Source organism: Carcharodon carcharias, chromosome 11, assembly GCF_017639515.1.
Source record: "Carcharodon carcharias isolate sCarCar2 chromosome 11, sCarCar2.pri, whole genome shotgun sequence".
Taxonomy (NCBI): Eukaryota; Metazoa; Chordata; class Chondrichthyes; order Lamniformes; family Lamnidae; genus Carcharodon; species Carcharodon carcharias.
Window position 1 is genome coordinate 77,299,248 of NC_054477.1, and position 144,179 is coordinate 77,443,426.

Below are 144,179 nucleotides of genomic sequence, written 5' to 3' on the forward strand. Positions count from 1 at the left end.
AAATGTGGAAATCGCTGCCACATTGACACATTTAAGGGGCTGTTTGATCAGTGCTTGTGTTGAGAAGCGAATAAGGGCACTGGGGACAGAGTAGGATGAGGCTTATGTGTAATATCAACTCTAGCATGAACGAATGAAACTGAACAAATAAGTACAATCTGTCAAACAAGTGGTCCTCCTAGTCTTAGTTATACGCAGCGGGTGTGGACAATGCGGGTTTTGGTTGCCTCCTCGCTGATTGGTTATTGATACGGTCTCCTCGGCTTCTGCCTTGAGCTTTCGATTGGCTGACGGGATATTTGTAGGCGGGCCCTGTTTATTAGTTTTCTCTTTTTGATTGGCTGCCGCTGAGCGGAACGTTCTGGATGTGGCTCGGCGCTCGCGCTGCTACTTGTGCTGTTGGGTCTGAGCCGGAGATGGAGATGTCGCAGCAGTTCAGCGGCCACTGCGGACAATATCAGCTCCTATTGCGGGTATAGTGACCTCAGTGCCCGGCTGACGAGGAACCCCTGATAGCTGCTGACCGCGGGACCTGGCTTCACGCACTGACGTATTTAAAGGTTTCTGATTTTCCAGTTGTTCCGACACTCCCTATCTGTTGAACGCATGTTTGAAGGTTAAATCGAGGTCTGTATTAACTAACATTAACAGGGTTAACTAATATTAGCTCTGTTCCCAAGTTAATAGGTCGGCAGCTATGAGGATCCTCAGCGCTTTAGACTAGTACCATCTGCCCAGGAGTGAGGAGTAGGAACATCGCTGCCAGGGGCGGTGCCATACTGCGTTGAGAGCCTCCTTGCGATGTGAAGATGGCCTCATTGAAGTTCAGTGAGATCGCCAAGCAGCTGAGGGCTACACCTGGAGAATGTCCGGCAGATTTTAGACTGAGTTTCGTAAATTAGTACCGTGCCTGTTTATTTTAACTGTTGACATATTTTACTTCTTAGGTAGCATCAAGCTTCTTGGAGCAACCTCCCAAATCTCCACTGAAAGATTACTCCTCTCTCTCCTCCCCCCCCCCCCCCCCCCCCGCCAATTTTACATTTCTTTTCATATCTTTAATTGTGGCGTTACCTTTAGTTAGTTCTGCACAGTTATTGCAGCTCCCCAAATGTGTTAAACGTATGACACTTGCTGGATAATGTAATATGTCACTTTATATTTTATTAGAATTTCTTACAAATATAAGTCATATCTAGCCCTTCAACTTCAAAGAGTAGTTTCTTTGTCTTCAAATTAACTTAAAATTAAGCAAATGATAAATATATGAACAAGGAGCAGGAGTAGACCATTCAGCCCCTCAAGCCTCCTCCTACAGCCGATAACCTGTCAACCCCTTGCTTATCAAGAATCTATCCACCTCTACCTTAAAAATATTCAAAGACTCTGCTTCCACCAATTTTCAGGAAGAGAGTTCTGAAGACTCATGACCCTCTGAGTGAAAATCTTTTTGCCTCATCTCTGTTTTAAATAGGCAGCCCCTTATTTTTAAACAGTGACCCCTAGTACTAGATTCTTCCACAAGAGGAAACATCCTCTACACATCCACCCTGTCAAGACCCCTCAGGATTTTACATGTTTCAATCAAGTCACCTCATTCTCTTCTAAACTCCAGTGGATACAAGCTCAGCCTGTTCAACATTTCCTCATAAGGCAACCCACCCATTCCAGGTATTAGCCTGGTAAACCGCTGAACTGCTTCCAACACATTTACATCCTTCCTTAAATAAGGTGACCAATATTGTATACAATACTCCAAATGTGGTCTCACTAGTGTCCTGTACAGCTGAAGCATAACCTGCTACTTTTGTATTCAATTCTCCCCTCAATACTGAATGGTACTGAAACCTGCAATTAAACCAACTATCATTTTAAAATCCTACTTTGTTAACCTTTTATAGAGGTCTAAGATCAAGATAACTTTAATACATTTTTAAATGCATGAATGCTTTCAAATTCTGTCATTGTGGGTCACAGCTCATTAAACGTACTTATAACTTTCCAATTGATATCCCTTTCTGAAATCTTGCACTGCTTATGAACTAGTCTCTAGCTTTTTCTTGCACAGTCTGCATGTTTTTGATCTTGAAGTAGCATATTTCAGAAAACAATGAGCACAGCTAGTTAATGCCATAATTTTACAGGTTATTATGTTTAGAATTGTGACATTAGTTGTGTTCATTCTTCGAGCATGTCAAACAGGCAAGCACTGTTTCATGTTGAGTTATATTGTTGAATTGCCATCAGCTTCTTGTCCCTCAGGTAATGTCTCATTCATGACATGGCCAAGGTCTGTGTTCATTGTAAAAGCTTCTATGCTTAGGATTGCTATTACTAAGACTCCCTCACCCACCATTCTTGTACTTGCTGATTTCCACTAATCTCATCACATTTATTTAAAAAGAATGGCCCAGATCTTTCAGTCTCCAGATCTTTGGAGATCAGATGTACCATCCCCATCCCCCTCCAAAGGTGTGGAGCCCACAGTGTAGTGACTTAGCAGAAATCCTCCAGGAAGTTTGAACTTTGATGGGCAATTCCCTAGCTCCCCAGGATCCTCTGAAATAGTCTCCAACTCTGAGTTAGTGTCAGGGACCTTGGACAGTTCTAACTTAATTACCAGAATAGTTACCCAGGAAATGTCACACCAATTAAAATCTGGTCTTAACATCTGGATAACTACAGAACCGAAACACACACTCTGATCACCCCCACCACTCCCCTCCCTCGCCCCATCTGACTCCCACACAACCTCATCTGACTACCCCATACCTGACTTCCCCCCCTGCCCCCGACTCCAACTCCATCCCTGACTGGCCCCTGCCACCTGGCTGCCCTCTGACTTCCCCCTGACCCCACCTGACTAACCCACCACCTGACTTCAGCCTTGAACCCCTAACTCCACCCCCCACCCCCCCAACCGAATTCAGAAGTCACCATCCTCCCCCATTACTTACCTTACTCTCTTACCTACTTACCTTCTGTCTGTAGCTTTCCACGTTTGGGGCGTTTAACGACTTGCCAGAATACGGTAGCTAATGTTGTAAAACGGGTGTCTGGTATCTGCATGAATTCTGCTGCTCCCTCTGAGGCTTGCATAGACTGAGTTGTGTAAGGTTCTCCATTGGAAGACTGCCTTGAAAAATTGAAGGAATGTATGAATTTCTTTTTGTCTGATCAAGGTCAGAAATAAGGATTCTGATCCTGAATGAAAGATTTGGGCCAATACCTTGCTCCCCTGTGCATCTTTTTCCCATTACAGCCTCAGCTCTATTCACTGGAACACACTTCCTATGTCTTTTGCATTGATACATCTTTCCCCATCGGCAGAAACTCTTCAAAACCCATCTATGCAGGAACCGCCACAGTTTCTCCCTGAACATGTTTTTGTTCTCTGAAGCTTTGTCATTTTGCTCTTTGAAGCACTTTGTGACACTCAGTGTGCCAAATGGATATATAATGCAAGTTGCTGTTCTTGATCTATTGCTGGTTAAATGAACAGAGGCGCTCCCTTTGTCGTAATGCTGTTGAACTGGACCCAATAAGTGTAAGATGTTGACCAATGTTGACTTGCAATTTGATTTTTTTTTAACATTTATATATTTGCAGATGTGCCTGGTCTCAACTTGGGATTTCCCATTTGCAGCATATGTAGAATTGATTGTTTGCTGCTTGGGGAATGATGGGGTGATTGAAGTGTAAGACAGATAGTTCAGAGTGTCAGGTGAATCTTCAACCCTTTTCCTTCAAGTCTACACCTGGAGGTAGGATTGATAATTTATATCTAGGTCAAGCGTTTTAAATATCTAAAGATTTGTGCTTTTGTGTTAACTAGTTCAAAGCATTCGAACAGTTATACAAACCAACCAATCATTGTGGGTATGCTGCACAAGTAAATTGGCAAACATGCTGTTGCTCGAGTCATCCAAAATGACATTGGACATGCATAGATGAACTAAGAACATTTTAAAACTTCACTTTGTTAATACAATCACAGCAATAGAGTTACCACCACCATAAAAATAAGCATTGAGGAATAGAACCATAGAAGTTCATAACACAAGGAGCCATTCTGACTATTGTACCTGTGCTAGCTTTTTAAGAGCAATCCAGAAATTATACTCCAGTATTATTAACTGACGCAGTTAGACTATTACATACTATCACATCAGCTGGGCTGCATATATGCTGTGACTGACTGACTTGTTACCAGCTTGGGATAATGATTTTGTCCATGTGTACTTGCCAGTGTGGAAAAACATTCCAGGCCTCCTTGACAGGTGCATCCTTGACAACCATGGGGGAATGGGGGGGAAACGGTTGTGTTTAGCATGGTGCTGATGATTACTAGCTTTCACACTATTTCTAGATTTTATTCAGACTCATCTTTTGGTGTTGGAGTTTTTTTTTGGTCACCCCTATGCACTTATGGGTCACCTGAAAGGTGGATCCATTTGGAGCTGAGTGTTTGTTTTTTGTCATCTATTTATCTTCTATGTAATTTTATCCTTGTATATTACTGTACTAAGGAAGAATAGCTGTTCGAACCTCTATGCTCCTATTCTTTGGTGTTTAAGTGTAAGCATAAACATTTGTCTACATCTGACTAGGCTTCTTGCGTTTTGCATTTTTCCTCCTTAATACTTTCTTGGCTTGGATAACTTGTTTCAATGTCCAGTCAGAATCCTTTCCAGGTTTCTCCAAACACCCCTAGATGTCGTTGGGTGTCAACAACAGTCTTTTCTGTGTAAAGTTTCACAAAGTAAAACCCCATTTTCCCTTCTGTTTTGATGTCTGACCAATTATTATGACTGATTTCATTCCAAGGATTCTCTCTTGAGTGCGTGTGTACACACACAGACAGACAGAGACACACACAATTAACAACCTTTGTTTGTTTCAAAACTAGACCTTTTATTTCCCTGACCTTTTCTTTCAACGGCACACCACAAATAAGTGCCCTGTTAAATCATTCCCTGGTGGTGTTAATTTTATATAGACAAAATAAACCATATGTTATTTCTAGGGTCAGTCAATGACAACCTAGGCCGTTGATTTCAATCATGAATTGAAGTTGGCTTCAGTTGCAAGAATGCAATGTATCAGCTGTTTGATTTTCTGAAAATGGTTGACCTTAAAATGGTGTTTGAAATCATGCTACTTTACACCATAATAACATGTAATAATGAATAACTTTGGCCATTGAAGTGTTAAAATTTAATCTCAGTTGTATTATTTATTGAAAATGGTCATTTTATTTTATTCATAAGCTACTGAAATTTTCTGATTTGACCATGCCTTTTCTTACAAATTACTTCTGTTTTTTTTTCTCTCTTTTCTGTTTGTACCAATGGATTTCAATTTACCACTGGTTCAGAGCAGAGTGCTTGGACAACATCTCATGGGCATCGGGACAGTTGATATGTTTTTTATTTTTGTCATTTAGTTTCCCTTCCTTATTGAAGATGGCCATTTCTTGCACACGCAATGCACAACAGATGACTACAACGTGGCTGTGGAACCTGATTACAGATCAGCATGACTTTCCATAGCGTGGGCATGGATGAATTCTTTTTCTGTTGTGACTGCCTGGTTTTTCCAGCTTTCCTTTTCTCTTTTGCAGCCTGTATTTTTTGCTGTTCAACGGAAACAACACCACTACTTGGGACTGCTCCAAAGATAGTTCTTCCTTGTGCATTTTTCTGCCAGTCTATTGTGAACATGCCACATTTCCTGAAGTTCACCTTGAACCTTGAATACAAGATCGCCTTAGGGATTTTATCATCAGTCATAAGTACTACATATCCACTCTATCTGAGCTGGGCGCAGTTGGAGTTCTTCAATTACAGACATTTCTGCTCTTTTTGATCAGAACACCTCAGTGTTGGGCACTTAGTGCTCCTATTTGATACCCTTGATGTTCTGAATGCATGTTGTGGAACCTGCCCAACTACTTAATATGTGTGGAGTAGGTAGCCCATGTCTCACTGGCATGTAAGAGGGTAGATATGATCACAGCTTGCTAAGCAAATTTTGTGATTTCCTCAAGTCTCTTGCATAAATGGGAAAATGCTGAGCTTGCTCTAGCAATTCTATTTGCCACCTTGCTGTCAATACAGACATTTCTGAAGACTGTTTCCAAGATAAGTGAAGTTATCAACGGCCTTCAGAGTTGTGTCATCGATAGTTATACTAGGTGGGGCATAGTCTGAATTTGGTGATGGTTGGTGGATTATCTCTGTCATCCTTAAGTTAGCCAACAGTCATCAACCGCTTTTTAAAAAATAATCCATGATCTTTTGAACGTCATGCTCACGGTGTAATATGAGAGCACATTCATCAGCAAACGGCAATTCCAATATCCTCATTTTTAATTCTTTTACGGGATGTGAGTGTTGCTTGCTAGGCCAGAATTTTTTGCCTCTCTCTAATCGCCTTTGAGAAAATGATGGTGACTGCCTTCTTGAACTGCTGTAATCCATGTGGTGTTGGTACACCCCAGTGTTGTTAAGAAAGGAGTTCCAGGATTTTGATCCAGCAGCAGAACAGCGATCAGTTCCAAGTTAGGATGGTGTGTGGCTTGGAGGGGAACTTGCAGGGTGGTGTTGCCACGCATCTGCTGCCCCTTTCCTTCTAGGTAGCAGAGGTTGTGGCTTTGGAAGGTCCTGTTGAATGAGGATTGACAAGTTGCCGTAGTGCATCTTGTAAATGGCACACATTACTGCCAGTGTGTAATGATGTATTGTACACTGACTGACCATCTAGCATTGACCTAGGCATCGAAAATGTCAACAGCAAATCCAGCCCTGTCAACCCTGCAAGGTCGTCCTTACTAACATCTGAGGTCTCGTGCCAAAGTTGGGAGAGCTTTACCACAGACTAGTCAAGCAACAGCCTGACATAGCCATACTCACTTAATCATACCTTACAGATAATGTCCCAGATATCACCATATCTGGACATGTCCTGTCCCACCAGCAGGACAGACCCACCAGCGATGGCACCACAGTGGTATACAGTTGGGAGGGATTTGCTCTGGGAATCCTCAACATTGACTCCGGACCCCATGGAGTCTCACAGCATCAGGTCAAATGTGGGCAAGGAAACCTCCTGATTATTACCTAGTGCTCCCACTCAGCTGATGAGTCAGTACTCCTCCATGTTGAACATCACTTGGAGGAAACGCTGAGGGTGGCATGCGCACAAAATGCGCTCAGGGTGGGGTCTTCAATGCCCTTCACCAAGAGTGGCTCGGTCACAACATTGCTGACTGAGCTGGCTGATTCCTAAAGGACATAACTGTGGCAGATGATGGGAAAACCTACTTGATCTCATCCTCATCAACCTACCTGTCACTGATGCATCTGTCCACGATAGTGTTGGTAGGAGTCACAGTCCTTTTGGAGACCAAGTTCATCTTCACATCTTCATGTTATGTGGCACTACTTCCATGTTAAGTAGGATAGATTTCAAACAGATCTAGCAACTGAAGACTGGGCATCCATAAGGCACTATGGGCCATCAGCAACAGCAGAATTGTATTCAACCACAATCTGTAACCTCATGGCCTGACACATCCCTCATTCTACCACTACCATCAAACCAGGGGATCAACCCTGGTTCAGGGTATGCCAGGAATGGCACTAGGCATTCCTAAAAATGAGGTGTGAAGCTACAACATGGCTATTTGCATGTCAAACAGCTTAAGCAACATGTGATAGAGCTGCGATCCCACACCAATGGATCAGATCTAAACTATACAGTCCTGCCATGTCTAGTCTTGAATGGTGATGGACAATTAAACAACTCACTGGAGGAGGAGGCTCCACAAATAGCCCCATCCCCAATGATGGGGGAGCCCAGCGCATCAGTGCAAAAGACAAGGCAAAACATTTGCAACTGCCTACAGCCAGAAATGCAGAGTGGATGATCCAGGCATAAGAAGGCACATGGGATACTTACATTCTATGCCTCGTCTAATAAAGGCAAGAGCAGGGAGGTTATGCTGGAACTGTATAAAATGCTGGTTAGGCCACAGCTAGAGTATTGCATGCAGTTCTGGAATCCACATTATAGGAAGAACTTGATTGCACTAGAGAGAGTGCAGAGGAGATTTACCAGGATGTTGCCTGGGCTGGAAAGTTTTAGTTATGAGGAGAGATTGGATAGACTGGGGTTATTTTCCCTGCAGCAGAGGAGATTGAGGGGGGACATGATGGATGTGTATAAAATTATGAGGGGCATAGATAGGGTAGACAGGAAGGAAAATTTCCCCTTGGTGGCGGGATCAATAACCAGGGGGCATAGATTTAGGAGGTTTAGAGGGGATGTGAGGGAGAATTCTTTCACCCAGAGGGTGGTGGGAATCTGGGATTCACTGCCTGAAAGGGTGATAGAGGCAAAAACCCTCATAACATTTAAGTAGTATTTGGATGTGCACTTGCGATGCCATGGCATACAAGGTTGTGGGCCTAGTGCTGGAAAATGGGATTAGAATAGTTAGGTACTTGTTTGACCAGCGCAGACTCGATGGGCCGAAGGGCCTTTTTCATTGCTGTAGACCTCTATGATTATGACATCAGTTTCCTGAGGTCCCCAGCATCACAGGTGCAGGCTTCAGCCAATTCAATTCACTGCACATGATATTAAGAAATGGCTGAGAGTTGTGCAAAAGCCATGGGGCCTGACAACATTCTGGCAACGGTCCTGAAGATTTGTTCTCCAGACCTAGCCGTGCCCCTAGCCAAGCTGTTCCATTATAGCCACAACACTGGCATCTACCTAGCAATGTGGAAAATTGCCTAGGTATGCCCTGTCCACAAAAGCAGGACAAATCCAACCGGGCCAATTATTGGCCATCTTTTTACTCTTGATCATCAGTGATGGAAGGTGTTGTCAACAGTGCTATCAAGCGGCACTTATTTAGCGATTATCTGCTCACTGATGCTAAGTTTGGGTCCTGCCAGGGCCACTTATCTCTTAATCTCATTACCCCCTTCATCCAAACATGGACAAAATAACTCTACTCAAGAGGTGAAGTGAGCTGAGAGTGCAGTATATGATCGAGTGTGGCATCAAGGAATCGAAGCAAAAATTGGAACTGGGGAAAACTCCACTGGTTGGAGTCATACCTAGCACAAAGGAAGATGACTGTGGTTGTTAGAGGTCAAACATTTCAGTCCCAGGACATCACTGCAGGAGTTCCTCAGGGTACTGTCCTAAGCCTAACCATCTTCAGCTGCTTCATCAGTGACCTTTCCCTTATCATAAAATCTGAAGTGGGGATCTTTGCTGATGTTTGCACAATGATCAACACCATTCCCAACTCCTAAGATACTGCAGCAGTCCATGTCCATATCCAGCAAGATCTGAAACATGGGCTAATAAGTGGCAAGTAACATTTGCACCACACAAGTGCCAGGCAATGACCATCTCCAACAAGAGAAAACCTAATCATTTTCCCTTGAAATACAATGGCATTTCTATTGCTGAATTCTCCACCATCAATATCCTGGGGTTACCAATGACCCGACACTGAACTGGCCTAGCCATATAAATACTGTGGCTACAAGAGCAGGTCAGAGACCAGGAATTTTGCAGTGAGTAATTCAACTCCTGCCTCCCCAGAGCTTTTCCACCATCTACAAAGCAGAAGTCAGGAGTATGATGGAATATTCTCCACTTGCCTGGATGACTGTAGCTCCAACAACACTCAAGAAGCTTGACAGCATCTAGGACAAAGCACCCTACTTGATTAGCATCTTCATCCATCCTGGAGAGATGGCAGTGTCTTGGTAATGTCACTGTGCTAGTAATGCAGAGGCCCAGACTTATGCTCTGGGACCATGGGTTCAAATCCTACCATGCCAGCTGATGGAATTTAAATTCAATTAATTAATAAGTTCAATTAATAAAATAAATCTGAATTGAAAGTTGATTTCAGTAACAGTGGCCTTGAAACTATTGCCAATTATCATAAAAAGCCATGTGGATTTTATCTTGTCCTGTAAGAAAGAAAATCTGCTGTCCTTACCTGATCTGGGCTCCATGTGACTCCACACCTGGAGAAAACTATAGAGGAGATGTGCGGGGCAAGTTTTTACGCAGAGGGCAGTGAGTGTCTGGAATTCGCTGCTGGAGGAGGTGGCGGAAACGGGTACGATAGTGGTGTTTAAGAGGCAGCTTGACAAATACATGAATAGGATGGGAATAGAGGGATGCGGACCCCGGAAGTGCAAAATGTTTTAGTTGGCGGGCAATATGATCGGTGCAGGCTTGGAGGGCCGAAGCCTCTTCCTGTGCTGTACTTTTCTTTGTTGTCCTTTGTTGTTGTTCAATGTGGTTGACTCTTAACACTTGCCAGGCCATTTAAGAGGGCAATTATGATGTGGTAGGTGATGTGTGCCAGGTGGACCAAATGTACAAGGGAAACTTGGCCACGCTATTACAACGATTTTACAATTTGTATTTATTACAAGAAGATTTGGGCACTAAATTCAGAAATAATAAGTCCAATAATACCTTTAGAGATTTTAAAAACTAAATTAAAACATTTAACAAAATAAAATATTTCAAGCATGTACATAAGATTATAGTTACTTTAATATTATAATAAATCTCCAAATTCCTAATTAGACTGACTCCCAACTACCCTCACCCCGCCCCCCCCCCCTCCCTTAAGGCAACAGTCCAAGATAAATTTTAAATTTAAATAGCAAGCCAGCAAACTTAACACAGCACCCACCCACTTGACAGTGGAATTCCAAAGGTTTTTCTCCAGCTTTAGTTACTGGACACAGTAAACTTCTGCAAACATGGCTGGAGGCTTCCACAAGGCTGTTTTACACACTCCTTTTAGTTCTTATGTGGCCCCTCAACATAGCCTTTCATTCCTCTTTTATATATGTTTCTCTCTTTAATTTGTAAGTTCCTTTGTTCTATATCTTTGGACTTTTTCCATAATATAAAAAATTTCATAATGCTAGTATGGTCAGTACCTTTTAGGAAAAATAAAAATAATAACCTTGCCCTATTTACCTTGTTAGCTGTAAATATCTAACCACCCCTTTGAAACTCAAAACAACTTCTTCACTTATCTAAAACTGCAAATTTTCTTCACACCCTACAAGCTAAGATCTCATCCACGTTTACTCATTAGCATTTCAAATACCTTTTACCCCGTTTAACTTCTTTTGATAATTTCAAGCTTGCAGCCTATCTGACTATAATTTAATTAAATCCCACAGACAGAGCCATCTACACTCACAGCCATAAACCTACGTTACCATAAACCATAATTAATATTATGAAACTTACAATTTCGTGACACAAGCCATTCAGTTGGAGGGCAATTAGGAATGGCAATAAATGCTGGCCTTGCTATGGGCACCTACATCTATTGAAAGAATTTAAAAAAAACTAACACCTTGAACACTCCTTCCATCTCTGACACACAGTGGCAGTGGTGTATAACATCTGCAAGATGCATTGAGCAACTTACCAAGACTCCTTTTGACAGCACCTTCTAAACCTGTGATCTCTACCATATAGAAGGACAAGGGCAGCAGGTGCACGGAAACATCACCACCTGCATGTTTCCCTTCAAGCTACACCATAATGACTTTTTTATTTGTTCAAGGGACGTGGGCTTCGCTGGCTAGGCCAGAAATTTATTGCCCATCCCTAATTGCCCTTCAGAAGGTGGTGGTGAGCTGCCTTCCTGAACCACTGCTGTGCATGTGGTGTAGATACACCCACAGTGCTGTTAGGGAGTGAGTTCCAGGATTTTGATCCAGCGACAATGATGGAACGGTGATATATTTACAAGTCAGGGTGGTGTGTGGCTTGGAGGAGAACTTGCAGGTGGTGATGTTCCCATGTATCTGCTGCCCCTATCCTTCGAGATGGTACTGGTTGTGGGTTTGAAAGGTGCTGTCTAAGGAACTTTGGTGAGTTTCTGCAGTGCATGTTGTAGATGGTACACACGGCTGCCACTGTGCGTTGGTGGTGAAGGGAGTGAATGTTTGTGGATGGGGTGCCAATCAAATGGGCTGCTTTGTCCTGGATGGTGTCAAGCTTCTTCAGTTTTGTTGGAGTTGCACTCATCCAGGCAAGGGGAGGGTATTCTATCACACTCCTGACTTGTGCCTTGTAGATGGTGGACAGGCTTTGGGTGATCAGGAGGTGAGTTAACTCACTGCAGGATTCCTAGCCCCTGATCTGCTCTTATAGCCACAGTATTTATATGGCTAGTCTGTTCAGTTTCTGGTCAATGGTAACCCCCAGGATGTTGATAGTGGGGGTTCAGCGATGGTAATGCCATTGAATGTCAGGGGGTGATGGTTAGATTCTCTCTTGTTGGAGATGGTCATTGCCTGACACGAGTGTTAATTGTCAAGCCTGGATGTTGCCCAGGTCTTGTTGGATTTGGACGTGGACTTGGAGCTCTATCACCATTCCTTCACTGGCACTGGGTCAAAATCCTGGAGTTCCCTTCCTAACAGCACTCTGAGCGTACTTGCACCACATTGACTGCAGTAGTGCAAGAATGTGGCTCACCACCACCTTCTCGAGGACAATTAGGGATGGGCAATCAAAATACTGGCCAAGCCAGTGATGTCCACATCCCTTGAAAGAATTAAAAGAAAAATCTGCCCATCCAATAGATCATGAGGGAGACAAGTAGTGGTCAAGTAGAGCTTGTGTGTTCAAAGCTCATGTGAAAACCCCCACTGCTGAGTTTAAATTGCTGGTGATTATGGACCTATTTCAGCAACCCAATGCACATTGCTCTTTCTTGCACATGCAATTTTGACTTTATTTATCAGATAAAGAACTTAATTTATTCAATGCTTTGGATGCCCTGAAGTGCTTCACTTCTGAATAAATACTTTTGAAGTGTTGTAATGTATGAAAATGCAGCAGTCAGTTTTCACACATGAAGCTCCTACTGACGGCATTCTATTTTAGTGAAACAATGAGTACTGAAAGAATGCTGCATTTTCAGTGGTGCCACCTTTTGGATGAGATGTTAGACTGATAACCCCTGCTGAGCCCTTAGGGGGATGTAAAAGATCCTGTGGTGCTTTTCAAAAGAAGAGTTTCTCCCGAAGGCCTTGCTAGCCTTTATTTTTTGACTAGCACCACCAAAAATAGTTGACCTGGTCTTTTATTTCATTGTAGTTTGAAGTCCCTTGCTGACTGGAAATTGGCTGCTGCATTTCCCTACGTGATAACAGTGAACCCAATTCAAAAGTAAAATATTGTGTGTGCTGGAAATCTGAAAAAAAAAACCCAGAAAATGCTTGAAATACTTAACAGGTTAGGGGGTTGATGTAGTGAGAAAACCAGTTACAAAGTTTCAAGTTAATGACCTTTCATCAGAATTCAAGTACTTCATTGTCTGGTAACGCTTTGGGATGTCTGGACATCATGTAAAGCACTATACAAATAAAAGTTTGTTTTTGTCTGGCTGTTTCTCTTAGCATGCTTTTGCTTCCCTCTTCATACATCAGATTTAATAAAATTTGTCAAAATTGAGAATCTTGGGATGGCAGGATAAAAGATGGCTTGTGAGTGAGAATAGAACAAGGAAAGAAGAACTAATTTGAATCTTGCCAAGAGCTGCCAGAGAGGCTTCAGTGCTGCAGTTTGGTCTGCAGGCTACATAATATTTCAGTTTCTTTTCTACACGTGGTTAATTGAGGAGTCTGCCTGTCCCTTTTCTAACAGGATACTTGTCCCCAATACTTTTATTTTTCTGCAGCTTGTTCCATGTATCCACAACTATATTGGAAAGATTTCTTTTTGATGGACTGTAGTCTCCCTTCAGACTTTTTAAACTTTAAGGTCTATGCTCACATTTCAAGTAAAATAGCTTGCTTGCTGTTGCCTCAGTGATGCCTCTTAGCATTTTACAGGTTATTTTCCTCTCTCTTAATTTTGAGTCACACATCCTCATTATCCTTTGAATCCTTTTCAAAACATCACTCTCCTCTTTAAACTTAATGTATAAATTTGTTTACCTCTAGGTATAAGGAAGGGGGAAAAGAGAATTCATACTTACTGATGAAACATGGTCAAAATGGAGTTCAAGATTTTTTTCCTTTCTGAAAGTGATACTTTAGCTTATACTGCACTCAACTCAAATGGTGTTTAGTCCTAAGCATTCAAGAACCAACTGTACAGGGGTTTTTGTTTATTGAGTAGTTTCCATCTGATATCCAGATATCACCTTGAATGAGAATGCATAACTTGAAGTAGTTGGAATGAAATTTAATTTACTTTCTGTTAGTAGTTACTTGAACTTTGCATGGTTCCCGATGTCCCAATATTTTGCAGATGTGACATCTTGAGATGTGGCTGGCAGAAACATAGGGCCGTATTTTACAGGCCCCTGCTGAGTGTTTCTGGAAGGGGAGCAGTCTGTGCCCCCCCCCCAGCCAGCCCATCATTTAGTTGAGTTGGACCCTGTCTTACCTGATAGGTATGTATATATGTAGCTGACGGCTTACTGAATAGCAATCCAGCAGGAATAGTGGCCAATTTGCACTTTGCTCCACAAAACAGAAATGCTGAGTTCAGTTGTAGTGCCTCATAATCTTACCCTTCTGACCTAGATTGGTTAAGGCAATATAGCGCCTGCATTAAATATGTGACATCCTACACAGTACCGTTGCACACCGCTGTTATCATTGTTTGCAGATTTGAAGACCTCATTGCCAATATTCAATGTGTGTGGATATCCTATATAATTAATGGCATGTGCGATTTTTAAAAAAAAACATTTGTGCGGTTATAGTGAAGAGTAAAATTAGAATTAATGCAAACTTTTTTTTTAAGGTTCTGGAGACATGGACAAGATATTAGAAGCCGTGATGTTGTCCCAACATCCAACTTCGGTAAAGCATAGCCTTGTGAGACATATTTTAGAGGCAGCGAAGAAACCTCTCGACAGTCAGCAGTGTTTGGCTATGTTTGAGTTGTCTACAAAGCTTATTCTGTTGGGTGATACAAATTTCAAAAAAGATGTGGGCAAAGAGGTTCTAGAGGCCTTTGCCCAGAATCACACTGCAGAGTTTGAGAGTTTTTTTAATGCAAAGTTTATCTTGAAACTGGTGCAAGATGGTTATGGAACACTGAGCATAAGGAGTGTTGGTATTTTAGAGTATATCCATCTAGGATTGAAGTACATTCAAGACAATCCTTCTGCCGATGAAGTATTTCATGTCCTTCAAATTGAGCTTCTCCGAATAGTGTGCGAGAAACCGGGATCAAAACTTTGTGCCAGCATTAGTAAACTTCTTGTTGAATTTCCTCGGTGTATTCCCAGTGGAAAGTTTCAAGTGGTATTCTGCCAGCAACTTGTTAGAAGCATAGGGCAGTTCCAATTTGGATCAGAAGAGGAAGATGAAATAGTGGAATTCCTGGACCAAGTAAATAAAGTAAGCGGTTTGTTACAGAGGATTTGGCGGACTCGAACTGCAGCCATTATTCCATCCTTGCGGGAGCTGTTCACTATTATTTCATCAGGTAAGGAAAAGTGTGTTTTTTAATCTTGAATGGTTACTGAATGTTTATTTTATGCCTCCCTTCCAGCATCCTGGTGAGCAAACCTACTTTCAGGGTGTTGGCCAGTGCTTCTGCAAATCCAGCATAGGGAGACACATAAGAGCTTGGAAATTGTTCTTTGGGTTTACAACAGTTTTTGTGTTTTGTGTAAGAACTTTGGTGTTAATGTGCTAAGATATGCAAACAATTTTAGAGTGGTTTTAAAGTAGGAGTGCCTGGATCACGTATAATAAATCATCGTTATTGATTACTGGGACCCGGGATTGGATCAATTTTGTTTTATTCATTTATGGGATGTGGACCATTGCTGGCTGGGCTAGCATTTATTGCCCACCCCTAATTACCCTTGAAAAGGTGGTAGTGAGCTCCTCTATAGGAGAGAAGCTCTTCAAGACTATTGCAAGATATTTCATTGTGCCACTGAACCTTTGAGTCACTCTTTGTTCTAGCAAGTAGGATCACTACCCAACTTTTGGTGTTTTTGCACTGAAACAGCTCCATTGAAATGGGCAATCACTATATAGGGCCTCTTGTTGCCACTTTGCTCTTTTACAGTACATTTGTTCCTGTATATTTTTACCATGTCTATTAGTGCATTGCCTATGCCTCTGCCATGCATATCTCTGCACTGCTAAGGAGAACAGACATGAAAGACACGATATTGGGAGAGAGAACTGGTCATAAATTTGGGCTCCACTTTTATATTTAGAAAAAATGTGAAATTAATTGAAACATTTTTCAGGAGTTCTAATTGGTGAGTTCACAATACAAACTGCGTGTAGTGTCTATTAAATGGACCATTTTGCTTGAGTGTTGATGAGAAAAATAAAATTGAATGGTTGCAAGTAAGTATGTTGTTGGACTCGATTATAGGACGTTTAATTTTGTGATAGAAAAGCCAAGTATGCTTTCCTTAATATGAAAAAGATCTTTAACTGTTGCCTTTGACGTGGTTGACCACATCTACTTTCTCCAATGCTTTTCCTTTGTCCAGCTGTGTGGGACTATCCTTGTGGTTCCTGTTGTAGCCAAAGAATCTCCTGCAATCACTTCTGTCTTGTACCATCACCTTAAGTCCTCCAAGGATTTATTCTCAGCTGTCCACTATTTTGAAGATGTAGTAATTAGCTATGACCCTTGCCACAGCTGTTACCTAACCACCAATTCCATCCCCCTACCTTGCACTGACTTGTGCTGAACAAAATTGCTTTATCCTGATCTGAGCTTCTGACCTCATGCTCTGAGTACCTCCTCCCCCCTCTCTAATATCGCCCATCTTTGTCTCGGCTTATTTGCTACAGGGCCCTTCGTAAACACCTTTGTTGCTTCCAGAATTGAGCAGTTATAATTTTTTTTCATGGGATGGAGCATTGCTGGCAAGGTTAGCATTTATTGCCCATCCCTAACTTCTGTTGAGAAGTTGCTGCTGAGCTGCCTTCTTGAGCCACTATAGTCAATATGGTATAGATACTCAAGTGCTGTTCAGAGGGGTTCTAGGATTTTGACACAGTGATGGTGCTGTCCTGCTGACCTGCATTTAACAACCTCCACAACATAAGCTCATCCCAAATTCTGCAGTCTATATCCTAACTTGCGCCATGTTCCATTCACTCATCATCCCTGTGTTTACTGACCTACATTGGCTTCTGGTCCACCAATATCTCAATTTAATGATCATCCTCCTGTTCAAATCCCTCTGTGGCTATGATTCCCCCTATCTCTCTACCATCCTACAGCCCTGCAAGATTTTGTCTTCCTGCATCTTTTGTTTAATCCCCACTTGCTGTGCTTTCAGCCATCTGGGCCTTAAATTCTGAAATTTCCTTACAAAACCCCTCTCTTATTCTCTTTTAAGACTCAAACTCTCTTTAAAACCTATCTCTTGATCAAGTTGGTAGTCATTTGTCCTCATGTTTTCTTTGACTCATGTTAATTTTGTCTGATTTATGCTCCTGTTAAGTGCTTTAGGATGTACATTAAAGGTGCTATATAAACGCGAGTTGTTGATAACTTCATAAATGATAAAAAGTTATAAATCTAGATTAGATTACACAACTCCATTTATCATGGACAATAACGCACCTAATCAAATCTGGCTGTACTTGATGCAGTGGGTGGATAATTTTTCAGTTTTCAACATTACCATCACTCCTTTTCATTGCAAGAACGTTTTGTCTGTGACACTTCAGTAAATAGTTGTTTTTTTGCTTGGACGAAGAACTTTTGCTTGGACGCTGAAAGCCTTACCTTTTGTTTGAATAGTGTATATTCCACAGCATCCAGTTGAAATGTTCACAATGGCCACTTCAAGTCAGTTAGTATGGGGCGGTAAGAATTTTGCTAACTCCACACAACCTCATTTACTCCGTTATGGTCTTTGCCTGGATTGTTCAGTTTGACTCAGAATGACATATTGGGCATGAATACTGCATTTTGAATTTATCCACAGGGCCTTGTGGCACTAGAGGGGTGATGATGACATGTTGATGCCAAATATCAATCATGTAGCATGTAAAGTGTGACATTCTTGCCGGCTGGTGCCCTGTTGGGGGCCGGAAATCCAAGCTCCATGGCTGTCCATGCCTTGATTATTATTCACAACTTTAGCAAAAACATGAATAATGTAAGTTTAAAAAGTATGAGATGATGTAAGTTGGAAGATGTGTGTTAGGACACAAGACCTGATGCACAGACATACCCTGAAAAATGCTAAGAAAGTTTTGATTTGCGATAGACTGAGTTTGCTGCCTGAAACCCTCTTTGATGCCTCTGACCCTGAGCAGAGACTTGGCCAGATACATGGGACTTAACTGAATAGTTACCCTGGGAATGTTACACAGTTTAATCCGCATCTGTGGAGAGTGAAGCAGAGTTGACGTTTCAAGTCCGTATGTCCCTCCTTTGGGGCTAAGGAATAGAAATGTGATGAAATGAATACTGTTTAAAGGGGGTGGAGCAGGTGAACCTAGAAAGAAGGCCAACGGTAGGTGGGAGCAAAGGAGAGGTTGACAAAGATGTCATGAACAAAAGGACAAAGGCAATGTTAATGGTAGTGGTAAGGGCTAAAAAAGGGTGCTGGAAGTTGCAGAGTAAGAAAGCAGAATATGATAATAGCAGAATAAGGATAAGCACTCTGAAAAGAACAACATAAATAAATAATAGATGGCCCTTGTGGGTGTGTGGTGGGGAGAGGGTAGTGGTGGGGAAAAAGGATTGAAAATTGGGGATAAAAAGAAGATAAAACACAATAAAAGAAAAATAAAAATGAATTTTGGAAAAAGGGGTGAAGATAGAGGAGAGAGTTCACCGTTTGAACTTGTTGAACTCGATGTTAAGTCCGGAACGCTGTAAAGTGCCTAATCAGAAGATGCGGTGCTGTTCCTCCAGTTTGTGTTGGGCTTCATTGGAACATTGCAGCATGCCAAGGATGGCCATGTGGGCATGAGAGTAGGATGGTGTGTTCAGTGTCAAGCAACAGGAAGGCCTTGGTCATGCTTGTGGACAGGCCGAAGCATTCTGCAAAGCGGTCACCCAGTCTGCGTTTGATCTCTTCAGGCGAAGCAGCACTTCACTTGCACCTCCTTCAATTTGGTCTACTGCAGTCGCTGCTCCCAATGCGGCCTCCTCTACATAGGAGAGAACAAACGCAGACTGGGTGACTGCTTTGCAGGACACCTTTGGTCTGACCATATCATCCGCAAATTTTGAAATCATGCCCTGCACACCACAATCTAGGTCATTAATATATATCAAGAAGAGCAAGGGTCCCAACACTGACCCCTGGAGAATTCCACTACAAACCTTCCTCCTAACTGAAAATCAACCATTTTTTCACAACTCTGTTTCCTGTCACTCAGCCAATTTCTTACCCAAGTGCCTACTTTCCCTTTTTATTCCATGAGCTGGAATTTTGCACTCAAGTCTATTCTGTGGCACTGTACTAAATGCCTTTTGAAAATCTATATGCACGACATCAATAGCATTGCCCTTATCAACTTTCTCTGCCTCAAAAAACTCCAGCAAATTAGTTAAACATGATTTTCCCTTAATTAATCCATGCTAGCTTTCCATAATTATCCTGCACCTATCTAAGTGACTATTGATTTTGTCCCGAAATATAGTTTCCAGAAGTTTCCCTACCACTGAAGTCAAACTGACTGATCTGTAGTTGCCATCATTATCCTTGCACCCCTTTTTTGACAAGGATGTAACACTTGCAATTCTCCAATCCTCTGGCACCACCCCTCTGTCTAAGTAATACTGGAAGATTATCACCAATGCCTCTGAAATTTCCACTTTCATCTCCCTTGGATACATCTCATCTGGTTCTGGTAACTTATCAATTTTAAGTAAAGATAGCCTTTCTGATAACACCTCCTTCCTAATTGTAAATTCCTTGAGTGTACCAGTTACTCCCTCTCTCACCTCGGCCTAGCTAGCATCCTCTTCCTTTGTAAAGACAGATGCAAAGTACTCATTTAATGCCTCCACTACTTCTCTTGCCTTCACATGCAAGTCTCCTCTTTTGTCCCGATGGAAGGTTATTGGGGTTAGGTGGGAATGTGGAGTTGAGGTTATAATCAGACCAGTTATGGTCTTATTGAATGGCGGAGCAGGCTTGAGGGGCTGAATGGTACAGAAACATAGAAAATAGGAGCAGAAGTAGAACATTCAGCCTTTCGAACCTGCTCCACCATTCAAAACGATTGTGCCTGATTCCCCCCTCTCAACGCCCGCTCTCTATGCATGCCTCTTGATGCCTTTAGAGTCTAGAAATCTATCTATTTCCTTCTTAAATATATTTGATCATTTGGCCTCCACAGCGTTCTGTGGTAGCAAATTCCAAAGTTTCACCACTCGGAGTGAAGAAATTTCTCCTCATCTCAGTCCTAAATGATCTATCGCATATCCTGAGACTGTGCCCCTTATCCTAGACCTGCAGCCAGAGGAAACACCATCCCTGCATCCATCTGTCCATCCTTGTCAGAATTTTATATTTCAATGAGATCTCCTCATTCTTCTAAATTCCAGTGAATACAGGCCTAGTTGGCCCAATCTCTCCTCATGTGACAATCCTGCCAGCAGGAATCAGTCTGGTAAACCTTTGCTACACTCCCTCTAAGGCAAGTATATCCTTCCTTTGGTAAGGAGACTGAAACTGCACACACTACTCCAGGTGTGGTCTCACCAAGACCCTGTACAGTTGCAGGAAGTCTTTCTTGCTCCTGTACTCAAGTCTTCTCACAATGAAGGCCAGCATACCATTTGCTGCCTTAACAGCTTGCTGCACTTGCATGTTTGCTTTCAGTGATTGGTGTCACCAACATTTCCCAATCTATCACCATTTAAATAGTACTCTGCCATTCTGTTTTTCCTACTGAAGCGGAAACTTCACACTTATCTACATTATACTGCATCTGCCATGTATTTGCCCACTCGCTCAACCTATCCAAATTGCCTCGAAACCTCTTAACATCCTCCTCATCGCTCACATTCCTGCCATGTTTCGTGTTGTCAGCAAACTTGAAAATATTACATTTGGTTCCCTCATCCAAATCATTGATATATATTGTGAATAGCTGGGGCCCAAGCACTGATCCCTGTGGTACCCACTAGTCACTGCCTGCCACTCTGAAAAAGACCCATTTATTCCTACCAGTCTGTTTTCTGTCTGCTAACCAATTCTCAATCCATGTCAATATATTACCCTCAATCCCATATGCTTTAATTTTACACATTAACCACTTATCAAAAGCTTTCTGAAAATGCAAATGCACCACATTCACTGGTTCTCCCTTATCTATTCTGCTAGTTAAGTCCTCAAAAAAACTTCCTTCCATTAATCCATGTTGACTTTGTCTAATCCCATTGATATTTCCTAAGTGTCCTGTTATCACATCCTTTTATAATAGACTCTAGCATTTTCCCTACTGCTGATGTTAGACTAACTGGTCTGTAATTCCCTGTTCTTTCCCTCCCTTTTTTAAGTAGTGGGGTTACATTCTCCAATCTGCTGGGGCTGTTCCAGAATCTACAGAACTTTGGAAGACAACCACCAATGTATCCACTATTTCCATAGCTGCCTCCCTTAGTACCCTGGAATGTAGATTATCAGGCCCTGGGGACTTATCGGCTTTCAGTCCTATTACTTTCTCCAGCACTTTTTTTAGTAATACCTCCTTCCATTCCTCCTCCTCACTAGACCCTTGATTCTCTAATATTTCTGGGAAGTTATTTGTGTCTTCCTCTGTGAAGACAGAGCTAAAGTAGTTGTTTAATTGCTCTGCTACTTCCTTGTTCTCTATTTTAAATTTTCTAGTTTCAGACTGGAGACATTTGCCTTCACTAACCTTTTTCTTTTTACATACTTAGAAGATTTTACAGTCTGCTTTTATGTTCCTTGCAAGTTTAGTCTCATACTCTATTGTTCCCCTCTTAATCAATGTCTTGGTCTGCCTTTGCTGAATTCTAATCTGCTCCTAATCCTCTGGCTTGCATCGTTTTCTAGCAATTTAGATGACTCCTCATTGGATCTATTACTACCCTTAATTTCTTTTGTTAGCCATATTTGGGCTGCATTTCCTGTTGTGTTTTTTGCACCAGAAAGGAATGTGTAACTGTTGCAATGAATACATTCATTCCTTAAATATTAGTCATTGCCTATCCACCGTCATGCCTTTTAATGAAGTTCCCCAATCTATCTTAACCAATTGATGCCTCATACATTCGTATTATCCTTTGTTAAGATTTAGGACCCCAGTTTCAGATCAGACTACCTCACTTTCCATCCTAATAAAGAATTCTGTCATGTTATGGTCACTGTTCTCTAAAGGACCCCGCACAAGATTATTAATTAAACCCTTCTAATTGCACCAAATCTACAATAATCTGTTCCCTAGTTGGTTCCTGTACATACTGGTCTAAAAAAAAAACAGCTCATACACACTCCAGGAATTCATCTGCCACAGTATTATTGCTAATTTGGTTTGCTCAGTCTGTATGTAGATTAAAGTCTCCCATGATTACTGTAGTACTCTTGTTACATGCATCTCTAATTTCCTGCTTAATTTCATCTCCTACCTTATCACTACTGTTTGGAGGACTATAGACAACTTCCATTAATGTTTTCTGCCCCTTGTTGCTTCTTAACTCCACCCAGACTGATTCAACAACTAGATTTTCAGAGCCAATATTCTCTCTCACTATCGCACTGATTTCATCCTTGACTAACAATGCCATGCCAGCTCCTTTTTCCTTTTTGCCTGTCTGTCCTAAATATTGAGTACTCTTGGATATTCAGATCCCATCCTTGGTCACGCTGCAGCCATATCTCCATAATGACAATCATATCATACCTGTTTACGTCGATTTGCGATGTTAATTTGTCTACCTTTATTGCAAATGCTCCATGCATTCAGATACAGTGCCTTTAGACTTGTCTTTTTAACATTTTTGCACCTTTTTTTTGTACTATGGCCCCATTTACCCTTGTTTCCTCCTTCTGCTTTTGCTTTCTACTTTTCTGCCTTTCATTTCTACCTTTGTTTCCCTCTCATGTCTCCCCGCTCAGGTTCCCACCCCCTGCCATTCTAGTTTAAACCCTCCCCCACAGTACCAGCGAATGTCCCTGCGAGCATATTGGTCCCAGTCCTGCTGGGGTGCAACCCGTCCAGCTTGTAATGATCCTATCTTCCCTAGAATTGGTCCCAATGCCTCAGGAATCTAAATCTGTTCCTTGTACACCATCTCTTCAGCCGTGCATTCATCTGATCTATTCCCCTATTCCTGATCTCGCTAGCATGTGGCACTGGGGGTAATCCTGAGATTACTGCCTTTTGAGGTCCTCTTAATTTATTTCCTAGCTCCCTATATTCTGTTTTCAGGACCTCATCCCTCTTTTTACCTATGTCATTTGTACCGATATGGACCACAACCACTGGCTGTTCACCCTCCCCCTTCAGGATGTCCTGCAGCCACTCACCTTGACCCTGGCACCAGGGAGACAATATTTCATCCTGGTATCAAGCCTGTGGCTGCAGAAACGTCCATCTGTTTCCCTTACAATAGAATCCCCGATCACTATTGCTCTCGCGCCCTCTCTCTCGCGCGCCCCCCCCCCCCCCACCTCATGCACTTGAGCCACTTGTGGTGCCATGGACTTGGCTCTTGCTGCATTCCCCTGAGAAACCACCTCCCCCAGCAGTATCCAAGAGGGGGAGATGGACCCAGGGGACTCCTGCATTACCTGCCTAGTGCTTTTACTCTGTCTGGCAGGTATCCATTCTCTTTCTGCCTGTGCACTCTTTACCTGCAGTGTGACCACCTCACTGTACGTGCTATCCATGAATATCTCATCCTTCCGGATGCTCCACAGTGACTCCAGGCGCAGCTTTAGCTCCAAAACACAGATTTTGAATAGCTGCAGCTGGAGATACCTTCCTGCACACGCGGCTGCCCTGGACCCTGGAAGTGTCACTGACTTTCCACATCGCAAAGGGGATCATTCCACTTAGCCGAGCTGCCCTGCCATGTCTTACCCTTAAATTACTCCCTTTACTTTTACTTCCTCTGGTTTAGAGTATATTAAGGATAGAAGAAAGACTTACTAGGTCCTACTTACCAAGGTCACTGCTCTTCTTTCTGAGGAAAGAAGCCCTCAAACTCCAACTGAAGCACTATAATGCAGCCCAAAGCAGCACTCAATGCAGACAAAAACAACACTGTAGATGGCTTGCTTTTATGCTGTCTGAATCTAGCTTCTGAAAAACTAGTTAACTGTCTTAAGCAATTTACTAGCTGCAGCTGCAAGCAGAGCCTTTATAACCTCTGTTTTAAAGCTGAACTAAAATTCACCACCTTAATCCAAAGAGAAACTTTTAGTTGCTAAACTAAAATATTAGGCTTTAGATAGAAATTAACCCTGAAAAGTAACTCTCTCACCAAACTCCAACTAAAGTGCTCTAATGCAACCCAAAGCAGCACTCCTCCTAATTTGTATGTTTGTATGACCACCAGCACTAAATTATGCATCTCAATACCTGTTACTATGGCAGCTTCCATGACTCCTTAAACTGCTTTTAAAAGCAGTTGAATGTGCTAACAGTGTTATAATCCAGTTGGAGACCGTTAACCTTTAAAGAAAAATCTGAACACTGACAGAGCTACACCACAAAGTTTCATGTTTTTATACAGAAACAAACTTTATTGTATATATAAATAATTAAGCAAAGCAATCGTTATTAACTTAGCATAAGTAGTTATAAACTATAGTGTTATCAACTCAGTTCTACTTTTTACTCTCACCCAGATACATTATACATTACACATTATTTATTACAACAATCATCTTTGGAGACCAGCCCACAAGGTATGCCACAGCCCTCTGGAATTCACTTTAATTCTCCTTGGTATTCCATCTATTCTCCGAGGTAATATTTCAAGGGGATTCTTCCATTAGCCTTTTGGCTAAACAACCCTCTCAACTTTTATTTAATACCTCATGACTGTGGATGCCTCTGCTGCTTGTTCTGATCGCTGGCAGATACTTAACTGCCTTCTCACCACTTCCAAGCTAACTCTGCTGACTGCTTTCTGCCACAGAGTTCTGTGAGAACCACTGTAGATTTCTTCCTCTAGCTGCAAACTAGGTAAATCTTCCAGTTTCTTTCTCTGCCACAAAATCCAAATTTAGCTTGAGCCCCACCTGCATTCTGCCCTGTGAATGGTAAAATTAGTGCAGGCCTGACTAACAATCATCTCTTGGTGCTCTTAATCCAGTGAGATGCAGTCTACACCAAAGCAAAACTGCAACTGCCTGCTTTCTGAGCAAATACTGAGCTAAATTAAGCAAAACAACCTTCTACCACCACAGCCCATCGCTATGACCATGTGGCATGCTTTGGGATGGTCTCAAACAGAAATGCAGAAACAAATTATTTACCTTTTTTTGATTTTGTAATCCATATAAATAATTTCTGCCTTTAATGGAATTTTACTGCCCTCATTCCCATTATTGCTAGATTTTAGCTTCTATGGAGATGACACTAGACACCCTGGCTCTACTGAGAGGTCCAGAAATTGGTCATCCATTATTCAGTATTTACACTTCTAACTCTGACCTTGAAGGTAAACGTAAGATAACTTTTAAATGCAATTAACTCCAACCTAGCTTGAATTGCATTTACTTCAGGGTTGCTAATCAGTTTTTCAATCAGATGCCCTCATTCTTCTACAGTTAAAACTTTTAATCCCTAAAACAAAAAGTTATATTCTAAAACATGAATTATGAACTAGATATTCACAACCGCATCTTTAAGGGTCCTGACTGCACACCTGGCAGGTCAGAAGAGAACCAGGGAATCTCTCTTCTGTTGTAGTAGCAAAACCTATTCTTCAAATAAAGTCATAATTGAGAACATTAGGGACTCTGAAATGATGCTTTACAAAGCTAAAGTGGTTAGAAGGAGTTTTTCAGTACTTCTCTTCAGGCTGTCCACATTAGTTGTGGTGTGCTGAGTGCACCTTTATTTTGCAGTGACAAGGGGTATAGCTATTAGCAATATTAAGAAGACTTGCCGGAAAAGGTGATTAATGTAGTCCAACTGCCAAAAATGTGAAAAATAATGTGATACAGAATCACTTTGAAGGGCCCCATAATGAAAGGAAAGCTCCTCCATTAAATATTTTAACTATATGTCTATGTGGCATTAAAACTAAACTTCAATTCAAGAATTGCATGGGCACAAGGATTATAAGAACTTACTTGCTAATTTCTCTCATAATTCAGATTAGGTCTTCTTAGCTAATGGAACTTTCTGATGGTGAGCATAGTTAATTGGTAATGCAGTAATTGACCTCCTACAACAGGCCCTCCTGCCTCTCACCAATGTGCTCCATGATGGTTGGATGTTGGATGGTTAGGGTTATATGTATTGAGAGTTTTGTCCGCTTGCCATTTTCTCCAAACAAAATCTGCCTCTTTTTTTTCTGACTTTTTTTTCTAGTAAAGCCTCCAACTCGTCCTCCATGCAATTCAGATAATCTTTACTTGCTTGTCTGGTGACTTTCGTGATTGGTTTTGTTTGGATGTTGTAACTCTTATGCTTACAAGTACACTGTGCCTTCAAGCATCAATTCCCACCCCCCCTCAATTTCTGGCCAGTGTCCACTGAAACTGCAGCAGGAATCTGCCAATAAACATAGAAGTTAGTTAGCTCTGAAGAAGAGTCATACGGTCTTGAAAAGTTAACTCTGTTTGTCTCTCCACAGATGCTGCCAGACCTGCAAAATTTTTCAGCATTTTTTGTTTTTATTTCAGATTTCCAGCATCTGCAATATTTTGCTTTTATATTGTAGAAGTTAGTTAACCCTGAACAACATTTTTGAGGTCAGTAGAAGTGACCACTCATTCAAACTTGCCAGTGCAGCAAGCCAAAAACCTTGACATTCTCTTATTTCCCCTTTATTGCCATCCCCTCCACGTTCACACTCAGATGTAAAATTCCTGGAGTTGAATGGCTCACCAGAAATAACTAGCTTTATTTTGGCAAAATGCCAAGGCTAATTTGTGCTTGCTTTTTTGGAAGTCAAAGTTTGTTGATGAGGACTTGGTCATGTGATCAAGTTGATCAAGGATGGACATAGTGACAAATTTGTATTTTTTGAAAAATGTAATGCTTTACATAAGTAGCAGCTGAAAAGAATTTGCCTATTTATATGGTAGAGATGGTTTCTTGTTAACCTTTTTTTTCCCCATTGTTTTGGTACGTTGATACCCCTGCTTTGTTCAGATGATGTAGACAATGTTGGACTAGACAGTATGGTATGACCATTGCTTTCCTACATGCTGCAAAGATGGTTGAGCTAGATAGTTATCTCTGGTGTGTTTTTCATCATAAGAAATTGGCCTCTGTTTGAAATATATATTGCAATATATGATCAGGACTCAATATCCATTTAAATTTGTTGTCCAATGTCAAATGCTGCTCTACATTTCTGAAATATTGAATATCCATATTTTGAAAAATTTGTGATTGGTTCAAATATTTTTGATACTCCATTTACTTAAACTATATACACAATGTTTTATTTAAATTAAGGCCTAAATTGACTTAATTATGTTATTTAAGATGAGGTTTGCTATGTTACAGAGAGTGACTAAAGTTTGTTGTTGGCTAGACGAAATTTTGGAGGTGATTTGATGTTCAGTTTGGGCATTGCAGCAGGAGTCCGTCAGCCAGCAAAGGCCATGCACCTGTTGAAGCTGCTGGTCATTGGAGACTCACACCTTACATAATTAACTACGTTTAAGGGGATAAGAGATTAAAGAGGGGGATTGGCTTGAAGTTTCTGCTAGGTTGTGTTTTTTAGTGCAATTTGTCCAAAATTGACCAAGTCAATGCAAAATACTATGGAATTTCAAATGTAAATTATGTTCAGTGCAAATGACGTTTTGAGCAACCTTTCGTGCTAGAAGCTGGACCTGACCACAAACTAACCATGCCCCAGATCAAATTAATCATCAGTGGTCATTTCTGCTAATTTTGCCTATTTGTGGGCCTTCAAGGAGAATCCTAAAATTTAACTCGTCCTTTTGGGTGCTGAGATACTAATGGGCATGTATTTAAACGTTTTTGAATATAGTATTTTAATTTGCTAAAACTGACTACCATATACCAGTGTAACAAACAAATGGTTCTGAATAATTTCCTGGTCATTTCCTGTTATTTCAAATCTAGTTACAGTCAGGTGATGAATGGGGCAAATGCTTTTTTGTGAAAAACCCATTTTAAACTGTAGGTAATCAAACTGCATCATATTGCCCCTGTTAAATACATCAAGGAGTGTTTTCAACTGAATTTAAGAAATTACATTCTAAAATGCTGCCCAATTGCACCAGTTCACGTCAGACTTTATATTTGGCGGTACATAAATGAGGTTGTGGAGACTTGACAAAAAAAATCTCAAAACTTGCAACTTGTCGGTAAAGCACAAACTATCCAGTAATGCAAGTGTCAGCAGATGTTATGAAAATCTACTATGGAAGGTAGAACAAAAATATTTTGTGGCTTATATTACTTGAGAATGAGGTTTTGGTGAGGAAAGAACAGTTATTTGCACTTCAGTCTAGTTTTGTAAGTTAACAGTTAAATAATAATCCTGTTTATTTATGAGGCCCTTGAATATTTCAGTATACATGAAGTAGGTAATATATTCAAGTAATACAATGAATTGCTTAAATAAATTAGCAATATTAGTAATTTTTTAAATTCAAGTTCCTGCCTAGTGTTTAGACTGCAGCAGGAGCTTTCAACATCAGGAGCTGTTTATGATAAGGAAGTCAATCTGATGATCTGAGATCCTGAACTACAAATGAACAACAATAGGCCATGTAATTAGTAGAAGTAAAACAAACTGTGACTGTTTAGCTTTTCAATAGACATGGTTGTTGATTCATAATAGTAATAGACAATGGAAAGGGCATTTGTTGTTCCATTGGACTTGCAACAGTGAAAACAAACCAGATGATATCTGATCATTCCTTCAGCCATTGTAGTTGAGTTCAAAAATCCTTGCATCTTTTTGACATCAGGTTGATTAGTTCTGGCTCATCATGATCCTTGAAAGGAATTTTGACTGTCAGCAGCGTGACTCCTAACTTAGGATGTTTCCACTGCCTGTTAAAATTCTCCTGGAACAGTACATTGAAAGATTAATCAATCTTGTATTGCTGATTGTGGTATAACTAATTTTGCATCTCTGTTATAGATTTGACTGGGATTTTAAAAATGTTTTAAAAAATTTAAGTATTGTTTAGAGAAATGTTTAGGGGAATACCATAATCATGGGAACATTATAGATACTTCGGTAACTTTATTTCATATTACTGCTAAGACCCCCAAATAATTCTTCAAATTAGTCTGGAGTTGTGGAGTGCAAAATATGCCTAATTAGTAGGACAGATTGCATGGATTTCATTACTGTACCAAATGTACCTCCTAAAAATTCAGGTGGGTGAAAATAGAACTTATTGCAGGTGTTAGGATAATGGACAACTTGTGGAAGTGCTGCACTTTACCCTTCTTGAGACTGATGATAAATATTCTGAAGCTAATACCAGCTAGTAATTTGTTAGGTTTTGTAAGTCTGTATATAAAGAATTTTATTCTATTGCAATAACCTAGCATTGCAAAACATTTGTTCTAATATCATCCAGACATGTAAGTAGCTAGAAAACAAATCTAGCTCAAGTTAATGTCATTTAGGTAAGTAGATCCTGCACTTAGTTAATTGGGGAGAAAATTATTATAAGAAAATTAGAGCTGCTGCATTGGTATGATATGGGATAGCTGAGATTTAAAGTGCTTTGAAAGAGTGGGGCCATTTTATGAACAATTGGACGTACACAGTGTTAATGTGTGTGTGTGTGTGTGTGTGTGTGTGTGTATAAAATCTCCCTTTCTAGGTGTGCGTAGAGAAATGTATGTATGTCCTATTTTATATTTATATAAATAATGTGTGCTTAACCATATAACCCAAACTTACAACTGAACATTTATTTTGCTTTCCTCCTACGCCCTTCAGTATGATGGGGGCAAAAATTATATTTCATTGGTAACCACTTGCTCAGTTTCATCTGTAATAATTTTGTCCTGAGAATTGTATGAGTGCCTGTAGTTTTGACTTTCACAGCATGGACTAAGGTGTAAACCAGACTAAATGTGGATGCGCAACACAGATTTGAAGATTTGAATGTTTTATGGTGTCATGTCTTGAAGCAATTCAGAGGAGTCTCCTGAACTGTGCTTTAGCGAAATACATGCTTTATAATGAATGACAATTGCAGACCCTTAAAGTAAACAGAGTTTTCATTAAACGCTCCTTAATTGGAGTCATGGATAGAGCTTTATTAGAACCACTTTTTGAAAGAACTTTTATTTGTGAATCTTTTACAGAAGGATCTGAGGGGCCATCAAATGCATTGGCCACTGTTGTCCAGTATGTTCCCTTGGAACTCATGGATGGGGTTATTCGAAACTTGACCAATGATGATTCCATTACAGATAAAGAGCTGATGACTGCTTTGACCAAGTAAGGTTTTTTTGGATAGTTCAGATGAATTTTAAAACAATGAAGAGCAAGACAATTATGCTGCAGGATCAAATGTTGAACCTCGACTGGCAGGATACAGAATTGCTCCCATAAGTTCATAGCTCCCACCACCCCACAAGAAGAAATACTGAACAAAGAGCAATCTTTTTCTTTACTATTTACACACAACAGACACATTGCCACATACTTGGAAATGAGCTATCCCAGTGAGGCCTGGAAGAATAGTACTTGTCCCGTGGCCAGGATGTTGAATAGAAATTGAAGAATGAAGTAGAATAAGAAATGTGGAAATGAGGAATCTGGGGGAGAAAGGAGGTGGGGAGTGTAGGTGATGAAATGAGTTATTGGGGCAACTTGTGAATCTCTTGGTTTATTCATTATTGGGATCAAATTGCTGGTCCGTCCTTTCAGCTGGGAACTAGCAATGAGAGGCTAAATGATTAAAAGTGTTTTACTTTATGAAAAGCAGCAATTGTACAGCTATAATTGGTGTAGCGGTATTGTCACAAGACTAGTAATCCCGAGACCCAGGTTCTAATCCCATCATGGCAGATGGTGGAATTTGAATTCAAGAAAAAAATCTGGAATTAAGTCTAATGATGACCATGAAACCATTCTCTGTTGTTGTAAAAACCCATCTGGTTCACTAATATCTTTTAGGGAAGGAAATCTGTCATCCTTACCATGTGACACCAGATCACAGCAATATGGTTGACTCTTAAATGCCCTCCGAGATGGCCTAGCAAGCCACTCAGTTGTATCAAACCATTCCAAAGTCACAAAAAAAGGAATGAAACTGGATGGACCACTCTGCATTGACCGAGGCACCGGAAACAACGATGGCAATCCCAGCTCCTGTCGACCCATCATAATCCTCCTTAGTAACATCTGGGGCTAGTACCAAAATCGGGAGAGCAACAGATCTTGTCATTCTCAAGGAATCCTATCATAGCAGTAACCACCACTAGCAGGACCAACTCAGCAGAGGTGGCGGCAGAGCTGTATACAGTCGGGAGAGAGTTGCCCTGGGAGTCCTCAACATCAACTCCAGACCTCATAAAGCCTCATGGCATCAGGTCAAACATGCTGATTACTACATACTGTTAATCACAATAAGAGGTTGTGGTGGAAGAATTAATCCAGGCTGGTCTCTTGGTTAAAGCTGGTTTATTTCCAAGACAACTCCTCAGTGCTACTAACTTCCTGGTAGCTTCCACCCAAAGTATTCCAGCTGTACCTTTTTATTCTATTTAGATGGGATAAGTAATGCCCATCACCTGTTTAATTAGCAATTGGTTTTAACAAGATGATTGCCATATTAACACATACCACCCTCCCTCAGCTAATGAATCAGTTCTCCTCCAAGTTGAACACCACTTGGAGGAAGCACTGAGGGTGGCAAGGACACAGAATGTACTGTTGGCTTCAATGTCCATTACAAGGAATGGCTTGGTAGCACCACTGCTGACCGAGCTGTCCAAGTCCTAAATTACATAGCTACTAGACTGGGTCTGTGACAGGTGGTGAGGGAACCAACAAGAGGGAAAAACATACTTGACCTCAACCTCACCAACCTGCCTGCTGCAGATGCATCTGTCCATGACAATATCGGTAGGAGTGACCACCGCACAGTCATTGTGGAAACGAAGTCCTGCCTTCAGTTTGAGGATACCCACCATCGTGTTGTGTGGCACTACCACTGTGCTAAATGGGATAGATTTCGAACAGATCTAGCAACTCCAGACTTGGCATTGAGGTGTTGTGGACCATCAGCAGCAGCAGAATTGTACTCAAACACAATCTGTAACCTCATGGCCCGGCATATCCCCAACTCTACCATTGCCATCAAGCCAGGGGATCAACCCTGGGTCAATGAAGAGTGCAGAAGGGCATGCCAGGAGCAGCACCAGGCATACCTAAAAATGAGATGTCAACCTAGTGAAGCTACAACACAGGGCTACTTGCATACCAAACAGCATAAGCAGCAAGTAATAGACAGAGCTAAGAAATCCCGAAACCAATGGATCAGATTTAATTTGCAGTCCTGCCACATCCAGTCGTGAATGGTGGTGGACAATTAAACAACTCACTGGAGGAGGAGGTTCCACAAATATCCCCATCCACAATGATGGGGGAGCCCAGCACATCAGTGCAAACGATAAGGCTGAAGCATTTGCTACAAACTTCAGCCAGAAGTGCCGAGTGGATGATCCATCTCGTCCTCCTCTGGAAGTCCCCAGCATCACAGATGCCAGTCTTCAGCAAATTTGATTCACTTCACGTAATATCGCGAAACGGTTGAAGGCACTGTGTACTGCAAAGGCTATGGGCCCTGACAATATTCCGGCAATAGTACTGAAGACCTGTGCTCCAGAACATGCCGCGCCTGTGGCCAAGCTGTTCTGGTACAGCTGCAACACTGGCATCTACCTGGTTATGTGGAAAATTGTCCAGGTATGTCCTGTACACAAAGCATGACAAATCCAACCCAGCCAATACTGCCCCATCAGTCTACTCTCGATCATCAATAAAATAATGGAAGGGGTCATCAACAGTGCTACCAAGCGGCACTTAGCAATAATCTGCTCGTTGATGCCAATTTTGGGTTCTGCCAGGATCACTCCACTCCTGACCTCATTGCTTCAAACTTAGACAAAGGCGATGAACTCCTGAGGTGAGATGAAAGTGACTGCCCTTGGCATGAAGGCAGCATTTGACCAAGTGTGGCATCATGGACCCCTAGCAAAACTGAAGTCAATGGGAATTGGGGAGAAAACTCTCTGCTGGTTGGAGTCATACCTAGCACAAAAGAAGATGGTGTGGTTATTGGAGGTCAGACATCTCAGCTCCAGGACATCACTGCAGGAGTTCCTTAGGGGTAGTATCCTTTGCCGAATGTCTTCAGCTGCTTCATCAATGACCTTCCTTCCTTCCATCATAAAGTCAGAAGTGAGAATGTTTCTGATGAATGCACAATGTTCAGCACCATTCGTGCTGAAATACTGAGGCAATCCATGTCTAAATGCAGCAAGACCTGGACATTATCCAAGCTTGGGCTGACAAGTGGCAAGTAACATTTGCCCCATACAAGTGTCGTGGAATGATCATCTCCAACAAGAGAGAACCTAATCATCACCCCCTGATATTCAATGGCATTACCATCACTGAATCCCCCACCATCAACATCTGGGGGTTACTCTTGATCAGAAACTGAATTGGACTATCCACATAAATACTGTGGCTCCAAGAACAGGTCAGAGGCTAAGACAAAAACAGAATTACCTGGAAAAACTCAGCAGGTCTGGCAGCATCGGTGGAGAAGAAAAGAGTTGACGTTTCGAGTCCTCATGACCCTTCGACAGAACTTGAGTTCAAGTCCAAGAAAGAGTTGAAATTTAAGGGGGGGGGGGGTGTGTGTGTGTGTGGGTGAAGTGGTGTGGGTGAAGTGGTGTGGTGTGTGTGAAGTGGAGGGGGTTGGTGTGGTTGTAGGGACAAACAAGCAGTGATAGAGGCAGATCATCAAAAGATGTCAACAACAATAGAACAAAAGAACACATAGGTGTTAAAGTTGGTGATGTTATCTAAACAAATGTGCTAATTAAGATTGGATGGTAGGGCACTCAAGGTATAGCTCTAGTGGGGGTGGGGAGAGCATACAAGATTTTAAAATATTTAAAAATAATGGAAATAGGTGGGAAAAAAAAATCTATATAATTTATCGGAAAAAAAAGGAAGGGGGAAACAGAAAGGGGGTGGGGATGGGGGAGGGAGCTCAAGACCTAAAGTTGTTGAATTCAATATTCAGTCCGGAAGGCTGTAAAATGCCTAATCGGAAGATGAGGTGTTGTTCCTCCAGTTTGCGTTGGGCTTCACTGGAACAATGCAGCAAGCCAAGGACAGACATGTGGGCAAGAGAGCAGGGTGGAGTGTTAAAATGGCAGGCGACAGGGAGGTTTGGGTCATTCTTGCGGACAGACCGCAGGTGTTCTGCAAAGCGGTTGCCCAGTTTACGTTTGGTCTCTCCAATGTAGAGGAGACCACATTGGGAGCAATGAATGCAGTAGACTAAGTTGGGGGAAATGCAAGTGAAATGCTGCTTCACTTGAAAGGAGTGTTTGGGCCCTTGGACGATGAGGAGAGAGGAAGTGAAGGGGCAGGTGTTGCATCTTTTGCGTGGGCATGGGGTGGTGCCATAGGAGGGGGTTGAGGAGTAGGGGGTGATGGAGGAGTGGACCAGGGTGTCCCGGAGGGAGCGATCCCTACGGAATGCCGATTGGGGGGGGGTGAAGGGAAGATGTGTTTGGTGGTGGCATCATGCTGGAGTTGGTGGAAATGGCGGAGGATGATCCTTTGAATGCGGAGGCTGGTGGGGTGATAATTGAGGACAAGGGGGACCCTATCATGTTTCTGGGAGGGAGGAGAAGGCGTGAGGGCGGATGCGCGGGAGATGGGCCGGACATGGTTGAGGGCCCTGTCAACGACCGTGGGTGGAAAACCTCGTTTAAGGTAGAAGGAGGACATGTCAGAGGAACTGTTTTTAAAGGTAGCATCATCGGAACAGATGCGACGGAGGCGAAGGAACTGAGAGAATGGGATGGAGTCCTTACAGGAAGCAGGGTGTGAGGAGCTGTAGTCGAGGTAGCTGTGGGAGTCGGTAGGTTTGTAATGGATATTGGTGGACAGTCTATCACCAGAGATTGAGACAGAGAGGTCAAGGAAGGGAAGGGAAGTGTCAGAGATGGACCACGTGAAAATGATGGAGGGGTGGAGATTGGAAGCAAAATTAATAAATTTTTCCAAGTCCCGACGAGAGCATGAAGCAGCACCGAAGTAATCATCGATGTACCGGAGAAAGTTGTGGAAGGGGGCTGGAGTAGGACTGGAACAAGGAATGTTCCCCATACCCCATAAAGAGACAGGCATAGCTGGGGCCCATGCGGGTACCCATAGCCACACCTTTTATTTGGAGGAAGTGAGAGGAGTTGAAGGAGAAATTGTTCAGCGTGAGAACAAGTTCAGCCAGATGGAGGAGAGTAGTGGTGGATGGGGATTGTTCGGGCCTCTGTTCGAGGAAGAAGCTAAGGGCCCTCAGATCATCCTGGTGGGGGATGGAGGTGTAGAGGGATTGGACATCCATGGTGAAGAGGAAGTGGTTGGGGCCAGGGAACTGGAAACTGTTGTTGTTCTACTCGTGCGATGAGTAACTCACTTCCTGACTCCCCAAAGCCTGTCCGCCATCTACAAGGCACAAGTCAAGAGTGTGGTGGAATATTCTCCACTTGCCTGGATGAGCGCGCTCCCACAATACTCAGAAGCTTGACATTGTCCCAGACAAAGAAGCCCACATCCACAAACATTCACTCCCTCCACCACCAATGTGCACTAATAGCAGTGTGTACCATCTACAAGATGCACTGCAGGAATTCACCAAGGCTCCTTTGACAGCACCTTCCAAACTCTCAACCATTGCCATCTAAAAAGACAAGGGCAGCAAATAGATGGAGTACCACCAACTTGGAAGTCCCCTCCAAGTCACTCACCATCCTGACTTGGAAATGTATTGCCGTTCCTTCACTGTCGCTGAGTCAAAATCCTGGAACTCCCTTCCTAACAGCACTGTGGGTGTACCAACACCATGTGGACTGCAGCGCCTCAAGAATGCAGCTCACCACCACCTTCTCAAGGGCAGCTAGGGATGTGCAATTAATGCAGGCCCTGCCAGCAAAGCTCACATCCCATGAATGAATTAAAAAAAAAAGTGCTAACAGAATGGACGTCAGCTCCAGTATTTAGTTATTCAATATTTGGAAATGTAGGGCTGGAGTTTTTATTTGAATTTTAAAAATCTTTGTGAATCTTCCTGTACTACCCTTCTTTCCCAATTGTACAGTTGTTACTTTCCTAAAAAAATGAGCTGACATTTTTGGCTTTTTTTAAAGATTCTAATCTCTGATCTTTGAAGAAATACTGTTCATTCTTTCATTCTATTTAAATATTATTCTGAGCAAAGTTTATTTCTACCAGGTTCATTGGATTGTCTGTTCTCTGGTTCTGAACTTTAAGTCCTATGTCAACCAATTTGTGTACCTCCTCACTCAGTCTATTTCACTTCCATTTGTAGGAAACATTAATGCTGAACACATGATATTTAGGAAGAACTGCATCAAATTTCCAATAATCAATCTGTACTTATAGAATAAATCTTTTTCCTTTCCTCCTCCATATAATTTGATATATATTTATTGTTGGTATTTAAGCCTTCATGGATGATGCTTAAATTAACCTGATTAAAAGTGCTCCATGTAACCCAATCCAAGAGCTGAATTAATGACTGAAGAAACTCTATAAACAGTAAGATTTATTTGATCCTCACAGAGAAATAGTAAGTCAAAATGACCAAATTTACTGAATAACCTCCCAAATGAAGAAATTACCAACAAAATTTCACTTTGTAACTGTTATGTTGGTTTTGATTAGGGTTAATTAAACATGAATTAACAGATAAATGATACTTCACTCAAAGACAATTTCACTATTGGTCAATAACAACAAAGATATGTCTTGCGCATCCACAAGGACCTGTATCACTCCCCGCACACGTGACACCACGTGCAGTTCCAAAGTTCTCTAACTCTGCCTCCAGTATATAAGATATCTTATTTTCCCACTCAATTGATTTGGCCCTCAAGCTGTGTTTACTGGCAGCCATATTCCATCTGAGGTCCCTGGATACAGTTAACTCCAACAAGACTCATGCTTACGAACCCCCTCTCACTTGGTTCACGTCAGTCCTGATGGCGTACCTTTCCATAGTTCCTTTTCAACCAACCAATGAACAATACCTGGTTTACTATCTGATCCTCTGATATAAGCTCTGAGCTGTTTCACTTGTCTGAGCTATCAGCATTGCTTTTACAATTCAGTCCTTTTTAGCTTGCTATACATTACCTTCCCCAAGAGTTTCTGTAATCTTATTTTTCTTTTTACTGTCAAACAGAAAACTGACCGTTTTTGTAGAGAGCTTTGCTGGCTTCTCAAAAAAATCCTGTGTTTCTCTGTTTGTGTCTCTATCTATGTGCTAGTCATCTTCACCTTTCAACTCCCCCATGTGTCTAGCCATATAGCTTCTGGATCGTAACTTGCTTCCTGTTTGTACTGCTGTAGGTCAAGGGTCACTAGGTCACTTGGACTAGTATTTTTTATTATCCAAAAAAATTACAGGTGAGTCATTTACAATAGATGCAAACCATTCAAAGTCCTTTCCAATCATTTTTAGAAACAATTACAGATCCCCAAAATAATTTAAAGTAATTCCAAATTTTCCTTACTGTTGTTGCTTTCAGGTCAAATGTTGTCACCGATCGCACTACAATACTGAGTGAGGTACCACTTAATTCATACTTACCCAAGGCATCTAAAGCTAAATTGGGTACAGAGATTTGTTGACATTATTAAAATAACATCTATATACAATCTGCTATGATTAATAACAAACTGATAATGCAACATCCTGGAATGCAAAGATAATCCCTGACTCTTTCCTCTATTGCAAACTGTCCACTTAAAGTTCTCTCCATTGTCTCCTCCATTTTGCCTCCAGCACAAGTGTGAGGAGCTTATGGGCTTCTCTGTTGTTAACGTAGAGACCATCTGATTAGTTTCCTCTGCCATGTCCCTCTCTTCCACTTGCTCACCAGGCCAAACTTCCTTTAAAGTTCCCTTGTGCCCCAGTCCTGAACTCACATCTTTCCTTATTTTCTTTTGGCACAAATCTTTCAATAAATACCAATTACATAGTGTTTTGCAGCTCAGAAACAGACCGTTCAGCTCAACAGCTCTATGAAATTTTTAACATACTTTATTATCCTTCCATTGGGTGCGAGCATCACTGACAAGGCCAATATTTGTTGACCAACCCTAATTGCTCTTTAGAAGATGGTGATGAGCCACCTTCTTGAATCACTGCAATCTATCTGGTGCAGGAACATCCACAGTGCTGTTAGGAAGTTACAGGTTTTTGACCCATTGACATTGAAAGAATGCCGATATAATTCCGCATCCGCTGCCCTCGTCTTTTAGATGGTAGATGTCACCAGTTTGGAAGGTGCTATTGAAAGAGGCTTGGTGAGTCACTGTAGTGCATCTTGTATGTGGCACACACTGCTGCCAACCTGTGCTGGTTGTGGAGGCAGTTCATGTTTTAGATGGTGGATGGGGTGCTGATCAAGAGGACTGCTTTGTCCTGAATGGTGTCGAGCTTCTTGAGTGTTGTTGGAGCTGCACTCATCCTGGCAAATGTAGTGTGTTCCATCACACTGCTGACTTGTGCCTTGTAGATGGTAGACAGAAGCAATTTGTTGGAGATGGTAGTTGCCTGGCATTTGTGTGGCATGAATGTTACTTGCCATTTATAAGTCCAAGCCTGAATGTTGTCTAGGCCTTGCTGCATGTGGACCCAGGCTGCTTTAGTATTTGAGGGGTTGTGAATGGCACTGAACATGCCCACTTCTCTTATGATGGATGGAAGCTCGTTGAAGCAGCTGAAGATGGTTGGACCTAGGACCCTACCCTGAGGAACTCCTACAGCAATGTCCTGGGGCTGGGATGATTGGCCTCCAACAACCATACCATCTTCCTTTATGATAGGTCCAAGGTCTGCTGTAATGCGGTTAAACAGCCCACTTATGCTTGTGTATAACGAACGCCCTGTTTCGGTAAGGTATTGAAGGAGGGATGGGATACTAAATGACGCAGAATGGTAATGGAGTTGAAGGTGTTCACCAAGCATAAGGTATGATTTGGTTGGTGTTACTTGATTAGTCGGTTGGACAGCTCCCAATTTTAGTACCTTAAGGATGACTTTGCAGAGTTCACTGGGCAGAGTATGCTGTAGTTGTTTCTGGTGCTAAGTCTATGGCAGGTCCTCTGTCTAGTTTTATTATTGTCTTTTCCGTAGATGTTTGCTACAACTGAGTGGCTTGTTAAGCCATTTCAGAGGTAGTGCTTAAGCTGGGGATGCATGTAGGCCAGAACTGGTAAGGTGGAAGATTTCCATCTCTAAATGATATCGGTAACCAGATGGGTTCATGCCCCATTGAACCTCATCACCTTTATTTCATCTTGCCCTATTGACAAATCCTACTTTTTTTCTCCCACAGTAGCAATGCCTTAAACATGTTCATGCTAAATCCTGAATCACTCCATTGAAAGAATCAAACCTTCAATTTGAGTGTCCTTCATGCAATAAATTTTCCGGTTTTCACTCTATTCCAAAAAATGATCTCTTACCATTCATGCTTAACACCCGATTCCATTGATGCTTTGTAAATAACTCTTATTAAAGTTATTGAATGTTAAATGTTCTGGCCTAATTCATCTCAGCATGGCAATTCACTGGTAACGTTTCCTGTGATAGACAGCTTTAGAATTATGCTGATAAACATTTTCATTTGTGCTTGTTTGCTCTAGAGTCTTTGACAAGGTCTGAAATGATATAGTTCAGAGGTTATCATTATATAAACTTCCCACCAAAGCTATAATTGCAGCTATTTAGTTTGTTCTCAACTCCACTCTCTACCGGTGATAGAGCATCGTCCCCCCTCAATTTTTTCTTGCCAACACGATTACCCCTCTCTTTATCAGTGTTACCTCTTTTATTGGTACAATGGCCACTGTATCTGTGTTTTCCCCTCTTGTTCTTTCTGGCCTTCACCCTTCCTACATCTCTGTTAAATTAAAGACTTATTGCACTGTCCCATAATTGTAGCTGCATTCTTTACAAGGACCTCAAAAGTAGAATTCTTTATCCCTCTCAATTTTCCCTTCCCCATGAAATGTTGACGTTTTTAAAATTAAAGCTTACTGTCCCCTAAACATCTTTAATTCCTGATTACTTCATTTTCTGCTATTCTCAATTTGTAGTATTAGCCTTGATATTAATTGCGGCAGTGTTATTCCGAAAGGTCACAACTTTATTTTACTTTAAAATAGACCATTCAACATTAACTCCTGTCTATCCTTGGGTTACTATGGACTGTTGCTCCATCATGACGCTTACTGTAGACATCTAATTGCACTTTTTTCACAATGTTAGACTTTCCAAGTATACATTAAATTATTTATAAATGGGTTTATTTCACCTTTTTTGCTTTTAGTGTGCACTATTTCCTAGGCATAAGTGAAAAGGATGTTTAAAAATATCTTTCTATGTAATGCTACTTTAGATTATAGAGATGGATTTTTTGAAAGACAATCCTGTTTTCAGATGTTTGTCATTTTTAACCTGATAGCAATTCCTCACTTTTTTAAATTGCAGTATGGTTGATTGGCTTTCATGGCCATTAGCCAGAAACATAGACAAGTGGATTATTGGCTTACTGAAAGGCTTGGCTGCTGTGAAAAAGTTCAGCATTTTGATCGAAGTCACACTTTCAAAAATTGAACAGGTCAGTTTCACCTCAATGGAATAATTCTGAAATTATTTGAGGTAAACGACTAAAAGGAAGTAAAACAGGTTATTCAGAATAATCAATTTTAGATGGAGTTTAAAATGCCATAATATGAAGAAATGTTGATACAGTATTGTAGATCGTTTGTGTTTGTTACAGCTTCAGTGTTTTGAAGTTGCACTTTTTATTTGACAAACAGCAATGTGCATGACATGTAGATTGCAATGCAGCATTTGCAATGCAGCATTTGCCAGACTTTTGAACATTGAATGGAACTAGGAGGCACCAGTTGCAACAGACCACAAAGGATCAAATGTGACAGAAAAGCTGAGAAATAAGTTATGAAACATTCAAGCTGAGTAGTTAATCCCACTTACTTGAAAGTTGATTAGTAGTCTGCCTAGTTAATAACTGCCTCCTTGCATCTTGGAATATTTCAAAATATTTGCTGTTTGCTATTTTTTTCTCTTCCCAGGATCTTGACTAAAATTTTGTGCAGACAAATGGAATAAGACTCTTTTGATAATGCAGGATGTAAGGTTTTTTCATGAAATGGTTTTGAGTAGCCTGACTGTACTACTATTGAGTACACTCACAGCTCATGATTCAGTACCTAATTGCCAATTTTGCTTAGAGGTTGCTAGGAAGGCTGCTGTAGGAATTCATGTGGGGAAGGAATTACAGTGCTGCTGTAGTTGATCTTTTTCTAATATTACAGTAAAGGCATATTAGAGCAGGCTAAAAGAGCTTTTCTCTGGTTGTGGTTAAAGTTTTTCTGATGTGAATTATTTAGACATGCTGATGAGCAGAACAAAATATGTTTGCCAGCACACAACTTGAACACTCATGGAAATGTTTCAGTCTACCCACTTTATTTCTAGTGAGGTGTTTTAAATATTTGAATTTGTGGTTTTTGAGTTCCAAAATATTAATTTTCAACTATGCATCTTTGCAGTATATTTTCTCTTGTGCTTCGCAAAATGAGTTGACAGTGACCTGGATCTCAGTTTCTGAGTGAATGCACACATAAACGTCATCTGTATACTGAAGCTCTGAGTGAGGTTGGATTGGTTTTGGATTGAAGGCAGTGAAGGTTGAACATTTTCTCATCTGTTCTGTGGATTATCTCCATGCTTGTGAGTAATTTGCTGGAGATGGGATGTAATATTGCTTTGAGGAAAATTGAGAAGAAGGGTTGATGCTATGACAGTTTTGTTTGACTAGTTTTCACTGAGATACAGTTTGTTCTGTTGGTGAGGATCATGGCATGCTTGTCACTGTGGAGTAGGTGGAGGATGGATACAAATTTCTGAGGACAGCCAAATTTGAGGAGGATACTCTTAAGTCTTTGCGGTTGACAGAGTTAAGCATACAAATTAGAAGCAGGAGTAGGCCACTTGGCCCCACAAGCCTGCTCCACCATTCAATAAGATCATGACTGATCTAATTGTAACCTCAACTCCACATTCCCGCCTATCCCAGATAGCCTGTCACCCCTTGCTTATCAAGAATCTATCTAGCTCTGCCTTAAAAATATTCAAAGACTCTGCTTCCACTGCCTTTTGAGGAAGTGTTCCAAAGACTCTCTACCTGCTGAGAGAGAATTTCTATTCATCTCTGCCTTAAATGGGCATCCCATTATTTTTAAACAGAGACCCCAATTCTGGATTCTCCTACAAAAGGAAACATCCTTTCCACATCCAACCTGTCAAGACCTCTCAGGATCTTTGTTTCAATAAAGTCGCCTCTTCCTCTTCTAAACTCCAGTGGATACAAACTTAGCCTTTCCAACCTTTCCTCATAAGACCCCCCCCACCCAACCACCACCACCTTGCTGTTCCAGGTATTAGTCTAGTAAAGCTTCTCTAAACTGCTTCCAACAGTTTTACATCTTTCCTTAAATAAGGAGACCAATACTGTACAAAGTACCCCAAATGTAGTCTTGCCTATGCCCTGTATAACTCGAGCATAACCTCCCTACTTTTGTATTCAATTCGCCTTGCAATAAACCTTAACATTCTATTAGCTTTCCTAATTACTTACTGTACCTGCATAGTAACCTTTTGCAATTCACGCACTAGGACACCTGGATATCTCTGCATCTCGGAGCTCTGCAATCTCTCACCGTTTAGATAATATGCTTTTTTATTCTTCCTGCTAAAATGGACAATTTCACATTTTCCCATGTTATACTCCATTTGCCAGATCTTTTCCCATTCACTTAAACTATGTATTTATATCCCTTTTGTAGTCTTCTTATGTCCTCCTCAACTTACTTTCCTGCTTGTCTTTGTGTCATCAGCAAATTTAGCAGTCATTGAAGGCTTTAGTGAGATCGAAAAAACGTACAGTGGTTGGTGCTGTTCCTTGTACTTTTCTTAAATTTTCCATGCAGTGAATAAAAATTCTCTGTGGTGCCTTTCAATGGGTGAAAACCACATTGCAACTCTAGAAGGAGTTCCTTAGCCACTGAGAAGAGGCGGTTGAGGAAGATCCTTGCAAAATGGGCCTTTCACTAAACACCCAGAAAACTAAAGTGCTCTTTCAACCAGCTTCCACAGCAAAATACCTCCCCCTGTTGATCCTGGAAAACATGGGCCATTTAATGTATCTTGGGAGTCTCATTTCGATGAAGGCAGACATAAGTGATGAAATTCATTATTGTGTGCCAGCTCAGTCTTCGGCTGACTGAAGAAAAATGTATTTGAGGACCAGGATCTCAAACTGGAGACCAAGGTCATGGTTTACTGGACATCAGTGCACCCTACATCCATATGCTTTGATTACTTAGGTGAGTATACAGCAGGCATCTCAAAGCACTGAAGAATTACCATCAATGGTGTCTTCACCAGATCCTCCAACATAGTTGACAAGAAAGGACGTCTAATAGCAGCATTCTCTCCCAAGCTAACTTGCCCAGTGTTGAGGTGCTAATCACTCAAACCAGCTCTGCTGTGCAGTATATGTTGCTGGCATGCCTGACACCAGACCCCCAAGCAACTGCTCTACTCTGAACTCTATCATGGCAGGAGTCTCCCAGGAGGACAGTGGAAACACATTAGGGATGCCCTCAAAGCATCCCTGAAGAGATCAAACATGCCCACTGACTTCATAGTCTTGTGACCAACCAGAATGGAGAAGGCTCATTAGGAAGGCACCAAACACATCGAGAGACTTTAGCAACGTGCAGAGGCAAAGTCTTGGCATTGGTGGGAGAGCGCAAACCTCGAAACAATCTATCTATCCAACCCTTCATGCGCCATCTGCCCCAAATGTCTGTCTGCAGATTGTGCATTGGACTTATCAGCCATTTCAAGAGCTAAGTGAATTGGAGTGGAAGCAAGTCATCCTTAATTCCCTGGGACTGCCTAAGAAGTAGTATATTTTGTATAGAATATATATTTGGAAATATTAGATGGAACAGTGGAATAATCCTTTATGTAGAACCAGGATCAAATGACTGGCTTCAAAATTAAATGAGTCTAGGTCCAGATCCTGTTGGGTACAAATCCATAACACATGACTGTCTTTAACAGTAACTGGGTTGCTTATCAATTCAAGGATGAAATTATGTTGGTGCGCCTTTTTGTTCGCTGTAATGTTTGCCATGTGTTTCACTGAAACAATAAATTCCAAAGACTGTAATGAAATAAATTCCAGAATGATAATACACAACATTTACATTTTCTGGAAAAAAATAATTGATAAATATACTACAGAATGTTTGTGTGCAAGTTGGCTCCCACATTTCCCTATATTGCAATAGGCACAACACTTCAAAAATACTTCCCTGGTTGTGAAGCACTTTGGGACCTCCTGTGCCTTTATATAAGCAAGTTCTTTTGCCCTTCTTTGAACCAGTCATTAACTTCATATCTTTCAGGTGTTCTCAAGGTTATTTTATCCAATTGTAAGAGCAGGAGCCCTTGATGTATTGAAATACATGTTGCTTAGTTTTCAACATTCACCAGAAGCTTTCCATGTGGTAAGTATTAGTCTTGTCTGGGGAGGGGGGAGTGTGCAGCGTGAAAGTAGTTTTGTACCGTATACTTGAACCTTTGGTTCAGCATGATTGTGATTTTAACATTGTATAAAAATTAACAAAACCACTTTGACAGCTATAAACTTGGCACTAAAACTGGATTATTTGCAGGAACAAAAGTATAGTTTTATAGCAATTCAAAATTATTTCTGGACACCATTTGAAAGAGGGCCCGAGTAGAATACTTAAAGCAGTTTTGTTCGATCACCAGGTGTTGTAGGCCTAAACTTTGGAATAGTTTTGATCTGAAGGTGCAGATTTAGTTTCACCTACCTCTCCATTCAGCTTCAGAGAGCTGAAAAATTATGAAGAAGCGGGACAGTAGATAGAAACAAGTTCTTAAGTATGTTGCAAGGACTGTTCTGAGCAGTTCAGTGCAAGGGTGAATTATATTTTCACTGGGTAAATTTTTATTTTGCTATGACAGTGACATAGAATAGTCTTCAGTAAGTTCAATGGAAGTGTTAAATTGCTTAACAGTGACCAAAATAAGTCTGAAAGAGAGATCTTTAAAATAAGCATAACCCCAGGCTAGAATTTCCACTTTAGGGGCAGTAAGAGATTTTTTTTTTATCCTTTCATGGGATGTGGGTGTTGCTGGCTGGGACAGTTTTTGTTGCCTATCCCTAATCGCCCTTGAGAAAGTGGTGGTGAGCTGCTTCCTTGAACCACTGCAGTCCATGTGGTGTAGGCACACAGATGGTGCTGATAGGGAGTTCCAGGAGTTTGACCAGCAATAGTGAAGGAACGGCAAAATAGTGCCAAGTGAGGGTGGTGTGTGGCTTGGAGGGGAACTTGCATGTGGTGGTGGTGGTGGTGTTCCCATGCATCTGCTGCCCTTGTCCTTCTGGGTGGTAGAGGTCGTGGGTTTGGAAGGTGCTATTGAAGGGGACTTGACAAGTTGCTGCAGTGCATCTTGTAGATGGTGCACACTGCTGCCACTGTGCATATGTGTTAGATAGATTGAGGATGTGTGTTTACTCTTAGATTTTTGCTCAAGAAAATTTGCATATCATGAAACTTAAAATCTGCCATGAACAAGAGCAATTGGGTAATATATTAGAGTGTACTTTTTTAAAAAAAATGCTTTTTAAAACGTGCTCAAAATATTTGAGTGGCAACTTGGTATAGTTTGGTTGCGACAGCTAAAAATGGGTTTATCACAAAATTTATAAGCATTTTAATTAGTGTCTAATCCACCCCATGTGGTTTTTAAAAAAAATAACAGAACTGAAGATCCATTTGCTCGTTATATTGGTGTACAAAAGTCATTTTCTTAGTGACTCAAAAATATTTACAACATTTTTTTTAATGTGGCTTTGAAAATGTCCTTTTGTCAATAAGTTTAATTTTTAGAACCTTCTCACAAGCAGACACAAATAGTTGAAAACTCCCAGTGTTGATCAAATTAATCTGTGGGCATGGCCAGTTTGCTGGGTAGGGTCTGCTCCTAGAGTGATATTTTTTAAGCTAGTGCAAAAGACCACAAACTAGATCTGTGCTAGAAGTAATTCATATTTAAATTCCATGATCTTTTGTACTGTTTGGCTGATTTTTGGGTGAGTTGCGATGAAAATATGCAGCGTAACCTGGTGGAAACTCCAGGCCCCTAATTTTACTAAAACTTCATGTTTTGCTGCTACAGAGTGATAGGATGTGAATTTCCAGTTATGGTTTCCTATGTAGTGAAATGCTGAATAGAGTTATGCCATGCAAAAGGAGATAGAGGGAAAGGAGTCACATCATAGAATCAGAACCTGGATGAGCAAATTATTTTCTATAACACATGAACATTTCCTAGGGCTCGAGTTGAATGGTGAAAGTGAGTTTATGTGGTTACTGCTACAACCAAGAGTTGTTGGTCCTTCAACAATAATTTCCAAGTGATTCGGGGATGAGTATTTATTTAACAAAGTGAGGTGAGAGTGACTGCCCTTGACAACAAGGCAGCTCTAGGAAAACTGAAGTCGATGGGATTCAGGGGGAAAACTTGCTGGTTGGAGTCATGCCTTGTACAAAGGAAGGTGGTTGTGGTGGTTGGATGTCAATCATCTCAATCCCAGGACATGTAGGAGTTCCTCAGGGCAGTGTCTTAGGCCCAGCCAGCTTCATCAATTAGTTTCCCTCCATTGTAAAGCCAGATGTGGGGCTGTTTGCTGATTGCACCATTCGCAACTCCTCAGATACTGAAGCAATCCATGTCTATATGCAGCAAGGCTCCAGGATGGTATGTAGCCTCCCTGGTGCCAGGGTCAGGGATGTCACTGCATGGCTGCAGAGCATTCTAAAGGGGGAGGGCAAACAGACAGAGATCGTGGTACATATTGGTACCAACAACATAGGTAGAAAGAGAGATGAGGTCCTGCAAGCAGAATTTAGGGAGCTAGGGAACAGATTAAAAAACAGGACCTCAAAGGTAGTAATCTCTGGATTACTTCCGGTGCCACGTGCTAGTGAGTATAGAAATAGGAGGTTAGTCCAGATGAATACATAGCTGGAGAGATGGTGCAGGAGGGAGGGCTTTAGATTTCTCGGACATTGGGACTGTTTCTGGATAAGTGGGACCTGTACAAGGTGGACAGGTTGCATCTGAACCAGAATGAGACAACATCCTTGTGGGGAGGTTTGCTAGTGCTGTTAGGGAGGGTTAAACTAACTTGGCGGGGGGTGGGATGCTGAGAGGAGGTTCAGCAGGGCGAAATGCACAGTGAAAATTAGAAGAGAGAGCAAGTGAATCTGGAAGTCATAGAAATTATAGGCCAGTTAAGGCACAAGGGACTTTGGCAAGGTTGGATGGCACTTATTTTAATGCAAGGAGTCTGACGAATAAGATGAGTTGAGGGCACAAAGTAACACATGGAAGTATGATGTCATTGCTGTCACAGAGATATGGTTGAGAGAGGGGCAGGATTGGCAGCTCAATATTCCAGGATATAGGGGCTTCAGGCGAGACAGAGGAGGGGGTATCACAGTATTGATCAAGGAATCAATTACAGCAGTAAGGAGGGATGACATCTTAGAAGGCTCCTCAAATGAAGCCATATGGGTAGAACTGAAAAACAAAAAAGGAGCAATCACTTTACTAGGAGTGTACTATAGGCCCCCAAATTGTCAGAGAGAAATAAAAGAGCAGATATGTAGGCAAATTTCAGGAAAGTGTAAAAATAATAGTGTAGTAATAGTGGGGGATTTCAACTTCCCCAACATTAACTGGGTTAGTCATAGTGTGATAAGTTTAGAGGGAGCGGAATTCTTAAAATGCATTCGGGAGAGCTTTTTAAGCCAGTACATAGAAGGCCCTACAAGAGAGGGGGCGGTCCTGGACTTAATTTTAGGGAATGAAGCCGGGCAAGTGGTAGAGGTATCAGTGGGGAACATTTTGCAGATAGTGATCATAACTCCGTTAGATTCAAAGTTGTTATGGAAAAGGACAAGGATGGGCTAGAAATCAGAGTTCTGAACTGGGGGAAGGCCGATTTTTAATAAGATCAGATATGATTTGGCCAGAGTGGACTGGGAGCAGCTACTTTTAGGTAAATCTGCATCAGACCAGTGGGACTCATTTGAGAAGGAAATAGGAAGAGTACAGGGCCAACATAGTCAAGTAAAGACAAAAGGGTGGAACCAAATCCAGGGAACCCTGGATGTCGAGGGATGTACAGGATTGGATAAAGAGAAAAAGGGAGGCTTTTGGCAGATGCTGAGGGCTCAAAACTGCAGAAGTCCTGGAGGAGTATAGAATGTGTAGGGGGGAACTTAAAAAGGAAATTAGGAGAGCAAAAAGTGGGCATGATAAAACGTTGGCAGGTGAAATAAAGGAAAATGCAAAGTTATTTTGCAAGCACACTAAGAGTAAGAGGATAACTAGAGAAAGAGTAGGGCCCATTAAGGACCATAGTGGTAATTTGTGTGTGGAGCTGGAAGACGTAGGTAGGGTTCTAAATGAATACTTTGTGTGAGTGTTCACAAGTGAGAGGGGCAATATGGGTATGGAAATCAGGCAGAAGGACTGTGATATAATTAAAGAAATTAGCATAGAATGGGAGGAGGTTCTAAGTGGTCTGGCAGGCTTAAAAGTAGATGAATCTCCATGCCTGGATGAAATGTATCCCAGGCTGTTGAGTGATGCAAGGGAGGAGATAGCAGGGGCGCTGGCAATAATTTTCAATACCTCTCTGGCCACAGGAGAGGTGCCAGAGGACTGGGGGACAGCCAATGTGGTACTGTTATTCAAAAAGGGAGGAAGGGATAAACCAGGGAACTACAGGCCAGTCAGTCTAACCTCAGTGGTGGGGAAAGTATTGAAAGCAATTCTGAGGGTCAGAATTAAATCTACACTTGGAGAGGCAGGGATTAATTAAGGACAGTCAGTGTGGTTTTGTTAAGAGGAGGTCATGTCTGACCAATTTGATTGAATTTTTTGAAGAAGTGACCACGTGTGTTGATGAGGGCAATGCATTTGATGTAGTCTACTTGGACTTCAGCAAGGCTTTTGATAAGGTCCTGCATGGGAGCCAGATAATGAAGGTAAGAGCCCAAGGGATCCAAGGCAATTTGGCAAATTGGACCCAGAATTGGCTGAGTGGCAGGAAGTAGAGGGTGATGGTTGAGGGGTGTTTTTGTGACTGGATGTCTGTGTCCAGTGGGGTTCCGTAAGGATTGGTGTTGGGTCCCTTGCTGTTTGTGGCATACATAAACAATTTAGACTTGAATGTAAGAGGATTGATCAGTAAGTTTGCGGATGATAAGAAAATTGGTGGGGTAGTAAATATTGAGGAGGTTAGCCTTAGATTAGTGGCAAATGGAATGTATTCTGGATAAATGTGAAGTGGTGCACTTGGGCAGGACAAACAAGGCATAGGAATACATGATGAATGGTAGGACTCTGGGAAGTACCGATGATCAGAGGGACCTTGGTGTGCATGTCCACCGGCCCTTAAGATAGTGGGACAGGTAGATGAGGTGGTTAAGGCATATGGGGTACTTGCCTTTATTAGCCGAGGCATAGAATATTAGAGCAAGGAAGTTATGCTGGAACTGTATAAAATGCCGGTTAGGCCACAGCTAGAGTATTGCATGCAGTTCTGGAATCCGCAGTATAGGAAGGATGTGATTGCACTAGAGAGAGTGCAGAGGAGATTTACCAGGGTGTTGCCTGGGCTGGAGAGTTTTAGTTGTGAGGAGAGATTGGATAGACTGGGGTTATTTTCCCTGGAGCAGAGGAGATTGAGAGGGGACATGATTGGGGTGTATAAAATTGAGAGGCATAGATAGGGTAGACAGGAAGGAACTTTTCCCCTTGGTGGAGGGATCAATAATGAGTGGGCATTGATTTAAGGTAAGGGGTAGGAGGTTTAGAGGGATGTGAGGAAGAATTTTTTCACCCTGCTTGAAAGGGTAGTAGCGGCAGAAACCCTCATAACATTTAAGCAACATTTGGATATGCACGTGCGATGCCATGGCATACGAGGCTATGATCCTAGTGCTGGAAAATGGGATTAGAATAATTAGGTACTTGTTTGACCGGCGCAGACTCGATGGGCCGAAGGGCCTTTTTCTGTGCTGTAAACCTCTATGTCTCTATGACAAGACCTGGACAACATTCAGGCTTGGGTTAATAAGTGGCAAATAACATTCAGCAGGCAAGTGCCAGACAATGACCTTCCCCAAAAAGAGAAAATCTAACCATCTCCACTTTATTTACAATCTACATCTATGATTTGGATGAAGAACTGAGATCGCAGAACTTGGTGGCACATCAGATCTGGGTATGCTGGTATGTGAATCTCAAAGTTAGAACCTAGGGGTATAGCATTTATTGCAAGCGGAATGGAATATAAAGGTACGGAAGTTAACTGCAGTTGATCAGGGCATTGATGAGACCGCATCTGAGACACTGTACAGTTTTGGTCTCCTTAATTGAAAAAAATATATAATTGCATTAGAAGCAATTAGAAGGTTTACTCGACTCATCACTGGGATGAGGGGCTTATCTTACGAAGAAAGGTTGAACAGATTAGGCTTACATCCAATTGGAGTTTAGAAGAATGTGAAGTGATCTTATTGAAATATATAGATTCTGAGGGGACTTGATAGGATGGGTACAGGGAGGGAGTTTCCACTTTTCGGGGAGACAAGAGTCAGAGGACACAGTTTAAGAATAAGAATAGTCTACTGCTTAAAACGATGATATGAAGAATTTTTTTGTGTGGTTAGTATGTGGAATTCTCTTCCCCAGAAAGCAGTGGAGGATGGGTCTTTGAATGTATTCAAGGCAGTTAGACAGATGTTTGATAGCCAAGGGAGTCAAGGGTCACGGCAGGCAGATGGCAAACTGGAGTTGAGACCACAACCACTTCAACCATATCTTATTAAATGGCAGAGAAGGCTTGAAGGGCTGAAATGGATACTCCTGCTCCCATGTCCTCTGTTCAGTGGCATTACCATTGCTGAATTCCCCCATCAACATCCTGGGGGATTACCATTAACCAGAAACTGAACTGGACGAGCCATGTAAATACTGTGGCTGCCAAAACAGGCTAAAGACTGGGAAGTCTGCAATGAGTAACTCGCCAAAGCCTGGCCACTGACAAGGCACAAGTCAGGAGTGCGATGGAATATTCCCCACATGCCTGGATGAGTGCAGCTCCAACAAAACTCAAGAAGCTCAACACTATCCAGGACAAAGTAGCCCACTTGAAAACATTTATTCACTCCCACCCTGAAGCATAGTGACAGCAGTGTGTACCTTCTATAAGATGTGCTGCAGAAACTCATCAAGGCTCCTTTGACAGCACCACTTCCACCCCTGAACCACAGTGGCATGCAGCTATGGAGTGCAGCTCCAACAACGCTCAAGTGATGTTCAGAATTATCAACATTCCCTTCCCCCTTTTTTTCCACCGCAAAATTTGACTTATTGGAGTTGTTCAACATGTTTGCAAATTTTAAGAAAATGTATAACTGGGTGGTGAGTGTGGCTTGGATTGTTCCTCCGTGAGCAGCTATAGGTTGGCCCTTAATGGACACCACATTTGCTAACTCACCAAGAAGATCAGTTTCAACTGCCTTGCTTTAACTAGAAGAGAACATAAATGTAGGGCTTACCCTGGGAAAGCAGGAACATTTTAGCAATATACAGTGATACCACTATTCCTGAACTGATTGGGTAGTTCCCCATCTATCACTCTGCAAGATTGCACTGTTGTAAGTAACTAGGTTTGATTTTTATGCAAGTGATTTGTATATAACCAGTTTCTGCTCCTACACTTTGCTGAAGAAATAATCAACTAGAATTGGTTAACTTGTCTCCAATTACTGCATTTTACTGGAAAAATTACCCTGTTTTTATCAGAAGATGTAGCTGGAGTTTTGGTCATGAGTTCTATTTGCTGAATTTGTGGAGGCTCTTTTTATGTAAACTATAGTCAGTTTTCTGTACTGTGCTGTTTATATAGGCTCTGTTTGTGAGTAAAAAGACCTTGCTTGAGTCCTGCCTTATGTCCTCCCCTGCCTTCAAGTCCTAAGCTGACAAAGTGGTATCATAGATACTCTCGAACATTTTGTGTATTCGGTCTGGGCTCATCAGTGCTGTGTATTTCAAATACTCTCTGCAAGCACTGCTTGTCAAGCTAACACATATGGGTTAATTATATGATTGCAAGCTGAGTCTTGCCTGTCTGGAAGCTGATATTAGCAGATTCTAGATGTGGCCCCACAACTACCCATTCACCTTACTTTGCATATTTAGAAATCGTTAAGTACACTTGCCATAAATCTGCAACTGTTAATTTTAATGGATGGAAAATTTTGGGAAGTGTGCTTATAATTTTCTGTTAAAATGCAGAAGAGTGCTTTCATAAAATTTGGCCACATCATTTCATTTTTATTTATTCGTGCAATTTATTTATCAGCTGGAATTATGAAAGCTCTTAGTTGGAGCTGAGTTGTATCATGAGTATAAGCATTTTGTAGATGTTATAGTTCTTGCTGAAATGAGTTGTAGAACCAAATGGAGTGCTAAATTAAGTTATGAAAATACTTAATGATTATTGTAGTGTATTTATTTATTTATGGCTTAGTCTTTCTTACAGTTATTCATATCCTATTGCTCCACAGCTTGTCTCTGATATTCCCAAATTAGTCGTGTCACTGTCTAAAGAGGAATCTAACTCTGGCACAAGCTGTCTTCAACAGTTGTCTGAATTGGTGCACTGCATGATCTTCCGATTTTCAGGCTTTCCTGACCTATACGAACCTGTCATAGAGGTACTAAAGGTAAATGTTGAATAGCATTGTAAAGTGGGTACTTTAAGCACATTAAGTAAATATACTGCAACACAAAGCAAAATACTACAGGTGCTGGAAATCAAACAAATATTAGAAAATCTTGGAAATGCTCCGCGGGTCTGGCAGCATCTGTGGAGAGTGAAACTGATTTAATGTTTTTGATCTGTGACCTTTCATCAGAAGTACTATTTAAATAAAATATTTAGTACAATGAAATATTTTAGTTGTGTATTTATTTAAGGCTTTAAGTTTTCTTTACAGTAACCAGTATTATGCTTGTGCACATACCATACTTTCTAGCTGTATCTTGATGAATAGCCCATCAGATTCCTCTGTCTAAGGTCTACCATCACAATACTAGAGAGTCCAAGGACTGGGATTAGTTAATTAATTATGGGAAGTTCCATTTGTTGTCTAACCCAGTAGGAGGTATTAGTTTACAGTTCTTGGAAATCCAATTTCCTCTTCTTAGGAAGAGGGAAAACTAGCTGATCTCTGCAGAAGATCAAGGCCTGATGGCAGAAGCTCCAACAAGAGAAAATCTAACCATCTTCCTGTGATATTCAAAGGCATTACCAATGTTGAATCCCCCACTAACAACATCTTAGAGGTTAATGTTGACCAGAAACTGACTGGACCAGTCATATAAATACTGCGGCAGCAAGAACAGGTCAGAGGCTGGGCTGTGAAGAGTAACTCAGCTCCTGCCTCCCCAAAGCCTGTTCACAATCTATACTGTCTATATACTATACTGTAATACTATCCATTTGCCTGGCTGAGTGCAGCTTCAACAGCACTTGAAGCTTGACACCATCTACCACAAAGCAGTCTATTTGATTGATACGCCATCGACCACCTTAAACATTCACTCCCTCCCACCACCGATGCACAGTGGCTGTAGTATGTACCATCTACAAGATGCACTGTAGCAACTCACCTTTGACAGCACTTCTCAAACCGGTGGCTTCTGCCACCTAGAAGGACAAGGGTAGCAGATGCATGGGAACATGACCACCTTCAAGTTCCCCTCAAAGCCACCCAACATCCTGACTTGGAACTATATCTCCAATCCTCACTGTCATTGAGTCAAAATTCTGGAACTCCCTAACAGCACTTTGGGTGTACCTACAGCACATGGACTGCAGTAATTCATGGTGGCTCACTACTACTCTTCTCAAGGGCAGTTAGGGATGGGCAATAAATACTGGCCTAGTCAGTGATGCCCACATCCTGTGGAAAAAAAAAATATTGCCCAGTACAATACTTTTTTAAAAAAAGCACAATGCTGGAAATCGGGTCAGGCAGCATTTCTGAAGAGCAAGAAACAGTAAATAGTTCAGACTTCCATCAGACTTTTAACACATTGGTTAATTTCATAAGATCATATGAAGTAGGAGCAGGTGTAGGCCACTTGGCCCCTCAAGCCTGCTCTGCCACTCAGTAGGATCATAGCTGATCTGATTGTGGCTTTAACTTCACTCTCCTGCCTGAAACCCCCGCCCCCCCAATAACCCTTGACTGTCTATTAAAAATTTGTCTAGCACATCCTTTTTTACCCTCATGAATGAAAAAAAAAAATCACCGACCCAGGGGTAGAGAATTCCTAAGGCTTAATATCACTCAGAGAAGAAATTAAATGGGCGACCCATCTTTAAACTCTGCCTGCTAGATCTAGATTTCCCCACAAGGGGAGACATCATCTCAGTATCTACTCTGTCAGGACCCCTCAGAATCTTCTATGTTTCAATAAGCTTACCTCTCATTCTTCTAAACTCCAGTGTGTACAGGCCCACCTGTTCAGTCTTTCCTCATAAGACAACCTCTTCATCTCAAGAATCAACCTAGTGAACCTTCTCCGAGCTGCTTCCAACAAACATATATCCCATCTTAACTAAGGAGAACAAAACTGTACACAACACTTTAGGTACAGTCTCACCAATGCCCTCTAGAGTTGTAGCAAGACTTCCCTACTTTATTCCATTCCCCTTGCAATAAAGGCCACCATTCCATTTGCCTTCCTAATTACTTGTGTCTGTACGCTAACTTTTTGCAATTTGTGGGCACTCAGATTCCTCTGTACAGCAGCAGTGTGTAGTTCTTTTCCATTTAAGTAATGTTCTGTTTTTCTATTCTTCCCAGCAAAGTGGACAATACCATATTGTCCCACGTTATACTCTATCAAATTTTAGCCCACTCACTTAACCTTTCCAGGTCTTTTTGCAGACTCTTGGTATCCTCCCTCAAAACCTGCTTTCCTACCTTTTGTATTGTCAGCAAATTTGGCTACGTTGCACTTAATCCACCATCCAAGTCATCATTATAGGTTGTAAATAGTTGAAGCTCCAGCACTGAACGCTGTGGTGTTCTGCTGTTACGTTGGTGGCACCTTTTTCAAGAAGTAAATATTGATTGGGCCTTGGAGCTAGATCTTCCATAATGGTCACAGAAAACAGTACAGTACAGCGTAACCGCCACCATCTTCCCAAATAGTCCTACCAACAGTTGGTGGAGTCGAGAGCCATGTCCCTCACAGGATGGGGTATCTGTGTGCAGAAGAACTGGGTTCAGGGTAAGTCAACAGTACAGTACTCCGTCAGGCATATCAATTAATTATTTAGAAATAAAGGCAGTTCGGCCAGCTGAAAAAAAACCCTCCTGGCTAAGTACAGGGCAGTTCAGTATGTGTGCAATACTGTGCTATTACAGTGGTTTTGACTCTGTCACTTTCTTCTGCATGTGTTGTCTTTCTGTTCTTTTATGTGCTTTCTACCTGTTTTTCATTCTTACCTTTTCAGATACACGCCCTCTTCTTTTTCTCCTCAATTCCAGTATTGAATATTGCAAGTAAAAAATGTTCAGCATTCATCTAATTTTACTCCTATCTCATCTGGTATTACTGGACAAAATTTCAGCTAAACAATAAACTGTCCTTAAAAAAAAAAAATCAGTCCCCTTTTGTGAATTCAAACAAGGAGGCTTGACCCTGTCTCTGGAGTAAGCTAGCGTTATTTATAGTACTGGTTTCAATGAGATTTGCTTTGCCCAATTACCAGATAGGTGTAGAAAATATGTACTTGCACTGAAGGTAAAATACTATTCTGTACAAAAAAATGACTTGGATAAAATTATGATAAAATCTTATGCACCCTTGGTTTTAGTTTTATCAGATAAAATTTATGCTTATGTTTTAGGATTTTCCGATTCCAAATGAGGAGAAAATAAAACATCTGCTCAGTCAAAATGCCTGGACATCACAGAAGAATGCATTAGCATCTTTATGTCCAAGAATTGCTACCAAATCAGATACAGGAAGGGTAGGACTGGCCAACCTAGGCAATACCTGCTACATGAACAGTGTCATCCAGGCCCTTTTCATGGCTTCTGAGTAGGTATCTGAAGCATCTAAAGTACTAGTAATCTCTAACTGTGAATGTTATTTCTATTGATGACCATTTATATTGTTTTGCTATATAACTTTCATATATTATGGGATTTGTATGAGAAATTTGAATCTTAGGCGATATGGGTTTTTTAAACTTCCTGTCCTTCAATAGGTTCCTCAGTAGCCACTCATTGCCTTTCAACACCTTCAGCTTGGAAGGTGAAATGATCTGGGGCATGAACTACACTTCAAATCTATCCAGTTGCAGAATTACTGTTAATCAAAGGGATATATGTTTTCAGTGAGGCAGATCATTTTCTGGATCCTTTTCTACTACAGCTAGGCAACATCTACCAAATGGTTCAGAAAAACACTACGAAGTGTGCCGGCAGTGGTGGTTAGTGAGTTTTAGTTACAGCTAGCTTTGGGACTTGAGCTTCTTTTTGTCTGGATTGAATACAGCTGCAAGTCTCTTTGTGTACTTTTGGACTCAGTTGGACTTAGGCAAGGCTGGAAATGGATGATGGAACTTCAAGCTTGCAAATGATTGGCTGCTTTATCCTGAAACAGTGACCACAGAGGGGGAAGGAACAAGTGGTGAGGATCTAGAGTTTGTGGTGGGGACTGAAGACTATGATTTTGGTCTTTCTGATATTAAACTGGAGCAACTAGTGCATCCAAGACTGGATACTGACCAGTATTTTGAAATGTAGGCTTAGTTATGTGTCATGATTGTATTTGTAGAACCTTTGGTGATGCCAAGTGGTAGCATGTTGGTGAGGAAGTGAATGGGCAAAAACAATTTTGGAGCATTCCATAAAGAATGGGTGAGAAGAGAAGTCATTACTTTGGCTATGATTGGATAGGGTGGAACAAAGCTGGACAAAAGAGGCATTGCAGCAGAATGGTCTGAGATAACTGGTCAGAGTAGGAGGGAAGATTGTACATCATGATCAGTTACAAATCATTTGTGACTTTGGTAGGGCTACGTCACTGTTGTGGCAGGGGTAGAATCCTGTTTGGAGAGATTCAAACATTGTTGCAAGGAAGATGAACAAAGACTAGAGAGGTGCCAACATGTGCACAAATTTCCAAGAGGATGGGAAGATTGGAAATAGTTTGTAAGGACGGAGATTTGGGGTGGGGTTTTGAGAAATGGATTTATGGTGATGGTTTTAAAAGAGAGAGAGAATTATTTATAACGTCAGCAAGTATCGAAGGCAGAAAGGAAAGTTAAATAGTCAGCAGTTTATTGGGAATGGGGTTAAGAGAGCAGGAGGTGGGTCTCGGGGAGGACATGAGGGGCAATGAGAGAAAATAATTTAGGTTTAAGACTAGGATGGTGTGAATTTCCAGGCGGGAGAGGTTAAAGGAGGGTGATGAAATCAGGAGAGAGGGCAAGGTGAGTTGAGATGGAAATTGAAAACACTGAAGATGAGATGTCATTCAGCGTATTGGATAAAGGAGAAGAGGCAGGAGGATATCTTTGGGTGGGGCTTGGATGACTATAAGAATTAAGATTTTAAAAGAAAAGGGAGAGCAGTGGGCCAAGGGGAGGAGTTTGAAGAATGTGAAGGTGCCGGGGGAGCAATCAAGGTGTGATTTTGGTGATAAATGGTTATAGCACAGAAGGAAGCCATTTGGCTCATCATGTCTGTACTGGCTCTCTGCAGGAACAGTTTACCACTTCCCTGCCTTTTTCCTCTAACCCTGCAATTTTTCCTCTTCAGATAATGATCCAACTCTTTTGGGCTATGAGTTTTAGATCCTAATCACATTAAAGTGCATCCTCATGTCGCTGTTGATTTTTTTGCTAATCAGCTTGAATCAATGCCCTCTGATTCTCATCTATCAAATCACCTCTCGATCTTCCCTCTTCCAAGGAGGATGATCCCAGTTTTTTTTTCAATCTCGCCACATACCTGCAGTTCCTCATCCCTGGAACCGTTCTTGTGAATCTTTTCTGCACCCTCTCTCATGCCTTCATATCTTTCCTAAAGTGTGCTGTGCAGAACTGGATCTAATGCTCCAGTTGAGGCTGAACCAGTGCTTTATACAAGTTTATCATAACTTCCAATTTCTTGCCCCTAACCGTCTTCTCTTTACCATGGATGTCCAATCTCTTTGCACCTCCATCCCTTACCAGGATGGACTGAGGGCTTTCCACTGTTGAACGCCACTTGGAGGAAGTGTCAAGGGTGGCAAGGGTGCAGAATGTATTCTGGGTGGGGGACTTCAATGTCCATCACCAGGAGCGGCTTGATAGCGCCACTACAGACCGAGCTGGCTGAGACCTAAAGGACATAGCTGCTATAATGGGTTTGCTGCAGCTGGTGAGGGGAAAAACCTATTTCACCTCATCTTCACCAACCTGCCTGTCATAGATGCACCTGTCATGAAAGTATTAGTAGGAGTAACCACAGCACAGTCGGTGTGGAGGCAAAGTCCCATCTTCACATTGAGGATAACCTTTCATCATGTTGTGTGGCACTGCTACCGTGCAAATGGAATAGATTTGGAATAGATCTAGCAACTCAAGACTGGGCAACCATGAGGTGCTGTGGGCCATCAGCAGCAGCAGAATTGTACTCAATCACAATCTCTAATCTCACGGCCTGGCATATCCCCACTCTACCATTAACGCCAAGTCATGGATCTGGTTGTATGTGCAGGAGGGCATGCTAGGAGCAACACCAAGCATACCTAAAAATGAGGTGCCAACCTGGTGAAGCTACAAACAGGACTACTTGCATGCCTAGCAGCATGTGATAGACAGAGCTAAGCTATTCCACAACCAATGGATCAGGTATAATCTCTGTAGTCCTGTCACATCCAGTTGTGAATGTTGATGGACAATTAAACAACTCACTGGAGGAAGAGACTCCACAAATATCCCTATCCTCAATGATGGGGGAGCCCAGCACATCAGTGCAAATGATAAGGCTGATGCATTTGCAACAATCTTCAGCCAGAAGTGCTGAGTGCATGATCCATTTCTGCCTCTTCCGGAAGTCCCAGCATCGCATCTGCCAATCTTCAGCCAATGCGATGCACTCCACGTAATATCAAGAAATGGCTGAAGGCAGTGGACATTGCAAACGCTATGGCCCCTGACAATCTGACAATAGCACTGAAAACTTGTGCTCCAGAACTTGCCGAGCCTCTAGCCAAGCTGTTCCAATACAGCTACAACAGTGGCATTTATCCGACAATATATAAAATTGCCCAGGTATGCCCTGTACACAAAAAGCAGGACAAATCAAACCTGGCCAGCCACTGCCCTAACAGTCTACTTAATCATCAGCAGTGATGGAAGGTGTCGTCGACAGTTCTATCACATGACACTGAGCAATAACCTGCTCACTGAATCTCAGTTTAGGTTCTGCTAGGGTCACTCAGTTCTTGAGCTCATTACAGTCTTGATTCCAACATGGACAAAAGAGATGAACTCCAGGGATGAGGTGAGAGTGACTACCTCTCTGTTGGTGGAGTCATATCTAGTACGAAGGAAGATGGTTGTGGTTGTTGGAGGTCAATCATCTCAGTTCCAGGGCATCATTTGCAGGAGTTCCTCAGGGTAGTGTCCTAGGCCCAACCATCTTCAGCTCCTTCATCAATGACCTTTCTTCCATCATAAGGTCAGTTTACTGATAGTACAATCATCAGTGAACCATGTTCAGCACCATATGCGGCAACCCAAAAACTGAGGCAGTCCATGTCCAAATGCAGCGAGACCTGGACAATATCCGGACTTGGACTGGCAAGTGGCAAGTAATATTTGTGCTAAACAAATGCCAAGCAATGACCATCTCCAAAACGAGAGAATCTAACCATTGCCCCATGACATTCAATGGCATTACCATTGTCGAATCGCCCACCATCGACACCTTGGGGATTGTCATTGACCAGAAACTGAATTGGACTAGCCATATAAATACTGTGTGGCTACAAGAACTGGTCAGAGACTAGGAATCCTGTGGTAAGTAACTCACCTCTTGACACCCCAAAGCCTGTCCACCATCTACAAGGCACAAGTCAGGAGAGCGATGGAATACAATCCAAATTGCCTGGATGAGTGCAGCTCCAGCAACACTTGAAGCTTCACAACATCTAGAACAAAGCAGTCCATTTGATTGGCACCCATTCACAAACATTCACTTTCTCTACCACCAATGCACAGTGGCAACAGTGTGTACCATCTACAAGATGCACTTCAGGAATTCACCAAGGCTTCTTAGACAGCACCTTCCAAAGCACCATGATCGCTACCATCTAGAAGGGCAAGGGCAGCAGACATATGGGAACACCACGATCTGCGGGTTCCCCTCCAAGCCACTCACCATCCTGACTTGGAAATGTACATCACTAATCCTTCACTATCACTGGGTCAAAATCCTGGAACTCCACCCCCCTCCCCAACAGCTATGCCATATGGACTGCAGTAGTTCAAGAAAGCAGCTCACTACCACCTTCTCAAAGGCAATTAGGGATGGGCAATAAATGCAGCGACACCCATATCCCATGAATGAAGTTATTTTTAAAAATCCTTCCTTGAAAGGAGGTTCAACCAGTTTCCAACAACCACCATCACTCTCCACTTGGCTGAACTTGTTCTCTCATTGAACAATTTCTCCTAGGTAAAAGGTGTTTCTATGGAACATAAGAACATTGGCTTACTCCTGCCCCTAAGTCCTTTCAGCCCTTCAAGCCTGCTGTGCCATTTGTTAAGCTCATGGCTGATCTGATGTGGTCTTAATTAGACTTTTCTGAATTGCCCCCATAAACCCTTGACTCCCTTGGCTATCAAAAATCTACCTAACACAGCCTTGAATAAATTCAATGACCCCAACCTCCACTGCTTTCTGGGGAAGAGAATTCCACAGATTAATGACCCTCTGAGAAAAAAAATTCACCTCATCTCTGTTTTAAAAGGGAGAACTGTGCCCCCCAGTTCTCATCTCCCCAACAAGTGGAAACATCTTCCCAGTATCAGCCCTATCAAATTCCCCCAGGATCGTGTATGTTTCAGTAGGATCATCTCTCATCCTTCTGAACTCCATGAGTATTGGACCATCATGCTCAACCTTTCATAGGATAAGCCCTTCATCCCAGGAATGTGTTGGGTGAATCTTCTCTGAATTGCTAATGCAAATGGGTACCTTCAAGAATCCTAGCTATGCCTGCCTTTTTGTAGTCTGTCGAACATTTCTTGTTCCCACCTGATGAAAAGTCACAGACTTGAAATGTTAACTGATTTGCACTTCAGATTCTGCCTAACCTGCTATTTATTTCCAGCACAGTCTTTTTTTAATCATAATTTCCTTGCTTTTGTACTCTAGGCACCTATTTATAAAGCACAGGATCCCACGATTTATTAGCTGTGCTCTCAACCTTCAATGATTTGTGTACGTATATCCCAAGCTCCCTCTGTTCCTGCACCCCTGTTAGAATTGTACCCATTATTTTAAATTGCCTCTCCCTGTTCTTCCTATGGAATTGAATCACATCAGACTTTTCTGCATTAAATTTTATCTGCACCTTGCCTGCCCATTCCTCCACCCTCTTTGTCTTTTTGAAGTTTAACATCCTCCTGGCAGTTCACAACATTTGCAAGTTTTGTGCCATCTGCACATTTTGAAATTGTGCCCTGTACACTAAGTTCTAGGCTATAAATATATATTAGGAAGAGCAAGGGTCCTAACGCTGACACCTGGGGAACTCCGCTATAAACCCTCCAGTCCAAAAACCAACCATTTACTACTGTTTTCAGTCATTCAGCCAATTTTGTATCCATGTTGCCATGTTCCTTTTATTCCATGAGTTCTAATTTTGCTCACAAGTCTTTTGTGTGGCACTTTATCAAATGCCTTTGGAAGTCCAGGCACACCACATAAACTACACTACCCTTGTCCATCCTCTTCATTACTGCATCATAAATTCCAGCAAGCTAGCTAATCACAATTTGCCCTTAACAAATCCATGCTGGCTTTCTGTAATTAACCTGCATTTGCCCGATTGATTCTTAATTCTGTCCTGAATTATTTTTTCTAATAGCTTTCCCACCACTGAAATTACAACTGGCCTGTAGTTGCTGGGCTTATTCTTGCACCCTTTTTTGAACAAGGATGTAACATTTGCAGTTCTCCAATCCTCTGGTACCACCTCTGTATCTAAGGAAGATTGGAAGATTATGGGCAGTGTCTCAGCCATTTCCACCCTTACTTCCGTCGTATCGTTGCATGCAGCTCATTCAGTCCTGGTGACTCGCCAGCCTATCTGATACCTCTATCAATTTGTAACCCATCAAGTGTCTCGACTACTTCCTGTTTCAACATGTCTTGGGCAGCATCTTCCTTGGTAAAGACAAATGCAAAGTAATCATTTAGCACTTTAGCCATGCCTCTGCCTTCATGCGTAAATCCCATTTTAGGTCCTTAATTGGCCCCAGTGCTTTTTACTACCTTTTTACTATGTATATGCCTATAGAAAACCTTTTAATTCCCTTTTATTTTAGCTGGCAACCTCCTCTTCTACTTACTCTTTGCTTCTCTTATTTGTTTTTTCACCTCCCTGCTGTAGATGTCAGTGTATAAATTGACATTTGAAGCCTCCAAAATTCATCCCAAAAGTGAGGGTTGGCTTTTATGCTAAGTATTAAATTGAGCTGCTGGTGTGTGGAGTTGCCATTTTCAAATGTGAACAAAACATAACAACATTAATTCATATAAATTAATGTGGCATACTTTACTGAATAAATTAATTGTACAAAGGTGCCTTTAGTGCCAATGAGAGCATTTTAGAATCATCAAATTCATCTTCTTTGGAGCCTGTTGCTCGGAGTTAATCAAATTCATTCTGAGTCACTTCAGCTATGGCATGATTGTAAGGATCCCGGATATGGTGCCATTGGTTTCAGAATCATCCCTCCACAGAAATTCATCTTCCTCTCCACCCATTGAATTGGATATTCCATATTTTTGTATGATTTGGTGACAGTGTGCACACTAAACATCCAACAATCGATGACAAAACCACACAAAACGTCAAGTGGGGGAGTGTGCATATTTCCAGTCTTATTTTTTTCTCAATCAGCCTTCCACCTGTTCCACCACTCGGACTGAATATAATCCTTTGAATGGCTTGTTGAGACACATAAAGGCCGAATTATGGTTGTCAGACTCCTAGCATAACTGCAACATGGGTGTTATTTTTTAACAGGCACTTCTTGATCTCATCAGTTATATCAGATCTGAACATGTTCCACTAATAAGCTGCATTCTTTACGTAGGTCATTGGGGCACCTATTCCACACATTATCAATCCATAATTTCACTCCATCCCCCATCAATCCAACTGTTGTAACAGACGAGCACTAAAACTCCTGCATGGAGTTTGATTTTTGGCATAGTTTTACAATTGAAAGTTACCATCAGCTTTGATCTTGTTCCATTGGCCATGTAGGTTAGCATCACTGTGAATGTTGTCTTCTCATGCCCTGTGAATTTCCCCAGAACTGTTTTTGAACCTTTCCATTCCACACGTTGGCTGCTGGGCATATCAAAACTCATGGACATTTCATCCATGCCAATGATACATAATGGGCACTTGTGTTTTTGCCGCTGTCTGATAATGAAGTGCTAGAAACTGGGTAATTTTGGCTTCAAGATCTTTTGGTAGTCTCTGAGCAATCTTGGTGTTCTGACATTTTCTGGTCTTAGACGTTTTCGTTCCAGTAAAGTGGTCACACCAACCAGTTGTTGCTCTGCTCTGAAATCTTTGCTGGATTCAGCGTTTGATTTGGCCCACTTAAGTGTGTGTATATACACATTTCATGTCTGGTGATGATGAAATATTCTGACGATTTTTAAGACCCATTCTGATATGTGCTTCTCAAGATCAGGGTAGTGGCTGGTCCCTGTTCTCGTGGCATCATTTGGTCTTGGGCAGCCTCTTCAGGGCAGGTTCCTTCCTGTTCCATCCCACCACCACTTTTTCATTAACACCAAATTTCCTCACTGCAGTGCAGTTATTTGATGAGCTGGCAAATGTTACAAATTTTGGCTTGAAACCAGCTTCATACTTTTGTTGGAAGACTAATTTTCTCTTTGTCGTTCACCAAGCAAAGTCAGCCCTGTGTGGGTGTGTCTTAAATTTTCATGTGTTTTCTATGTAACACAGTCCAAATTGCCTGTTCCCTTGTGCCCAGTTACAAGGTAAGTAAAATGTGCATTTGTGGGACAAGAAATTGAGGCTGACTGCTAATGCAAGTATAGCATGCCGTAGTTGAAAAGGGGGATTGATTTATATGGCTGGTAAATGCAAAAACATTCATTTTTGCGACCAGAAAAATGGGACTGTCTTATGCCGGGTCAACTTGTATGCAGTGATCTATACGTTGAGCACAATCCTCAATTGTATTATCCATCTGACATCTGTCACATGCACCCTTTTTCTGCTTTATCTTGCATTCTATCTCTTGCATCACCCAAGAGCACTGGATTTGTTTACTGTACCATCTTTTTAAAGGCAGATCATTATTTACTTGGAATTTTGCCAATTTTTGACTCATCATTTTCTGGGCCAGATTTGTTCTCACCCTATTGAAGTTAGCCCTCTCTCTATTAATTATTCCAACTCTGGATTGTTCTTTGTCCTTTTCCATAGCCCTCCTAACTCTTTTGATGCAATGATCAATGTCCCTGTAGTGGCAATTGATCCACTTGTCCCAGCTGATCACCAAGAGCCAGGTCCAGCAATTCCTCTTTCCTAGTTGAGCTAGAAACATACCGATGTAGTTAATTTTCCTGAACTCACTCTATCATCTCTTTTTTTTCCTCTCTTTGCACTTTACACTTTAACTAAAGTTAATTAAAGTTATTCATTGTACCATATATTTTTTGTACTCTGTGTAATTTCCTTGTAAATTTGTTCCTCTACATCTTTTCCACTAGTTGGTAGCCTATAGGCTACACCAAGCTACACCTCTGTTGCTTCTTAGATTTAACCAAATAGGTTCTGTGCTTGACCACTCTCTCCAGCACTGCAATCTTTTCCTTAATCACTGCAGTGTTCTCCTTAATCAATATTGCTACCCTTCCTCCTGGGTTTCCTGAACACATTGTACCCAAGAATGTTTAACACCCAGTGTTGCCCTTCTTTGAGCTGGGTCTCCATTATTGTAACAACATCATATTCCTACATAGCTATCAGCACTTGCAACTCACCAACTTTATTTACCACATTGTGCAGATTCACATACATACACAGTAACCCTAACTTAAATTTTATTACATTCCCTCTTACTCTAACCCCACCTAACACCTTTCCATTTCCTACTCTAGTGCTATCTGTCTCTCCCAATTCTCTGTACCTTGGTGTTCCTCTCTAATATTACCCGTTGGTTTCCATGCCACGTTGGTTAACGCTCTCACCAATAGCACTGGCAAATCTCCCTGCAAGGAAATTTGCTCCCTGCTTTGTTCAGGTGCAACCCACTCTCCTTCCACCTCTTCCAGAACTGGTCTGAATGTCAGAGGAATCCAAAGCCCTCTCTCCTGCACCAACTCTTCAGTTATGGATTTATTTTCTCTATCCTCTATATTTATTTGCACATAGTACTGAGCGCAATCCAGTGATTACTACCTTTTGAGGTCCTACTTGCTAGTTTCCTTCCTAATTCCTTAAACCCTGACTGCAGGACCACATCCCTCTTTCTACCTAAGTCATTAGTACCAATGTGGACCACAGCTGGATGTTCACTGCGCATCCCCCTTCCCCTCCTGTAGTGCTCTGCAGCCGCTAAGTGACATTCCTGACATAGGTTGTCTCCTTGGTGCCTGCCAATCATAAGAACCATACTGTAAATGTGCCAGTTTGACAGGAATGGTGGTAGAAAGCATCTACTACAGGTGGGGAAGCTTCACTTATGGCCAAAGAACACATGACCCAAGTATCTGTCAGTGCAATAACCCACAATAACACTGGGTGACAAGGACTTTGTTCATGACTGGACAACCTGTGAAGAAGAGTGGGAATTGTTCACTTGCTGGTAGTCCAAGCAGAAAGTGGTTGTTGGGACAAGCAGGGTGAGAAGGTAAGGTGAGATACACCCTCAGTATAGAGGTAGCAACAGATGGCATTACAGGCATTTTGGACAACGTGGTGAAGCTCAGAAGGTAGCTATGGGATTATTGAAGTGGGATTCAAGCTTGGAACAGCAGTTGGAGAGCAGAAAGCAGAGGTGTAATTGATTGGAGTAGGGATTTAGGGGGTGCAGAGTAACTGCAGGGAGCAAAGAAGGATATCTTGATTAAAAGGAGAGAAAAATCTAGAGAGGAAGGGAAAAATGGAGCTGAAGGTAATGGACTCGGGTTTGGAGCGGCAGCCAAAATGTATGGATAACTGAACACTATATTCAGTTTATGTAGACACTGGTGGTGTGTTACAGATCACCCTGAGTCTGATTGCTGTGGCAACATGCACTTTACATGTGTGTTGTCGTTTTGAGCTATGGATGGTGATGGTAGGGCCTCCAACTTTTTTCATCACATGGCTTACCAGGAATTTCTCCACCTCTTACTGTCTGCCATTGGTGTGTATGGAAGGAATTAGACGTTGATAATCAGTCTATTTGGCCATGCCATGAAGGCTATCAAGCGCTGTGGTGGGACTTGAACCCAGAACTTCTGATTCAGTGGCAGGAACGCCACCCACTGTGTCCCAAGACCTCCATAGAGATTTTTAAATGAAAATGGGTGCCCTACTAAGGCATTGTGTAAAGAAAATTGAGACTTTTTAGAAAGATATGATTATTGTGCTATGTAAATTCAAGTCTTTAAATAGCTATAGAAGACTTAAAAGTGTGACTTGTGAAAGAGAAAATTTCGGCAACCATTTCCTAAATGCATATTTTTGAGAAACCAGAAAACAGATTGTATAATGTTAACATTTCACATTGTTAACTGTTGCCTATTCTCCTGACCATTTTTTGCGGTTTAGCTGCTACCATGTCAGATGCCACTTTGCAATTGAAAAGATCAATTTCAGGCTCTTGTCTAACCAGCCCACCTGAACCTAAGAACCCATACTGCATGTTGGTGCAGCACAGGGATTTTTTTAAATGAAATGTATTATTTTGCCCCAGGTGCAACAATTCTTGACAATAATATAGCTGTATTCTGCAATATTGCTCTATTTTGTATAGGGCTGTTCACTCATCAACTTTCTTGTAAATTGTCTAAAACTTGCCAGTTCTTAATAAATGTTTTGTCAACAAAAACATAATCAAATCAGTTAATAAAAGAAGCACCATTATTGATGCTGCAAAGATGACTTAAATAGATAAATACACCAAGAAAACAGCAAAGAAATAAATGCTGAAAAAATAGGTAAATGTTCAAAGAATTGGATTGTTATCCAGCTTGCCAGATCTGGAAAATAATTCAGCCCAGGCTAACTAATAATTAAACTTTTGAGTTCCAGAGATGTCATTTTGCTTTACTTGGTTCTGAGACTCTATTTTAAGTTAATTTTCATTCTATTTTTAATTTCCATTTTAATTTCTATTGAAAAATATAGACTCTCTAAATAAGACAGTTTAGGAACTCTGCTGATCTGGCTCATGCACCAATATCTTGTCCCATCAGCATCCTCATATTGATCTTTTAAACAAAGTTTTTGTGCCCCTTTCTAGCTTCAGGCATGCTGTAATGCTACTGAAGGAGAGTGATTCACAATCATTAATGATGAAACTTCAATGGCTGTTTGCTTTTCTGGAACATAGTCAGGTATGGAATTTACTTTGCATAAACTTAAAGTCTCCTGTTCTTTAAGTTCAACACTATAGTTTATGTAGTATCCCGATCAAAAAGGCACTGTGTGCTACATAGCGTATTCAGAATGTTATGAACTCTAATAGGAACTGGGATTCATAGTTCATATTGTTTAACAACAATGTTTTAAGTTGTGCAGAGAGGGAGCACACTTTGATTTTATTGGGAACAAAATATACCTAAGGATGAAGCTGACGAATGGGAAAAGAAATGGACATACGATTGGTAATGTTCTTCTTTGGTTGAGATGCATTAGAATACGCTCTCAAATTGTGACATCATAATGATTTTTATGCCTTACAGTCAATAGCTAACACTGCCATTAGGCATTTAGATTTACATTCCATCTAGTATATAGCCTAACTTTTTCTTCCACCAAATACTTAGATACTTATGCTGGGTGAAAATGGGACTGCTGAAACTGAAGCAGTATTAGTTAGAGGTACATAAAATAATGAAATGTATTGAAAATGTACATTCAGGAAATGACTTCAAAATAAGTCATGATATCACAGGTTCAAAGCAGTGAAAAGTAAATGTGAATTGATGTCATGAGGCTCTTCATGCAACATTGTAAGAATGGTCTTTTATGTACGTTAAGAAAATCCTGGAATAGTTTAAGGATCAGTTGGATGCTGTGAGAAAATTCTTCCTCATTTTTGTTTATTTGAGGGAATTTTGTGGGACAGATTTTTTTTCAGTTTATGAAATGGTATTGTACAAGTTTCACAAATGAATTGTTCAAATTTTAAGTATTGTTGTAGGGACCACCTAATCTCGGCTGTCTTGGATTTGCCCTCGAGGGATACGTAGTGGAATTATGTACAAATTGTTGGCACTTGACCCTCTCTCTGCCTGTATATTTTTTTTCGTTCTACATTGTTTAGGGAGTTGCTAACGGCCTACATTATTCAGAGGGTGATTCAATGAAAATTAGCAAGGGAGTTTAAATTGTTTCCTCCATTGCAAACAGATTCTGACTTTGAAAAGGCTAATTTCTCAATATCATGCAGCTTTTTTGTGTTCCTCTCTTACTAGAAGGACACATTTAAGCATTTGAATCAAAATCAAGTATTGTATTTTACCAGTTGACCTCATGTTGTATTGCATTTGGGTATCCAGGAGTGACGGCACTTTTCAGATCAAGCAAAGATACTGGGTTAACTGGGAAAGAAGGAAGGAACGGAGGAGTGAAAATGAGGCAAAGGAGGTTTGCCTTAGTGGGCTGGGTACTTTAGTCCCAGGTTTTTGTGATTTTGGGGGTTGTGATATTGGGGGTGAGCAACAAATCTTGAACTGTATTAGTGGTTGCAAGTTTTCCCAGACTCTATATCAGTCTGGGTTCGGGGATGGACATGTTTGCTCATTAACTGTTTTCACCTTGAACAGGCAGGTGGGTTGCTAGCTGTGGCATTCTTTGGAAGAGGGAGAAGGGGAAAACCTCGTACCATTTTTTTTTCACCTAAAGAAAGTTGTTCCATCTGAATTGCAGCTAATCTGTCTTCAGCACTTTGCTGTTCTTTCTCTGGCTCCTGGAGCATTTTCATTTGCGTTTTCCAAGGATAGTGATTATTATTTATTAATTTTGCTCTTAGGTTCGTTTCTTTGATGTCTTCATATTCTTTGTTTTTTGTGATTTTGTATAAAGTTGGGAGTGCCACTTGCTGTTGTTGGGATTTCCTTGTTTATTCTGGTTGGAATGCTATCTTTAATTAATACTTTCTTCATATTCGTAGAAGTTTTTTTTTATCCATTAATTGTACTATGTGGTTTGCCATTTTTTCTTGGGTGGCTCTGTCACTGTCACATGACATGCTCTTGGTGCCACCTATAGGAGTAGTACTGGGACTGATGGATCACAGTGTTTTTAATATGCAATAAATTTTGGTACATCTTGGATATGTTGTTCTTCATACTTTGAAAACTATTTACTAATAGTACTCTTAATATTCTAAAGCTGATGACCAGGATGAATTTGTATGGGGAACTGAACAAATGAAGTAACAAAAAATTCTTATGGACAAAACATGATTACACATAATAGCTCTGCAAGTGTGCTGCAGTAAATACTAAACGAAGGCCATTATAGATGGTTTGCTAGCTTGCTCTCCATGCTCTCAGCAGTTATGCCACCGGGGCAGTGCCACGTATATACAAGATATGTCTCCATAAAGCTGGAAGGAAAACGGAAGCAGAGCAAGACTAATAAAAAGCTAGGTGTAAGTTGTCTACAGGAATGGCAGAAAGTCTGAAGAAGAGAAGCAAATAAACATTGTAAGAAATGAAGCTTGGGTTATAATGTGATTATTGGACACAGTGTCTGATTATATGATTTTATAGCGAATAATAGATATATTCAAAGGGTTAAAGATGACCTGGCATTTTGAGTGTGAAGATCTAAATCTCCTGATAAGATTATTGTAATTGTTCATAAACAACCATTATTTTATTTATTGTAGAAGGCAAAGCATTAATTGGGAAATAATCGCCGCTGTTATTGAGAAATAGGCAATTGATTCAACTTTCTGATTTGCACAATTTCCTAGATCTGCTTCCTAATCTAATATGACTGCTGAGCAAAATGTTTCTTCCTCATGTGTTCACCGTATATTTGGATAGGCCCTAATTGGGATCACCACAGAAACCGTGTTGCTTAAGGAGCTTTGACTTGTGACCTTTCCTCTTTCATGCAGTGTCTTTAGCCATAAAGCACTCCTCGGTTTTGCTTTCATTGATGGGTGTATTTCGTTGTTACTCTCCTACAACAGAGATTGTTTTTTCCCATTTTCTTCTGTTTCCTTGAACTTTTGGGTTTTTCTGTTCACCAGTGAAACTCCAATACCAAAGTTTTTCGTGTTTTTATTTGTACCAAGTGGTATTCTAACGAAATCAAATGTCTACATATATACCCATCGCCAATGTTCAGAGCATTTGTTTTGCAAGATCTTTCCAGCTGTTGATGGTTATCAATTGTGCATTTTTTGCCTTCTCAAGCGTAACTTCAAGGAACATGAATCTTTTATGAGCAATGCAAGATAAGAGGACTTGACACCTTTATCTGACATGACTTGCGTTTCAGAAATAACCCATTGAGAAAAAAATAAGAAAGGAACATTTATGATTTCAGTTCATGGCCCCACTTAAGCTGATTGCATTTTAAATGTCCATATGATACTATTTTGGCCGTAGCTATTTTTTTTTCTTTAAATCCTGACTCAATTATGAATCTGGTGGAATATTGCATACCTCCTGGTTCCATGTTTTGCTTCCTACGTGTCACACCACAGGATTGATTTTGAGAGACTCAGATCTTTTTCTAAACCCATGAGCACCTTCACTGACTATTAACATGTGTTGCCCCTTGCCTAAATCCTCCTTGTATTTTCCTTATGGAGATGAATAATGACATTTATTCCAGGAACAAACTGAGTCAATATATGGGGTGCATAGACAGTCAGTTGCTAAATCAGTGAAGAGAATGGCTGCAAAGTGCCTCAGTTGAAATTTATTGACCACCATTATTTCTGCTTTCTCTTTTAAAAGTCAACTTACTGCTCACAATGTTATACACATTGAAAATACCAGATACTGCTGTTGGGGCAGTAAGAGGATTTGATCCTCAGGATATGCTGTTTTATAGCCTGTAACTATTAGAAATTGCTTTATAAAGGGAAATGCTCTCTGAGTAACTGGTTGTTTTAAGTGTGAATGCCATCTTTGGTTATTGCCAAGAAAGAACAGTTATGAGGGCATTTTTGATCTGTTACTATAGTTTTAAAAATATCCTCCTGCCATTTAGGTCCAATATTATGAGGGTGGCTTCCGGGTGCTAGACAAAAGCGGGAAGTCATGTGAGTGGATTAGAATCTGCAATTCTCAACTCAATTATATAGATTAATGATGTGTCCCCAGTCTGTATAGTAGGTGTGATGCACACCTGCTTTGTGTGACTGCAGCTGTGAATAAAGAGAGTGCATAAATGGAAATTAGAGGTGTTTGAGATGAATGACAGACATAAAGCATATAGATTCAATGTCCCGTTGCTGGGTGCAGTCAGGAGCAGGAAGGACATACTTTTCTCCAGCAATTGTAGTAAGAAACATGCTCTCACCAAGAAGCTGAAGAGGAAAGCAGCAGATGCTTTGTGTCAGGTCTTGGATGCAATTTAAGAAGTAGTTAAATGGCCTAAGCTAGTCAAGAAAAGTGTTTATATTTACTGATTGGGTTAAATCCTGTGCTTTAAGATCTCTGTCTTCTGGCTGGTCCCCACTCTTATCTTGCTAAATGTGCTTCTTCATAACATTTCTCAGGCCTTAAGTGAATTTCAGCACTATCTAACTTTTAATTTCTATGCAATTCATTGCCACCCCATTTGTCTTGAACTTTGATAGTCTTAAGGTTGGAAAATGCTGTATCCATGCAAGCATGTTCTGACAAATATTTGCCAGAGGGAACTGAGATACCAGCTGCAATAAAGTGATCTTGTATTCAGATGGGACAATGGCAGGTTTAAATACCCACCTGAATCATCCTGTCGACTGTCTAGATGGCACAAGTTAGGAGTGTGATGGATTACTGTCCACTTACCTAGATGAGTGTGGCCCTAATGAACTCAAGAAGCTCAACACCATCCAGGACAAAGCAGCCCACTTGATTGTCACCCCATCCACCACTTTAAACATTCACTCCCTTTACCACAGTGGCAGCAGTCTGTACAATCTACAAGATGCACCGCAGCAACTTGCCAAGACTCCTTCAACCTCTATCATTTAGAAGGACAAGGGCAACAGATGGTTGGGAGCCCCTCACACCTAATTTGGAACTATCACCATTCCTTCACTATCACTGGGTCAGTCCCAAACAGCTACAACACATGAACTACAGCAGTTCAAGAGGTGGATCATCATCTTCTGAGGGCAATTAGGGATGGGCAACAAATGCTGGCCGTGCCAGCCCCACACTCATCACGTGAAAAAAAGAATTTAAGAAAACCTGTGCATCCTGCTTGTTTCCCTGGCCAGCTTCTTGAGCCCTGCATTATACAAATTAAATTCTGAGCCAAGTTGAACATTAAAGACAATTTGCAAACTTCTCATTAACATCCCTTAACATTGTTCATTATGCCAATAAGCACCTTTCTTCCTGCAATTATTAAATCCCTGACTCCAAGTAGGTTTCTCTCTGGTGTCCAAATGTGTCTCTGTTAAACCCAGAAATGGGCGCATTAGAGCTGTTCCCACTCTTTAATAAAAATCCAAATTTTAACACCCAACTACTCTGAACTCAGTTGCTACTGGGAGTTAAAATTCCTCCCTTAGATTTTCATGAACCTTTTGTACCAATTATGCTTGTAGCACCATTACTGCCATGAACGGGTTTTACAAAAGTAATCACCCTATCTGTTTTATTGATTATAGTAAGGCATTTGATAAGGTGAAACCTGAAGAACTGATGTGCATGTTAAGAGCCTCTTGACCTTGATGGCAACGATCTTAGTGATCACAAAATCGCTTAGATCATTCTTAACTTTTATGGCTGCTGTTCGTTCCCAATAAAGATTTGTTAAGAGGGGTCAGGCAGGGGTGTGTATTCTTCTCAGATTTATTCAGTTTGTATAATGAAATGGTATCTGTTCTAAGGATCCCTGCTTACGTACCATAAAGCTGCACAGCAGTAAGCACAATTTCTCTTCATTTTTGTCTATCACTTATTTATTCTTAGATACAAAGCTAACGTTTCCTGTTGCAATGGGGAAAGGGAGTAGAGGAAGCCATCTTGAGATCAGGTTACAGGCTTCCCTATAAACCCAGGAATATCACAAACAGTAGTTGCAGTTTGGTCATGTATGCATTTGGGAGATGTAGAGAGCAGGAGATAGAACTGGCCAGGCTTGTACCTTAAGCAGAGAAAATGTTGACTCTTGTTCACCATGCAAATCACAGGTGGGAGCCCATGCTCAGATTGAAGACAGAGTTCTGAGGTTTTGAAGGAGGCTGGAAGATTTGCCTAGCTTAGAGCCAGAGGAAGAAGTCCACATTGTAACTCACACAGTAAAGAGTGAGTTCTGAGATTAGGGGTTACCTAGTTTGGAAAGTAATTGGGAAACAGTGCATTGGAAGCTGGGAGCAACTTGTGAACTACTTGCGATAAGAACCCCAATTCTTTGAAGAGTGGGATGAAAGTTCAAATTTCTCTTTTAAAGGTTACCGATCTCTTTGGGGATTGTAACATTATTGAGACTCCAGTTCACGACTTTATCATATCCAGTGTTCAGTTTCCTAGATTTTTTTCTGATGGCTTCCTTGGTTCCATCCTCCACAAGCTGCAACTTCTTTAGGGTACAAGGGATCATTTTCAGATCTCTCCAGGTCTGTGCCTCCCCTTGCCTTTATGATTTTCCTCATTTGTTTTCCCAAGGACTGACTCCTCCTCTAAACAACTCATTGCTCCTTGTATCTCATGTCTGATGATCTTTTTCTTTAGGGTGCTTTGCTGAACATGAAAATTCAGCAGCAGGCCAGTAAAAATCGGTATTAAGCTTTCCTAATGGCGGTGGAAAGCAAGTTCTCAGGCCTCTGCAATCATAGATTGGATTTGTTTCAGATAAAAGCCCACTGCTTCCCAGAATCACTCTTGAACAACATGCTTCTCTAGATAGAACTGGTTGCTCTTTGACAAGCTGGGGAATTCCTGCCTTTTGTGTTGAATATCTTCTACATCCAGAATTCATTTGGTTCAAAGGTTCTAAATTTAAAGGGGAAAATTTACCTAATGATGTCAGTGTCACCTATTTACTTGGCAATTGAGAAATTATTTAAAATCATTATCATTTTTAAGCAATGCCTTGCTAAATGCATGTTACAATTTGACTGAATGTTGGCCACTGCTAAAGTCAAAACGTGTTGCACCTGACCTGTAGCTCCTTGCATGAAACCATGTTGAAAGAGCATAAGAGATCTAAAAAAAGTAATCATATGGTATAATTAAACCTTATAGTTTAGGTTGATCTATCCTGGAAGTTTTGGCCTTGGTTTTGTTGAAACCTAATGCAAGTTTTTTTTCTATCAAATGGTGAATATTCTACCTCTTCACCACCCCATGCTTTTGTGATCCATATATATGTGGTTTGTCGGTGAAGAGGAAGAAAATTTGATTTCCTGTTCTTAGTATGGTCTTCCTTATTCTGTAATCATAGTTTATTCTCCACAGATGTAGTTCTTACTCTTCTACCTCTTTCTCCCACATTCTTTCTCCAATTTCTAATAATTTCTTTATTTAATTTTTAATTGTTTGATGTATAGTTATTTTTCACCTTGTAGGATTATTTGCATCAGGACAGTTATTGCAGGCCTTAACATGGAACAGCTCTCAAAACTTCTCTCCTTTCTATCAGATGCACCCTTATCCAAGTGTAGTATAAACTTCAAGGAAGATGGAAGGCTATCCGAAGCAGCTCATGTAACTTTTGAATTCTGTGGCTTTCTTGAGGAGTGATAATTTTTGAATTTCTAACTTTTCTATTTTACATTTGTAGAGACCAGCCATCTCCCCCAGTAGCTTTTTGAAAGCTTCATCTCCTCCGTGGTTTAACCCAGGAGCCCAACAGGACTGTTCAGAATACTTAAAATATCTGTTGGACAGGTTAGTTGGAGAGTTGCAATGCAAATTTAATTGGAGGTTTCTGTTGTTTAATTTTTCACCTGGCATATATCTGATATATTCTCATTGATCCATGATAACCATTTGGTCATTGACTTATCTGTTGTGGCGCAGAGGAGCTTGACTCTTCTGCTCGTAATGCAAGCTCCTCTGTAGTTCGCACTGCTGATTCCAATCCCAGTTTTCAGCTTGATACTTTATTATTCAGTTAAATTATTAACTAAAATACATATATTTAAAAAAAAACTCCTTGCACCTCATTCATTCACTCTGTCATTCATCCAGCACCTGGAATTTCTTATTCAAAGTTTTTCCCATCTGCAATCCTAGCTTTGAGCTTCTTTCTAGGCCTCGTTAAATATATAATCTGTAGGTATTGCAATGGCCCCCAAAATGTCGATACTGGTCATGACAGGTCCAGAACCAAGGCCTCAACATCCTAAGGCAAACCTTACCACTCTAGTTAGGAATGTGTACAAGACCATAGTATGGCCCCAACCCTGTTCCTCTCAGTTCTCTCAGATGCATCTTTGTCCTTCTCCCTTCCTCCACCATTGCCCTATTCTTGTATTCTGGATTGCTGTGTTATGCACCTTAGAGATAAGCAAACTTCAAAATAAGTTTTATTTTAAAATAATTGTACCTTTTTTATAGCTTTTTCAAAGTAATTTTATATGATTTGCATTTTTTGGCTTTACTCCAGTACTCCTCTCCCATTTCTTCTTTTAAAGCAGTACAGATCCTTCCCCCATTCACAGCCCAAGTCCACCTGCACACCTCCTTGCTGTTGTTCACTTTGGCTTGACTGCCAATTTGGCCCTTATCTGGAAAAAATGGCTGAATCAATACAGTTGTTTGGAAAGCCCTATGGCATTTTATAATCAGTCAGTCCTTGCTCAAATTCTGTGTAGCATCTTGCATTACAGTGGATCTCAGCTGTTGCCATTGAGCTTTCATGTACATTGTGCCATTCAAACTTTGAAATCATTATCTCTATGGCTTTTACTGCTGTCCAGATCTAATAGCCCCAGTCTGCCACCATCCACTTTACCACAAATTTCTATTTTTTTTCATTTGTTTCTTACTCACAGGTCTGTTCATGTGCCATTCCTTTGGCCCATCAAAATTGCTAAGAAAAATATTTGCTCTCATCTATCTTTTGTTCCTCCTTCTTGCCACCATCACAACTTGCTCCCATTCTCTTCCCCCTTATTCTCCTTCTATTCCTTCTCCTCCTACAGTTCATGTAAGCCATCTTCACCCAAGGAATAAAGTTCATCTTCCCTCCTTACCTGTAAAGCTGTGAGAGTTTGACTAACATTTTGAATTAATCATATAAACTAGCTTCATCTTGATTATACCACAGGATCTAGCTAAGGTCATGCCCTGTTAATTTAAAATAGGTTCAGAGCTCACTATAAAGACAAACTGGAAATGATATTGCTTCTACTACCACAAACACAAACTGCAGTGTACTACTGGCCTGTGTGGCGGAAAACATGTCTGATGTTACCTGGTGTGCGCGGGGGGTGGGGGGCGTGCGCACGGGGGTTGGGGTGGGGGGGCATGGGCATGCGAGTGCATGTGGTGGGGGTGTGTGGGTGGGTAGGGGGGGCATGGGCGTGTGAGTGGTGGGGGTGTGTGGGTGGGTGGGGGCATGGGCGTGCAAGTGTGTGTGGTGGGGTGTGTGTGTGGGCGTGGGGATTTGATGTGGGGGCACTTGTGGGGGTGTGGGGGGGGGTGTGTGTGTGGTGGTGGGGGTGCGTGCACGCATGCATGGTGGTGGTGGCTGCAGGGGTGTTGGTGGTGGGGGCCGCTGGGGTGTGTTAGTTAATGTGGGTAGGTAAGTGAGATGGTGAGAGGAAAAAATGAAATTCTGAGATAAATAATGTAAGAGGTGCAGTGAGCTAGTACAGTTTAAAAATTCAAGCAGACAGATGAAGCACATCAGTGTCATCAAGTTTCAAATTTCTTGTGTGATGAGCGAAGTGAGGTGGGTGTTTATTTATTAAAATAGGGAGCTCCTGTTCTTGGCTGAGAACTAGCTAAAGGAATAAATCAGTTTTGCTTATCGACCATAGAAAGCATTCACATCGTATTTGACCTTATTGAAAGAGTCCATTCTAAGCAGGTTTGCCACCTAGCTTGGATAACTTGGATTGAATGAGACCAGATATGGTTGTCCTTTCAACTTGTTACAGGTTTTGATCAGGGAATTAAATGTCCTGCTAGAGAAGCCGGTGTTGGGTGCAGGAGTATGTGGAGTTGAGGTGCATAACTGTTGATAGATACAGTTTATTGAATAATTACTGCACAGAAAAACCCTGGGTTTTCCTTGTATTTTCTCCTCACAAAAAGGTGCTCATCCAGGGATCCTTGCATCTTAGATGTTTTCATTTGGAAGGAAATATTCAAAGATGTTACTTTTATGCCGATAATCTGACCGGTTTGTCTTGGTGACTGGGTGGTATTTGTCAATTTGAAAGTATAGGTAATCCCAAATACCCTTTGATTCAACAGTGACATAATAAACCACCAGTAGTTTTCTGACGTTAACTAACTAGTTCTTTGAGAAATGTCTTTTGATGGTTGGCTTCTCTGAAAGAGGAAGAAATTTTTACCTGGACAGCTAATTGCATTGAGCATCTGCAGCGGAGTCTGAAAGAAGCAATTCAAACCAGGGTCTCAATGTTCCATCGCCAATAGACAGGAAATACAACTTCAACTTCTAAAGAACCTATTCTTGAACGTAGTTTGATTCCAAAAAAGAAAAGACAATTTAACAGTTTGAGTATAACCCTTCGGGACTAAATCAAGCATTTTAGTCAAGTTCAGTGAAATATTCTAATCGCAGGATGTTAATGGATTGAATTGCCTGCTGTTGCTTAATGGACAATAGGAAGACCTTAAAAGAACAAAAGACTGTGAAGACAGTGAAGATGTTGAAAAGACATGGGAAAAATCTACACAAAGAATGCTGAAGCTTTTGGGGGGAATAAAACATAGGGAAGATTCCAGAAGCAGGAAGGCTAAAATGAAAACCTGAAATTGTTGGATATGCACAGTAAGAAAAGAGTGGGGGCCAGCGGGGAAACAGAGCCAACGACATCAGTGCAACTTACCCTACCACACCCCAAAGGCCACCAGAAATATTTTGTGATTAAAAAGCCCGCACAAAATGTCAGATCTGTTCTGGAAAACTAGGAGCGGAATTTTCCATGCCTGCAGGTGTCAGGCATGATCGGTGGTGTGAGTAGACAATATGGAGCGATCAGTTTTACAATGGTGTGAAACCGGTTTGCTGTTGTCTGCTCAGCCTGTTGATGTCGGCCTGGGTTTCCTGCTGTTGGATGTTGGAAACCTCATTGTAATACATCAGCATATAATTATCAGGCCTGCCTGCCAGAGTTGTCGTCCATCCACGTCGGCGGGATAGCATGCCGACGTGTTTCACAACATGTTAAAAGGCATGCACTTGACGGCCTGCACTTTGAGGGGAACTTGGAGGTGAGTACACAGTACTCACAGCCAGGGTCACCTGTTGAACTTCAAGTTTGAGGGGCATTGCGGGGTTTTGGTTAAGGGCAGCCCAGCTGTTGAGGTGACTTGTGGCGGTGGGTTGTTGGGGGGCAGCCCAGCTGCTGAGGTGACCTGTTGGGGGAGGGGGAAGGGGCATGGGCAGCCCAGGCATTGAATGTAGCGCACAAACATTTGGCGTTCGAGGGTTTAGAATGGGCAAGGAAAGTGGCCACGCATTAGGGAAACGTGTATAAAGTGACATTTCCTCTGAAAATGTGAGAGTTCAAGTGCAGCTCCATTGATTTGATTGGAGTCAGGCTTCTAGCTTATCCGCCGATGCAAGCAATGCAGAGGCATCAAAGTGCCACCAAGTGCTCCAAAGATTTTCACAGCACCCCCCTCCCCCGCATAGACTGCAAAGTCATGAGCAGAACAGTTGGATGACTGCACACATTGTACAATCTCCTCGCTAAAGCTGGCCATGGAGCAGTCACTGCTGGAGGGGCTTACAATTCTTTGCAACGTTCGCATCCTGGTTTGGACCAGTCTCCTTCATGGTTCAAGCTAACAGTGCAGCCTTGCAGCGCATGGGAGAACGTCAGCACCTGAGCCAAAAGCACAGCAGTCCAAAGGGCAAAGCTGCCGCTAATCAGTCAGGTGGAGTTGGGGTGGAGGTGGTGGGGTCACAGATCCTTGGAGTCTTCCAGGGCCCACAGAAGCTGCAGGGATGGCTCCTCGGGGACCAGGGCTATCCGCAGAGGCCATCATTGATGACACCCATATGGTAACCTCAGGCTGCAACAGAGCAATGGTATAATGAGGCTCATGCTGCAACTCGCAACTTGGTGGAGCAGACCATCGGGATGCTGAAGGTGAGGTTTCAGTACCTGGACTGGTCTGGTGGAGCCCTGCAATACAGTCCACATGCATTGTCATCGTCTGCTGCGCCCTTTATAATCTGGCGCTCCAACGGGGAGATGAGCTGGCTGAAGAGGAGATGGAGGAGCTGCACATCTCTGATGTGGACGCCGCCAATAGGGATCAGCGTGAGGATGTCCTCAGAGGTGCCGATGAGGCCCTCTCACTGGCTAGACGAGGCAGGCACGCTTAGGAGACCCTCATAGCTGCTAGATTTGTGGAGGATGATGATGACAACATGTAGTGAGGCGACACTATAGTTCATCACATCTGTGAACGTCTGACTCCAGTCTGGCTTATGGCAGTATGAATACCCCCTGTGATAATGCTTCTGTCATGGAGACGCAGTGGAGGCCCTAATAGTCACTCGACTGCAGGAGGATGATGATGACATGCAGTTGAGGAGACTTCATAAATCTTCACATAGCCTCTGAGAATGAGAATGCCAGCCCCTCCTTTAAAAAATGCTGAGAACACACCAAGAGAATGAGAACACTCTGTGGTGCCTGTCCACTACATTCTGGCAGCAATAATGAGCCCCCGCCAAGGTGCAGGCTTCAGTAATGTTTCAAGGGTGTGTGAGGCCGGACCATTACTTTGGTCTGAAGGCCAACTATGGCATCAATGATGGAGTTCAGTCTGCGTAGCAGTGCAGGAGCGATGTCCTGGACCAAGGTCTCCGTGGCAGCCGCCATTCTGCCAGTGTTGACCTTGGTGCATTGGCATGCCAGTGCTATCACCTCAGACTGAAGGCGAACAGACTCCACCATTGCACCTTGCAATTTGAACAGTGTAGCGGATTGATGTTCCAGAGCCTGTCTTTGCAGTCCAGCAACTGTGACATGACCGAGTGCAGAAGCTCGTCTTCTGACTCTGACTCAGCAAAGTTCTGGCCTCCAGCAGTCCTCCGAGTGCTAGAAACCTGAGAAGTTGCTGCCTCCAACTGCTGTGGATCGGACGGTGCAATATACTCAGCAGATTGTGATCCCGGGACTATTCTAAAGTTAGGTCCCACCGAGGTGTGTGTCTCTGCACTGATGGAGGGTGTGGGTGAGCGCTGTGATGGGACTTCAGGGTGGGTGCTTCCAGATTCCTCTCCAGAGGTTTCTTCGGGGTTTGATTAGAAGCCCTGGGTCATGGACTCCATCTGCTGTTTGGCAGATGTACATGTGGAAGCAAGGAGAGATAATTAGTGCATGGCAGTGGCCTGTGAAACAGGACACATCACTTTCAGCATGGTTGTCTGATGGATGTTTCACTGCTGGACCTTCACTTGGTAGAGCACCGCCAGCCTCAGTCAGTACAGGACCGGTCCAGATCCTCACGTGTCAGTTGGATGGCTCTGTTTTCAAAGTCCGTGAGGACCTTGATTTCGGGCATTCTGCCACCAGTCTGTAACCTCTCCCTCTTGTGTGCCAGCTTGTCCTGCATGAATAGAGATGGAGAAAGTGTAAGCAGGATCCCTGGCACGCCAGATGATAAGCATGCCTGGCCTGTGTGGGTGGTGAATGCTCCCATGGACAGGATCAGGGGAATTAATAATGGAAAATAAGTAGAAAGCAGATGAATTGAACAGGTATTTTGCTGTCAGTTCAAGGGACATAACCATTTCTCTCTCACGCATGCTTTCCCCGAATCTAGGGAATTTTGGAAAATTAAAACCAATGCATCAACTAGCTCACTAGCCACTTCTTTTAAAGCCCTAGGGTGATGTCCAATAGGACCCGGGGACTTATCAGCCCACAGCTCAAAATTTACTCAGCACCACTTCCCTGGAGACTAGTTTTCCCGAGTTCCTCCCTGCCTTCAATTTCCTGATTTACAGCTATTTCTGGGATGTTACTTGTATCCTCTATAGTGCAGACAGATACAAAATACCCTGTTCAATTCATCTGCTATCTCCTTATTTTCTATTATTAATTCCCCAGACTTACTTTCTATATGACCAAAATTCACTTTGTTAACTCCTTTCTTTTTAAAATATCTGTAGAAGCTCTTACTATCTGACTTTATATTTTAGCTAGCTTTCTTTCCTACTCTAATTTTTCCCTCATTAATCTTTTAGTTATTCTTTGCTTTTTTTTATACTCTGTCCAATTTTCTGATCTGCCATCCTCCTTATGCAATTGTATGCTTTTTCTTTAAGTTTGATACTATCTTTTTTTTTTGTTAACCACGAATAGTGGGTCCTCCTCCTGGAATTCTTCTTTCTAGTTGGAATGTACCTGTTCTGTGTGTTCTGAAATAATCTCTTTAAATGCCTGTCACTGCATCTCTATTGATCTATCCCTTAACCTAATTTGCCAGTTCATTTTCACACCCTCACAATTGCCCTTATTTAACTTTAAAATACTAGTCTTGGACCCACTCTTCTCTCCCTCAAGTTGAATGTAAAACTCAATCATGTTATGATCGCAGTCATTTAGGGGTGCCTTCACTATGAGGTAATTAATTGATCTTATCTTGTTGCATAATACTAGATCTAGCATGGTCTGCCCTCTGGTTGGCTCTAGAGTGTGCTGTTCTAATAAACTATCCTGAAAACATTCTTTGAACCCCCCATCTAGGCTATCTTTGCCCATCTGATTTTTCCAGTCTATATGTAGATTAAAATCTCCCATGCTTATCACCATATCTTTCTGACAAGTTCACACTATTTCTTCCTTTATACTCCGTCCTACCGTATGGGTACTATTAGGGGACCTGTACAGCACTCCTATGAGTGACTTGTCTTTATCGTTTCTCATCTCTACCCAAACCGCTTCTACATCCTGGTTTCCTGAACTTAAGTAATCTCTCTCTATTGTGCTGATACCATTGTTAATTAGTGGAGCTACCCCTCCACTTTGCTTCCTGTCCTCCCTAAATATACCCTTCAATTTTCAGGTCCCAATCTATATCATCCTGCAGCCATGCCTCTGTAATGGCTATCAGATTGTACTTACTTACTTCTATTTGAGCTATTGGCCTTTTTATCATTTCCCATATTAGTACCTTTCTCTCTTGCCTTGTCTCTACTCTTTGGTTTGCCACATCATCCCAAATTTGATCCCTTGCCCCCACTATTTAGTTTAAAATCCTTTCTACTTCCTTAGTTATGTGGCTCATTAGAACACTGGTCCCAGCACGATTCAGGTGTAGACTGTCCCAATGGTACAGCCCCCACTTTCCCCAGTGCTATTGCTGGTGCCCGAGAATCCGGAACTGGAACCCATTTCTACCACACCATACTGGTTCAGCCATAACTGGAGTATTATGCACAATTCTGGGCATTGCACTTTAGGAAGGAAATGAAAACATTAGAAAGTGCTGAAAAGATTTACAAGAATGGTTCCAGGGATGAGGGACTTCAGTTAAGTGCATAGATTGGAGAAGTTGGGGTTGTTCTACTTAAAAAAAAGTGATGGTTAAGAGGAGATTTGATGGAAGTATTCAGAATCATGAACGGCCCAATCAGAGTAGCTGTTCCCTTTGGTGGAAGGTTCGGGAACCAGAGGACACCAATGTGAGATGAAAGAAAAAAGAGCCAACGGTGATGTGAGGAAAAACTTTTTAATGCAGTAAGTAGTGAAGACCTGGAATACACTGCTTGAGAGTGTGGTGGAGGCAGGCTCAAACTAAATCAGATATGAACCCTAGGAGACAAAATTTTGCAGGACTAGGGGAAAGGGTGGCAGTGTTGGACTAGCTGAGTTACTTTTGCAAGAGCCAGCACTGACATGATAGGCTTCACGGCCTTCCGCTGTGCTGTTACTATTTTATGATTCTACGTATTTTTTTGGTCTAAGATTGTAATAGTGTGTGCCCAGAAATTGATGTAGGCCCTTGAGCAGGGAATTCATTGAAGTAATGAAACCCTCTACACCCTTTATAGCTGTAATTATTCCATTTTATTTTCAAGGCTACATGAGGAAGAGAAAACTGGTAAAAGAATTTCCCACCGACTGAAATGCACATGCAATGAAAGTCATATAGAAGACCAAGTTCCAGGAAAAACATTAATAGAAAGAATGTTTGGTGGAAAGCTGGTGACCAAGATCCATTGTCGTTGCTGTCGTAATGTTTCTTTCCGAGAGGAAGCTTTCACAGATCTGTCCCTGGCTTTTCCACCACCCAGTAAGGCTCTACAAGGATCTGGTAGTTCTTATGACTATAATATTTCAATGGAAATAACTGGTTCAGATAATCTGACAACTCATATTAAACCACAACACAAGATTTCTAAATCTCCAATTAAACAGAAGCAAACAAAATCTAAGGAGCCTTCAGTACGAGTCGTACCATTTGAAATATTGAGCTCTCATGCAAAAGAAAGGAAGGAAGATCCTTTGTACTCTAGAATAATGAGAGATGATAGTTCCTACTCATTTAGCTCCATGCCAAAGAATGACTTTGCAATGGCCACCGGGGAAAAAGCATGTAACTCAGCAAGTTCTAGATCAGTGTCTGACCTCATAAACTACTTTCTTTCACCGGAAATACTGTCTGGTGACAACAGATATTACTGTGATAAATGTACCTCTTTACAGGAAGCGGAAAAAGTGGTGGAATTAACGGGAGGTCCGCATTACCTCATTTTGACCTTGTTAAGGTTCTCCTTTGATCTCATAACTATGAGGCGAAAAAAAATTCTAGATAATGTGTCAGTTCCTTTGGTTCTCAAACTCCCCATTAGGATTACCACAGAAAAGGATGAACAGATAATTAATGCTGAAAAACAGGTTTGCCAACTCAGAAACTGGAAACATTTTGCAGAGGCTGCCACATACTTGTCAATTACCTATGACCTCTGTTGTGTCGTGGTGCACTCTGGGATATCTTCAGAAAGTGGACATTACTATTGCTATGGCAGAGAATGTATCGATACTAATGCTGGAATTGGCCCAAGAGTCCCTTTGGAAGCTGAGAGTAGAGCTAATGATCAGTGGTATTTATACAATGATACTAGAGTTTCGTTTTCATCTTTTGAATCTGTCAGCAATGTTACAAATTACTTTCCCAAAGACACTGCTTATGTGTTGTTCTACAGACAGCGAGGAGCTAGACATACATGCTTAGATGGTGAACATATTTTGGCTAGTGTCAGACTGCATGGTGAAGCAGCATTAAGCAAAGAGTTGATGGAAGCAATCTCCAAGGATAATATTCAGTATTTACAGGTATGTGAATTTACTCTAATCTTAAGAAATGCAAATAACTTGCTGCATTACAAGGATAGAATGCCAGTTAACATTTTGCATTAAGTTTGCTTTGGTAAGAATTCATGTCAATATTGGTATAAAAGCTGTAGTGGACTATCCAAAATACCTAGGTAATTTATAGTTTTGACTTCTGGAGGAATCTATTTTTTAGAACAGCTCCTAAAATCCAGGAGGGCTTCATATGTTTTCTTTATGTAGTATCAGAATAGTATTTGAAGTCTGCTCCCTGTTGCTTATGAATAAGTTTTTGAATAAGTTAAACTTTATCTTTCTGATGCAAAATTGTATATTTTAGGAAACTAAGTAACTTCCATTTATTAAGCACATTCTGCACCCTGGGGACTTTCCAAATTGCATCACTGCCAGTACAGACCTTTTATTTTTGAAATGCTGCCAACTGGCTAATTTAGGGAAATGTAGCAGTAAATATGCATACAGCAAGGTCCCACAAGCAAAAATGAAATAAATGACAGGGTGATCTAGTGCTGAGAGATAAGTATTGGCTCGGACATTAGAAGCGTGCCTCTACTTTTCTTTGCATAGTGCAAAAGGATGTTTTACTTGCACTTAAAAAGAAACGGATGGGACCTTGATTTGACTTCTCATGCAAAAGATTGCATCTCTGACACAGCAGCACATTCTCTATGTAATGCCATGAAGTGTCAGCGTAGATTGTGTTCAAATCTTGGGGGTGGGACTTGAATCCCTAATCATCTGACTCTGATTAGCATGCTACCAGTGAGACTAAACTGCTGAGAGGATGAAAGCTCAGGCTGGGGTCGAATAGGATGCTGAGTTTGTGAACAGCTTCTTTCACCTTGAGATAATCCCATGGAGAGATTGGAGTTTTGATGGAGATGAGGAAGGAAAGGATGGCGTTGGTCTTCCCAGTGTTTAGCTGGAGGGATTTGTAATTCATTCTAGATTATAATCAGAACCATTTAGACAAGTGAGGCAGTTGGCATATTGAGAAACGTACTTTATTTGGAGCTGGGTATCTTCCATGCACATATGGAAGTTAATCATATATCTGCAGTTACTATTGCCAAGTGACTACATGTAGATGAGGATGTGTACTAAGAATGGATCCTCATGATACTGTCATGGTAATGGTACAGGAAAGAGAAACCATTGGTGTCGGCTCTCTGGCAGAACTGGACAACATAGGAGACACTGGAGGAGGATTCCTTGGCTAGCTATGTAACCTGCTGTAGAGAGGTTGAGGAAGGGATAATGCATCTGAGATTGTCATTGATTTTGATCTGAACCATTTCGGTGATATGGAGGAGATAGGAACATTAGAAGCAGGAGCAGGCCATTCAGCTTCTTGAGTCATTCAATTAAATTATAGCTGAACTACATCTGTACCCTATTTTCCTGCCTTTGCTGTATAATTTTTGATGACCTTGCATAACAAAAATCTGTCTTGAAAGCAATTGTCCGAGCACGCTCAGCCTATTGAAGCAAGTATCTACTAACCTTTGTGGAAAAGGTGCTTCTTGATTTTGCTCCTGAGTGACCTAGCTCTAATTCTAAGATTGGTGCTGCTTCATGCTCTCGTCTGGACCTGGAAAAATTTATTAATTTTGCTTCCAATTTCCACCCCTCCATCATTTTCACGTGGTCCATCTCTGACACTTCCCTTCCCTGACCTCTCTGTCTCAATTTCTGGTGATAGACTGTCCACCAATATTCATTACAAGCCTACCGATTCCCAGAGCTACCTCGATTACAGCTCCTCACACCCTGCTTCCTGTAAGGACTCCATCCCATTCTCTCAGTTCCTTCGCCTTCGTTGCATCTGTTCTGATGATGCCACTTTCAAAAACAGTTCCTCTGACATATCTTCCTCCTTCCTTAACCGAGGTTTTCCACCCATGGTGGTTGACAGGGCCCTCAACCGTGTCCGGCCCATCTCCCGCACATCCACCATCACACCTTCCTCTCCCTCCCACAACCATGATAGGGTCCACCTTGTCCTCGCTTATCACCCCATCAGCCTCCGCATTCAAAGGATCATCCTCCGCCATTTCCGCCAACTCCAGCATGATGCCACCACCAAACACATCTTTCCTTCAACCCCCTGGCAGCATTCCGCAGGGATCATTCTCTTCGGGACACCATGGTCCACTCCTCCATCACCCCCTACACCTCAACCCCCTCCCATGGCACCTTTTCCATGCAACCACAGAAGTTGCAACACCTGCCCCTTTACTTCCCCTCTCCTCACCATCCAAGGGCCCAAGCACTCCTTTCAAGTGAAGCAGCATTTCACTTGCACTTCCCTCAATTTAGTCTACTGCATTTGCTGCTCCTAATGCGGTTTCCTCTACATTGGAGAGACCAAACACATTGGGTGACTGCTTTGCAGAACACCTTCGGTCTGTCTGCAAGCATGACCCAGACCTCCCTGTCGCTTACCATTTCAACACTTCACCCTGCTCTCATGCCCACACGTCCATCCTTGGCCTGCTGCATTGTTCCAGTGAAGCTGAACGCAAACTGGAGGAACAGCACCTCATCTTCCGACTAGGCACTTTACAGCCTTCCGGACTGAATATGGAGTTCAACAATTTTAGATCATGAACTCTCTCCTCCATCCCCAACCACTTTCCGAATTCCCCACCACCCCCCCCACCCCCCCTTCCAATAATTTATATCGATTTTTCTTTTCCCACCTATTTCCATTATTTTAACATGTATTTCCATCCATTGTTTTATCTCTACCTTTTAGCCTATTTCAATCCCCCCCCCCCACTAGGGCTATCTGTACCTTGGTCGTCCTGCTTTCTACCCTTAATGTCATCTATTAGCACATTCCTTAGATAATATCACCACCTTCAACACCTCTTTGTCCTTTTGTCTATGACATCTTTTGGCTATGTCCACCTATCACTGGCCCTCTATCCAGCTCTACCTGTGTCCCCCCCCCCCCCCCCCCCCCCCCCCCCCCGCGCCTTAAACCAGCTTAGATTTCACCTCTTTTCTATTTTTCCTTAGTTCTGTTGAAGGGTCATATGGACTCAAAACGTTAACTGTGTTCCTCTCTGCAGATTCTGTCAGACCTGAGTTTTTCCAGGTATTTTTATTATTGTTTTGGATTTCCAGCATCTGCAGTTTTTTGCTTTTATCTTAGTGTTTAATTGACTGCCACTTCTCTTCCCTTGAAGAAGTATTGGTCTTCTCTCCGACAGGATTTCCGTCTCTCTCTTTTGCCTTGTTCACTTTCATTGCTTTCCATTTCTCTCCTGGTGTTTGACAAGGTGTTTACTAAAACTCTCTTTCACAGCCATATTTCCTTCCTCAATGACTGTCTCTGTCTCTGATTTACTCCACGTGGATTTCAACTGAAGTTTCATCCCTCATGTTTCGAACCCAACCAGGATTACAGGTATCTCTAGGACATAAAGTGCTCCTCGGACTGCTGTTCTTGTCGCATCCTGAGATCCACACTCAGTGCCATGCGCCGCCATATGAACACACTCGATCTCTCCCTCCAGCAGTATAGACGCACCCTATTTTTAAGCTGCCCCTGCCCCCAGTTTCATTTTATTCTTCGTCTCATCTGATGCTTCAACAAGAAACTTTGTCTCTTTCTTTCAGGTGCAAAGGAATACAAGCTCCAACAACTCATCGATACCAACGCCCATCCAGGACCCTCCACTCCTGCCTGTCCCTCTGTCCCTGTCCCGTCTTCCAATCCCAGCCCTGGCCGTATGTTCACCATACCACTAGACCTTCCCCTCTCCGATGCTGAATGTTCAGTGCTCAGGAAAGGACTTAGTTTCATACCCTTGTGCCCTCATCTCAATGAATTTTGGGTTTAGCACGATGCTGAACTCTTCTTCCACCGCCTTCGTCTCCATGCTCAGTTGTTTGGGCAGGAGTCCTCTCCCCGTTCAACGGATCCTTTTACCCACCTCCAGTATTCTCCCTCCACCTGGACCCCTCCCTCTGGATTCTTATCTTCTCTTGATCTTTTCATTGAGACTATCGGCGTGACATCAGTCATCTCAATTTCTCTGCTCCTCTCACCAACTCTAACCTGTCTCTCTGAACTTGCTGCACTCCGTTCTCTCAGGTCCAACCCTGACATTGTCATCAAACCTGCTGACAAGGGTGGTGCTGTTGTTGTCTGGCGCACTGACCTCTACCTCGCAGAAGCTGAGCGTCAACTCGCAAACACTTCCTCCTACCTCCCCCTTGACCAAGACCCCACCACTGAACATCAAGCCGTTGTTTCCAGGACTGTTACTGACCTCATCTCCTCTGGAGATCTTCCTTCCACAGCTTCCAACCTCAGTCTCCCAACGTCGGACGGCCCGCTTCTACCTCCTACCCAAAATCCACAAACAGGACTGTCTAGGCAGACCGATCGTGTCAGCCTGTTCCTGCCCCACGGAACTCATTTCTTGCAATCTTGACTTCTCACTCCCCTTGTCCATTCCCCTCCCACCTACATCTGTGATTCCTCTGACGCCCTACATCATATCAACAATTTCCAGTTCCCAGGCCCCAACCGCATCCTCTTCACCATGGATGTCCAATCCTTCTACACCTCTATCCCCCACCGGGATGGTCTGATGGCTCTCTGCTTCTTTCTCGAACAGAGGCCCGAACAATCCCCATCCACCACTACTCACCTTCGTCCGGCTGAACTTGTTCTCTCACTGAAAAATTTCTCCTTAAACTCCTCTCACTTCCTTCAAATAAAAGGTGTGGCTATGGGTACCCGCATGGGCCCCAGTTATGCCTATCTCTTTATGGAGTATGTGGAACATTACTTGTTCCAGTCTTACTCTGGCCCCCTCCCACAACTCTTTCTCCAGTACATCGATGATTGCTTCGGTGCTGCTTCATGCTCTCGTCTGGACCTGGAAAAATTTATTAATTTTGCTTCCAATTTCCACCCCTCCATCATTTTCATATGGTCCATCTCTGACACTTCCCTTCCCTCCCTTGACCTCTCTGTCTCAATTTCTGGTGATTGACTGTTCACCAATATTCATTTCAAGCCTACCGACTCCCACAGCTACCTCGGCTACAGTTCCTCACAGCCCGCTTCCTGTAAGGACTCCATCTCATTCTCTCAGTTCCTTCACCTCCATTGCATCTGTTCTGATGATGCCACTTTCAAAAACAGTTCCTCTGACATGTCTTTCTTCCTTCCTTAACCGAGGTTTTCCACCCACGGTGATTGACAGGGTCCTCAACCGTGTCCGGCCCATCTCCTGCGCATCCGCCCTCACACCTTCCTCTCCCTCCCACAACCATGATAGGGTCCCCCTTGTCCTCGCTTATCACCCCATCAGCCTCCGCGTTCAAAGGATCATCCTCTGCCAATTCCGCCAACTCCAGCATGATGCCACCACCAAACACATCTTCCCTTCAACCCCCCTGGCGGCATTCCACAGGGATCGTTCCCTCTGGGACACCCTGATCCACTCCTCCATCACCCCCTACACCTCAACCCGCTCCCATGGCACCTTTCCATGCAACCGCAAAAGGTGCAACACCTGCCCCTTTACTTCCCCTCTCCTCACCGTCCAAGGGCCCAAACACTCCTTTCAAGTGAAGCAGCATTTCACTTGCACTTCCCTCAATTTAGTCTACTGCATTCGCTGCTCTCAATGCGCTTTCCTCTACATTGGAAAGACCAAACGCAGACTGGGTGACTGTTTTGCAGAACACCTTTGGTCTGTCCGCAAGCATGACCCAGACCTCCCTGTTGCTTTCCATTTCAACACTCCAACCTGCTCTCATGCCCACATGTCCATCCTTGGCCTGCTGCATTGTTCATTGTTCCAGTGAAGCTGAACGCAAACTGAAGGAACAGCACCTCATCTTCCGACTAGGCACTTTTACAGCCTTCCAGACTGAATATTGAGTTCAACAATTTTAGATCATGAACTCTCTCCTCCATCTCCACCCACTTTTCGATCCCCCTTTTTTCCAATAATTTATATAGATTTTTCTTTTCCCACCTTTTTCATTATTTTTAAATGTATTTCCATCCATTGTTTTATCTCTATCTTTTAGCCTATTTCGATCCTTTCCCCCCCAACCCACCCCCACTAGGGCTATCTGTACCTTGGTCGTCCTGCTTTCTACCCTTAATGTCACCTATTAGCACATTCCTTAGATAATATCACCACCTTCAACACCTCTTTGTCCTTTTGTCTATGACATCTTTTGGCTATCTCCACTTATCACTGGCCCCCTATCCAGCTCTACCTGTCCCACCCCCCTTAAACCAGCTTATATTTCACCCCTTTTGTATTTTTCCTTAGTTCTGTTGAAGAGTCATACGGACTCGAAACGTTAACTGTGTTCCTCTCCGCAGATTCTGTCAGACCTGCTGAGTTTGTCCAGGTATTTTTATTTTTGTCTAAGATTACATCCCCTTGTTCTTCGTTTCCTGACCAGAAGGAATAGTTTACCAATAGCTATTGTATTGAATCATTTTAACATCCTCAAACTGCTATAATCATGAGAATCCAAACCAAGCTTATGCAACATGTTCTAATAATTAACCCTCTAAGGCCTGGTATAATTCCGGTGAATCTGCAAGGTCATTATATGCTTTCTGAGCTGCTTTTCCCCTAAAAAGGAATGCATTGGGATCTGGGCACTCTTTATAACTGAAGCATTATTTCCTCCCCTTTGTTTTCCAGCCCCTGTCAGATAAAGTTTATTAGCTTTCTTGATTACTTTTGTCTACTAGCTTTTCATGATTTGGTTTGACCACATATGGAGTCCTGTGTACAATTCTGGGTAATGCACTTCAGAAAGGATATATTGATCTTGGAAGGTGTGCAGTGCAGATTGACCAAAACGTTATTGGGCCCCAAGCATTAAGATTGAGGAGAGATTACATAAACTAAGCTTGTATTCCTTGAATTAAAGAAGGTTAAGGTGTGATAAAATCAAAATACTGCAGATGCTGGAAATCTGAAACAAAAACAGAAAATGCTGGAAAAACTGAGCAGGTCTAACAGCATCTGTAGAGAGAAAAACAATTTGTGTTTTGAGTCCGTCAGACTCTTCTTCAGAACTGAAGAGTCATTAGACTCGGAATGTTAACAAGGCCAAGGTGTGATTTGGTTGAGGTTTTCCGAATTTTGAAATGAATTAATAGAGTAGATAGTGAGAATTTATTTTCTTTGGTAGGGGCTGTCTAGAACAAGTGGACATAACCTTAAAGTCAGAACTATGCCATTCATGAGTAAAATTATGAAAGTCATCTTCATCAACTGGAACTTTCTCCCACTAAAAAGCAGTAGATATTAGCTTAATTGTTAATTTTAGACCTGAGTTTGATAGATTTTAGCTTACTAAGAGTATTAGGGGATATATGGAGCCAAGGCAGGTGAATGGAGTTTGGATACAGATCAGCCATTATCTTACTGAATGACATAACCGGTTCGAGAGATTAAATTGCTCAATTCTGACTGTACTTGGACTCCCAGACCTCTTTGTATCTCTGTAATTAGTTTTTGACCATTTCAAAAATTGAAAAAAAAATTTATATTTCTGGGTCAGAAGTAAATGACCTCACATTTCCTGACATTGAACTCTATGTTTGAGTATTGCTGGAAAAACAAGCAACATTGTGTCAAAGCTTTTCATTTTGCACTCATCAGGACAGATGCAATAATGCCAAACTTCAAAGGGAGCAACAATTTTTACTGCATGAGAAAAGGGTGCTGAATGGTTGGCAAGTCGACTATGCTCAAGGTGTTGCCATGCAGAATGCACCAGGGACTGTTGTCCCCCATACTGTTGTTTACTTCAAAAAAGGCACAATGCCTGGACATGTTCCTTTTGCCTGCAGACGTCAAAGATTCTGTGATTAGGCAAGACTTGCTAAACAATCCAAAGTGTGCTAAGGATTATACTAAACTAATTTAAGAATGACAGTCGGGCTAGCAATGTGGCTTGCTTACGCTTGCTAGAAATGTAAGTATTCATTCGCAGGGACTTGTCCTCTGCCGGTTAAAGGGCCATTTTAAAAATAATTAAATAGATGCATGGGAGACAATAGTTCCCTTGTGCACTCTCCATGGAAATGCCTTGATCAATGAGAGTCCACTTACCAACCAAGCAACACCCTTTTCTCATGCAGTGTAAACTGTTACTTCCTTTGAAGTTTGGTATTCTGGCAACTGTCCTGATGAGTGCAAGACTAAAAGCTTCAACAGCAAGTCTCTTTTTTTAGCAATACCCAAGTTTTCTACCACCAAGCGACTAACTCTATGGGCAGGATTTTGCACTTGGCAGGGGTGCTCGTCGGGGGCAGGCGGCAGCGGGTCGGGTGGCGGCGATTGGCTCCACACCACAATTTCACACGAGTGGGCCAATTAAGGCCCGCCTAGCGTGGATCGTGAGCGGCAGCCTGTGTGGGTGGGTTGGGGGGGGGGGCCTAGCGCGCAGTTTGCGCATACGGGAGAAAGAGTGCTTCAATCTCTGAGGCACGGAGCTGCCTCAGAGAATGAAGTGTTGTGTAACAAAAAAATGAGAATAAAAATTTAATAAAACATGTCCCCTCATGTGACTCTGTTTTTAATTGAAAAATAAAATTTTTATATAATGTTTATTTGCTTTAGGAAACCTCATCCTGCTCGTGGATGAGGGTTCCTAAAAAACGTAAAGGCTGCTTGGCGTTTTCGCTTTTTTGTCCAACTGTTAGGTTGGACGGGCAGTGTAAATTTTAATTTAATTAGATTGTTAATGGCCTTTTAATTATCGATGGGCGTGCACCCGACTCCGGTGCACGCCCGCCGAACAAAATATCGCGAGATTGCACGTTGACAGGATGCATCATTTGCATCAACGCGCGTCATTTTGCACTCAGGTGTGTCAGGCACGTGCTCGCACATTGAGCATAGTATTTTGCCCTATATTTGCTATAGTTTTTGGCCATTCACTTCATCTGTCTGTCCAATGGCGGCTTCCTACTTCCAACTGTACAACTTAACTGCCTCTCCTAACTTAGTGCCGTGGGAGAGATTCAAACAGGGATTTGCAGTGTAAGATTTTGATGATATTAAGCTCTTGCGGGTTCTGTATTGCTTGAATTAATATTTGAGTTTTGTCTCAACCACCTTTTAAGTAGTTCAGTTTGAATTTCTGCTAGTGAGGACCATTAACAGTTAAGGCAGCCTGGGAACAGGAAGGTAGCCACTTGAAAGAACCTGTTCTTGATGAACTTCAAAGATGCCAAGAAGTCTGGGTTCAAACAGTTGTATTTGTCTTAATTGACTTGAGCGCCTCTCTGGATAGCTTTAAAGAAATAAGCAAAGGGTTTGAACTCAGCAGCTTGAACTTAGTATGACACCTTATCTTCAAACATGAAACATCATGCCTTTGAATCAGACATTCTGTTGAAGAGTCATGCGGACTCAAAACATTAACTGTGTTCCTCTCCACAGAAGCTGCCAAACCTGCTGAGTTTCTCCAGGTATTTTTGTTTTTGTTTTGGATTTCCAGCATCCGCAGTTTTTTGCTTTTATTTGCTATTGCCTTACTCTATGAACCATATCTGCAGGACACAACACCTATATTCTAAAAATACATTCCTTTCCTGACATTATGTTAGGAATTATTACTCTTAACTGACCTAGTACCTGTGGGAATAGGGTAGAATGTTGATATGAATTGCTTACAATCATTTGTTATTAATGAGGATGTAATATCATTTGTACAACTGCAGTTTATCTACAAGGATATGTCATTTGTTCACAATGGAACGTAAACACCTCTGGGGCCTAAGGAGATAAGAGATGGACATTTGTCTCAGCCAACATGAATCTAGTTATGAAGATAGGGTGACATGCAATGATCCTTACCCGTAGCCATTGAAAGGGGTTAATTCTGACTATTTCCTAATAAGCAAAAAGGAACAGCTAGAATTAGGGATAAAAGTTGAAAACTCAGAAGCCGTCATTAGCACAATTTGCCATTGTTTCTATGGTATAATTCTTCTGTGACATAGTTCAACGTATCGTCACTTCAGAAAAGAAGGCATTACCTATGCTGGCAGCACTCAAAGATTCCTAGGCCCTTAAGGGGTAAGGAACTTCTACACTGTCTTCACTGCTTTTGTTAAATATATATAATCCACAATAAAGACTGCTTGTTCTTAAATACTGGTTGTTCGTACCTTGTTAGGCCAAGCTGAAGATCCTATAATTACAAATTAAGAATTCAAAACTTTGATACTTTAGGTAAAAGGGTTTCATACCTACAAACCCCAAAAAACACTTAGCAGGAAATGTAGGCATGAATCTCTGGCAATAATAACATTCAACAATTTTACTTAGGAAAGGGTGGTTGGCGAAACACCAGTAGTTAGTGAGAAGTGAGGGGTTGAATGTGTTTTTGAGGAGGTAAAGGATCCTGGTTTCGAAAGGGCATAAAAGAAAAGTACGCTGGATACTGCAGATCTTGAAATAAAAACAAGTGCTGGGAATACTGAGCAAGTCTGGCAGCATCCGTGGAGAGGGAATCAGTTTGATGATCTTTCATCAGTAGTCTTGAAGACAGGTCACTAACATGAAAAGTTAACTGTTTCTCTTTTTGCAGATGCTTAGAGAATTGCTGGGGAGAATTTTCTCCCCATCGGAGGGGTTGGACAGGTGTGGGTGGGCGCATAGCCGATTGCTGCCCTTGATCAGCTGCGTGCCACCATTTTACATGGGCGGGCCAATTAAGGCCCGCCCAGCTTGACGCACACCCGGAAGCGCTGTGTAGGTGAAGGAGGCATAGAGCTGCCTCAGGAAGATTAGTTTGATTTTTGAAAATTTTAATAAAGAAAAAAAAATTTAAGACATGTACCCTCATGTAACAGTGTCACATGAGCTGGGACATGTCAATGAATTTTATTAAAATTTTTTAGTAACTTTAAAAACCTTCATGAAACCTAACCCTGCCCGTGGATGAGGTTTCATGATAAATGCGAAGGCCGCCTGGGCTCTTCACTTGCCCACCAACCTAAAGGTTGGACGGGCAGCTCCATTTAATTGATATTTAAATGGCCTTAATAGGCCCTTTACAGTCCAATGGGCACACAGCCAACTCCAGCGTGCACCCGCTGAACTCAAGACCTGAATGACCCGTGGTGACGTCGGGATACACGCCCAACATCGCCACCTATCATTTTACGTGTGGGTGAGCAGGCCCCGCCCCTGCTCGCCAACCCAAAGATTCTGGCCGCTATATTTTCACCCATTTTATAATGTCAGCGACCATAAGACATAGGAGCAGAAATTAGGCCATTCGGCCCATCGAGTCTGCACCGCCTTTCAATCATGGCTGATGAGTTTCACAATCTCATTCTCCCTCCTTCTCCCCATAACGTTGGATCCCTTACCAATCAAGAACCTCGGTCTTAACTGCACTCAATGACCTGGCCTCGACAGCCTTCTGTGGCAATGAATTCCATAGATTCACCACTCTCTGGCTTCAGGAGTTTCTCCTCATCTTCGTTCTAAAAGGTCTTCCCTTTACTCTGAGGCTGTGCCCTCGGGTCCTAGTCTCTCCTACTAATGGAAACAAGTTCCCCACGTCCACTCTATCCAGGCCTTTCAATATTCTTTAAGTTTCAATCAGATCCCCCCCTCATCCTTCTAAACTCCATCGAGTATAGACCCAGAGTCCTCAAATGTTCCTCATATGTTAAGCCTTTCATTCCTGGGATCATTCTCATGAACCTCTCTGGACCCTCTCCAAGCCGGCACATCCTTCCTGAGATACAGGGCCCAAAATTGCTCTCAATATTCTAAATGTGGTCTGACCAGAGCCTTATAAAACCTCAGCAGCACATCCTTGCTTTTATATTCTAGTCCTCTCAAAATAAATGCCAACATTGCATTTGCCTTCCTACCTACCGACTCAACCTGCAAGTTAACCTTAAGAGAATCCTGGACTAGGACTCCCAAGTCCCTTTGCACTCCAAATTTCTGAATTCTCTCCTCATTTAGAAAATAGTCTATGCCTCTATTCTTCCTACCAAAGTGCATGACCTCACACTTCCCCACGTTGTATTCCATCTGCCACTTCTTTGCCCATTCTCCTAATCTTTCTAAATCCTTCTGCAGCCTCCCTGCCTCCTCAATACTACCTGTCCCTCCACCTATCTTTGTATCATCTGCAAACTTAGCCAGGATGCCCTCAGTTCCTTCATCTAGATCATTAATGTATAAAGTGAAAAGTTGTGGTCCCAACACTGACCCTTGAGGAACTCCACTAGTCACCGGTCATCATCCTGAGAAGGACCCCCTTATCCCCACTCTCTGCCTCCTGCCAGACAGCCAATCTTCTATTCGTGCTAGTACCTTGCCTCTCACACCATGGGCTCTTATCTTACTGAGCAGCCTCCTGTGCGGCACCTTGTCAAAGGCCTTCTGGAAATCCATTGGCTCTCCTTTATCTAACCTGCTCGTTACCTCATCAAAGAATTCTAACAGATTTGTCAGGCATGACCTCCCCTTGATGAAACCATGCTGAATTTGCCCAATTTCACCATACACTTCTAAGTATTCTGAAATCTCATCCTTAATAATGGACTCTAATATCTTACCAACCACCGAGGCCAGGTTAATCGGCCTGTAATTTCCTGTCTTTTGCCTCACTCCCTTCATAAACAGGGGGGTTACATTAGCGATTTTCCAGTCCTCTGGGACCCTCCCTGACTCCAATGATTCCTGAACGATCACCACTAAAGCTTCCACTATCTCTTCAGCTATCTCCTTCAGAACGCTGGGGTGTAATCCATCTGGTCCAGGAGATTTATCCACCTTCAAACCTTTGTTTTCCTAGCACCTTCTCCTTGGTAATGGCCACCATACTCACCTCTGCCCCCCGACTCTCTTGAACTTTGGGGATGTTACTCGTGTCTTCCACCATGAAGACTGACGCAAAGTACCTATTCAGTTCCTCCGCCATTTCTTTGTTCCCCACTACTACTTCTCCAGCGTTATTTTCCAGCAGTCCAATGTCCACTTTTGCCTCTCTCTTACCCTTTATATATCTTAAAAAAAACTCTTTCAATCTTCTTTTATATTACTGGCTAGTTTACTCTCATATTTAATCTTCTCCCTCCTTTTTTTTTAGTTGTCCTCTGTTGGTCTTTGTACGCTTCTCAATCCCCTGGCTTCCCACTGCTGTTTGCCGCATTTTATGCTTTCTCTTTAGCTTTTATGCTGTACCTGACTTCCCTTGTCAGCCATGGTTGCCTCATCCTCCCTTTATTATGCTTCTTCTTCCTAGGGATGAATTTTTGCTGTGTCTCCCAAATTACTCCCAGAAACTCCTGCCATTGCTGTTCCACTGTCTTTCCTGCTAGATTCATCTCCCAGTCAGTTCTGACCAGCTCCTCCCTCATGCCTCTGTAGTTGCTTTTATTCAGCTGTAATACCATTACACCTGATTCCAGCTTTTTCCTCTCAAATTGCAGGGTATATACTATCATATTATGGTCACTTCCTCCTAGGGTTTCCTTCGCCTTAAGCTCCCTTATCAAATTTGCCTCATTACACATCACTAAATCTAGAATTGCCTGTTCCCTAGCAGGCTGCACCACAAGCTGCTCCAAAAAGCCAACTTGTAGACATTCCACAAATTCCTTTTCTTGGGATCCACTACCAACCTGATTTTCCCAGTCTACCTGTATATTGAAATCCCCCATGATCACTGTATCCTTGCTTTTCTTACACGCCTTTCCTATCTCCTGGTGTATCTTGTGCCCCACATCTTGGCTACGGTTCAGAGGCCTGTACATAACTCCCATTCTGGTTTTTTTTACCTTTGCGGTTCCTCAACTCTACCCACACAGATTCTACATCATCTGACCCTACGTCGGTTCTTGCTATCAATTTAATTGCATTTCTTAGTAACAAAACAACCCCACCCCCTCTGCCAACCTGCCTATCTTTTCGATAGGATGTATATCCTTGGATATTTAGCTTTCAGTCCTGATCCCCTTGCAGCCATGTTTCCGTGATGCCCACCACATCACACCTGCCAATTTCAATCTGCGCCACAAGCTCATTTACCTTATTTCTTATACTGCGTGCATTCCGATACAATAACTTCAGTCCTGTATTTCCTGTCCCCCCTCTCATTGTTGTCCCTTTATGTGATGTTCTTGAAGTTAGATTCCTAGGCCTTTCCAAACACTCTGTTCTATTTTGTGTTCTGAAGACTTTAATAGCCTCTCCTGGGCTCTCCTTTCTTTTCAATTTTTTTAATAATTTTCCATGACGTTGAATCCACCCCCTCCACATGCTAACCTGCTGCTTTGTTTCCCATTAGTCATACTTCTTGGAGTTTTACCCTTCCCTTCCCCCCCACTTTCTAGTTTAAAGTCCTGTTGACCACCCTATTTAACCTTTTCGCTAGAACATTGGTCCCAGATAGGTTCAGGTGGAGACCATCCCAATGGTACAGATCCCTCCTGTTCCAATACTGATGGCAGTGCCCCACGAAATGGAACCCCTCTTTCCCACACCACTCCTTTAACCACGTGTTTACTTCCCTTATTCTCACGTCCCTATGCCAATTTGCACGTGGCTCGGGGAGTAATCCGGAGATTATAACCCTTGAGGACCTGTTCTTTAATTTAGTTCCTGGTTCCTGATAATCCCCAAACAGGTCCTCTTTCCTAGTCTTACCTATGTTATTTGTCCCGACATGGACCACAACAACTGGATCCTCCCCCTCCCTCTCCAATATCCTTTCAAGCTGGTCAGAGATGTCCCTCACTCTGGCACCGAGCAGGCAACATACCATGCGTGACTCTCGATCCTGTTTACAAAGGATGCTATCAATTACCTAATTATAGAATCCCCTACAAGTACCACTTGTCTTTTTGCTCCCCTCTCTTAAATGGCCTCCTGTGCCACGGTGCTGTGGTCAGCTGGCTCAATCTCCCTACAGCCCTGTTCCTCATCCACACAGGGAGCAAGTACCTCGTACCTGTTGGACAAGGTCAAGAGCTGAGGCTCCTCTGTTCCTGAACACAGGCTCCCTCTACCTGCCTCACTTGCAGTCACACCCTGCTGACCCTGACCTCTGACTGAATTTGAGGTACTTAATCTACCGGGTGTGACCGCCTCCTGAAACAAAGCGTCCAGGTAACTCTCCCCCTCCCGGATGTGCCGCAGCGTCTGGAGCTCAGACTCCAGCTCATCAATTCTGAGCTGGAGTTCCTCCAGCAACCAACACTTTATGCAGATATGGTCACTGCAGCTCGCAATGGGATCTGCCAGCTCCCACATCATACAGCTACAGCACATCACCTGCCCAGCCATCTCTACTTAGTTCATTAATTTATTAATTAGCTTTGCAGTGGTTTTTTTTTCACCACGTGGGTCAGTAAGGGAAGTTGGGTGGTTGTGGGGTCAAGAATGCAGGAGAGGTCTCAGATGCAGTGAGCATGGTGGGGCTGACAGGCAATTTGGAGAGAATCTAGAGAGAGAGACACAGATTCAAGACTATAATATATGGTTGTGTGTGGAGGTTTTGGCTTGGTGAGAAAAAGGACAAATGAAGATGGACCAAATAGCCTTCCCCCACCTGTAATTATTTTGTGACATAAAGTACACATTTGACACTTGGGACACCCCGTCTTTAGAGAGACTTTAATTGTGGGAGCATGTGGAATGCAGTGATGAAACCATTAAGAACAAGGATTTAACTTTTAATTGGAGGAACAATAAAGAAAATAAGACTTCCATTTATATAGTGCTTTTTATGATCACTGAACATCTCAAAGCACTTTACAAGCAATGAAGTACTTTTTGGAGCTTGATCACTGTTGTAAATGCAGGAAACACGGTAGCCAATTATGCACACCGCAAACTCCCACAAACAGCGTTGAGAGATAATAACCTGATAATCTGCTTGTGTGATGTTAATTGAGGGATAAAAATTGGACTGGCCACTGGGATAATTCCCTGCTCTTATTTCAAATAGTACCATGGGATCTTTTACATCCACATGAGCAGACAGGTGGGGCCTCTGTTTAATGTCTCGTCTGAAAGATGTACACACACTCAGAACTGCACTGGGGTGACGGCCTTGATGTTTGTGCTCAAGCCCTGGAGTGGGACTTTATTGTGGAATCTTGTGACTCAGAGGCAAGAGTGCAACTGAACCATGGCTAATAATGATAAAACTCAACCATTAAAAATATTGTAATGTTTTGCTTATGTAGAGGTAAGCAGGTTTGTTAACTTTGGTGGCGAAAACAGAACTATGGACACATTCAAAATCGAAAGTTTCTACTAAGACTAGAGATTTGATTTCTCCCCCCGCCCTACTTTCCATTACAGATATGCAGGAATTTGAACAAAAGTAATTAACTTGGGTTCTAGAAAATATTTGGTTAAGAGTAAGATGGAAGGTTTTGAAAGAAAAATGTAATTGCAGATTACCAAGTTAACTAAATTCAAATGCAGTTTGCAAAGCACAATCAGATATGGTTAAGTAATAGAGTTATGAAATTGATAATTTGGGATTCACTCTATAACCTTTAACTGCTGATTTAAACTGCTTCTAGGCTGAAGATTGTACGTGCTGTGGTTTAGTTTCCAAATGAAAGTAAATATGTTGCAACAACTTAATGATTTAGATTGTACATGACAATGGAGAATCTAGCTAAATGGGCTGAATGCCATATTTTATTCTGTGTTCACATTTAGTATGAATTTTATTTTAAACTGTAAGCACTGCTTGAGAAGAGTGGAATATTACCTATGAGTATTTACAAGTTTTCCTAAGAAATGGTGACTAAAATGACTGACTTCATATGTCAGAAGTTGCTTTAGAAACATAGAAAAACAGAAGCAGGAGTAGGTCATTTGGCCCTTCTAGCCTGCTCCACCGTTCAGTATGATCATACTTGATCCTCTATCTTAATGCCATACTCCCGCCCTCTCCCCATACCCCTTGACACCTTTAGAGTCTAGAAATCTATTTCCTTCTTAAATATATTCAGTGACTTGGCCTCCACAGCCCTCTGTGGTAGAGAATTCCACAGGTTCACCACGTTCTGAATGAAGAAGTTTCTCCTCATCTCAGTCCTAAGTGGCCTACCCTGTATCTAAGATTGTGACCCCTTTTTTTCTAGACCCCACTTCCCCAGCCAGAGGAAACATCATCCCTGCATCCAGTCCTGTCAGAATTTTATATGTTTCAATGAGATCCTCTCTCATTCTTCTAATCTCCAATGAATGCAGGCCTAGTCGGCCCAATCTCTCCTCATAAAACAATCCTGCCATCCCAGGAATCAGTCTGGTGAACCTTTGCTGCACTCCCTCAATGGCAAGTATACCCTTTCTTAGGTAAGGAGACCAAAACGGTGCACATTACTCCAGATGTGGTCTCACCAAGGCTCTGTATAGTTTTTGGAAAACTTTTTTCTTCTGCATTGATTTTGTCCCTTTTTTTTATAGACTGACAGTTATGTACTCCATGGATCAAATGGGTTCCATGCTGCTTGGATGAGAGAAGCTTTTTATATAACATTATTCAGTTAGAATGTGATGATTGAAAATTTTGAAACTTTGGTTAAATGTTTGGATTCAGAGAGAATTTTGCCAGAGACGATGCTATGCTGAGGTAGATTTTGTAACATTTGGGCTCAATAGGCCAAATTGCTTTTTTTTTCACATAGTTTCTCATTTGTACTTTCATCAGCCCAAGAACATCTCTGCAATTACTTTTCCGATAGTTGACCATTAACTTTTGGAGTTAAGTGAGTCAGCCACAGGCCACTCCAGCTCCCAGAAAGTGTTCTGCCTATTAGTGCATCTAGAATCAAGAACATGTATTCTAACTCTAACAATCATATTGAACTGATGAATACTACTTGACTTGAATACAGTGATTACCTGTTTAATTATAGTATCCTATGCAAGTTAAACTAGGTAAATTATTTATGTATTAAGAAAAAATCAAACCAATAGAAAACTAACCCAATTCATTGTAACTGTTTACTGCAAGTTCCCATTGGTATCTGCAATTTCAGTAAGAGATTTGGTGCAGTTGACAGAACAAGGAGACAAGCTAAAAGTGATGGGGATATAGGCTGTTCCTGAGACTAGACATTGAGTGTTATTATCACATGGTACTAGTATCTACTGGGAATAGAAAATTGCTGTATTGAGTAATTGAAGGAATGTATTTTATCCGAACAAAAGTTGCATTAACCCGAGAGTGTGAAAACAGTTTAATTTGTCTAAAGAAAGTCAATTCTGAGTGTGATAATGGTGTAACTTGCTTCTAGGAAGAAGAAAAGGAAGCACGAAAAAGATCTAACAGTACACCACCTGCTACAACTCCCATATGGTGGAGACGTTTTGACGATGATGAAAACGGTGGTCCTTCTGGAAGTTGTGGTCCAGCTGCTGGGGGAGGAAGTGATTTGGGTTCATTTGGTCGTTTGATTTTCTAAATATGATTCGGAGCCTCTTCATTCTCTACCTCAGTTGTACTACTTACATGGTAAAGGCTGCATGACTTAATCTTTTGCAGAGATCAAAAGAGATCTGTTTGACAAGATGCTCAAGATGTTTGCCTACAATATTATAGATTGCTGCTTTGTGATTGTTGAGGAAGTAGCATTTGGCAATTTTGTGGAATTGCTTTAGTAAAATGCAGAATTGAAAGGTATTTAGGTAATAGCATATAAACAAAATGCAACAAATTTGGTTAGCGCTGGGTTTCACTTCCAAAATACAATATTCCTTGTTCTTCAATAACTATTAAGTACCTGCTGTTGGAGGCACGCATAAAATGGCTGATTTATGAATGTCAGTGATTGTCACTATAGGTTTATGACATTCTATTACTGTACTTTTGAAATAAGTGTTTTTCTCTTTTTGTGACTCTTCCTTCATCCTGACTTTAAGATGGCTGCAGCAGTTTGAACTTTGAGGAATGAGTTAGCCTACAATTATCCCTTCCTCAGGGGTGGTAGTAAGTTGAGGGGTTAATGCTGGACTGTCCAGCTGGGATCAGAAACTTGTAGGGAACCATCCCTTCTGTACATGGTATGCATTTGTGTACTGCAACATGTTGGGCAGGCTACAATCAACTGTCAACACCGCCCCCTAACATCCATGTGCACGCATTCAAAGTTGTCAGTGCCTAGAAACATAGAATATTACTCTAATTGAAATATTAGAAGGCTATACTGTACTCTATTGTCAGCATTGCTCCTTATATCCTGATGTATAGTATGCCTTCGCATGGCAGATGGTGTCCAATTAGTTGCCTAAAATATCATCATTTGCATCTGAGATAGAAGTTTGTTGCATTATTAATATTATTTAAATCCAGAAATGTAAACATCATAGTAAAACCAAGCTATTTCTGTAGAACAGTTTTATTTGAGGAATTACTCCTGACTAACCCTACACTCGGTTTCATGCACTGCTATCCTTTTCTGTACATAGTTACTAAATCTATGGAGTTCTAGGAATAAAGTATGTATAATTAAGTATTTCAATACCAGTGCTGAATTTTGCACCTTGTTGCCTCTTCTGAAAAATCTTTTCACTTGGCAAAAATGGTCACTACCAACTGAGGCATTTTTGTAGCCAAGTAGGAAAATTAAATAATCAGGAGGATGGAGTTGGCGAGGGAGGTCAGAATTAGGTAGTGGCATCATCACCAGTAAACACACAAAAGTCTCATGAATGTAAATGGGAGTTCTGTCCTTACCTGACTTTCAGCCATACACAGGATAGTTGGATCTATGTATTCTTGCCTTTTTAAACACCCTATTTCCCTGTTTCTGGAGAGGCCTAGATTAAAGAAGGGAAGAAATGATTTCCACAACAGAAAAAAGAACAAAAAATAAGAATTATGCGTTTGGATATACACATTGCAGAAGGGAGTAAGTTGCTTTCCTACAAAATCCCCAAATAACAAAAATTACTTGATCGCAGAATTTTACAACATGTATTTGATGTTTTTCTTTTGCAGCCTGATGTATACCTAGGAGTCTTTTTATATATGTAAAAAAAAAACCCGTTATAAATGAGTTAGTACACTATTCTTTTTACCTTTACTACAAGTTTGCCCAGACTTATGCGAATAAAGAGTCCTATCAGTTAACAGCATGGCTGCTAAATGTGATATATGTGGGAAAGCTTTGTGCAAAAAGAAAAAATGCTTTAAAAATTGTGCCATGAAAAACTGCATATAACTGTTTTAAATTGACAACCTCATTGAGAATGGCTACAATCCTGGCCCATGTGAAATATAAACCTGGTGTAGTTCTGTCCTAATTGAAGCAGTTTTACTAGTCGGACTTCTTTGTTATACAAAGGCAGGGTAAAACTCAACTTTGGTACAAAACAGGTGGTAACAGATTGGGTATGGTGTAGAGTGGATGGCTGATCTATTAGTGTCAGTTTTGTAACCCTGTTAAAGTTGAATTTTACTTCCTAAGTCTCTACAAAGGTAATACCAAGTATTGCAATTAAATTTAACATTTTAAGATCTCTGGAGATGTGGCTTCTCCGAATAAATTATTCCAGGAAGGTTGCAATTTTGAATTCTTGAACACTCTGTCCATGTCAATATTGTGTTAATGTTAAACTGCATAGTGCAGAAATGTAAAATTGGGGTAGCAGATACAGGTTTTTGGTTACTGTTTCACAAACTTGTGAAATTATTGGTGCTTTTCTAACAAAAGTATTTACTCAGATATTAATTCATGTTAACTTTTGAAGGTGTTGATAGACTTATAGTAATGCTGGATTCTTTCTGTAACCCGCATACATAATTTTATCACCCATTAACCAAAAATTGTAGGGTTTTTTGTTCTGCCTGTAGTCATTTTCAAAAGGCTAATAGTTAATCACTGAATACTTCAGCAGTGAATTTTCTGTGATCACAAGTCAGTTTATGGTGCCAATGAATTTCCCTTGTAAGTAGTTGTAGAGAGTCCTCTAGTTAAAACAGTAGGTAAATTCTTAGGCAGCAAAGTATACTTCATAATTTTATGCTAGAGAGTGATAGGACATAGATTAGGTGTTTCTACCTTTTTTACTCTTTCCTCTCTGAATTCTCATATCTAGTCCTTCATTTCTGCTGTACCTTCCATAGCTGTAAGAAAAATACATGGATGAGTCATTTTGAGCTTTTTTTATACACCTCTAAACAGGTAATTCAAGTTAGTGGAGCAACTTATGTTTTTGTCAGTTATTGGATGAAAGGAGGATGCTATCTAGGAATATAGAATGAATATAGAAAATTTGGTATTTGAACAATTTACATGCTTTCTCTAATGTCAGAGTTTCCGATTTGAAGTATGAAGATGTACTGCCTTAATCCTTAACGTTTCTGTATTTACATAGAATTCTGTACTTTGCCTCAAAACTGCAAACTAAAGTGAGCCTATGTTTTTCTATTGTAATTTAAAATATAGATTGCATTTACAACTAGACTGTTATATGCAACTATTCTAATCAACTAGGATAACGGATATTGATGTGTAATGAAGGCCTCAATTCATTAACTAATAACTGTTGCAAAAGTAGCTGAGTTTGATGAATACACTGATGTTTTGTAAACAGCAATATATTTATTCCTTGCATCCATTAATGGAATTATATAGACTGTATATGTAAGATAGAATATGCTATTGAAAAACCTTAAAACCCTTGTGTTTATATATGCAAATATAGTTTGCCATAATAAAATGCAAAACAGATGCAACTGAGATAGAGAAGTTTTAGTTATGCTTTCCAAAAAATTCAAACTAAAATCATTCTGATAATGTGGTATTTTTTTCAACAACGCTAATCATTATCATATCTAAACAATGAGATCTATAAATATTTATTGTAATAAATATTGGTACAATGTGTCATCTTTTGGTACTGCTTTCCTGTCTCTCAAATTAAGAAATCTATTTTCAAGATCAGGCAAATATTCTTTTGGGATGGTGGGGAGAAGATGGACACAATAATGGAAATGGCTAAAGACTGTATTTCTTAGCTATTTACATTTTTTTAAATAATCTAATGGCATCATTTAATTTTTCTATCTGCATTGAATAAAAACATTTTTTTTTAAATAAGCGCAGGGGTTGCATGAGTTTTATGCAGTTTTCTTCCGTTTTCAATAGATTATTTTTGTTTTGGCTAGAATGTGCATGTCAATGTACAGGAAAAGACCACGTGACCCAGCAACACCATCCCATCCAGCTGTGGTGCAACCCTGTTCACTTATGGATCCATACCTTAATTATATCAATACAACTTTACTGGGAGAGAGATAAAACAAAATGACTGACCAATTTGAGAAAAACTCACGTTCCCTTGTAAAAGATTGCAGTGAATCCAAATTGTTTGGATAATCTGCTTCAGACCCTTTGCTCAAACATTTTATTGGCATACCTTCTGGTCTAATCACCCCTAACTATCCCAAATTATTTTGTAATTAGATTGAACGCATTCTTTTAATTTTAAAATTTCAGTCAGTCAAGTTCGTCTAAGTCTACTTTTCTCCAAAGTGAATAAAGTAAAGCCCCAACTCTTCAGGCCCATTCTTCTAACTAAAAACATTAAGGCTGCATATCAATCTGGTAATTCTCTGCACCTTCTCCTGGTTCTTTATGTCCTTTGGTATGTGTAGGGGCTAAACTAAGCGTAGAACTAAGCGAATGAATGATGTTTTTATTCGCAGAATAGGGGAGGACATGGCATAGTGGTAATGTTGCTGACTAGTAATTTGGAAACACAAGCTAATGCTGCTGGGGACACGGCTTCAAATCCCACCATGGCAGCTGGTGCAATTTAAATTCAGTTAATCTGGAATTAAAAGTTAGTCTTGGTAATAGTGATCATGAAACCATTGTTGATTGTTGTAAAAACCCATCTGGTTCACTAACATCCCTTTTTAGGGAAGGAAATCTTCCCTCCTTACCTGGTCTGGCCCACATGTGACTCTAGACCCACAGCAATGTGGTTGACTCTTAACTACCCTCTGAAATAGCCTAGCAAGCCATTCAGTTGTATCAAACCATTATGAAGGCTAAAAGGATTGAAACCGGATTGATCAACCGGCATCGGTCTAGGCACCAGAAACGACAGCGGCAATCGCAGCCCTGTCGACCCTGCAAAGCCCTCCTTACTAACATCTTGGGGGCTAGTACCAAAATTGAGAGAGCTGTCTCACAGACTAGTCAATATAGCCTAGCATAGTCATCCTCATGCAATCATATCTTACAGATAATGTCCCAGACTCCACCATCACCATCCCTGGGTATGTCCTGTCCCACTGACAGGACAGATCCAGCAGAGGTGGTGGCACAGTGGTATAGTCAGGAGGGAGTTGCCCTGGGAGTCCTCAACATCAAATCTGGACCTCATGAAATCTCATGGCATCAGGTCAAACGTGGGCAAGGAAATCTCCTGCTGATTACCATGCATCGCCCTCCCTCAGCTGATGAAACAGTGCTCCTCCATGTTGGACGGCACTTGGAGGAAACACTGAGGATGGCAAGAGTGCAGAATGTTCTCTGGGGGGGGGACTTCAGTGTCCATCACAAGGAGTGGCTCGGTAGCAGGTGGTGAGGGAACCAACAAGACGGGAAAAACCTACATCACTTCATCCTCGCCAAACTACCCTTGCAGATGCATCTGACCATGATAGTATTGGTAGGAATAATCACCGCACCGTCTTGTGAAGACAAAGTTCCTCCTTCACATTGAGGATACCCTCCATTGTGTTGTGTGGCACTACCGCCGTGATAATTGGGATAGGTTTTGAACAGATCTAGCAACTTGTGACTGGGCATCCATGAGGCACTGTGGGCCATCAGCAGCAGCAGAATCATGTTCGAGTACAATTTGTAACCTCATGGTCTGACATATCGCCCACTTTACCATTACCATCAAGCCAGAGGGTCAACCCTGGCTCAATGAAGAGTGCAGGAGGGAATACCAGGAGCAGCACCAGGCATACCTAAAAGTGAGGTGTCAACCTGGTGAAACTATAAAACAGGACTACTTGCATGCCAAACAGCATAAGCAGCAAGTGATAGAATTAAGCGATCCCACAACCAATGGATCAAATCTAAGCTCTGCAATCATGCCACATCCAGTTGTGAATGGTAGTGGACAATTAAACAACTCACTGAAAGAGGTTGCTGCACAAGTATTTCCATCCTCAATGATGGAGGAGCCCAGCACAGCAGTGCACAAGATAAGGCTGAAGCATTCGCAACAATCTTCAGCCAGAAGTGCCGAGTGGATGATCCATCTCAGCCTCCTCCAGAGGTCCCCAGCATCACAGATGCCAGTCTTCAGCCAATTCGATTCACTCCATGTGATATCAAGAAACGGCTGAAGGCACTGAATACTGCAAAGGTTATGGTCCCTGACAACATTCCGGCAATAGTACTGAAGACTTGTGCTCCAGAACTTGCCGCGCCCCTAGCTAAGCTGTTCCAGTTCAGCTACAACACTGGCATCTACCCGGCTATGTGGAAAATTGCCCAGGTATGTCCTATACGCAAATAGGACAAATCCAAACCAGCCAATTACCACCCCATCAGAATACTCTCCATCATCAGTGAAGTGATGGAAGGGGTCATCAACAGTGCTATCAAGTGGCACTTGCTTAGCAATAATTTGTTCACTGATGCCAGTTTGGGTTCCACCAGGGCCACTTAGCTCCTGTCCTTGTTACAGCCTTGGTTCAAACATGGACAAAACAGCTGAATTCCCAAAGTGAGGTGAGAGTGACTGCCCTTGACATCAAGGCAGCATTTGACCAAATGTGGCATCAAGGAGCCCTAGCAAAACTGGAGTCAATGGGAATCAGGGGAAAAACTCTCTGTTGGTTGGAGTCATAGCTAGCACAAAGAACAATGGTGTGGTTGTTGGAGGTCAGTCATCTCAGCTCCAGGACATCACTGCAGGAGTTCCTCAGGCGAGTGACCTAGGCCCAACCATCTTTAGTTACTTCATCAATGACCTTCCTTGCATCATAAGGTCAGAAGTGGGGATGTTCACCGAAGATTGCACAATGTTCAGCACCATTCACAGCGACTCAGATACTGAAGCAGTCCATATCCAAATGCAGCAAGACCTGGACAATATCCAGGCTTGAGCTGACAAATGGCAAGGAACATTCGTGCCACACAAGTGTCAGGCATTGACCATCTCCAACAAGATAGAACCCAACCATTGCCCCTTGATGTTCAATGGCATTACCATCACTGAATCCCCCACAATCAACATCCTGGGGGCTACCATTGGCCAGAAACTGAGCTGGACTAGCCATATAAATACTGTGGCTACAAGAACAGGTCAGAGGCTAGGAATCGTGCGACAAGTAACTCGCCTCCTGACTCCCCAAAACCTATCCACCATCTACAAGGCACAAGTCAGGAATGTGATGGAATACTCCCCACCTGCCTGGATAAGTGCAGCTCCTACAAAACTGAAGAAGCTGGACACCATCCAGGACAAAGCAGTCCGCTTGATTGGTATCACATCCACAAACATTCACTCCCTCCTCCACTGACGCATAGTAGCAGCAGTGTGTACCATCTACAAGATGCACTGCAGGAATTTACCAAGGCTCCTTAGACAGCACCTTCCAAACCCATGGCCGCTACTATCTAGAGGGATAAGGTCAGCAGATAGATGGGAACACCACCACCTGGAAGTTCTCCTCCAAGTCACTCACCAACCTGACTTGAAAATATATCGCCCTTCCTTCGCTGTCACTGGGTCAAAATCCTGGATCTCCCTTCCTAACAGCACTGTGGGTGTATCCACACCACATGGACTGCAACGGTTCAAGAAGGCAGCTCACCACCACCTTCTCAAGGACAACAAGGGATAGGCAATAAATGCTGGCCCAGCAGTGAAGCCCATATCCTGCAAATTAATTTTTTTTAAAAATTGAAGACCTGGCAGCCTTTGCAAGGCTGCTCACAATGGCTGGGAGAAGAGCACATCAGAGGGGCAATGTGCCTGATGTAAGTCTGGAGGGCAGGCCATTGGGCCAGGCCAGGGCGGAGGGTAGGCCAGCAGAGCAGCATGCCCCTCGTTTTTCTGACGAGTGCCTAGCTGCCCTTCTGGAGGAGGTGGCAGCGCGGCGGGAGATCCTTCTTCCAATGGACGAGAGGCGGAGGCCTCCCCACCTGACCAAACATGCATGGGAGTAGGTGGCTGAGAGTGTTAGCTCCCATGATGTGGTGCGGCGCACATGGGTCCAGTGCTGCAAAAGATTCAACGATCTCCTACACTCGGGAAGGGTGAGTAGCATGTTGCCTCTAGTCACTTAATCACAATGCAGCCACCACGCTTGCCCACCCACACCCCCCCCCCCACCCCCCCGCCCAAGCTCCCCCCAGTAACTCTGAGTACAGTAACGGCATTGAATCCTTCACAGCATGTATCCCTCGCTGGGTGTGCCAGCAGATATTGCCCATGCCCAGTTCACCTTGAGAGTGTTGACTTAGGATGTGTTCTGCATCCGCAGCATGTGTGACACTGAAATCCGGAGCATAGAATGGGGCTGAAAGTCAAGGGTCTGCACCTAGGCAGAGTACTGGAACTGCGAAATATGTCAAAGTCATGCTGGAAAGGGAACTTCCGGTTGGTGGGGCACCAATCCACCTGCTGGTCTTTGCGCTTCACATGCTTGTGCCTCCTTGCTTAGCAAAGTGACACCTTCTGGTGTCACATGTGAAGGAGGCAGCATTTGGCAATGGGGTGGGTGGCCAGCCCTGGCTTTTTTGGGTGAGTGTGTGGCAGCTGCGGGTTGAGGAAGAACTGGAGCCCTGCAATGCACCCCCTGGCTGGGTTGGCAGGGATGTGATGGGAATTCAGGTTAAGGCTGGACTAATTAATGCTCTTCTGTCTTTTTCAGGAGAAGACTGCGCACAATGCCGCTGAACAAATGTGGATTGAGGGAGGCCAGGCCCAATTGGCCATCCTATCAGCTTACGAGCAGCAGGTCATGGAGGTGGTGAGGCTGGGGTGCCATGGGGCGGTATGTTTGGCGAGCACTCAGGTCACCATGTGTGTCCCAGAAGCCATGGCACTGCTGAATGCTCAGTGATTGAAGTTAGCAACGTGGGTTGACCATTGATTATGGAAGGATGAGCGCATAATGATCCGGGGGAGCAGCATGCAAGTTAACGTTGTCTGCACTGCAACGAATCAAATGTCATTTTTCTTCCTTTCAGCATCACCCTGGCAGTGCCAGGAGGTGGAGGCAGAGGGCCCACCTCTCACCCCTGAAGCCCCAGAGCAAATTCACTCACCAGCGTCACACTCTCTCAGCCAGGCAGGCACCAGCGCAGATACGAGCACCTCGGGAATTAGACATTTGGCTGGTGTCCCGGGTCACGGCGGTGAGGGCACTTCATACTCGCTTGAGATGCAGGCAGAGACAGAGAGTGCCCAGGGCACTGGCAGTCGGAGGACTGCTGGGGTCCAGGTACATGCTCGGTTGGTGGCTGATATTGTGCCTCTGGAGTCGTCCATGAGGCAGCGAACGCTGGAAGTGTAGCAGGTGATGCGGGAGGATCTGGCAGAGATACATGAGGCTATGCGTGGCATGGTGCCTGTGCTTGAGGAGTCCACGTGGAGCATCACTGATGCAATGAGCCTCATGGCTGAGTACCATGCCTCCTCCATGGAGAGAGTGACGACTCTCGTGAAAAGGCTTCTCTAGAAGACCAATCAGGACCTCCTGGGGTTGTGCTCAGACCTGCAAGCCTTCATAGCGGCATTGGCCTCAGCTGGTCAGTGCCAGTGTGGGAGGTAGTTTGAGCACCAAGTATCCCAGCTCGGTGCCCATCCATCTACGGTGAGCAGGGAGGTCCGAAGTGACCTCACGTCGTCGTAGCAGCTGCCTTTCGTGTCTATATAGGCTCCTCTCAGGGCACTCCGGATGAGGGCGGCAGCTCCTCCACCCCTCTGCCAGTGACCATGGCATCTGATGAGGCTGCGGTGACTGGGGAGAAGCCAGCTGTGGAACTGGCTGCTCCCTCCAAGGCGGGGCCATCAAATGCTCTATGGGCCAGAGGATGTCTGCCAAGGCCATCGAGGCCAACAGGACAGCACAGTGAGCAGGCTGTCTCAGATGCCAGTGCCAGTGAGGAAACAGCACCTAGATGTAGCACCTGTAAGCGTAAATTTAAGGCATCTTAGGCACACCATGGGTTTCTCCCTGGTGCTTTTATGTTGGCCCATTGTAGTTTCTGTAAGACTTGGTGTGATGTCCAACACTTTTATTGCTTTATGAAGTTACATTTGTTCCCTCAATAAATTTTGACATGTTGCCATGCCTCAGGGTGATTCCTCACTTCTGCAAGTAGATGGCAAGCCATAATGTTACAAGTGAGTTGTTTGATATTGAGCTTTATTGACAGGCTGATTTACACTCAGGTATTGAGTGTGCAGCCTGCAGCTCTGGCGTGTGTTGAAGGTTCATTTGTGGTGGGCTAGCTGAAGGTTCTTTGGATTAAAGCCTCCTGGGTGTCCCTGCCTCTCTGGAGTTTGCTCGGGTTAGCATCTACCCCCTCAGCGTTCTCCTGTGCATGCTCCTCCTCGGACTCACTGCTCGACTTACCGTGTGCATGCGGAGCAACTGCATCTACGTCTTCCTCGTCCATTGTGTCGCCCCTTTCCAGAGCCAGATTGTGGAGAGTGCAGCATGCAACACTATCAGCGGCACATGATCTGGGGGGTATTGGAATGCTCCCGCTGAGCAGTCCAGGCATCGGAAGTGTATCTTGAGAAGATTGATGGTTCTCTCCAACACAGCCCTTGTGGAGGCGTAGCTCCAATAATACTGCTGCTCAGCCTCTGTTCTTGGATGGCGGAGAGGCATCATAAGCCACTTTTTGAGGGGATAGCCCTTGTCACCCAGCAGCCATCCATCCAGCCGGGCTGGAGCACTGAAAAGCCTCAGCATCTGGGAGTGTCTGAGGATGTAAGCGTCGTGGGAGCTGCCTGAGTGCCTTGCACAGACTTGCAGATTCTGCAGCTTGTGATCGCATAACTATCTGCATGTTCATGGAGTGGAAGCCCTTCCTGTTGATGAAGGCACCGAGTTCACCTTGATGGCGACGTGTGCAGTCGAGAGCACTCTGGAAGCGGGGGAAGCCAGTAATCGCTGCGAAGTCTCTGGCTCGTTCTGTCTGGCTGGCCTCATCCTAGCGGCAGTGGATGAAAGTCAATGCATGTCTGAACAGAGCGTCTGTCACCTGATGGACAAAGGTGGACAGCTGATTGGGAGACTCTGCAGAGATCACCCACCGACCCCTGGAAAGAGCCGGAGGCAAAGAAGTTGAGGGCAGCTGTGACCTTTAGAGCCACTGGCATGGGGTGCCCACCCACACAGTTTGTGGAGATTTCAGGGCCTATCATGTGACAGATGGAGGTGATGGTCTCCCTTGAGAGACAGAGCCTTCTTTGGCACTGGACCTCAGACATATTGAGGTAGCTGCTTCGCTGCCTGTATATCCTGACAGCAGGATATTGGCATCTTCTATGGCCCCTTCCATCTTTGGCCCTGCGCCTTTCCTCCCAAAGGTGGCTCCCCTGGAGGCTGAATGTGCACTCCTGGCCTCCTTTCCCTTCTGGTCCTCCCTTCCTCCTCAGAGCAGGTGCCTCCAGTCGAGAGCACAACTCCCATTCCCAGGCTAAGGGAAGGCTTCCTGAAAGCTGCAGGCCCCAAAAATGATCTTTACTGTAGAGTCCTGACAAAGGCTTTTACAGCTGGTATGAGTTTTGAAGTATTCCTGCTCACACAGGCAAGTATAAGTAACTTTCACGCTTAAATACCTGAAAGATCACATTCACAACCCCATTCATCCCTCTTATCCTGCCTGTGGATGAGGCTTTTACAAATGTCTCCCACCTGTCTGCCCATTGCACCCGTGTGATGTCCTGAAGATCACATGGGCTGCGAAAAATCGTATTCAATTGCTGCCTCAAGGGCCTTAATTGGCCCATTAATTGATGGCGGGCATCCAAACTTATAGCTTGCCCGGCTTCCCAAATAACATGATGGCATGTGGGGACATCGGGACGCAGCTCAACTTCACCATTCACCATTTTATGTGTCGGCGTGCGGGGCCCGCCCCTGCATGCCAACTGGAAAATTCTGCCCATAAGTCACAGTCTTTCACAATTGGGCAAAGATCAATTGTCCCATTTGGCTGTGTATCTTACTGTTCCACCTTGTTATCTGTAATTGCTGTCACAATTTATCACAATAAATACTAAGTGTTGTAGATTGTCTGCATATCTTAGCATTCTAGTGACTGACACTTATCTATTTATAATCACTGGATTCACACCTGTTTCAAGCTAATCTGGGCTAGTTTTTGCTGTGTCCATTGTCTAAGCTAACATATGTCAAGTATCTCAGCAGCCTTTGCTTTACAAGCTCCTTCCTGATGTTTTTTCATGGCTAAAACTGCTACTGTCATCTACTTTTATCTTTGCTAATATATGACAAACACCTTGCCCACTCTAACACCATCAAGCCAGGGATCAACCTTGGTTCAATGAAGAATGCAGAAGGGCATGGCAGGAGCAGCATCAGGCATACTTAAAAATGAGGTGTCAACCCAGTGAAGCTACTACTCAGGACTACTTGCATGACAAATAGCGGAAGCAGCATGTGAAAGGCAGAGCTAAGTGATCTCGCAACCAAAGGTTCAGATCTAAACTCTGCAGTCCGGCCACATCAGTCATGAATGGTGGTGGACAAATAAACAACTAACTGGAGGAGGAGGATCCACAAATATGCCCATACACAATGATCAGGGAGCCCAGCGCATCAGTGCAAAAGATTTGGAATCACCTTTAGCCAAAAGTGCTGAGTGAATTATCCATCTCAGCCTCCTCCTGAGGTCCTCAGCATCGCAGATGCTAGTCTTCGGCCAATTTGATTCACTCCATGTGACATCAAGAAATGGCTGAAGGCACTGCCAAGGCTATGGGCCCTGACAACATTTCCCAATAGTTCTGAAGACTTGTGCTCCAGAATTAGCCACTTCCCTAGCTGAGCTGTCCCAGCACAGCTACCACATTGGTATCCACTTGGCAATGTGGAAAATTGCCCAGGCATGTCCTAGCCATGAAAAACTGGACAAATCCAACCTGGCCAGCTGCTTCCCTATCAGTCTACTCGTGATCATCAGCAGTGATGAAAGGTGTCGTCAACAGTGCTATCAAATGACTCTGAGCAATAACCTGCTCACTGACAGTTTGGTTTCTGTCAGGTCCACTCAACTCCTGACCTCATTCCAGCCTTGGTCCAAACATAGACTAAAGAGCTGAACTCGAGAAATGAGGTGAGAGTGACTGCCCTTGACATCAAGTCAGCATTTGACAGTGTGGCATTAAGGAGCCCTGGAAAAACTGGAGCCAATAGGAATAAGGGGAAAACTCCATTGATTGGAGTCATACCTAGTACAAAGGAAGATGGTTGTGGTTATTGGAAAGCAATCATCTCAGTCTGAGGATATCGCTGCAGGATTCCTCAGAGGTCCAACCATCTTCATCTGCTTCATCAATGACTTTCCTTCCATCATAAGGTTAGAAGTGGGGATGCTTGCTGATGATTGCACAGTTCAGTACCATTCATGACTCCTCAGATACTGAAAGTTATCCCTGTCCATGTGCAGCAAGATCTGGACAACATTCAGGCTCGTGCTGACAAGTAACATTTTTGCCGCACAAGTACCAGCAATGACCATTTCCAACATGAGAGAATCCAATCATCTTCCCTTGACATTCAATGGCTGAATACCCCCCCTATCAATGTCTTGGTGGGTTACTATTGACCAGAAACTGAACTGGACCAGCCATATAAATACTGTGGCTACAAGAGCTGGTCAGAGGTTGGGAATTCTGTAAAGAAGAACTCACCTCCTGACTCCCAAAAGCCTGATCACCATCTACAAGGTACAAGTCAGGAGTGCAACTCCAACAATACTCAAGAAACTCAACACCATCTCCGACACAGCAGCCTGCTTGACTTAGTGCTCCCTCTACCACCAATGCCCAGTGGGAGCAGTGTTTACCATCTACAAGATGCACTATCACAACTCACCAAGGCTCCTTTGACAGCACCTTCAAAACCTGTGACCTCTACCACCCAGAAGCACAAGGGCAGCAGATGCAGGGGTACAACACTGTCGGCAAGTTTCCTTCCAAGCCACATACCATCCTGACTTGGAACTACATCACTGTTCCTTCACTTTCACTGTGTCAAACTCTTGGAACTCTCTAACAGCACTGTGGGTGTACCTGCACTACAGGGACTGCAGCAGCTCACCACCACCTTCTTAAGGACAGTTAGGGAGGGGCAATAAATGCTGGCCTAACCAGTGATGCCCATATCCCAAATAAAAAAAATAGCAGGTGCAATTAGTTTAGTGTTGCCTTATGCTACTCAACTCATTACAGGAGGAAAAAGAAGTTGAATCATTGTCCTTTCCCCTTTCTTCCCTTGCCTCTCTTATTGGCATTAAGTTTTGTAATGAGCCAGATTTATCCTTTAACTCAAGCTTTACCCTCTATTGATGATGTTGATGAGAGGATTGGAGAATGAACAAAAATGGTGCAATTATTGCAGAATTAGCAACGAGAGGCTGATGTTTTTGGGGCTTTTTTGCCTTTATGCTTATGCTATTAGGATAGGTTAAAATAATTTGGTAGGAGTGTGGAAAACAGGTGGTAATATTAGCAAGGCAAAACAAGGTGCAGAGAATAGGGAGAGATAGATAGCATTTGAGTAGAAAACTATTATATTGGGTGACGTCAAAGTAAGAGGGAATGTAATAAAACGTGAATTAAATTTACTGTGCATGTATGTGAATGTGCAGAGTGTGGTAAATAAGGTTGGTGCGTGGAAATTTGTTGTTGTGGTGACAATGAACACCTGGCACAAAAAAGGGCAGGGCTGAGTACTAAATATTCCTGGATACAGGGAATTCAAGGAAAAATAGGAAAAGAAAGAAAGGAGTTCAGGTGGAAAGACTGATTAATTGTAATGCAGAAGAGAAAGGATGTCCTAGCAGTAAGAAACAATACATGTACTAATACATTACTAGGTATATTCCAAAGGCCACCAACTAATGGGAAAAATATAGATAATTTGCAAGGAAATTACAGAAAGGTGCAAAAAACTATGGAATAATTATAATGAGGGACTGGGATAATAGTGCAATGTACAGCGAAGGAGAAGACTTTATGAAATGTATTCAGGAGGATTTTCTAGATAAGATTGCTTCTGGCCCAATGAAAAAGGAGGCACTGCTAGGTCTGTGTGGAATGAGCTGGGTCATGTGTCATTAGGGAACATTTAGGGGACAGTGATCGTAGTATCTTAAGGATTAGGTTAGCTATGGAAAAGGACAAGGAGCAAACCTGAGTAAAAATAATTATTTGGGGGAGGGCCAACTTAAATGGGTCAAGAACAGATTTCGCCGAGATAAATTGGAATCAGAGATTGGAAGACAAACCTTCAAATAGACGATAGTATGGGTACAGTTGCAGTACATTGCCATGGAGGTAAAAGTAGGTCGAACAAACCCAGGACTCCCTAGATGACGAAAGTGAAAGAGTTAAGATAAAGCATAAAGAGGTTGCCTATGACGGATGTAATGTAGAAGGAATGTAATAAAGCGTGAATTAGGTTTACTGAGCATGTATGTGAATGTGTAGAGTGTGGTAAATAAGGTTGGTGCCGTGGAAATTTGTTGTTGTGGTGACAATGAACACCTGGCACAAAAAAGGGCAGGGCTGAGTTCTAAATATTCCTGGATACAGGGAATTCAAGGAAAAATAGGAAAGGAAAGAAAGAAGTTCAGGTGGAAGTACTGATTAAGAAGAACATTGTAATGCAGAAGAGAAAGGATGTTCTAGCACTAAGAAACAATATATGTACTAATACATTACTAGGTATATTCTAAAGGCCACCAACTAGTGGATTGAACAGTTCAGAACCAGGCTGATGATAGACACTTCAGAGGGGAAGTGGAAAAAGAAATGAGGAACAGAATATGAGAAGAAGCTGGCAGCTAGCACAAAAGGGAATCCAAAAATATTCTATAGGCATATAAATAGTAAAAGGGTGGTTAAAGGAGGAGTGTGGCCAATTAGGGACCAAAAAGGGCATTTATACATAAAAGGAGGAATATTATTGAGGTACTGAATGTGTACTTTGCATCTGACTTTGACAAGGAAGAAAATGCTGCTAAAGCCATAGTGAAGGAGGAAGTAATTAGACACTGGATGGGCTAGAAATTGATAAAGAAGCATTAGGTAGCTTGGCTGTACTTAAAGAACTGCATGAGATGCATCCAAGAATAAGGGAAACAAGGGTGGAAATTATGGAGCCACCGGCAATACTCTTCCAAACCTCCGTAGATGTAAGGTGGTGCCAGAGAAGTGGAGAATTGCAAATGTTACAGCTTTGTTCAAAAAACATCAATGCTGGGAAATTTAAGACAAAATTAACAGCCATTTAGACAAATATGGATTAATTAAAGAAAGCCAGCACATACTTCTTAAGGTCAAATTATGTTTAACTAGCTTGAGTCAACAGAGGGTTGATGAGGGTAATGCTGTTGATGGGGTGAACATGTACATTCAAAAGGCATTTGATAAAGTGCTACATAACAGACTTGTGAGTAAAGTTGGAGCTGATGGAATAAAAGGGACAGTAGCAGCGTGGATACAAAATTGGCTGAGATACAGGAAACAGAGGAGTGGTGAATGGTTATTTTTTGGACTGGAGGAAGGTATATATTGAGGTTCCCCAGGCTTTGTGTTAGGACCCCTGCTTTTCTTGATATGTATTAATGATCTAGGCCTAGGTCAAAATTTGCAGAAGGGGAAGTATTGTGAACTGTGAGGAGGATAATGATAAAGACGACAAAGGCTGGTGAAATGGGTGAACAAATGGCAGGTGAAAATTGATGAGAAGTGTGAAGTGATTCATTTTGGTAGGAACGATAGGACTAGAGGATACCGAAAAAATGATGACATGAGTAAAAACTTTTTATATGCAGAAAGTGGCCAGGATCCATAATGCACCGTCTGTCATGGAGATGGATTCAATCAAAGCCTTCAAAAGAAAATTAGATAATTATCTTGGGAGAGAAAAATTGCAGGGCTATGAGAAAAAGGCAGACGTGTGGGACTAGACAATTTGCTCTTGCAGAGAATTGGCATGGTCATGATGCGTAAATGGCCTCCTCCTATGCTGTAACCATTCTATGATAATTGCTACTTGCTATCACAGAACTTTACTATTATGGAAAAGAAAAGCATGTTGCCAAAACTTTTTGTCTTGCATTCGTCAAGACAAATGCAAGAATTCCAAATTTCAAATGATCAGAAATATTTTCACTACAGGAGAAAAGGATGCTGATTTTAGGAACATAGGACTTAGGAGCAGGAGTAGGTCATTTGGCCCTACAAGCCTGCTCCATCATTCAGTAAGATTATGGCTGACCTGGATGTGGTCTCAACTCCACTTTCTTGTCTGCCCCCCACAGCCCTTGACTTGATTAGTTGGAAGTTGATTCTGATAGGCCGAAGTGTTGTCATGGAGAAATCATGGGATGCCCACTCCCCCCCAAGCTTCCAGCTAGTTCAAAAAGGCACAAGGCTTGAACAAGGCTCCTTTTGGTTGCAGGGAACAGGTCCCTGCATATGAATGTAGCAAGTGTTAATGAGCTACATTATGAGCTCAACTGATTATCTTAAATTGGTTGTTAGTGTAGCTATTAATGCACTCAGGATTGTTCAGCAAGTACTGCTCATCACATAGGCTTGGCCTAAATAGCTAAGTGGCTATGGTACTGGGTTTATAACCCCAAGATCAAGAGTTCAAATCTCACAATGGCTAAAAGAAATGTGCAATTTGGCTTGGCCTAAATAGCCAAGTGGTTATGGTACTGGGTTTGTAACCCCCAGATCAAGAGTTCACATCTCACAATGGTAAACTATGAAACAATGTAACTTCATCCGAAACAGATGGAAACAGGTTTACTCAAAAGAGTATCAAGAGTTCAAATCTCACAATGGCAAACTATGAACCAATGTAACTTCATCTGAAACAGATGGAAACGGGTTTGTACTCGAAAGAGTTACAATACTATAAAAAAAATATGTACTGCTCATCACATAGGCTTGGCCTAAATAGTCAAGTGGTTATGGTACTGGGTTTGTAACCCCAAGATCAAGAGTTCAAATCTCACAATGGCAAACTATGAAACAATGTAACTTCAGATGGAAACGTGTTTGTACGCGAAAGAGTTACTGCTCATCACATGTACAGAGTTGAGAAATTTCCACCATTTTGGTAGAATTCCAGAACTTGGATCAGGGAATTCCAACTTTTAATTTTTTTTCCAATCTCTGCCTGGACTGGGAAAAGCCACCACTCAGACCCTCTCTCTTTAATCCGCCTCTATCTGATGCCCCATTCCTAATGTAGCGACTTGTCCTGACCCAACTGCAGCCTGCTCCTCGGCTCCAGCCTTGGCCCCGTGATGGAGATTCTAGGCCACATCTCGCCCTTGTCAGCAGTCACTGCTTTCCACTCCCTCTGGCTCAGCCTACTCAGGACCCTGACAGTACCTGTGCGCCCAGTGATGGCAGTGCACCTAGCCCACCAGGACCTGAGTCCCCGGGTCCTGAGCTCCTATCCCCCAGGACACCAGCTCACCCTTGCATAGCAATGCAGATCCAACTGCCACTGGCTGAGGAGAAGCTGCAGCTGTCCATCAATGGGTAGCAATGAGGAGCCGAGTCTGGGCAGGGTGAAGAAATCCAGGTAGGAAGAGGGTGGAAAAGGGAATAAGTGGGTCCGGGTGGGCAGGGAGAGAAGGAAGAGTTGTAAATCTGTGTGACACAGAGGGAGGGAAGGGCAGTGAGTGGGGTGGTGGGTGGAGAGGGCGGGAAGGGCTGAGTGAATGTAGGTGGGTGGAAAGGGAGAGAGATAAGCTGAGTGGGGGAGTGGATGTGGAGGGAGGGAAGGTTTGTGAGTTGGATGGGTGGGACAGGAAGAAGGGCTGAGTTAGTGGGAGTGAGTGGAGACTGAGGAGATGAATGAGGGAGAAGGGACTTTGGAGAGGGGCTACTGAGGGAATGATTGGGTTGGGGGGTTTTGACAAGAGGCTACTGAGTGAATGAGTTGGGGAGGGAGTTGGGAAGAAAGGTTCATGTGTGTGAGTGGGGGTAAAGGGGCTTCACTGAGTCTTCTGTCACTGGGAAATATGGCGAGCTTGGCTGAAACCTATGAGTGCATAAAATAATAACATTTTTACAAAGTACTTTAGAAACATGGATGTTCCTATTTATGTGACGTATTATCATATGTTGATCTGTAATACAAAAACTTTAATAATAACATTTGGAATGTTACTATGCTGCTTTATTGCTGTTTTGTTTTTGCTGACTTCTGGGCTCAAGTTAATTTCCAAAAGATTTTTTTCATATACATCTTCATTCATGGGATGTGGGTATCATTTGTGAAGCATTGAAGTAGTACTTTACTTTGCTTCACATGTACATAATCCAGCAAGATCATGTTCTGTTATTAGTATGGACTTCATCTGTGTTACATGCACTAACTGCATTGAATGCTGAAATGCAAAGGTCACTTTGGTGATTTGGTAGAAATGCGTTGGCCTGCAGCCTCCACAGTTATAAAGTGCAAACAAAGGGAAAACTAATGTTTCTACCCACTTGAAGTCTAATAATTCCATCAATTTGAAGTGGTCTAGAAGCATTTGCATTTCACCTCAGATCATAAAAAGTGCTTTGATTACATAATTACTTGACATAAAATATTTTCTGACTGTTACAGACAAGAGGGGGTTTAATTTAAACAGCCCTGATTTCTCCTCTCACTACCTGTTCATAAACAGAAAGGTATACTTGATTTTTGATTTCTCCCTTTACAAGCGGTGGCATATTTCCCAGCCCCTCAGTTTTGGTGTGATCCAATTTCTATTAATAACCCCACAGCAAACTTGAGATAGGGTAAACTAAGAGGGTTAGTATATTTGCACACTCAAATGTGAGAGGGGAGTTGTCATGTAGCTTCCTTGTCACTCTTAGAATAAAAGAGGAGGATAGAGCATGGAAGATTTACAGGTCAAAGACCACAGAATAAAGAATTTTGTTTCATGTGAGTCCAGAATCAAAGCCTAATGGTGTATTCCTTCACAAAAGTCGGCAGGTTGAAAAAGCATGCTGGATAATTCATTTTTCCAGTAGAGCTGACCTCCACAATGAGATAGGCTCATAGAGATGAATTAGTCTTTTAGGCAATAGTATAGAAGTTCAGAAGTCCCAATAGAAACAGTGTAGGTCAGGATCAGGCATTTAAACCTGTACAGGGCACTTTTTCTGTGTTGTGCTTAGTAGATAGAAGATAGCAGACTGCCTTGCAGTCCAGCAAGACAGTATTATTGGTTCTCAGGCTAAGGGGTCATGCCATATGATTCCCACCCCCCTACTTTGGCTTTGACAAAGGGTGTAGTCCTTTGTTTGGGTTCCAGAGGTTGTAAATGTTCCAACCATTAAGAATTGAAAGGAGGTTGCAGGGTCCTTGTCCTAGGAGACGACTCAGCTCCAGTGGCTGGGCCTGGCCAATGAAATGTAGATGACCTTTGTATAATCCCCTTTGAATTTGGTCTCTGCAACCCATAGGGTTGTTAGCTTCTCTTCGGAGATAATGAGATGTCAGCTTCTTTGGTACTGCCAGAAAGCTCCTTTTGTTTGAAAGTCACAGCCAGACAAGGCTTCAGTCATTTTAATGTCTTTGTCCAGTTTTTTTTAATTTTAGAAGTTTTAGATATCCATGGGGATATCTATATATTATAAAAATACAAAGTGTGAGGTCTTCACCCATTACACAGACCTATTTGCCTTCAGCTATTAATTTTCAGACTTTTTTGTTTTTGGCCACTCACCCCTGAATTAAAGTGCTAGTCTTAAAATTAAAGGAGTGTATTGATGAAATAATTTAAAGTAAAACTTCATAATTTGTATTGGAAATGTAAATTTGGTGAATTGATCAGGAAAGAAAAGTCCAGTTCATAATTGGTATTCCTGATTTTTAAAAGAGGAAAATTAGCTTGGAATAATTTTGTATTGTGAGAATTTTAAAATATCATTAGATTTTATTCTGAATTGTGAAAGGTAAATTCAGTTCATAAATTGTATTTCAGTTTAGAATAATTGAGGCTTTTTTCGATGCGGAAGAGATGCTCCATGTTCATAATGTGACTTCTACAATAATCATTCAAGCCAGATTAATGTAACGCCTTGTAAGAATTATCTAAATACTTTTAGCATCTATTTTTGAACCAAGAACAAACTTTGTATGGAATAAAACTGATCTTCTTGGTTTATTCCAAATTGTTTGTACTGGAAAGATTTTGTGGTTGGCAAATGAAGAAACAACCATAGAACTGAAAGTAGAAAATATGTTTTGGGAAATAGAGAGACAGAAGTTTACATTGAAGAAAGGGAACTTTGTGATGACAGTTACTTATGTAGGTGTGAAGTAACCTCACCATTTCTTCAGGGCAGGAACAACTTATTGGGAAGGTTCATGTATTGACAGATGGCCTTGGTAGGCAGATCATTTCCGGAGCAATACAGCATGGCAGACTGGCAGGAGAGGTGCACTGGCCTCTGTTGCCCAGAAATTGGCACTAATTCTTCATGAAGTAAGAATATCTATGATCCCCGAATGTTTGATAATTTTGAAATCATATAAATAGCATGCAACTTTCAATAATTGTAATCAAATGACCCCAATTATGGGGAATATCAGTGTCTTGTCTATCACAGACAAAACTTTTCATTACCTTCATTCAATTGCTGTAAACTTGTGGTTTTGCTCATGTGCAACTGGAAATGGCACTGACTTTTGTGAGACTCAAACAGATTAGCATGATTACTGAACAGTATACTTGTCTATTACCACCATAAACAATATCTAACAGATAGTGGAGATGTGTACTGAGACACAATGAGATGTAGCAATGAGGAGTCTGGGGGGGTACTGTAATCTTTCTGGATGAATGAATGATGTTTGACCAAACGGCCTTCATGATCCATAATTATCTCCAAATTTTGCTATACACCGTACCCTAAATTAAGTTCAAGGCTGTTTGCCAAACACGATTTCAAGATCAAGGCCCCTTTAACTGAGGGGTCAAACCATGACAATACAGAGCAAACCTCACTCTCAATGCGTTCCACAGTGAAATCAAACATCACAATAGGTTTGCAAACTGGGTATGTTTGAGGCAGGAGGTTGCACAATTACTTTAAGTGAAGGAAAAAGGTCTGCACAGACTTACTACCCAGCTTATTTTTCTAGGGCTGAATGTGATTGGCTAGAAGACCAGAACAAATTTTACTTTGTAAAGCAGTGTGAACATTGGCAACATCATCAACTGGTGGATTCATTGGAAGGTTGCGGGCATTGAAACGTTTGTGTCAACATGGTTATCTTGTAATTTGTGAAGGATATTACAAATTCAGTTAATCCTGCTGCACAGTAGGAAGTTGTATTTTTTGTCACAAAAAAATCTTCCATGTCATTGCTCTTAATAGCCAGGTGCCTGGAGCCTGTTCTCTGATGGCTAATCAGTCCCACTCTCAGGTCCCTCCTTGGAGACCCTGACTGACCATCTCATTGTCATTCTGTGAGCTTAGTGCTCATGATCTGTTCAGTAACTATATTCAACCAGTTTTGATCATTCGCATTGTTTGAGATATTCCAGAGATTGGGCAAAATTTATCAATGTTTGCTAGGTGCACTCAATCCTAGGCAGACATTTAGCTCCCGCTACCTGCAGTACAGAATAGAGCTTAACTGAGCTGGATTATCTCCCCTTTCTCTCAGCAAGGATTTGTTGAAATGTCTCAGCAGCAACAACGCATATAACCCAGCAAGAATTTGGTTCAGCTCCAACTAAGGTTCCCAGCTGTACTGTTTGTCTCCCCTGTCTCTGGCACCAAGTCAGCAACAGTGAATCCTGATCAATGGTATCCAGCACCAACAATGATCTGGAATGTCCAGCTCTGTGGTGTTCCAAACCCAAAAAACACAAGCAATGTTTTAAAGCACATTGGAACCATCCTTCATCAGGAAAAGGAGAAACAGAGAAGGCAAACAATTCCACCACCATTATCTACCTGTCAAGCTCACTGGGTTATAACCACATGGAAACCTTTTTTTTAACAATTAACTCAATCTGTCATTGTGACCTAAATGAAACCCAAGGGCGTTTGCCCATCACTTTCACCAAGGTGAGACCCTTGGCTGGTTGAGTTGAACCGTGACATCACAGAGCAAGCCTCACCCTCACACTGAGCATCACAGTGATATCAGACATCATAATAAATTCAAAAACAAGATATATTTGAGGCAGGAGCCTGCATAATCAGTTTAAGCAAAACATGCTTTGTTTTACAAGCTGCCAATCATGCTAAATACATTAGGGGGGGGCGCACTCCAGTACCCCCCAGATCGTGTCTCGGTGATAGTGGCTGCATGCTGCACTCTCCACAATCTTGTGCTGGAAAGGGGGGAACGCAGTGGACAATGAAAACGTCAACACAGTGGCTCCAGCTGTACATGTTGAGTCCAATAGTGAGTCTGAGGATGAGCATGCACAAGGAAATGCTGAGGGGGTAGACGCTGAACTGGGCATACTGAAGGGAGGCAGGGACACCAGGGAGGCTTTAATCCAATGAATGTTCAGCTAGCACACCACAGATGGACCTCCAGGACAAGCCTGGGCTGTAGGCTCCATACTCAACATCTAAGTGCCAAATCTTCCAGGTTAAGAACAGTAACTAAGGGCCTTGTTAATAAAGCTGAATGTGCCCTAAAGCACTCCTCACATTTTTGGAAACCATACACATGCACAAGAGGCACCCTCAGCCATGGTCACATGTCTGACTTTAATATCACAAGCAAAGAAACTTAATGAAACAAAATGACAAGGGTGTGCAAATTCAAAGCAAATCATAAAGATCTCATCTCAGGCCAACACAAAAGCACCAGTGATAAACCTGTGTTGTGCCTAATGTGCCTTATGTTTACATTTCCAGGTGCTGTCTTGGTGCTGCCCCATTGCTGGGAGTGGCATCTGAGACAGCCTGCTAACCTGCTGTCCTGCTGGCCCCGATGACCTTGGCGGTTGTCCTCTGGCCCCACCTGGGAGGGATCTGCCAGTTCCACAGCTGGCATCTCCCCATCGTCACAGCCTCATCTGATGCTACAGTCACTGGGAGAGGGGTGGAGGAGATGCTGCCCTCATCCGGAGCGCCTTAAAAGGTGCCTGTCCTCACACGCTCTGCAGCATGTCATCACCCTGACTTGGACATGTCCTGCAGTTCCAGCGCTGCACCTAGGTGCAGCTCCTCCAGGTTGTCCCTAAAACAGTCATATGGGTCTCAGTGTACCACATGCTGTGGGCAGAGAACCCATCTTTTCACCACCCTCTCAGGGTGACCTTGGCATGGGCAATATCTGCTGGCCCACCCAGCGAAGGACACATGCCGTCAATGATTCAATGCAGTCACTACACTCAGACTTGCGGGGGGGAGGGGGGTGGGGGGGGCAGCCTACCTGCTGGGTTGAGTGTCAATGCCAACATTGTCATCACCCTTCCAGAGTGCAATATGTCATTGAAGTGCTTGCGATACTGGATCCAGGTGCACTGCACCACATCGTGGGAGCTCGCCACCTCCGCCACCTCCTCCCAGGCACGTTTCGTCATGTGGTGGGGGGGGCCCCTCCTCCCCTCCCCCCGTCCTGGGGAACCAGCACCTCCCGCCATGCTGCCACCTCCTCAAGGAGGACAGCAAGGCTGCCATTGGAAAAACTAGGGGCACATTGGACCCCTGCTTTACCATCTGGTCTGGCCTGCCCCGATGGCCTACACTTTACAAGGCTGCCAGGCCTTCCTTTATATACGTTCTGTCGAAGGGTCATGAGGACTCGAAACGTCAACTCTTTTCTTCTCTGCCGATGCTGCCAGACCTGCTGAGATTTTCCAGGTAATTCTGTTTTTGTCTTCCTTTATATAGGCCACTGGGTGCCCACTCCCACTCTGCACAGGAGTCGTGATGTACGCTGGGTGGGCCTTAATTGGCCTGCCTGCGTAAAATGGTGGCACGGACCTGCCCATGCCCGCTCCTGCTCCGCACCACCCCCCCCACCCCACCATCCAGAAAATTCTGCCCCATGTCATATGAACAGTAAAGATCATGATCCTTCTGTTTGGGAAACTTCTTTTTCCCCAACACTGTACAACTTGTATTCAGGTGACAAGGGCTGTAGCCAAATAGATCAATAGTGTGTTATTCACTGGTCCTAGATCCAAACAGCTAAGCTGAATTCTGGAATCTGGATTTTGCCAGTGTCTGACTGACAGCCTGACAGTAATCTGTGGTGACTGCCTGAGTGAAGGTCAGTCAGCTACTTTGCAAGCTTTTCCACTCCTGTTCATTCCTCAACTAAAAGCATTTCTTAGTCACTATTTGTCTCCTGTTTTTTTGAATTTATCTGTTGGCTGCAACAGGATTGCTTAGCTCTATCTAAACCATGCTCTTTCCACTGTTTAGCATGCATATGGTCCCGTTTTGTTGCTTCATCAAGTTGACGCCTTCATTTCAGGTACACATGTTTTAATTCAGGTAGACCTGGTGCTGATTCTGCCATACCCTTCCATTAAGATCATTGAACCAGGATTGGTCACCTGACTTAATGGTAATGACATTCACCAAGGCTCCTTCGACAGCACCTTCCAAACCCATGACCACTACAATCTAAAAGGACAAGGGCAGGTGACAAATGGGAACACCACCACCTGGAAGTTCCCCTCCAAGTCACTCACCATCTTGACTTGGGGATATATCACTGTTCCATCATTGTCACTGGGTTAAAATCCTGGAACTCCCTAACAGTACTGTGGGTATACCTACATCACATGGACTGCAGTGGTTCAAGAAGGCAGTTCACCACCACCTTCTTAAGGGAAATTAGGGATGGGCATAAATGCTGGCCTAGCCAGTGAAGCACACATCCTGTGAATGAATAAAAAAGTGAGATGAAGTTGGAGATGTGGTGAAATAAAATTCTGCTGCTAGTGGCCCACAGCACCTCATGGATGCCCAGAATTTAAGAAGGGATTTTTGTCTCCACAATAACTGAATGATTGTCCCTCTAACCAATACTGTCACAAATCTGCAACAAATAGATTGGTGGGGATGAGGTCAAGTAAGTTTTTCCCTCTTGTTGGTTCTCTCATCACCTGCTACCTGCAGCCTAGTAGTTGTGTCCTTCAGGATTTACAGCCAGCTCAGTCAGTAGTGGTGCTACTAATGGGCATTGAAGTCCCTGACTCCAGACTGCATTACGTTTCCTTGCTCAGTGCTTCTTCCAAGTGATGTGTGACATAGGGGAGTACTGTTACATCAGCTGAGGTTGGTAAAGAAGCAGAGACAGAGAGATTTACATGGAATTTCAGAGCTTAGGCAAATGAAGCCCTTGTGTGACCTGATGCCATGAGATGTTATGGGGTCTGAAGTCAATGTTGAAGTATTGCAGGATCATAGTCTCCTTTCTGTGTATGCCCATGCTGCCCCCTCAGGACATACTCAGATGGTGGTGAAGGATTTGTGGATGATAGGCAAGATTCTGTAATGTCTATATCAGGCTGTTGCATGACTAGTCTGTGGAACAGCTCTCCCCCAAATTTGGTACAAGTCCCCACATATTTGTGAGGAGGACTTTGTAGGGTCGACTGGATTGACATGCTTTTGTTGTTTTCCAAATCCAATGCCTTGGTCTATGTCAAGTGTTCCTGTCAATATTATTCCTATTGTACTTTTTTGCAGGGATTTTGATACAACTGCGGGGCTTGCTAGACCATTCAGAGTGTGTTTGGGTTTTGAAATGTAACCAGTCTGATTGTCACATCAGGCTTAGACATGTGACTATGCCATTAGGCTGCCTCTGGAGGCAGACATCTTACTGCTGTTCGATAAAGCGACACACAAAGATAGACACTGATGAAGACTGCTGTCCTTATGGATGAAACATGGTGGCAGGCAGTGAAGAAAAAATAGATTATTGAATCCTGGAAATTATGCAGAGAAGACACTGAGAACTCAGGAACACAGAAAGTTCAAATCCAATTAAGGCTCTCCTAGCATGAAATGTGGCTCCCTACTTGTCGGGAAGGGCTGAGCGGGGGCGGGGGCGGGGGCCTGTTGGCTGCTGGGTCCAATGGCGACCCGACAGCTGGTTTAAAAACAGCGCAGGCAGCCCCTGGAAGGCTGCCACGGACAAAAAATAGTTCTGTGTTAGCAAACTCAAGTGATGGAGTTGAGTGCTGCTGGAGATGCCAGGCAGGAGGGCAGGTTGGGCGGGCATTCCACCCACTGGCTTTTCGGATTAGTGCCTCGCAGTCCTCCTGGAGGAGGTGGCTGACAGGAGGGACATCCTTGTCCCCAGAGATGGGAGGAGGAGGCCACCGCACCTCACAAAGAGGGTATGGAAGGAGGTTGCAATGCTGGTTAGCAGCCATGATGTGGTGCAGCGCACATGGGTGCAGTACCAGAAGAGGTTCAATGACTTTATTTGCTCAGGAAGGGTGAATACTAAGTTGGCATGGGTCAGGGCGCAGAAGTGCTAATGTGTGGCTGTCCCCCATGGACCTCAGGGGTGCTTGAGACTGAGTGCCAACTGTCAATGATGCTGGAGCTGGCCAAGGAGGTGAGCCTGGCTGCTTGGACTGAGTGCCTTGCAGCCTCAGGGCCACAACTCGGAAGTGCCCTGTGAGGTGTTCTTCAGCTGGGGTTGGCCAGGCTGCAATGGTGCTGCAGGTGGAGAGTGGATTAATCAAAGCTCCTCTGTTCTTTCAGGAGAAGATGAGCCATAACCAATCGAAGACGTTGCCTACAGGTGGAAGCCCAGCCAACCTGCTGCTGCTGACCAAGTTCGAGCAGGACGTTCTTGCCCTGGAGAGCTGCCATGCTCCACGTGCAACTGGGCGTGGAGAGTCAGGGATGCCAGACGAAGGTATGAGTGCAGTGCACAGTGGTGAGAGTTTCAGATTGTGCAACCATCCTAGTGTATTCTTTTCATTGATGGGAGCCTCAAACCTGGAGTCCCCATTGATTATTGAAAGACGAGGCACCATGATGCAGATCCCCATTGTCTCACCAAGGTGCCTGGCATGCACAGAGTGTGGTGACTTTAACTAGTGACATGTCCTTGTTCTCCCTTAGACATTCCAGCGCACACGCGTTCTCTGGGCCCTGAGGGGCCACCCCTGATGCCAGAGGACAACCAGGCTTCATTTGCACCAGTGTCACACCCGCTCTCTGAAGTACACACCAGTACAGATACCAGCACATCAGATCAGCGGCAAGAATGTTGGTGCACATTGGTGAGGGCACTTCACAAGTGCTTGAGGTGCAGGCGGAGGCAGAGAGTGCCCAGGGCGCGGGCAGTCGGAGGACTGCTGGGGACCAGAATGATGCTCAGTGGAAGGCAGATGATGAGCCTCTGGAGCCGTCTATTAAGCAGCAGATGCTGGATGTCCAGCGGGATGTGTGGGAGGATCTGGCGGAGAACCATGAGGGTCTGAGTGCCATGATACCCTTTGTGGAGGAATCCATGTGGAGCATGAGCACTCCGTTGACCATCATGGGCAAGCACACTGCCTCCTCCATTGAGAGAGTGGTGACTCTCATGGACAGGCAGCTCCAGGGACAGAATCAGGGGTTCCTGGGGTTGCGCTCGGACCTGCAAGCCCTCACACAGGCACTGACCTCAGTGTGGGAGATGGATGAGGCACCTAATATCCCAACTAGGTGCCCGTCTATCAATAGTGAGCAGGGAGGTCCAGAGCGACCTCATGTTGGTGCACAAGGTGCTTGTCATCTTTGCAGGCTCCTCTCAGGACGCTCTGGATGACGGCAGCAGCTCCTCCGCCCCTCTGCCAGTGACCATTGCATCTGATGAGGCTGTGATGACTGAGGAGATGCCAGTCATGGCACCAGCTGCTCTGTCCCAGGCGTGGCCAGCACAGGCTGCACTGTCCAGACGACAACCACCAAGGTCATCAAGACCAACAAGACAGTAGAGTCAACAGGCTGTCTGCATTGCTGGTGCCAGTGAGGGGAACGAGCGGGGGGTGGGGGGTTTGGTGGGAGGGTGGTACCAAGGCACGGTACTCAGAAACATAAGGTAAAGGCACCTTGAGCACAAGAGGCGTGGTTCACAGGTGATTTTCTGTTCATTTATGTTTGGTTTATATGTCCGGTGGTGTGGTCATCAGCACTAGTAATGATAATGTCATTATGCTTTCAATATGAAAATAACATTTAAATTTGTTTGGTTCTGATGGTCTGAGTATGCTTCACCATTTTTCTCTCTGGTGCAGGGCACGCCAGTATGTAATGCTGGACATGAGTGGCTGGATACTTTATTGCACAGGCATTAAGTAGACTTTGGGTACAAATGAAAGGGTCATTTCAGACATCCGGAATGGAGGCGGCAGCCCTGGCATAAGGTGGAAGCAGATCTTTGGTAGCCGAGCTGAAGGAGCATTGGATCAAGGATTCCCTCGTGTCCCTGCCTCCCTGAAGGTTACCGTGGTCTGCCTCCACACCCTCAACGTTCTCCTCACTGTGCTCCTCTTCTGACTCACTACTAAATTCATCATCTGTGGCCTGTGGAGCTGCTTCAAGACCCTTTTCCTCCAGTGGGTCCACTCTTGCCAGTGCCAGATTGTGGAAAGCGCAGCATGCAACCACAATCAGTGACACCCGTCCTGGAGATATTGTAGTGCACCCCTTGAATAGTCCAGGCATCGGATGCGCATCTTGAGAAGACTTATGATCCTCTCTACCATGGTCCTTGTGGAGGCATGGCTCATATTGTAATGTTTCTCTGCCTCTGTTCTTGGGTGGCAGAGAGATGTCATAAGCTACCTTTTCAATGGACAGCCCTTGTCATCCAGCGGCACCCATCCAGTCGGGCTGGAGCACTGAAGAGTCTTGGCACCTGGGAGCATCTCAGGATATAAGCGCATGGTAGATGCCAGGGCACCTTGCACAGACTTGCAGAATATGCATCCGGTGATCACACACTATCTGCACGTTTACGGGGTGGTATCCCTTCCTGTTGATACAGGCACTTGGCTGACCCGCTTGTCCCTTGATGGCCACATCGACTGCTGGACACAGAGGAACCCAGCAATTACTGCAAAGGCTCTGGCTCGCTCAGACTGGCTGGCCCTTTCCATACGGTAAAGAATAAAGGTTAGTACCCGCCTGAACAGATCTTCTGTACCACTTGACGCATTGTGGACAGCTGATTGGGGGACTCCACACAGATCCCCCACTGACGCCTGGAAAAAGCCGAAGGCATCAAAGTTGAAGACAACTGTGACCTTCAGAGCCACTGGCATAGGGTGTCCACCCACACAGTTGGAACTGATCTCAGGGCCGATTATCTGACAAATGGAGGTCACTGTCTCCTTTGAGAGACAGCCTCCTACAGCATTACACCTCAGATATATTGAGGAAGGTGCGTCATCATCTGTAAACCCTGGCAGCAGGATAATGGTATCTTCTGCAGCCCCTTCCGCCTTGGACTTCCTGCTGGCCCTGCGCCTCTGTCTCTCCTCCCACAGGTCCCTCTCCTGGAAGCTGCTTTGGGACACCTGCCTTCTCTCCCTCCTGCCCCTCTCTTCCTCCTCAAGAGGAGGTGCCACCAGCGGAGACCACAATCCCCATTACCAGGGTTACAGAAGGCTGCCTGATACCTAGAAGTGTCCACACTGTCTTAATCCTCTGGGGGCCTTGGAGACACCAATAAGTCCTGAAATGAAGCCTGGAATTGCTAACAATGAAGCCGAATAGAGGTGCCAAGCACCAATAAGCAACCAGCAGCAAACTATCTCCAAAACTGCTCACTACTCATACTGGCAATGCTGCTGACCCTTTTAACCCCACCCTTAGATGAGGTTTTGCAAAATGTTGGCTGCATGCCCGTTTCGTCCGTGCGACAAGCGCGAAATCACACGGGCAACGTAAAATATAGCTTAATTGCCTTTTAATGGCCTTAACTGGCCTCATAATTGGTGGTGAGCATAGCTCCAACTCCTGCATGCGCCCGCTGACTGAAATATCATGTGAGTGCGCGATGATGTTGGGATGCCTGCTGAGCGTCATTACGCACTATTTCACACTCGAGTGGGTCAGGCTTGTGCTTGCCCGCTCAGTGAAAATTTCTGCCCTATGTTTCATTTCAGTGGCTTAAATGCAAGAAGTTTAACATTTGGACATAAACGTAGAAGGATAATTAACTGTGTGTGGTATAATTTGTGCATTCATCATAGTAGCGAACAGATGGAGGAAGAAATGAGTTCACTGATGGGGGAGGGGGGCTGCGGTTGCAGACTAGGGATTGTTGCTGGGATCAACTACCAACTGGGTGAACATTATAAAACTACAAAAAATGGGAACATAAAGACCATAAAGCCCATTAAACTTGTCCCATCAAGTAAAAAATATCAACTCGCCCACTGCTGTCCCACCATGTAGAAATACTGTCGCTTGGAATGAGCAAAGAAAGGTGGCCACTTCAAGACAACTCTCGGCAATTCCACCCCCATTCCTGCGGGTCCAGTGGAGTCACATGACAATCTAAACTGACGACTAGCTCTGTAACTGGCAAGTTCTTTTTAAGGGACTATACTGACCCAACACTCAACACATGTTAAGGATGTCTGTTCCAGAAAATGACGACTCTGTGACAAGCCGTATCATCTGCTATCCAAGGGCACAGCCTCCAGGTCTACCATCCATTTCAAATACGCAGTAATAAGAGTAGCTTTCAAAAAGGAATTACATAAATACCTGAAGGAGAAAGAAATTACAGGGATATACGGAAAGAGTTGAATTACTCTTTGAAGGAACTGTTTCAGTCTCAGTGGGGTGAATGACCTTCTGTACGGTCCTACGATTCTATGATTTCTCATTCTTCTCACTGTGAACGTGTTACTTGGAAAGGATGACATGTGTCCCAGCACCCTGCTAGGTGAGGCTGCAGACAAGCTCTGCTGCAGAGGACTCCAATAGGTAAAGAGTCAGAGTGATGGCTCTGCACACAGAGATGCTTGTTTTATTGGCAAGCCTCCCACAGAACCTGATGTCAATGTCAAGCATCGTGGAGGTGTCCAGCTCCAACTTGGCACAGGTTTCACGTTGAGCTTTTAGCCAATCCTTTCCAGTGTGAAAATGGTGGACAACTCCATTAAAGTACATGTGGACCCAGCTGTGAAGCAGCATCTAGCATCTGATGTAACAGTGCTAAAAGGGACATGCAGGCTCTTATAATAATCCAGCATCTGTCCTCCAGGTGCCTGTGCCACCTAGGGGAAGTGCAAGAACCTGCTATATTCAGGAGGACAGCACTCATGCTCCCACCACTGCCAGTCTGCCAGTGCCCCTGCTAATGCCCTTTAGCACACACAGCAGCCATGCTGCGGTGGTGCAGTCTGAAGCTGGGACCTTAAAGTTTAGAGCTTTTGCAGTCATCCTGCAAGGCCATCTACATGTGTGTGTCATATTCTGGAGAACAATAAAAACTTTCAGTTCAAACTGCTTTTTTGGATATGTTTATTTCAACCTTCAGCCAGCTCTTTAGGTCCATGGGGGAATTCTGTTATGTCTTTTGTAGATCATTACTCAGTCTTTCTCTGTAAAATGGAACTGAATGTGCACATTTCCACAATAACTACATTTAGAATAATTGCACAAAGATGCTCCATGATATGGTATTTTATTTTAAATATGGTACCTGGTGTTGCGCATCATTGTTCAGTGGAGTAGATGGCCAGGTAGGTTTCTCTACAGTTGGTGCTACTGTTGAGCCAGATGCAAATTTCCCATTGAGTCCTCATGTTCCCTCCCTCCCTCCCTCCCCATGAGTGACTAATTTGGGTTTTGGCACCTTTTTTTTCAAAGCCCTCATGCTTTGCCTGCCTGGCACATGAGGCACTCCCTCTCCTCATGCTGATGTTCATGCCCCTGCCCAACCAGCAGCGGAAGCACTCTGATCGGTGGAGAATCCCTTCGAAGGTCCAGCAGTGGGAGTCGGTGCTAAAAATAGAGGCAGTGTCGTGGAGTGAACAGCAGAAAGCAGCAGATTGCGAGAGGGGGTGAGGCAAGGTGGGGACATTTATATGGTGGGCGGGAGGGTGAAGAACACTCTAAATTAATGTCAAACTTTTACATCGAATGTTGAAGGATTGGAACTGAAGGAAAAAAAACAAGGAGTGTTACAGCCAGAATTAAAACCCAAAGGTCCAGAGATATGCCTTCAAAGTGTCAGAAAAAAAATCGAGCATAAAAAAACTACTTCGTATCATTTGATTAAATTGCTAATCATAAACTTAAATGGACATTTTCTTGAAATAGCTTGTGGTAAAACATCATAAATTATATGGAAAAGTTAAATTTGGTAAATCAAGAAAAGGAAAAATCCAGTTCATTATTTGTAGACATGATTTTTAAAATACAAAAATTAGTTTGGAATAGTTTTGTATTGTAAGGATTTAAAAGAAATGCATACATTGTATTTTGAGTTGTATAAAGAAATTCAATTCAGAAACACAGAATTGTTCCAGTGCCGAAGGAGGTCATTTAGCCCATCGTGTCTTCTTGGTTCCCCGAATAAGCAATTCACTTGGTGTCATTCCCCCACCTTCTGCCTGTAATCCTGCACGTTCATCCTTTTCAGATAACAGTCTTATTCCTGTTGGATGCCTCTGTTGAACTTGACTCACCATATTCTCAGGCAGTGCATTCCAGACCCCAACCACTTGCTGTGTGAAAAAGCTTTCCTTGCCACATTTGCTTCTGTTGCTTCAAATTACTTCAAATTTGTGCCCTTTCGTTCTCAATCCTTTCACAAGTGGGGACGGTTTCTCCTTATCTACTCTGTCCTAGCCCCTCATGATTTTGAATACCTCTGTTAAATCTCCTCTCAGCCTTTTCTTCTCCAAGGAAACCAGTCTCAACATCTCCAAACTATCTTCATAATGGAAGTTCCTGATCCCTGGAACCATTTTTATGAATCTTTTCTACACTCTCTCCAATGCCTTCACATTTTACCTAAAATGAGGTGCCCAGAACTGGGTGAAATACTCCAGCTGAGGCCAAACTAATGTCTTATACAAGTTGAACATAACTTCCTTGTTCTGGTATTCTTTGCCCCTATCAATAAAGCCTAGGATACTGTATGCTTTATTAATTGGTCTCTCAGCCTGACCTGCTACCTTCAATGACTTATGCACATATACACCCATGCTCCTGCGCTCCCATTAGAGTTGTTCCCTTTGTTTTATATTGTCTCTCCATGTTCTTCGTACCAAAGTGAATCATTTCATGTTTCTCTGCATTTAACTCCATCTGCCCTTTGTCCACCCATTCCACCAACCTGTCTATGTCTTTCTGATGTTTTACACTGTCGTACTCACAGTTCCAAGTTTCAAATTGTCCTTGAATTTTGAAATTGTGCCCAGTACACCGAGGCCCAGATCATTCAAAGATATCAAGAGGACCGAGGGCCCCAACTCTGATCCCTGGGGACTCCGCTACAAACCTACCTTTTAAAATGTATTTCATATTTTTTGAAAATTGCCAATTTATTTCTGATACAGTGATGATGCTCCAAAGCAGGATCCTGTGCAACTTGAAGAGGAATTTTCAGGTGGTAGTGTTCCCAAACGCGGACTGCCGTTGCTCTTCTAGATGGCAGAGGTTGCAGATTTGCATGGCGCTATCAAAAGAACCTAGGCGAGTTGTTGTCATGCATCTTTTGCCTTTCCAGACATCCCCTGGATCAGGTTAGCATCAACACTGATAGCAATAGATGTTGTAAGACAACTTTCTTTCAAGATCTTTCAACATCATGATGCCACGATGTTGATGGGTTCCAATTGCTGGCAGTATTGACCCATCAAGTGATGTGGAGGATAAACTTTTAAAGATTGGCCTATCAGACAATGCAGAAAATCTTACATTAATGGAGTGCGAGTTTGTGAAGATTACAGATTTAATGTGTAAATTTGTCAGAAATTACATTAATGTTATATCTCCAGGTCCTAGGGAAGCTTAAAGGATTTTTAAAAATTATTTCATGGGATATGGGCGTCGCTGGCAAGGCCAGCAATTGTTGCCCATACTTAATTGCTCTTGAATTGAGTGTCTTGCTAGGCCATTTCAGAAGGCAGTTAACAATCAACCACATTGCTGTGGATCTGGAGTCACATGTAGGCGTGACAAGGTAAGGATGGCAGATTTCCTTTCCTAAAGGACATTAGTGAACCAGGTGTCTTTTTTTGTAACAATCGTTGCTAGTTTTCTAGTCACTATCACTGACATGAACTTTATATTCCAAATTTTTTTAAATAAAAAATATTTAAACTTAACCAGCTGCCATGGTGGGACTTGAATGCACATCCCCAGAGCATTAGCCGGGTCTCTGGATTATTAGCCCAGTGACATTACCACTTCATCACTATCTCGCCACATTTGCTATTTATCTTTGCAGTGACGACTGGGCAGAGCTAAATGAATGCGTAGAATCCCATTCTAAGAAGGTGCAGCAGAACTGTGAAACCATGCTTGCTATAGTTTGTACCAAATCAATTATTTTCTTTCTTCCTGCCCTTAACACTCTGATTCATACTCGCAGACAATTGTTCCAATATTACACCCAAAGTGGACATTCTCCTCTGACAGTTTGACATTTTGGCTAGGATTTTCCATTTCACTACTGCTGGCCCACAATAGGAAAGAACAGTTCAGCAGCCTCAGCCTGTGATTCACTGAATAGGAATAAAATAGTTATGAAGTCACAGGTTGAGGGTTCACAATTTCCCAATAAATGCCCCATGTGTGTGTCAGGTGTGTTGAAGTAAAAAAATCCCATCAGAGGCAGAGAATACCACAGCTGATCCAGATTTCACCTGACTATCACAGGGATACTCTTTCCTCAGAAGAACACTTCCTATTGTGCCAGTGTGGCTTTTCCCTCATTTATGTGCAAAATCACAAATTGGCTGTCATTAAATACTAAATGAACAAAAATAGTCAATATTGTAATAGTGGAGGTAAACTCTGCATCTCAGATCATGGACTTCCCATTCCTCGGTTCTGAGAGTGACCATCAGCTGTCAAGATGTAATGCTTTTTCAGTTGGAATCTCCAAAGGGTCCAATCGGGCTCAATGACATGCTAGTGAAGAAAAAAGTGACAGAACAAAGTCTTAGAGGCCATGGGTCTGAGTGCTGTGCTCCCAGGCCCACAGAATAATGTAAAAACTCCTTCATGTCTGATCAGCCTGGGCTGGATTTAAATCCAGGTGCCTTTGATGAAATCAAATCCTCTGTACTGCTCTTACCTAATCTTATTCTAAAATGGTTAGATTCAACAGATATCTTACATTAGTAAATGATACCAAGTTAAATAAAAGCAATTATCCCTTGTTGGTAATGAAATATTTTAATTTTCACAGGATGGAAAGTATCAAAGCCCAGGGTTTATGGCAAGGCTATTTAATGAGCACCAACTCTGTTGGCAGGATTTCGAGGTTATTGGATGGGCACGGTGGGTGGGCCTGGGAGCGGCCACGAAGCCGTCCGCCGCCTGCGATCGGGCCCTGATAGCGGTTTCACGCTTGTGGGCCAATTAAGGCCTGCCCAGAATGAAACGCGGTTCCGCACAGGCCAGGAAGGGCTGAGTGGGGCCGGGGGCTTGTTGGCTGCTGGGTTCAATGGTGACCCGGTGGCCGGTTTAAACCAGCCCATGGAGCCCTGGAAGGCTGCCATTGGAAGGATGGGTGTTCCAGTGTTTGCAATGGAGTTGGGTGCAGCTGGACACAGCAGGCAGGAGAGCAGGTTGAGTGGGCACTCAGCTCCCTGCTTTTCTGATGAGTGCCTCGTTGTTCTTCTGTAGTTGAGGAAGGACTTATTTCTAGATCAGAACCCAGTGGGGAGATGTTTAAATTTGTACAAGCTCTTCCAAAGTTTGAGGAAAGAGATGTTGAAGCATTCTTTATTCCATTTGAGAAGATAGCTAAACAAATGAAATGGCCACAGGAAAATTGGACATTGTTGTTACAATCCAGGTTGGTGGGTAGAGCACACAAGGTTTATGCTTCAATGTCAGAAGAAATGTCAGTGAATTATGATGTGGTAAAAAAGGGTAAAAAAGAGTGCATATGAGTTGGTTCCTGAGGCATACAGGCAGAAATTTAGGAAGATGAGAAAATAGCCAAGGTAAACTTATATTGAGTTTGAAAGGCTAAAACAAAGTAATTTTGACCGGTGGATATGGACATTCAAGATAGAGACAACATATGCAGATCTCAGAGAAGTAATTGTTTTGGAAGAATTTAAAGACTCAATTCCTTTGGTAGTGAGAACTCGTGTGGAGGAACAGGGAGTTGAAACTGTAAGGCAAGCAGCAGAGATAGCCGATGATTATGAGCTAGTTCATAGAACCAAACCTTTTTTCCGTTACCCTTTCAAATCAGAAAAGGATAGAAAGTGAGAAGAGGAAAGGAAGGTGGGTAGCCAAGGAAGAGGAGTAAATGGAAATTTGCAGGTTTTTGCACAGAATATCAAGGAAGGTGCTGAGGGTAGAAGTGACATTTGAAAATTGAGGTGTTTTCGTTGTAATGAAGTTGGACACACGAAGTCAGTGTGCTGGAAATTGCAGGGAAAATCTGTTGAAATTACAGGAGTGCAGAAAAGTCCAGGAAGTAAAAGTCCTGTAGGTTCTGAGGTTCAGGCACAGGAAACGCCAGTGGTTTGTGTACAAGTAAAACAGGAAGAATCAGTGATAAGTAAAGAAGTGGGAATGTGCTCACAATTTACCCAGGAGAATTTGGAGGAGCAGGATGCAGAAATGTTTAAAGATTTTGCATGTGAAGGGAAAGTTTTTCCATGGGTACAGGGTGGAATGGGTAAAAATGTTAAAATTTTAAGAGACACATGGGCTAGTCAACCCTTAATGTTGTGGGATAGTGATATTTGTTGTTCAGAGGATACAGGTGATAATAAGTGGGATTCATGGAGATGCTAAACCTATTCCCTTGTGGAAGGTAAATTTAAAGAGTATGTGGAAAAGAGGCGAAGTGACTGTTGGAGCGGTGGAAAAATTGCCCATTGCAGGAATTCAATTTATCTTGGGTAATGATTTGGCTGGATCACAAATATGGGTGATGCCTATGGTGCCTTCAACAGCAGTGTTGCAGAGAGAGCATCCTAGATTGTTTCCAGATTGTGTGATAACAAGATCACAAGCTCATTGGTTGAAACAAGAAGAACAGGAAGTTCAAAGGCAGGGAGAAGGTGAATTAGCTGACACTGTGTTTGATAAGATTGTTCAGGAAGAAAGACCGGAGAACAATTCAACTGAAGTGTTTATCTCTCAGCAGCTGGTGGAGTTACGGAAAAAGGATTTGCAAATACAACATTTGTATCAAACAGCTTACTCGGAAACAGGCAAAATGAATCCCAGAATGTTATTATCTTAAGGGTAATGTTTTAATGAGAAAATGGAGGCTGTATCATGTTTCAGAAAATGAAATCTGGAGGGAGGTGCATCAGATTGTCACCCCATTTGGATATAGAAATGAGATTCTGAGGATAGCTCATGAAATTTCAAGGGGGGGACAGTTAGGAATTAGAAAGACACAGGCAAAGATACAAAAACATTTTTTTAACCTGGATTGCATAGGGGCGTAGGCAAATCCTGTAGAACATGTCACACATGTTCGGTGATAGGGAAACCACAAAGTGATTAAACCAGCACCTCTAATTCCAATTCCAGCATTTGAAGAACCTTTTACTAGGGTTGTGATTAATTGTGTAGGACCCCTTCCTAAGATGAAAAGTGGAAATCAGTACTTACTGATAATAATAGATGAGTCTACCAGATTTCCTAAAGCAATACCTTTGAGAAACATTACAACAAAGAAGATTGTGGAATAGTTAACTAAGTTTTTTTTACAAGATCCGGTTTACCTAAGGAAATACAATCAGATCAGGGTTCAAATTTCATGTCACAACTGTTTAAGGGAGTAATGAACAGTTTGGGGATAAAACAATTTAAGTCAACAGCTAATCATCCTGAATCTTTGGAAAGATTACATCAAACTCTAAAAACTATGATGAGAGCGTATATTCAGGATTACACACAGGATTAGGATAGAGGAATTCCATTCTTGTTATCTTGTTATTTGCTATTAAGGTGCCTCCTAATGCGTTGACTGGTTTTAGTCCTTTCAAATTAGTCTATGGTCATGATATAAGGGAACCATGAGAAATTGGTGGGTCAAAATTCAGAAACTACTCTCCTGGAGTACTTATCAAACTTCAGAGAGAGATTGGACAGAGCATGTGAGTTGGCTATGGAATATTTAACTATATCACAGCAAGTGATGAAAGTTAAAGCAGACAGGAAAGCTGCAGCTTGAGATTTTGTTACTGGAGAGACAGTGTTAGTTCTGTTACCAGAATTGGGTGACTCATTAAAAGCAAGGTTTAGTGGGCCTTACAGGATTGAAAAGAAACTGAGTGAAGTAAATTATTTAATAAATACTGCAGATAGAAAAAAGAAGCAGAGGATGTATCATGTAAATATACTTTAAAAGTACTTTGACAGGAAGAGGACCAAAAGGAGGTATTAGTAGTGGTAGATAATGAGAAAGAAGTAGGAATGCAGGATTCTGAATTTGATTTTCCTTTAATCAAATTAGATAATGAGGGGGTACTTGAAAATTTAAATGTAATATTGAATTACCTTCCAGACAAGTGTCAAAGAAATTTGGAAAAGCTATTGCAGTCACATAAAGCTATTTGTGGAAATAAGTTGGGGAAGACAGATTTAGCTATACATGATGTCTCTGTACAAGTTTCACCTTCAATAAGGAACATCCTTATAGATTAAATCCAGTAAAGTTACCACAACTACAGAAAGAAATTGACTTCATGCTTTAAAATTAAATCATTGAGTCTGGTTGCAGTAACTGGAGTTCACCTATTGTACTGGTACCGAAACC

General features: G+C 42.6%; 1 protein-coding gene across 1 annotated transcript; it reads left to right on the top strand.

The window, feature by feature from the left end:
* The first annotated feature begins 386 nt into the window (after positions 1-386).
* Positions 387-107,706, top strand: LOC121283898 (ubiquitin carboxyl-terminal hydrolase 35-like). Its single transcript, XM_041198701.1, has 13 exons — positions 387-627; positions 3,610-3,764; positions 14,842-15,531; positions 30,525-30,660; positions 40,997-41,126; positions 45,013-45,114; positions 53,290-53,448; positions 56,652-56,845; positions 68,535-68,628; positions 76,208-76,314; positions 84,671-85,461; positions 85,549-85,928; positions 104,260-107,706. The coding sequence occupies exons 3-13, from the start codon at positions 14,853-14,855 to the stop codon at positions 104,425-104,427; spliced, it is 2,940 nt and encodes a 979-aa protein (XP_041054635.1). The 5' UTR covers positions 387-627; positions 3,610-3,764; positions 14,842-14,852; the 3' UTR covers positions 104,428-107,706.
* The last annotated feature ends 36,473 nt before the right edge of the window (positions 107,707-144,179 follow it).

What these genes read in the sequence shown, in the direction of transcription:
- LOC121283898 (XM_041198701.1), top strand. Translation starts at nt 14,853, where the DNA reads ATGGACAAGATATTAGAAGCCGTGATGTTGTCCCAACATCCAACTTCG. An exon ending in CTGATGACTGCTTTGACCAA is followed by an intron (nt 30,661 to 40,996) that starts GTAAGGTTTTTT and finishes TTTAAATTGCAG; the next exon opens with TATGGTTGATTGGCTTTCAT. An exon ending in TTAAAATATCTGTTGGACAG is followed by an intron (nt 76,315 to 84,670) that starts GTTAGTTGGAGA and finishes TTTATTTTCAAG; the next exon opens with GCTACATGAGGAAGAGAAAA.